The sequence below is a fragment of the Barbus barbus genome (genome assembly GCF_936440315.1).
Source record: "Barbus barbus genome assembly, chromosome: 12".
NCBI classification, from domain to species: Eukaryota; Metazoa; Chordata; class Actinopteri; order Cypriniformes; family Cyprinidae; genus Barbus; species Barbus barbus.
Window position 1 is genome coordinate 19,609,207 of NC_136740.1, and position 144,179 is coordinate 19,753,385.

Below are 144,179 nucleotides of genomic sequence, written 5' to 3' on the forward strand. Positions count from 1 at the left end.
AGTTCTAAACAAACCTGCAGCTAATCAGCGTCTTCAGGATTACTAGAAACTTGCAGGCAGGTGTTTAGGAGATGGTTGGAAGCTACACTCTGTGGGACAATGGCCCTCTGGAATTTAACACACGTGTCATAGAAGGATGAAGTTAAAGAACGGTCCATAGACTGAACACACACTGTATGTGGCTTGTACTTTTATCTATGTAAGATTTATCTGTCTACCCTATCTACTGTAATCTTTCTTTCAAAAATGTTTTGCTCTTAACATATCTGTGTTCTTTGGGAATGTGTACAAGGAAACTGCCAAAACCACACCTATTTACATCCAGGAAGGTATCAGAAACGAAGATTCCCCTTTACGTATCATTTGTCATTATTTTGCATGATGCAAAGTTTTATGTTTGTTGTGTTCTGCATTTTTAAAAAAAATATTATTCTTTTCTCAATGTCAAAATTAATGTCTGGAAAAGCAGCCTAAATGCAAAGTGTCGTGTTTGGAAAAGGTGTTGACAAGGAATGCCTTGTTGCAGTATGTTTGTTCTAGGGCGTGTAAGATAACTCCTGAGAAGAAATGTAAATGAGGAAACATTTCACTCTGACTAATAAATCCTCAGAAGTTTTATGTTGCAGATGATAAAATGTAAACACATGCAAGGCACGATAAATATAAAGGGATCATTTTTCACCTGTCAGCTGTTTTGCATGCGCTGCACAATATTGTAAATAATACATTCCATCTGGTATTTTTAACGTTTAAACTGTTTTTTTTTTCCCTTATCCACCTTATCAACTTGAGTGGAGTTATCGATAACCCAGTCTCAGATGCATTGGTGGATTATGGTTAATGTTCATCCTGCAACGTGAACTCATTATTATTTACAGTGCGTAGTGTGGTGGGGTGGTGGTAAATCTATAGTGTATTCCAAATAATGTGGTCATCATTGCAAAATTATCTGCCTATTGCTTTTTTTGTATTGTTGGGTAGTGATATCAGTTTAATAGTAAATGTAACTATACAAATTTATTACACAGCTCTCTGGATTATGCGATTCTGATTGGTCAGTCGCAAACATCCTGCAGACTTTGCTTGATCTGTGCATATTTCTCTCCTGATTCAGCTGAGATGTTCTTTCACTGGAGAAAGCAAGAGGACTCATATTTTAGCTAAAAGCAATGGTTGGAGTTAAAAATGCCCTAATTTTGGATTTATTTCTTACAAGCTTGCTGCTTTTTGCAAAATGTTAATTGATAGACTGGAGTCCTGTTGATTACTTGTGGATTATTGTGATTTTTTATCAGCTGTTTGAACTCTCATTCTTATGGTGGCACCCATTCATTCCAGTGATGAGATGGCAAATTTCTCCCAAATTTTCAGATGAAGAAACTCCATCAAATGCCATTTGACTGTCATGATAATGACTTATAATGTTGTTGCAATGTCTGTGTTGCACGAATGATTATTTTGTACATCGTAAAAATTAAAAAATTCTTAGTGTGAATCAGAAGTTGTGACCAGCTTCAGTGCTGTGACGTATTTCCAAATGAAACAGCCAGATGGTTTGAAGCGAGTGGTTAAGGATGTTCTGCTCAAGCTGATGTAATCAGAAAAGAAATGTCATTCCAGAAGGTAAGCAAATTTTCAGATTTTGATTTTGTGTGTGTGTGTGTGTGTGTGGATTCACTTGCATAGAGTAGGTTTTTTTTTTTTTTTTTACCACAAGACTAGTAAAGAGCACTAACAAAGTAAACTAATTCATGCAGACCCAATGATAATACATGGGCAAGATTATATAATAATTTCACCCCAAATTAATAGACTGCTTTAGGTATTCATCCATTAAACTGGTGTATATCCAAATCCACAAAAATGGGTGGGTTTATGTACTAATAATACAAATAACAAGATCAGGTTGCATAGTTCCTTGACGAAGTTTTCAGATATTTCTCGTTTTGCAGCCTGCAAAATAGTCATGCTTGCTAATATGTTGTTATAAAACTTTGGCTAAACTTGCATGGATAGTGGTTCTGCATGATAGAAACATGTTATCTCTACTCATATATTTAATGTAGGATGAACTAAAGCAAACTCAGTAAACTAGACTAAAATTAGACATATCCAAATAACTTGATTCAATCGTGTCCAAATAACGTGGTTCAATCACGTGGAACCACTGTCCATGATTGAATCATGTTCAGCCAAAGAGTTATTTTTTGAGTACAAATAATACCTGAATAATAAGATCAGGTTGCATAGTTCCTTGACTAAAAAAAAGTTTTCAGATGGATTTCTCATGTTTTACAGTCTAAAAAAAAGTGAAGCTTAAATATTTCAGATTGTTGCAAGAAAGCCCAAAAAACATTGAGCTCATGTTATTTATACACTAGGACATTGACCTTGACAGTGAACTTGACAGTAACTGTAAACACGTGAGAGCTTGTCACTGCACTGTTCCCACGACCGACTCTTATTTCAGTTGATCTCTTGTCTTTTTTTCCCATGCAGGGTTTAGTTACTTCCAGCAGGGCTTTGTTGTAATTTTCACCTTAAGCATCTCAATATCTCAGTACATTCATTGGTAGTATAGGCCTGCAGTTTCAAATGCTGCTCTAACCCCACAGAAATGTACCATGTACACAGTGGAGCTACACTTCTGTCACTGTACAGTTCCTGTAATGTCACCTAGCATGACACAACTTGTCCTGTTTTGTTTGAAGACAAGGTTGGCCTAGTCTGATCTGTTTGGCAATGACAGCCTGATGTTTTGATGTCCTCGTACTCTGGCATTCATTGGTCTTCTTCCCACATCTTTCTGGGAAATAAAAGCTGGTTGGTTCAACCTGGGAGTTTTCCAAACAACAACTTTGCAGTTCAAAGATAAAACTACCGGAAATCTCAAATGTCAAACCTTTGATTTCATATTAGAGTTTCATTGCTTAATTTTGCTACAGTATCATGTACTTTTCTCGAAAAGTGCTTTGTAGAAAAATATGTGAAATTTATGGCAAATAAAAAAGCCATCAATGTGATCTTATGTTTCAGTTATCGACTGTATTGAAAATGACCTCAGATGTTTTTTTTTTTTTTACGGATTGAACTGAAGTCTATTTGATTAACTAATTTAATGCTAACCTACTAAAATCTGTTTCTTACCTTTACAGTACACTGACAACAACCTAAAATCACAAGTTGTATTAAGAAAGTCACATGTAGAATCAAAGCGCATCACACGTAGCTTTCCCACAAGTTGAGGTAAATATCTAAATTAAATACAAAAAATACAAAACACTATCATGGTAACACACAACACTAAAATGATCCAACAAACATTCATTTAACAACATAAGATGTAACACAAAACCCAAATGTACTTAACTAACGAGTAGCATTTTTACAGTTTCTGTATGTACTTCCTGTGTGACTTGCAACATTCCCTTGATTCTGTCTTTTGTCTTGTTTTTTTGTCATAGTCATTGTTTGCATAGTCTTGCGAATAATTTGTCAGTATTTATTTTAAGGATAGGCCGCCGTTTTTTCAATTAATGACACACTTTGGCATTATTCATTTGAGGAAAAGAAAAGCCTAATTTAATTTCTGTGTTTTCTTACCAAACCAGTATGTCCATTCTGATTCCCATTCACAAACTGCATCTTCATTAGACAAGACAAAATAGGGCAACCAAGCTTTAAAGGAATATAAGAGTTTGTTTATATCAAAAGGTGACAGACACTGTAAACTTATTCATAAGTGCATGCAGAGGCCTGTATGAAGGTAATCTTGTTAGTGCCTTTCATAGTTTCGTTCTATGGGTGATGAAGGATACGTGGCTGTTGTTGCCTCAATGACTGTTCAGCCAGGTACTATGACTGGAATGTGTCGCACCCTTCAAACCAATCTGGATTTGATGGTTACATGCCTGAAGGAGCATACACCTTGACTTCTTTCTGTTCAAAGACCAAAAGCACACTAAACCACAATTAACAAATAAAATCATATCTTAATATTAACGAGTCAGTTTATCACTTTTGTACACTGTGAAAAGTTAAATGTGCACTGTTGATTTTAGCTTATGTTCGCACAATCAATTTTGCAACTTTTATGCTTCCTCACACGTAGCCTATGGCAGGTTGTATATTTAAAAACATAATGTGCTTGACACATGCAGCAGCTGTATTGTCAGTAAGGGGTGTGTATATCAGTGTATGTTTGGATGAGATAAGTCTTGTCATTTTAACTGCCCACCTTTCAGGCTCTTGTTGTGGTGTTTACTTCTGTATGCACTCTGATACTGGACACTTTTAAACTGATTTATGGCATATTTTCACACTTTGGTATATAATTAAATGTAGATTTATACAAGAAAAGTGATGCTGTTGGTAAATGGGTTTACTGCCTGCTTGGCAGTTTCAAATGTCTGCACTGATCAACTTTGTTATATATAAGTGTGCAAATCCTTCCAGTTTAGAGTGGCCTTTAACAATTGTCAACATAACTAATACTAAATAGTTAGCATGTATCTGCCATTTAGCTTTAGTTTTTGGCTTGAGTCCCACAGGATGCATCAAATTGATCAAAAGTGACAGTAAAGGCTATTATTTCACATAAATGCTGTTTTTAAATTTTCTATTCATTAAAGATTCCCAAAAGAAATGTGCCACAGTTTCCACAAAGAATTGGAGATTGGAATAATGGCTATTGACAATTCAACTTGGCCATAACAGGAATTTATGAATTAAAATATATTAAAATAGAAAACAGCTATTTTGAAGTAATATTCCACAATATTACTCTAAATTATCAAAGCCTTGGTGAGCAAAAACATTCAATAAACCATCTTACATGAGAACTATAAACTAACCAGTGAACTAACTAGCTTCTTTTAGGCTCAATTTTCAACCCTGCTACCTGCTGAAGTTTTCAATTTAATTTTATTTCATATTTATTGCTAGAAATAACTATTACATAACAGTATATCAATGCGGTATGGGGTTTATGTAGATGCCCTAAATTGGTAACAGTTATACAAAAATGGTAAAACAAAACATTTTAGGTAGTTTAACCTTTTGAGGGTTGAATACAATTACTTCTGCAAACCATTTGTTGAAATATTTTTCATTTTATGAAAGTTCTTATTTGTGAAAAATGCCAGATAAATTAAGTTTCAAAAGCATGCTCGTGATAAAGGATGCTTTAGTCTTGATCTGAATCTCAGAAGAATGTTTTTAAGCAGTGGTATTTTCTTCACTCTGCTTTAGGAAAGAAAGAGGACATGATGTGAGTGAGCAGTGGGCTGGACATCTGAGACATTACGTCAGCATGGATTCAGACAAGAACATTCTGTTCTGAGGTCAAAACATGAGTCCGGTCTCTGAACATGCCCAAACAGAACCAGTGGCCTTATGTAATGTCACGATGTAATGCTTTTGACATGGAAGATGATACAGAAGGGAATGACAGCTCAAACAAAAGCACACTAAACCTAATTTATCGACTCAACAACATTATATAACAGATGTACCTTAAAACATACGTGTCTCTTTGAGATTTGCTCTACCAGTTACTGCTAACTGGGTCAAGCACAAGTCAAACTAGATTTATTCTCAGTGCACTGTGTTTCTCTACACATGTTGATTATATCAAACAAAAAACCTTTATAAGGAAACATTTATCCACCATTTCTGTCTGATGTCTAACATTCCTGTGATTCATCCATCATTTCCTCTGATCTAATCTAGCCTCTAATTTCAGCGGCGTGTGGTCTGCGTACCAGACTGGCCTAAAAGGGGGATATGTAACACCCCCACAAAGCTTGTTTCCCAGCAGCAGCGTGTTTTCACAACGATATCTGTGTTCAGAGGCCCAAACAACGCCATCCTTCATATGGTACCAATCACACCGCCCATGATAGAGCCTTTGAGCTCTGTACCACACAACAACAACAACAAACAGACTCCAGTCTGTAAACACTAGCAATGTCAGAGTAGTATAATTCAAGTTAGTTAGGGGGAGCTTCAATTTCTTCTGTGAATGAACATGCCCCTTCTCAGTTTCACCAACCTCAGTTTTCTAAAAAAAAAGACAGCAGGAGGGAGAGAGAAAGAGAAAATGAGACGAAAGCCAGACATCAAAGAAAAAAGAAACCAAATGCTATTCTGAATACAAAGCGCTCATTGAGGCATCAGCATTCTTTTTAAAAGCCAAAACCCGCTCAGTCTCCACAGAAATTCTAGAATCAGCTGGTTCACCTGATTCTAGGGCTGTTCTAGAACTTCAAGTTCTGAATAAAGAGTGGTTGCAATCTGGCAGAGGGAAGCATTACATTTCCATATCTTGAAACCAACATCTTCCTTATTCCTTACTGAAATGCTATAGCACACACCTGCTGTAAATAACATTTGGCAGGGGAGGAAGTGAATGCATAACAGAGTAGGAATTTAGAACATTTTAACAACCTTCAAAATAAATCTGCTTGCTTTTTGGTTAACACAGCAAGCATACATTTACAGTATGTAAACTTTGTAGTTAGGATGGGCTTTGTGGGTGTGCACGTTTTACCTTTGGTTTTCAAATGAATGTAAATGGGTTGAGAAGGAATGACATTGAATGTTTGCTTAAAACACACACTGCAGCTTTGTTCCAAGGACATTGGGTCCTGTGAGTGATGCATTCACTACTTTCCCAGAAAAGACTAGCAAAAGCATATTGTCAATGGTAAATTCAGAGATTAAAAATACAATGAGGACAGTTTGGGTAAATTAAATTCTTTATATATTGTTTAAAAATCCCTGCATAATGGGTCATCAAGGGAAATTTGGATATAGGGATTATCATGTGTGGTGTGGCTGGGTGAACAAGAGAGATCTGCATGGGTGGCAATAGATGTGTACATTAACCTTTCCCAGAACAGGAAAGGGAAAGCAAATGCGGAGCCATGAAATTCACATGATCTTAACCTCTTGGGGAATTCTTCTCACAACCCAAGAATGGTTTATTTTAATCATTGACAAGATGCAGTTAATTAAGGTAGATTTTAACTTAGTCCTGTAATGAGTACCTGTTATCTCATTTAAAGGATTACAGTTTGACACAGTGTTGTTGTTTTGTATTAAATTAAATTTCCTGTAAAATGAGTGGTGGTTCTCTGTCTCAAGGTTTTTCCCCATGGACTTTTTTTAAACCGTCGAATTGGTTTGGGCTTGGCATTTCCCCCCCTCAAGCCCACAAAGGTAAGTCCCCAGGCAATTGAATGACCAATGGCCAACAGCCAATTTTCACATTCATTTTACTTTAAATATTGGTCTTCAAAATGCCTCATGCCTTTAATAATTGACTGGCAGCAAATCCTTGTGTATTAAATAATAATCAAAGCTACTTTGCCAATCTGAAGTATGCCTCTCATATACCCTGCAGGGTCTAATTATAGTGGCCATCTCCACAAAAATCAGTCTATTTCTTGCCTGGGAAAAAATGGTCTGAACGCATTTTCGGATGTCACAAGTCTTTCATGACATGCCAACATGAAAAACAATGGAATGTTGTTTTGTAATGTTGCTTTCATTTCTGATTAATACAGTACATATCTGAAATATGTGAAGAACTTTTTTAGGGTTTCACTGAGTTTTTTGTAGACTAAATTCTATGTACAAATGGCATTACCAATCATTAAAAAGATCAAATGAATGAACTCCATGACAGGAGTTTATAACATTTGATGAACTAAACGGTTTTCAGAAGAGCCAAGTTCAAAAGTTGCCACGTTCTACTCTCATTTAACATTCATAATTAGTTTTTTATGCTCCACAAAATTCATCAAGCATAACATAAACAGATAAAATAGTGTTTATTTATTTTATTACTATTTATAGAAATATCATATTGCTGACATTGGATACTGATCCATGACTACAACTTTAATAACAAGGAGAACAGGAGTTAGGCTACTTGAGAATAAACCAAAATATTATTTTTTAAAACAATTTTAGTGGATATATGTTTCCGTTTATGTCCTCCATTAAATTATTTCATTTGTTAAATGCTGCTTTTTGTGAGTGGAGATTTTTATAAAATTAGTTTTAAACTCTTTATCCAGTAGGCCTACTAATCCAAAAGACTGGAAAAGTAATAGGAACATTTTCATGTCAAATCATTTTGTGACAATGAGAAAACCTGTTTCATATAATGACTCGTATACTTTCCTCCTGTCATTTTAATTGGCTGCGTTACAGCTGGTGTTATGCGAGAGTTCAGCAGATGAATTTGAATAATCATTTCCGGACACAGGGGTACTGTCTTCCTCACTGCACCTCTGTCTCCTCCTGGCGGCTGCAGATGAAAATCCTCGTTCTATTAGTTTGGTCTGGAACAAGATCTCGATTACTCTCTTAATACTAAATTAGGCTAGTGAGTCTGACATTATTTTAGCTGCCAAACTGGTATGATCTGATAAAATATTCAAAACCTAAATATGCTCTCCTGATGATGCAGTAATTTTTGCCTTACGTAACAGATTTGAGTCCTATCCCGAAAACTGGTCCCCTGCTCTATTTTAACTTGTCATGTCATTCATTTTAATCATAAATACCCATCTTATCGTCTTTAAATATCTGTGAAATAGATTTAGGTGTCAGGATGAGTTTAGCTTAAAGCAGGGCTCCTCGAAAGACTGCTGGATGCAGAGGAGGAGGATGAGTTCTACAAGACCACATATGGAGGATTTCACGACGTGAGTGATGAAATATCACCTGTGCAGCTTGTCATGGGCTGTTGTTGACTGCGGTCAGGCCAGCCTCCACTTCGAAAAACACGGTCATTCTAGCCGCCACGTTATTTAGTGGTGCGCGCATATACTAGGCGTTGCGGTAATAGCTTGTAAAAACTCAGATCAAAGGAAAAACGATCTCTGGCATTCATTCAGCCAGTTTTTCTGTCAGTGAATGAATGAATGAATAAATTAATTAATAAATAAAAAGAATGAGTTTAAAACGGTCTGATATACATAAGTAGACCAATTAATATAAAAAACAGTCTGATGAGAAATAACAAAATAAAAGCCTTTTACAACTTGCATTTAACTATTTTTTATCTGTAAATACACATAGTTATAAAAATAAAAATCCCTGTCTCCACAAAAAACTCCCTGTTTCCACACGCCATTTTTAATTCAGATTAATAATCCACTGCCCGAGGGTTTCTCTCAACCAGTTTCAAGACGATCTGATGTTGCATTACAAAATAAAAGCCCTCCTAAAACTCATATATGACCAATTTTGTCTTTAAATCCAGATAGCTCTAAAAAGGAAACTCAGTTTCCACAGACCAGTTTCAATTCAAGTTAATAGTTCACCACCCAGGGTGAACTCCAACCGTTTTAACTGATGTGTCATTTCAAAATAAAAGTAAATATACCTCTAAAACGAATGCTGTTTTGTCTATTGGTTCAGGTTGCAACAGAAATTAAACTCCCTGTTTCCACAGACCACTTTCATATCAGATGGATTGTACACATAATCCCTCCAAAAACATAGAAAATTGCATTTTTGTCTGACAATTCAGATTAAAAAGTAAACTCCCTGTTTCCACTCAACATGTGCCAGTATTCACTAATTTAATATATAACGAGAATGAACATTCACAATATTGTTATCGTGGGCATTTAAAAATACTGTGAAAATTATTTCTTACAAATTATTTATATATTTTTGGATTTAATTCAGTTGATACTTTTTTTATTATGTTATAAATTTTGATTGTGGCAGTTAGCTGTATTTGTTAGTTATATATATATTTTTACCTAATCAAAATAACCCAACTGTAGTTTGTTTGAGATTAATTGGAATGAAAAAACATGCTTTTTGAAATTAGTTAAAAAATGTTATATATATATATATATATATATATATATATATATATATATATATATATATATATATATATATATATATATATATATATATATATATATATATATATGTTTCTTTTTTTTAGATCTATCTGAATTTAAAGACAAAATTTGTCTTATATGAGTTTTGGGAGGGCTTTTATTTTGTAATGCAACATCAGATCGTCTTGAAACTGGTTGAGTGAAACCCTGGGGTAGTGGACTATTAATCTCAATTGAAACTGGTCTGTGGAAACAGGGAGTTTCCTTTTAGAGCTATCTGAATTTAAAGACAAAACTGGCCATATATGAGTTTTTGGAGGGCTCTTATTATGTAATGCAACATCAGATCCTCTTGAAGATGGTTGAGAGACACCCTGGGACAGTGGATTATTAATCTGAATTAAAAATTGTGTGTGGAAACAGGGAGTTTTTTGTGGAGACAGGGGTTTTTATTTTTATAATTATGTTTATTTACAGATAAAAAATGGTTAAATGCAAGTTGTAAAATCTTTTATTTAGTTATTTCTCATCAGACTGTTTTTTTCATATTAATTGGTCTATTTATTTATATCAGACCGTTTTAAACTCATTATTTTTATTTATTAATTTATTCATTCATTCATTCATTGACAGAGAAACTGTCTGAATGAATGCCAGAGATCGTTTTTCCTCTGATCTGAGTTTTTACAAGCTATTACCGCAACGCCTAGTATATGCGCGCACCACTAAATAACGTGGCGGCTAGAATGACCGTGTTTTTCGAAGTGGAGGCTGGCCTGACCGCAGTTTGTGTTAACACATTTCCGCAGCTGTAATACATTTATACTTCGGCATGAACGTTTGGACTTGAACCTGTTTATAAATATGCCTCGTCACTCTGATTTTATTGTCTTGAGACTGTCAGGAGATCTCTATCACATGACTTTATGGAGTCATTGTGCTTTTATTTAGTAAAAAAAAAAAAAAAAATCACAAAAAAAAAGGAATTTATACACAGTCTATAATATTTCTATGTGTTTTTGTATATAATTTTACATTTTGATTATTCCACATTTAGTTATTCTGTATGTTTGGTTATGTGTTACACTTGGTTATGTGCTAAACTCTGTGTATTGTATAGAGATTTTCACAATTCATGTTGTAAAGCGGCTTCAAAAACCTATCATTCCAATAAATTAGATATAGTGTATATTGTATAAGTGATATATTCTAGCTGAATGTACATTACAATATAAATATATAAATATAGTCACATTTTCTATACATGTAAAGCTGCTATTCCTTATGTATTATTCAATATGTTGTAATATATTAACATAATATATTGTTCTGAATATTTTTGTTAATTAATAATTCATTTAATATATTCAAAACATAATTAATATATACATTAGTACATAAGGAAAATGTATGAAAATAATTTTTTGTGTAAGGTTAAGTATATTGTATAAATGTGTAGTATAAATGTGTTCATTTGCTCTTCCATTCTTTGGAAATATCCTCATATTGTATTTGAATAGAGTCTCTCTCTCTCTCTCTCTCTAAATAAAGAACACAATAATAGGGCAGACATGTATTTCAACAAATATATAAAACATTAATAGATTTATACAAAAGGTTGATCAGATGTTTATTATATTAACAGTTAATTTAATACATTATTCTAATAAATCAGATATTGTATATATATATGACCCTGGACCACAAAACCAGTCATCATGAGGGTAAACATTTTTTTAATTGAGATTTATACGAATAAATAAGCTTTCCATTGATGTATGGTTTGTTAGGATAGGACAATATTTGGCGGAAATACAATTATTTGAATATCTGTAATCTGAGGGTGCAAAAAAAAATAAAAAAAATATTGCCTTTAAAGTTGTCCAAAATGAAGTTCTTAGCAATGCATATTACTAATCAAAAATTAAGTTTTGATATATTTATGGTAGGAAATTTACAAAATATCTTTATGGAACACATGGATCTTAATTAATATCCTAACGATTTTTGGCATAAAAAAATAGATGATTTTGACCCATACAATGTATTTTTGGCTATTGCTACAAATATACCCCAGCGACTTAAGACTGCTTTTGTGGTCCAGGGTCACATATGGGAAACTAGTGCTTATACTACACACATATGCATGGACTGTTTATTGCTATATATTGATACATATAAAAAATATACTGCACTACATTTTTAGTACATGTAATATCTTAATTGAAACACTCATTTCATTTGTCTTTCATGACTTAATACATAGGTGTACATAAAGCTTAATATATTCATGAACGTTTGTCTCAATTTATTGTTTGCATTGTTACACGTCATATATGAAAATATATGTAATGGTATATCAGAAATAAAGTGTTTACTGATAAGAAATATATTTTTTGGGGGGGGAGATTTCTGGACGGTTGGATTTCTTGTTAAAATCATGGCTACATGCTGGGTGGAAAATTAGATTTGACATGTTTAACTTAATGGACTGAGTGCTATATAGTAATATTGTATTAACACAATATATTATTCTGTATATTTTCATATTTTCAAATAATTTTATGTATGTGTGGAAATATATCAGTTATTCTGATTATTTATCTTTATCTTATTTTTTGTATCTTTGATTTTTATTTGCTTAAAATCTGACTATTTTTAGGCAAAGACACACAAACAGTATTATTTTCTTTATTATTTCTTTTTTTTTTACCCTTCCAAGGAATTGACTGCCATAAAAATAGTTTCTATGAAAAAAGCAAACAGTATGTATCAACAACATTATCCAACAGTATGTGAGTAGATGTTAAAACAGAGATTTACAAAACTAATAACAAATTTTATGAACCTTTGATTGCACATTTACAATATACTCATAAACCACAAACAAAATAACATCAGGTTCTGAAGTCATTGTTTATTCTTCACGTGAATTAGATGATTTCCAGTGCAATAAAATGTGTTTGTTGGGGAAGCTGTCAATGAGTCATGTTTACATTCCTTCCTTGAACGGCAACAGTTTATGCACGTGGCATCATAAACTCTGGAGAGTGTTAGAGTAAATGCTAGTAAACTTTGAAATTGTTTTTGTCTTAGACAGGAAGTCGGTGCGTCAGTCAACAACAGAACATACACGGCTGACATACCTGAGGCTGCAGGAGAGGCAGGTTGCTCCGCGTCGAAGAAAGGGTACAAGACATGAGCGACCTTTGACCCAGGCTGAATTTTTAGAATTTTTCACAGCAGAGATTAACTTTAGATCACTGGGTGAGGAATTGATAACTGATAACTACAAATTGTTTTGCCTATAACTTAGACGCTAATAGATGTTTGTGATTTGTTTGGCAGAAAACTATGAGCGTTTGGAGGCAGATAAAAAACTCCAGGTTTATATGAAGCGTCAGTGTGTGGGATCTGTTATCCGATATCAATCTGTGCTCATGCCACTGGTGTCTGATGTCACTTTTAAAGAGGGAAACGTTGATGTAGAAGGGTACTTCTCCTGGTTCCTCATCTCTTACTGAATGTTTACTTTTTACTTCTATTGCTTTGTAGACTTTAGACTTTTATCGTCTTTCAGTCAGTCTGTCTATCTATCTATCTATCTATCTATCTATCTATCTATCTATCTATCTATCTATCTATCTATCTATCTATCTATCTATCTATCTATCTATCTATCTATCTATCTATCTATCTATCTATCTATCTATCTATCTATCTATCTATCTATCTATCTATCTATCTATCTATCTATCTGCCTGGCACTTAAAAATATGTAGATAAAGTCTCTGAAGTGTTCTCATGTTTACAAAAACTCCTCCATTTATTAGTTTGACCTAAAAAGACAAAATCAAATGTGATTGTTTTTCTATTTAGAGGTGAACTGAGTCATTTTGTTTTGAGTAATCTTATGCGTACAGACATCATTTTAAACATTGTTTAAACCGATTTAAACAAACATGTTAAGCATGCTTTAAGTATAATATAAATAGTATACAATTAAAAACACACATTTCAAAAGAAAAAAATATTATTCAAAAAATGTTGATTTAATTTATCATCTTAAGGTACCATTGCAGTTCGGTCAAAAGTAAATTAAACTTAGATTTATTAATTACGTTAAATGTTAATTTATTTATAATACCTAAGAACTTAAAGATTTTCATCTTTTATTATGGATGTGTAAAAAAATATATTTTTTAAATATATATATATATATATATATATATATATATATATATATATATATATATATATATATATATATATATTTACAATGAATTCACATCTTTTTAAAATTGTGTTAAAATTTAAATGATAAATAATGAGTGCACTTGTATATTATTATCTTTATATATGTTTTATCTTCACATCTAATTAACAGTTTGGACCAAGACGCCCAACAGAATCCAGGCCCTCACCCTCCACAAGCTCTTTTCCAGTCAGAATCAACCCTTACTGCACCACCTAGTGTCGTCTCCGCTATCACAGCTGCTGTAAACCCTTCCCTGTCATCAGGGCCTGCCAAATGCTCCCGCACCTACATCACATTCAGTGATGATGAATCCTTCCAGCGTTTCTTTCCCCAGTCCCCACAGAATTCCTGTCCAGGAGATCTGCCTTGTTACCCATAAGCCAGCGCTCTACCGAGACCCCATCACAGACATTCCCTACGCTAATGTACAAGCCTTTAGGATCATCCGAGAAGCCTATAAAACGTATGTGGCAGCCCACGGCCTGCCCTCCACTGGCACAGCGACTCCAGCCGACACCACTGCAAAGAATCTATTCATCTAATCATCTATTCATCCATCCATTCATCCATCCATCCATCCATCCATCCATCCAAAAATATTCTTAAATAAATATTCTTTGGTGAAAAACTGTATATCTGCATAAAAATGTTTGCTGCCAAATCTCTGTCCAGTGTATTTGTAAGTGCAATAAGCTGCATAATTGAATGTGATTTTTGCATAAATGCTTAATGTAACTTTATTTATTTTTATTTTTTTAAATGCACTGTTTAATTTAATTGATTATGTAGCGATATGCATATATAATGTGTCCGTATAATGTAAAACAGCATTAAAGACTGCTGTCGAGTAGCCTTTTAGGTTTCACTATTTTTTTATAAGAATTAAAAAATGTTGGCCATCTATAAAATGTTGGAAAGAACCCACTTAGTAGTACTCAATGAAGCCAATGTATAAACTTCGACATTAAATTCGAAACAGATCTTCAGACCTTCCACGACTGAGGTGCCCTTGAGCAAGGCACCGAACCCCCAACTGCTCCCCGGGCGCCGCAGCATAAATGGCTGCCCACTGCTCCGGGTGTGTGTTCACGGTGTGTGTGTGTTCACTGCTGTGTGTGTGCACGTTGGATGGGTTAAATGCAGAGCACGAATTCCGAGCATGGGTCACCATACTTGGCTGAATGTCACTTCACTTCACTTCACTTCACTTCACTTCACTTCACTTCAATCTGGAGTCTCTCTGACTTGTAATACAGACTCTATACCCTAGAGGTCACTCCTCTCTACTAAAATGTTACGTGTTTAATGAGTAAAACTGAGTTACTGAAACAGATGACCACATGGACCTTCTCTGCAGTGTCAGACTACTCTCCCTCTGTTTCATAGTCATTAATCTCTCAAAGCCAAAATAATGAAATGCTGACCTCATGAAGAGTAGCTCGTATCCCTGTCTCAGCTCAACCAAGATAGCAAGCAAGGACAGTCAGTGAAGAAGGGAGGGCTTAAGTGGGGAACAACTACCGGGGAGGGGGGCGAGCGAGGGTCTATTCTCTGATTTCAAACATAGAGTTGCTGTACAGAAGATCCCAGGAGTTCTGAGTCCTAGTGAGGGTAGGTAACACACTCTCATTCTGTAATCTGTATCTGTGTGCCTCTTTTACAACCAGGACCGCATTAGTATAAGTTTTTTGGACACTGTACATAGTAATGTATAGTAAGCAGGATTTTTTTTTTCCAAACTATTTCAATTGTTTGAAATTTTTTATTGTTGCATTCAGCTGCTAATTGCATGAATGATTGTTTTGGTGATTTTGTTTAAGCAGTCAGTGTAGTTTATGGATAGAGGCCCCAGTGGGTGGTTTGTAGTGTAAACTGTATAGTAAAAGTTTAAAGGTCAAGTTGGTAGATAGTTGGACACTCAAGATCTTGTTGAATTAGTTGGATAATTTTTTTGGTTTAGAGTAAGGCTTTATGGAGAACATCGTTTTGCACAGTGTGCCTGCAGATGCACCTGTTGATGTGAGAGCATGTCAAAACAACAATCTTGTGACACTTTTTTTGTTTTGGCTGGCCAATTGTCACCCTTTTTTTTGGTGAGATAATGTTCTTAGACATATTTTTGTTTTCAAAACAGCCCTTATTTTCCCAGCCAGCCATGCTTGGAATAGTGCTGCACACTGCAGCTTTGCAAGCAGAGAGGATTTACGCAGCTGGAAGTAGCTGACTTGTGAAGCTAAAATTAATCTGAGGGTTGATTTGGAATTTTACACTTGGGTGGTTAGACTTGGTGAAGTCAACCTACAAATAGTGTGAAGTCTTATGAGCTGTGTGTCAGCTGGAAAATGCTCCCAATGATCAAACTCCATAACTGAACTATGGATCTGAATAAGAAGGTTGTTTTTAGGCTCTTGCTGCACGTCAGGAGAGTTCTGGACACTTCAAAGTCACTTTTGGTGTTTCTGGTGGATGATATGGTATCTGATGTGTCAGTGCCCAATATTTGTTCTTCGTCCTTCTGAAGTACCAGAGGGGGAATTGGGTTTCCGAAACCCAATCAAAGTTTTTGTCATGGACGGTAATAACTTTATGGACTCTAGAAAGAAAACAGTAAGCAGAGTCAGGTTGCTTTTGGAGATGTTTAGTCAGTTTGCAGTTTGGAAATGGCCATGTTTTACAAGAAAAAAGCAGATATAAGAAAGGGCTAAAAATAAAAGGTTCCAAATGTTTTATTTTCTCGCAAACATGCCATAGAAGAACCATGTTGTGTTCACCTTTTAATGAACAATTATTTTGCTTAGTGAAAAGAAGGTTTTAAGAATCTGAAGAATCCTTTTCCACTGTAAAGAACCTTTATGGAAAGTTTCCATGGATGTTAAAGTTGCTTCATGGAATCATAGACACCATTACTGTCATGATACGTGCAGAGAAATGAAGCGAGAACTCAAGTGCAGGGAAATGGTGGTTTAATTATAAAAGAAACAAAACAGAAACATAAATTACCCCGAGGGGGAAAACAGAGCATGGCAGAAACAAGAAACAAGAATCAGGAAACACACACGACTGACTGTACACAACATGTAACAACGTGGCCGAACAGAACTGCAAACACCAGGAACATAAATAGGGACACAAACGAGCAGGAACAGGTGAATTCACTAAACCAATAACGAGATAACAAGAGGGCGGAGTTAGACAATCAACCGGGGAACACATGGAACAATCACAACACAAACCCATGTGCTCAGACAAGACAGTGACATCTGGTGGCCAACCAGGGCACACCCACAGGATACGTGACACTACCCCCCCAACAAAGGAGCAGCTCCCAGATGCTCCACCTGCAACACTAAGAACACACAAAAACATGAAAAATGAAAATACAAAATGTCAAGAAGGGAGGTGGGCAAGAGACAGATCAGGGGGAGGGATGGTGGGCCAGGCCCGTGCAGAGGCAGGGGGCCCGCAGACCAAGGCCGAGCAGGAGACCAGGACGGATCCGGAGGGACGGACCAGGGGGTTTCCAGCCCAACAGGAACCCCAGCGCACGGCCAGGGTGGGGCCGGAGGGACAAGCCAGGCAGTGACTTTAAGAACGGCCTCTGTGGCCGTGACAGGGCAGACAGTCAGTTCAGAAACGGCCTCTGTGGCCGTGACAGGGCAGACAGTGAGTTCAGGAACGGCCTCTGGCAGGGTAAGGAGCTCGAGTGGAGCCGGCAGGGCGAGAAGTTCGGGTAGAGCCGGCAAGGCGAGGAGCTCGGGTGGCGCCGGCAGGGCAAGGCGCTCGGGTGGCGCCGGCAGGGCAAGGAGTCTGGGTGGCGCCGGCAGGGCAAGGCGCTTGGGTGGCGCCGGCAGGCCGAGGCGCTTGGGTGGCGCCGGCAGGGCGAGGCGCTTGGGTGGCGCCGGTAGGGCGAGGCGCTTGGGTGGCGCCGGCAGGGCGAGGCGCTTGGGTGGCGCCGACAGGGCGAGGAGCACGGGTGGCTCTGGCACGACCTCCTGGCCAGCAGTGAGCTCCTGGGTAGCCGCCTGGCCTTGTGGGACGGAGAAGGCCTTCCTCCGCCTCTTCCTCCGTCTCCGGGAGCGGGGCGCCGCTGCGGCATCCTCGGCCACCACTAGGGGATTGAGAGCGGGCACCGCCGCCTCGGGAGCGCTGTGAGCGGGCACCGCCGCCTCGGGAGCGCTGTGAGCGGGCACCGCCGCCTCGGGAGCGCTGTGAGCGGGCACCGCCGCCTCGGGAGCGCTGTGAGCGGGCACCGCCGCCTCGGGAGCGCTGTGAGCGGGCACCGCCGCTTGGAGAAGCGTCAAAAACTCCACCAATTCCCCAAAAGTCAAGTGGTCTAGCTCCCTCATCCACTCCTCATCGAGGGGCTCATCAAGGGCAAGGTTAAAGAAGTCCTTGAGAGCCACCTCGTTGTATCCCAAACCCTCTGCTGCCTCACAAAACGTCCAGGCAAACATCCTGACGTCAGTGCCCCTCTGACGGAGAGAGTGCAGCGTCCTGACCTGGAGGATCCGTAAAAAAGTGGGGTTCCTCACGTTAGGGGCTGGAGGATGGGAAGAATCCATTCCCCGCTGAGTTCTCTGATGTCGGCCACGTTCTGTCATGATACGTGCAGAGAAATGAAGCGAGAACTCAAGTGCAGGGAAATGGTGGTTTAATTATAAAAGAAACAAAACAGAAACATAAATTACCCCGAGGGGGAAAACAGAGCATGGCAGAAACAAGAAACAAGAATCAGGAAACACACACGACTGACTGTACACAACATGTAACAACGTGGCCGAACAGAACTGCAAACACCAGGAACATAAATAGGGACACAAACGAGCAGGAACAGGTGAATTCACTAAACCAATAACGAGATAACAAGAGGGCGGAGTTAGACAATCAACCGGGGAACACATGGAACAATCACAACACAAACCCATGTGCTCAGACAAGACAGTGACATCTGGTGGCCAACCAGGGCACACCCACAGGATACGTGACAATTACCCTCTTAAAAATAAAGGTTCTTTATTGGCATCTTTTGGTCCATGAAGAACCTTTAACGTCCATGGAACTTTTCCATTTGACAAAAGGTTCTTTATAGTGCAGTAAGGTTCTTTGGATGTTCTTCACACTAAGAAAATATGATTTATGGCTTTAAATACGGTCTACTGATGAAGGTTCTTCTTTGGAACCTTTTATTTTTAAGAGTTTGGAATTTCTGCCTAGTTCTGTCAGTATTGTTTTTATTTTTTTCCACAAGTTTAATTACTTAAACAATTAAATACACATGGCGTATTAGATTTAGTTTGTATGATTTGCAGTTTAATCATTATTATGATTAGAACACCGTATTATGACATTTTTAAAATGATTCTGATTAAAATGTTCAAATATATATAAAATGATTAAAATGGTCTGTTCAATATACACAAATCAATTCAACTGAACTCCAATAACAGGATATTAAAATTCTTATTTAAAAGATCAAAACCTAATTATAATTTGTATGTTGTGTTGCATTTTTTTAATTACTGTACTGACTAAAAATTATTTGAGTTAAAGAAATATTTTCTCAATTTGGAAAGGTCAAATGTTGGCTGCTGCCTTGCAACAGTGAAATAACAAGGATTCCATGTTGAAGGACTAATTTAAAAAACCCTTTTCACAACTAGTGAGCCTGAACAGGTGAAACTCAGCTAATACTTTTAAGGCTTGATTTTAGAATGGTGTCAGATGCATTGCCAATTTCAAGTTCACATGAAATAGTGTAATTTGAATTTGTTCAGAAAACTTTTTTAACATTTAGTTAGATATATAACAATAGTTCTGTTTTAGCCATATCAAGCAAACATTTTTCATTTAAAGCAATTTAGCCTGTCTCCACTTCATTCAGTTCTCTTATTTTGCATTTCTAGCTTTACCGTTAGTCCAGTGAAAGATAACTGACGTAACTAAATCTGAATAAACAACAATCTTCTACAAATGATTCATAATTATTATTGAAATGAGGTAAGGACTGAGTTTAGCAATGGTAATGCTGTTTCTGGAATCAGTAAACTTGTGGTCAGTTGATTGATGTGTACAATCTTTAGTTTTTATTTTCTGTTCTTAGCTCTGATCCTGTGATTGTGTCACTGGCTTTACAAATTAGTGCCACACTATTCTGGTCTAACACCTCTGATAGACAGACAACCACAAATACACACCCAAAACAAACACACTTTTGCCTTTAAGATTTTTTCCATAATGTAAAATCAGCCATCGCTAGCTCTAATAATGTGCATTATTTCATTAAATTAAATTTTAATGAATAATTTTGCAAGCATCAGGAGTGTATGAAGAGTGCAGAGCATAACAGACCCTTGTGATTCATTGTGTGATATGTAGCAGTAATGTTCATTAGCATATATTTATAGACCATTACCTCACTGGTCTCCAAATGGTTTTACCACATGATTGTAAACATTGATCGCCCAACTTACAGTTTGACTAAAAGTTTAAAAGTAATTTGATTAGAAATATTTACACACCAGAAGCATCTGAAAGATTACAATCAGACATTTTTGAAGAGCTTTAGCTTTGTTACGGAAAGCCATCTCAGTTTGATTACAAGCATATGTGGTAGATGCAAATCAAACTCTTTTATTGAGTTAAAGTTATTTGTTACAAACATACAAAAATCTTTCAGTATCAGTAATCTTTTTTTCTCTGTAAAATATCTAAGATCAGTTTACACAAGATAATATTTTTTAATATGTTCCAACATGTAGTTACAGAAGGATGAGTTCAGGTCAGTTACACAACATGTTAGGCTGTATTGTCAGCAGTTTATGTTGTAGATCCAGTTTGGGTGTGGTGGTCTGAAACTGGTGACTAGCCCATGACTCTATCAGTCTGTTTCACAAGGTGGACGGGTGGCAACATGGACCACCTTCACATGAGTGTGAGCCAGTGATAACTCCTCACAGTTCTAGCCTTCTCCTCCTTACTGTAACCCAAAACCCAAGCGTTACTGTTCAGAGACTAAAAATAGACAAGATTCTCTCTGTCTCTCTGCCTTGGAATGAAAGAAGCAGTGAGTACTTTCCTCATGGTCCCATATGATCGGCGAGTCTACTGTAATTACATCTTGTTGTCAGAAAGTCCTATGTCTGTTCCCAAGTACATTGTACCTTCAGACCCCCAAAAGCTCTTCATGTACACAAATGCTAGCCTTGTCCTTTTAATTCAACTGGGCTTTGTGGCATTTAACAATGTAAGCAGTTCCCTATCATGCCCTTTCAATGGCTGGCTTTTTTGGCCAGGCTGAAAATGACTTGAACTGGAAAGCTTGAAAGGTTTTCCCATTCATTCTCAACTTCTACATAAAGCATTGAGGGACCAAATAAAGCAAGCAGCCATTATTGTGCCTAATTTGCAAGCCAAATATAGTAAAACAAGATTTTTTTGTTCAAGTTGCTGGCTTAAACTTTCTCTTTCTCTCAGGACCTGCTGTCTCTGGGCGAGCTGAGTGAATTGAGAGTTCCACTGAGCAGCAAGCATGTCTAAGAGCGATCCCCGAGACATCGATGAGGATGCCATCCTCAGGGGTCTCAGTGCTGAAGAGCTGGACCGGCTGGAGTATGAACTACAGGAGATGGACCCTGAGGTACTGTGCCGTACAACTGTTTGAAACTAAAGCATGGATAGGTAACACTTGAGTAGACTTTGAAATGTTTTGCCACATGCACTTATTTTTGAGGAGACACCAGTGGTAGACAATTGAAGGCTGGAGTACACTATGACAATTATTTTGCCCCTAGTTGCTTAAAGGGATAGTTCACCCAAAAATTACACCATGATTTCCTCATCTTCAAGACATCCTAGATCTTTGAAGCTTTGTAATGGCACTGAATGATGGTCGAGATTTCGAAAAGTAATCCACATGACTCAGAGGGGTTAATAAAGCCTTCTGAAGTGAAGCGATGCATTTGTGTCTCAGTGGGAAAAAGATGAACCTACGACAGATTTTTTTTGTTTAAAACATGATTTTGTAAGGATGAACCGATCGTGTGTGTGTGTGTGTGTGTGTGAATGGGAGATTTCTGATTGCAGAAATTTTTTTTAAGTATAATGATTTTCTTGACCTTTCAGAATGCCATCCTTCCAGCCGGGTACCGTCAGCGTGACCAGACCAAGAAAAGTGCCACAGGCCCCTTTGATCGCTTCGCCCTGATGGATTTCCTGGAGAAGCAGGCCATGGAACACAAGGACAGAGAAGACCTGGTGCCCTTTACAGGGGAGAAGAGAGGTACTACCAACACTGGATTCATGTTAACAACACTTCTAATATCTAAAATCTGAAAAGCCTTTGTAAACAAATGTGTTTTAAAATGATCAACTAAAGGCAGATTTGCCACTTAGTCATTATTCTGAACTTTTATAGAATTTAAAACGATTAATTAATTATTATATTATATATAATCTTCTAATTATAATTGTATAATTTGTTCATTTGTTTCTTTCTCGTGTTTGTATAATAGCTGTGAGTAAAGTGAACATTTCTCTTTCCCTCCACTGTCTGTAGGAAAGGCCTTTGTCCCTAAACCAGGATCAGGACAAATCCCTGCGGCGGAACAGATCACTCTGGAACCTGAGCTGGAGGAAGCACTGAAGAACGCAACAGATGCTGAAATGTGTGACATTGCTGGTAGGCATCACATTTCTACTCTGTTCCTGTTGTTTCTTTTCACATGAAATAAAACAACTTATGATATCCGGTTGGGAGTTCTCTAGAGATATGCATTACAACTCTTCTAAAACTAATCCTCACTTTAAACCTGTAATGTCCTGTAAACGGCTCTGACTGTAATCCAAATTTTGATCCTTGACTAAGGACTAATCCTCTGTTTGCTATTGTAAACAGCTGATCACAATACCTCGTGCATAACATTTGTCAGTCAAACCCTTTCTAATTTCATCTGATTTATTTGCGTTGTACAATCAGTGTCTCATATGACAACTTTTTTAATATATGTAAAAGAAGCAGCCTATCTGAATTATATGTGGAACTATGAACCGTGTAGGTCATGCACAGAATTATACCATATCTATTTCCCCAAGCTCAGCAGCTCACCAAAATAAAATGAGCAACAGCCAACTAGTCAACATGAGCAGAGATGGAGTGAAAATGTTTGTGCTTGTGTGTTAAGTTGGCTGCAAGTCGTCTGTGTGCTAGAAACACTCTATGATTGTGTGCTGGCAGCATTTAGCCAAACATAAATATCACTTGTCTTACTGCTTCTATTAAAAATGCAACATGAGATGCAAAGAATTCACATTATTCTTGATTTAGCACTCTAAAATGATGGAAACCGGTCAATAGTCTAATTGTCCTTGAGCACTTAATAGCAAGCGTTTGCCCTTAAGAACATTTAAAGTTGTAGAGTTTTGGAGCGTGTCACTGGCTGCAGATTTCCCAGCAGAGCCCCTCATTCAAAACACAGTTTTAACTCTGGAACACGTCCAGTTCTGGATTAAACTGTCAATAGGGGTTTGCCGTTGGTGATTTAATGGATGAGTCTGCTTTTGCTGAGATGCAGGGTAGCTAACTGGATTTCTAAATAGCGCAGGTGGTTTTAATCTGGTTAATGTATCTGAATATGGAATTCAAGCTGGTGTACAAAGGTAAGGTCTGGTCTATCCAAATCCCAGTTTTATCTGCTGTTGGCCTACTGTATTTTTTCACCAGTCCAGCCACTGCTAATTGAAACCTGGAGGGGGAGTTTATAGTGGATTTACTGGTTATTCAGCGCCACCTGCTGTTCAAATGCAAATTTACAGTTTAACTGACACAAATCCAGTCAGTTCTCTGCAGTGCATCTTAAATGATTCGTGCCAGTATTTCTCAAAATTTATTCCATAAAAGAGAAATTAATTTAAAAAAGAGTGATTAATTAAAAACATATTTATATATAAAATTTGTTTATTTTTTATCATTTGTAATAATATTAATTTAAATAATTATTTAAAATAAGTAATGAAAAATGTATTGATTATTATATAGTTTTAAATGATTAAATTAAATTAATTTATGAATGTATTAATTATACATTTTTCAACATATTGTTATTATAATCATTATTATGATATCTTTATATTAAGCTATTATTAATATTATTAATATGAATTATTCATTTATATTTTATGTTATTAATATCTTTTAGAATATGTTTTTTTAATACAATTTTTTTTTCCATTTTCGCCTTCATTATGTTAGGACAGATCAGAGCTGACGGGAAGCAAAGTGAGAGAGAGGGGGAGAGAGAGAGAGAGGAAGAGAGAGGGGGCAGAATTGGGAAAGGCCCTCAAGTTGGGATTTGAACTCGAGACCCCCGTTGTGCAAGACATATCTTTTAGATATTTGAATATTTTAGATATTTATACTTATAATAATAATTATTACTTTTATTTATTACATTGAAATTAATAATTGTATTACCATTTATTATTATTATAATTATTATTGTTATTTTTATTTTATTTTATTTTTGTTGTTGTTATTTGAACATTTATTTATTAAAATTAATAAATGTTTTATATTTGTATCCACCTTATTTTTCAATATGGAAGTAAACCGTTTTCTGTGAATGTGTGAGACTTCTGGTTCATTAAATAACAAATAACAATGTACAGTAAAAGTTAAAAGTGTTTGCACTACAAACCACTGTGTTCATAATTAAGATAATACATTCAAATGATATGGTAAGACACACCAGTTTGCAATATCAAGCAGCAAAACAAGCTGTTTTGTACAGCTAAAAATAGAAAGCAGAAGCCTTGCACATAAAATTTACAAATGGCCGTGCCGCTCTTACGGGAGAAATAAGGTGGATAGTTATTAATATATTTTTAATAATATATGACGTTATATTGACAAAGTTTGGGGGGAGCATATTCAGATAATCAACCAATTCAGCACAGGTGGAACTAGATAATCAACTTAAAGGGATAGTTCACCCAAAAATGAAAACTTTATGTTTATCTGCTTACCCCCAGGGCATCCAAGGTGTAGGTGACTTTGTTTCTTCTGTAGAACACAAAGATTTTTAACTCAAACCGTTGCAGTCTGTCAGTCATATAATGGCAGTCAATAGGACCCATGGCTTTGAGAGTAAAAAAAACATACACAGACAAAACCAAATTAAACCCTGCGGCTCGTGACAATACAGGTCTTAAGACACTAAACAATCGGTCTGTGCAAGAAAATGAAACCGTATTTATATAATTTTTTTCCTCTGATCCACTGCAATGTCCAACTGTCCTGAGCACGTTCAGACCGATTGTTTCGTGTCTTAAGACCTCAATGTATTGTCACGAGCCGCAGGGTTTATTTTGTGTTTGGTTTTGTCTTTGTATGTTTTTTTTTTTTTTTCTCATAGTCGTGGGTCCCATTGACTGCCATTATATGACTGACAGACTGCAATGGTTTGAGTTAAAAATCTTTGTATGTTTTCAACTGAAGAAACAAAGTCACCTACATCTTGGATGCCCTGGAGGTAAGCAGATAAACATAAAATTTTAATTTTTGGGTGAACTATATATATATATATATATATATATATATATATATATATATATATACACACACACACAGTACATACATACATACAGCCAACTCATCCCTGTCCCATGACAGTTTTCTGGCATCCCTCCTCCACCCCAAATCCTCACTCTTAACTATTCTCCCAGAGTAGGGATGGGGGAGTTCTCTGGGTTAGGGCTATATTCTGAGCTCGGAGCCCTCCCTCAGGACATCATGCCAAATATGCGTACTATTTGCTCAATCTGATTATATGTAAGTGCGAACACGTGAAACTGGCATCCCATAGGAGTTGTCCAAAAGTATTGAATGTTTATGTCATTAACTAATGAGATACATGTATCCTCACAGCCATCCTGGGAATGTACACACTCATGAGCAACAAGCAGTATTATGATGCCCTGAACACCACTGGCAAGATTGCCAACACAGAAGGCATCAACAGTAAGTATACATATAGCACATTTAACACTGAACCACTTCATGTCAAACTAAAGTTTTATATAATGAGATTTTTCCATTTTTGTTGAATTTACTGAATGTCACTTCAGCATATACAATAGTTTTATATCATAAGCTACTCTATACTCTTTTAGGTGTGGTGAAACCAGATGTGTATAAGATCTATCCCGATGAGCCTCCTAATGACACAGATGTAGAGGACACTCTCCGCTGCATCCAGAAAAATGACAGCAGCCTGACAGAGGTCAACCTTAACAACATCCCGGTAAACATGCTAACTGTACTCACACCTTAATAATCATAATAATGATCACATTACAGATTAAGCATAATATGAATATTATGCTCCGGGTGTGTGTGTGTTTGTTCACTTCTCACTGCTGTGTGTGTGCGCTTGGATGGGTTAAAAGCAGAGCACAAATTCCAAGTATGGGTCACCATACTTGGCCACACATCACGTCCTTTCCTTTCATTTAAACAGATTGCCTAATTACACTTTCTAGTATTTGTTTTCTTGCAAGCATCTGATTAATTACCATAATTAATCATAAGAATTGATGCATTTCTGTGCATGAGCAGAATGGGGTAGTAATGACTGTTTGTTTTGCTGTAGGACATTCCCATCCCAACCCTGAAAGCGATTTTTGAGGCTATGAAAGGTAACACACACGTGCTAAGCCTCAGCATTGCTGGGACACGTAGTAACGATCCTGTGGCCTATGTAAGTCCTGAAGCCTGTGTTTTCGATGTTGTTTCATTCATTCGTTCATTGCTTCAATCACATTTTTCTTCAACATACAAGTCTGAAGATATTTTGCTAAATGTGTAAAAGTGTGTCTTGACCAAATAAAATCTAAAATCTTAGCCTATGTAAAGTTTAGCAGTTTGAAAATGCTGTAAATAATTGTTAAAATGTATTTTATAGGCTCAAACCATGGAGCTTTTTTTTGTTAGATTTTATCAAAACTATTCAGTTTAGTAAAAGTTGAGAGTCGGTAAGTTTTTTTGATAACTTTATTTTGAGTCCATAATGCAGAGTAATTACCTTGTTAAGTACTTAGTAGTAGTCGCTGTAATTACATGAAACAAAATGTACTTACCATGTAACTAAGTTATGGAACAGCCTGTAATTACAGTTTGCAGTTATGTACATGTAATAGGCAGCTACTGTTACACATATGTAACAGGCCGAGTCTGTTACACAGCTTCTTATGTAACCAAAAGATTGTTACATATGTGTTGCAGACTTTATACAACGTAATTATAAATGTAAGTACACAGACATAAGCTACTTAAAATAAATTGTATCAAGATTGTACTTAAGTGTACAAGTAGCTGTGTAACGGACTCGGTCTGTTACATATGTGTAAGTGTAGCTGCCTATTACATCTACATAATTACAAACTGTAATTACAGGTTGTTCCATAACGTAGTTACATGGCAAGTACATTTTGTTTCATGTAAATAAAAGGTCTACTACTACTAAGTTAATTGAGTAATAACTCTGTAAAGGGTTTACTTTTTTTTTTCAAATAAAGTTTTTCAGCAAGGATTCTTTAAATTGAAAGGTTACAAGACAATTATACTGTTACAAAACATTTTTATTTAAAAAAAATGCAGATTTTTTTTTAGCACACTGTTTCCACAAAAAAAATGAAGCGGCACTGAAGACTGCAGTAATGGCTGCTAAAAAAAATAATCTTTGCCATCACAGGAATAAATTACATTTTAAAATAAATGAAAATAGAAAACATTTATTTTAAATTCTAATAATATTTTGTATAATATTTTGACTAATCAATAGTTATTTGAATCATTTTTCAACTCTGTTGTCCTCTGCATGTATTGTGGAAATGATGGAGAGCTGATGTCAGTCGTTTCTCTTCCTCTGTTCCTGTGAGGCAGGCTATAGCTGAGATGTTACAGTCCAACACTACCCTGCAGAGCCTCAACATTGAGTCCAACTTCATTACTGCACAAGGCATGATGGCCATCGTCAAGGCACTGCGAGAAAACTCCACTCTGACTGAGATTAAGATCGACAACCAAGTAAGAGACTATAACACTCCTGCTAGAAACATCTGATGGCATGTGTTTAAAACTAAAAATTAAATTGTTCACGTGTGTTCTCACAGAGACAGAAACTGGGTGACTCAGTTGAGATGGAGATTGCAACCATGTTGGAGAACAACCCTAGCATCATAAAAATTGGTTATCATTTCACTCAGCAGGGCCCGCGTGCAAGAGCCGCAATGGCCATCACTAGAAACAATGATATCCGTGAGTGTGTTCCCAAAATATTTTCACAAATATTGCAGCTTGTGCTTGTCTGTAGCTGAAACAGGAAATGTTTCATTCATTTTGGTGTGTGCTACATTGAACTTTATATTTTTTGTATTTATCCCATCTCCAGTTCGTCAGCAGAGAGTAAGCTGAAAAGAGGATGGAATTTAGTTCATTTAGGAGATAAAGTTCTGCATGTGCACTCTTGGAAATCGTACAGATGCTCCAGTAACAGCCAGGACAACCCCTACAGATGACCCTGAAATGCTTTTACCATTCGCCATTGTGGATATCATTATCGCCAGCTTGATAAGACTTCATTGCTTTTTGTGGATTTCATCAAATCAAAAGCTCTGATCTAATAAAATTGACCTGCTCGTTAATACCTCAGTTTGCAAACTTGAAGACAACAATTGCTCAGTTCATTTTCTGGCAATATGGTGCTCCCGCAAAGGTTTTTTTGTAAATATTTTAAATAAAATATTACATTCTGTATTGTCCAATCAGATTTCAAAGTTTCATTAAATTATAATACCATCATTTAATACAGGTTTGTACTATCAAACACTGACATACACTACCATTCAAATGTTTTTTTTAATAGTAATTTTATTCTGCAAGAATGCATTATACTGATCAAAAACAACACATTTTTAAACACTTTTACAGAAAACTAATGTTGCAAATAAATTCTGTTCTTTTGAACATTCTGTTCATCAAATAGAAAAAAAAAAACGTATCACAGTTTCCATAAAATAGTAAGCAGTGAAAATGTTTTGTTAATTTGCATATTAAAATGTTTTCTGAAGAATTTTGTGACACTGAATGATAACTGAAAATTCAGCTCTGCCATCACATGAATAAATTATATATATAAAAAAGTGTCACAATATTACTTTTTAAATTTTTTTTACTGTATTTCTTAATCAAATAAATACATCTTTGCTAAGCACTTCTTTCATAAACTTTTAAAAAGTCTTACCGGCCCCATGTTTTTGAACAGTACTGTAAATGCTGTCATTTCAAAGCAGATGCTCTCAGCAGACTCGCAGTACAAAACAGCTTCATTATCATTTGTAGATCTGGACTCTTAATTTAGATTAGATTTAGATGATGCATTATTGAATTAATAGAGGATTGAGAAAAAATAATGTATGTGTCACAGTGCACACAGCAGGGAGGAACAAGGAACACGCATACGAGGAAGTAACTCAAATAATAACCTTTACTGGAGACAGGGCAGGACGAGGCAAACTCACAGACATCAAACACCAGGGGTAACGAGTAGACCTGACAAACTCTAACTGAACAGACAGGACTATAAATAAACAGGTAAATCAGAGATAACGAGACACAGCTAGACAAGGATTAACTAATAATCACATAGGATGAGGACAGGAAACAAACCAAATATGGGCATGGAAACACAGGGAGCACGTGGAAACAAGACACACACAACAGGTCTGACAGTATGATTCATGTCATAATTTTGATTATATGATGACCCAAACCCAGAGGCAAAAAACAAATGGAACTATTCAATATCCCATGGCAGGGCTTCCTGCTCCCCCTCCACTAACCTATTTTTACACACAAACCACCCAATCATGAAACCCAGTCTCATGGGTTTGAATTACAAAGCTCCAAATATACCACCTTCCTTGAGATTTATGCTCCCCTTTGGAACAAATCCTAACCTATGAAGATTCTCTAGAGTCCCCTCTTCTGGTATTGCCATTTTTAAAGAAAAATATATACATGGACCTTTTTTTAATTTGACAGATTTGTGGCTTCACGTGTGTAAGTTAATACGAGTTTTGATTTTGGTGGCTGTCCCACTATGCCAAAAACTAATGGCATTTGGAATTCTTTTCTCGATTTGGAACAGATTTGGACCTCTTTCATCATACAACCAACATTTTGACATTGAAAGTAAAATGAGATTTGTGAATATGCACCACATGAAATTCAACACCATGAGGTCACAACCTCCTCACTTTATTCACACAGAAATATGACAATTCTTTTTGAATTTTCTATAATAAAACAACCACCATTGGTTCAGAAATTGTTTAAAAAAGATTGCAAGTACATAGTACTAATACAATTTGCAAAATGCAACAGCACAAACTCTTTTCCTGAAAGAATGTCTTGAAATTTAGACCTTATTGTATATAAAGTATAGGTCACAGAGGCATGGACGTAAAAGATGTCATATGAGAGTTGTGTCTATCGAAACAATATCGTCATCGCATATGCAGTTCAGTTTAAATGCATCCTGAAGCAGTTTTGGCAGTTGCTGAACAGTATCGAGTCTGCTATGAAGATCAACTGCTAGGAGGTAACTGATCCGGTTCTTCTTCATCTGAGTCAAACTCAACATTCTCATCTTTAACCCATTTACCACTTCTGTCCTGCAGCCATCCCGAACTGGAACAGACAAGCGAGAAAAAAGGAGAAACATAAGTTGAGAGATAATCTATGAGAAGCATAGTTATTTAATGATTACTATGTGGGTGTTGCAGATGAGATCATTTAGTTTTAATTGAATAGTACACACCATTAGGTTATCCAAGATGCAGATGAGTTTGTTTGTTCACCAAAAACAGATTTGGAGAAATTTAGCATTAGATCACTTGCTTACCAGTGGATCCTCTGCAGTGAATGGGTGCCATTAGAATAAGAGATTTTGAAGAAACAAATTCATCACTAAGGCGATACGAGTCCATGATACACAATAACACATCCACCAGTGAAAAAGTCTATCCACTGTTGTCCTCTCACATCAAAATCCATAAACGTATAGTTTAAAAATGTTTTGTACTGTTTCCGGCGCTTGTAAATGGTATTTGATCTGTGCATATCTCTCTCGGTAAAGGTGTCTTACTGATGAATTTGTTACTTACAAACATGCAGCTTTTCACTTCACAAGATAGAGTCATGTGGATAACTGCTGTATTATTGTGACATTTTTATCAGCTGTTTGGACTCTAATTCTGACGGCACCCATTCACTGCAGGGGAACCATTTATGAGCAAGTGATGTAATGCTAAATTTCTCCAAATCTCATCTACTTGGATACCCTGAGAGGGCAAGTACATTTTAAGCAAATGTTCATTTTTGGGTGAACTATTCGTTTAATACCTATTTGGATGTTAGCATCAATTCTATAGTCAGAATCTGAGTTAATTGTGAATCACAGTTTCAAGTGTTGTCATACCTTTTTAATTTGAGGTAGTGTTCCAGTTCTTTGCGTCTCTGCTCTGTTATAGGCTCACACACAGTGCTGGATCCCTTCTTTGTCTCTTCTTTCCTTTGAGTCTGTCCCTTATGCACTACAAATGACAATTAACACAAAATATATGGACAATTAAAAGAATGTAAGCACAAAATGTCTACTGCCTTCAAATAAATAGATATTTGTTGTACCTGTTGTGCTACTTGTTGATATGGAGTCAATACTTCCTGTCATAATGGACACATGAGTTGATGAGATGATATTGTTGATTTGATCTTTTCTGTCTTCTTGGCCACATCCTGACGATTCCAATCGTTTACTTTATGAATGTAGAAATAGATAAAATAAACATGCAAAAAAACTTTGATGTTGAACATAAAAATGAACAAAAATGAACATAAAAAGACACAGCCTAGAGAGGACTATAAAAAATCTGACATATGACAGTAGATGGTTCAACTCACAGACATTACCTGGCCTTTCTGTGGCAGCTACTGTATGGAGCAGTTCTGAGTAGGGCATGATGGGTAATTTCACGTGTCTGACTCAGTAGAAGAGCTGAACTGGAGGGTTCCTGAGGACAAGTGACAATGTAATAATGTAATAAAAAGTATATGACCTTATTATACACACTGCCGCTCAAACGTTTGGGATCAGTAAGATTTTTAATATTTTTAAGGGAGTCTCTTCTGCTCATCAAGGCTGTATTTATTCGATCAAAAATACAGAAAAAAACTGTAATATTGTGAAATCTTATTGAAATTTCTAATATTGGTATATAATATACTTTAAAACAGAATTTATTTCTGTGATGCAGCGCTGAATCTTCTTTAAAAAACATTAAAAATCTTACTGATCCCAAACTTTTGAGCGGCAGTGTATGTATGTACTGTGGGGTCTTAAAGTGTGAGACCACACTAAAAATCTGATTTAAAATAAAAAATAAATCCTTGTAATATAAAATTGGAAAAATATTAAAATAAAGAAATATTATGAAGTAAAATGATGAAAGAGATTATGATGCAAAATGAAGAAGTAATATTTAAGATGATGCACATTTTGGCCAAACAAGTTACAATTTGAAGACAATTTGAAATTTGTGTAAAAATTCCACTTTTATTGTTACATAAATAATAATATGATATGATGATAAAATGGTGTAATGAAAAAAGTTAGATGGACTTTTGAATTTCACTGATTAATAAACTGGTGAAATGAAACTGCAAATGAATTCAGTTACCTGTCGCTCATCTTCTGCTTTAACATAATCTTGATGTCGTCTTTTATCTATTTCATGTTTAAGTTGATTATTTTTGTCGTAGAACCATTTCATTCCTATAAATGAATAGACCAAAGAGGACTTAAAACCTGAATGCTGGTTTATAGAGAAGCTGAGTAAATACATAGGTAGAATCTCACCTTCAAGGTGTCACTTTCCATTCCTATGCACCATGAGCATGTCAACAGTGTCAAACACAGGACGGTGAGAACACAAGGCAGCTGTATCTACAGTGGGGGAGAACACATAGTGAATGGGAATGGGTCACTTGCTGCAAGCCAAACAACCAGGAATTAAATAATCACCTTCCGTTTTTCATCAGAGTAGCTTCATCATCTGGGATGAAGTTAGACAGAAGATCTGCAACGCACGTTTCTTGTAAGAGAACGAGAAAAAAACAGTGAGAAAAGGGAAAGGGGACTGGTGCATGTGTGCAAATAACACTGCTTGCTGTTTTTATTACATCTTCAGTACATTTAGCTGACTTTTATCATCACCCTCCCTTTTGAAAGACATGGTTGGCCACCTACAGTCTTATTCTTTCAGGTATTAACACAAATAATTTCTTATTTCACTCTCACCGATAAGCAGGCTTACTAAATGACACCCCTTTCTTCCTGTTTTGGTCTCTGGAATTATGGCTAGTGATGTCTGATTCATGAAGGAATCGAGTCTGACGATCGGACTGATCCATTTAGAGATAAGCCACTCTTTTTGTCTCTCTTTTTTGTAATTGCCGTCTTGAAATAAGCTTTATTCGTGTTCAAGGCATGTAAACCTCATAAAACACGTAATGACGTAAAAAGAACTGATGAATGATTTTTAACCAATTCGTTGTTCAAAAGAATCGATTCGCTGAAATGAGTCGGACATGGGCGGATCTTACATTAGCTGACGCCATGGCAACAGAGGCTAAGCTAATCTGTGAAAAGGCTTGGGACAAATAAGTTTTAAGACTGTCTGAACTTAAAATGTAACGTCTACTGGTAACATTTCTCTATTATTTATATGGTTGATATATTATTTAATGTCTGAATTGTTCATTTTTGGGGCGCCACTGTTATTTTAGCGAAGTTAACAATATTAAAACCTCAGTGTGTCTGCGTAGGATCGAGTTATTATTTCTGACAGTGTGATTTATCTGCTGGTTAAATGGCGTCAAAACGTTTATTTCGGGTAGTAATGTCGTTCGCTGAGCAGTTTATTCTAAGAGCGTGATAATTAAATCAGAGGTTGTTTGTTTATTGCTGCAGACTTTATTTCTCCCGTTAATTGGACTCATAACAGAAGCTGTTATAGTCCTGCCGTCATGCGTTCAGCAGCTGCAGATGGTCAGCGGAAGTTCATCTTAATAAGTCATTATTAGATATCATGTCTGCGGATCACTCAGCCTCACTGGCCGGGACTCACGGCCTCCTACGCGGCCAGCGCACCCGCTCCTACGGCAGCCTGGTGTCCTCTTCATTATCACCTGTTAGACAAAGACGAATTGAGCATAAAGTCCAGCCCGGTGAGACCTTGCAAGGACTATCACTGAAATATGGCGTGTCAGTAAGTAAACAGAAAGCAGGTATTTGAGGAATTTGACCTTTTAAACCTTGGGATGTAATTACATAATTATCAACATAATGTAATTTACAGATGGAGCAAATTAAAAGGGCAAACAGACTGTACACAAATGATTCAATATTCTTGAAGGAGTCCCTCTTCATCCCCGTGCTGACAGAGTCTGTGTCTTTCACAAATGGAGTGGAATTGACCGAGGACGAGACAAGTCCAACACAAATACACACTGAGATTAATAATGAGATCCCCAAAAGCCAAACAGACTCTAGATGTGAAGCGAATGCTGAACTGTCACCAGTGGAATACCTGAAAAAGATAGACAGCTTGATCAGTCAATCCAAACAAGCAGCTGTGAAGACCTGCCAGGAGGGAGAGAAACAGTAAGTTGTCAGAATGAAATTATGACTGCTGTCATTATTGTTTGGGTATTACAGTGTTCACTTATTGCAGTCGTTTTGTTTGCTGTCAGTTGAGTTGTTCAGCAAGTTTCATCTCAATGGAAGAGTCATATGATTCCGGAGAGGTTACAATGAACATCAGCTGATTCATCACACTGAAAAAAAAAAAATGTAGTGTTTAAGGAACAAACGTAGTGTCCGCACACTGAATTGACTGCTCCATAAAAATATATATTTGATTGCAATGTTTCGACCATCGGGTCTTTGTCAGTCAGTATTTAAGGCCCATTCACTCCAAGGATGGTACTACAACGATTTAGATACAGTTAGTCCTAAATTGAAAAGAGCACAAATGTCATTGGGGAGAAACTAATTTAAAGCCAGATGAAACAGCTTTGGCATTCTTACCATGGTGGTGCCATGTGTGGTTTTACATGTGGTTATCATGATCTAAGTGTATGATACTGTGGAAGACCAAAGGTTAATTTTAAAGGGGTCATGCACTGAGAAACCAAAATTGACATGATCAAGTGACACATAGGTCCTTGTACTATAAAAAACATCCTATGAGTTTCAGAACTCAAAACTTTCTTGTTAGTCTAAAAACAGCCTATATTAAAGCCAGTCAGCCAAAATGACAGGTTTTGGAATGTACCACTCTATGATGTAATAATGTCAGTAAACACCGCCCCCGCAGAAGAAGATCAACACCTGCTTCTACATTGCTGTCTGTTTAGCCCCACCCACCGATTTGCACATGTAGTGTAAAAAAAGAGAGAGGCGAACGCCAGTCTACACAGAAACCAAATGATAAAGGTGGTTCTGAAGACAAGAAGATGCTGTGCAGTGCCAAGTTGTGGAAAAAAAATTGCCTTTGCTTTGCCTTCCTTCTGCTCCCAACGTTAGGAAAGAGGGGAGGAACTTTATTTTTTATTGAAGATCCAGACCGCGTCAGCAAGAATTCGTCCGTTGTTCACTTAATTTTACAGCGGATTTGTTTACAAACGAGGCACAATTCGACGCAGAATTTTCAAAAAGATTGAAACTAAAAGACGATGCTGTGCTGAATATACTGGATCCAACAGTAATGTCGCAACACACAAGTGTAACTGTTTTTAATTACGTGGTCACTTTTGCTTTGTCTGTTTAACAGATTATTTGATATGTATTGAGGTATGCATTTTTGACTTAAATCACAGCAGCATCCATCTATGAGGAATGTACACTGTCAAACATACACGACTGTTAGCCAATCATAGCAGTGGGCGTTTACTTCAGAGTCTACAATCCGCCACGCCTATTCAAACAGAGCGTTCTGATGAGGGTGGTTAAAAACAGGACAGAAAATAGCCTATTACTTCTAAATTGTTTTTTGAAGTAAAAATCTTGATAACATTATAAGTGGACCTCAGAGTACAGTACAAAATAAAACCCAAAGACAGTTCATGACCCCTTTAATGAGATTAGAGTTCTACCTCAGTAAGAATATTCATATTTAACCCTTTAAAAAGAGGTTACATTTTTTACAGATGTTACTGATTGTGTTAATGAAAAAAATGACTAAATCTGCATCCCAACTCAAGCTACTGTCCAAGAGACAAAACATGTAATAATATTAATAATGGAATAATGGAATATTAATTATTAATAGTGTCCGGTCTCCAGGTGTGTCCTTGGATATCGCTGCTTTATCGTTATCGATCTTGGTGTGAATGCCCCTTTACTTTGAAGCAATTTATAAACAGAAATTGATCAAATCTTACAAATATTTACAAAGAAATGGCAAGTTACAGATTGAATTAAACATGAAATGAAGTACAGAAATTGATATAGTATTTTCTTGTGAAACAGACTCTAATATTCTTTGATTTATTCACAACTTCGAAAAATCATTTGTTATGGTGTACACACTTATTTGGAAATATGCTATCCATCTGTAATAAATCAATAAAAGCTAAAAAAAACAGAGGCTAATTTTCATTCTTATAGCATAACTTGTCCAGTAATGACATCACTTAAAACATTCACTTTTGCATTTAAAGGTTTTCATCTATGGAGCAACTCCATTGCGGCAATCTGACGTCTGACAGAGCATCCTCCCAGCAGGCCATTTTGGGAGCTGTTCCCATTACAATCACCAGACGGACCAGGAATTTGAGGGATAGGGAGGATGAGATCTTCCAGCTCTGATGTAGGCATTTATTAGGACTCCTCTGACTGTTTTCTGTGTTATTTGTTTTAGAGGGCTCCTTCATTGGGTTTCATGCCTTTATAATGTGGAGATTGCTGGAGTGATTTGCAATAGTTTTTTCATAAAACTTCTTCCAGCTTTAGACACGTATTAGCACTGTAAATGCACTGTAGCTTGATGCCTAAAAGTAATAATGTGAATGATAAATCTGCTGTATTTCATATGAGCATAACCAAAGTAATGACAGACAGATTTGCGTGTGACATAGATGACTGCATTTAAATGGAAAATCTAATTAGGAATCTAGCTTGAAAAAATAATGCACTTACTAATTAAATAGACTTTAATACTACCTCACAAATACTTGATAGAAATACTTTTATAGTTTTAGAAAACTGAAAAGTATATGCTTTGGGAATGTGCCACTGGACATCTTTCAGATAGTGACCTGTCAAACTTGTGAACACAATGCATGGTTTTGCACTGCAGTCACATGCTTGGTTTGGTGTTTTTCTGTTTGGTTTACATTGTGCTAAAGTGTCTAATGGCCTTTGTGGTTACCGAAACATGATAAAGATTCCGATAAAGAAGTCTCATTTCCTGGACTGGTTCGTGTTTTGCATCAGTGATATGAATGCAGCATAAAATGCACAAATTAAATGCCATAAACGCATACAGATCTTGGTCTTTTAACTTTGAAAACTTGAGTGATAATCAGTGGCAAAGAGTAACAAAAGATGAACTAAGTTGCAACATGTAACTAAAGCATGTATTGTGTTTGGCACAACTGAATTGTACTAATATATTTCTTCAATCGTGCATTTCTAACCTGAAATAAATTAATTGCATGTATTATTACATAGCATTAGGGTGTGTATTATGTATATGAAAGTTCTCCAGATGACAAAGAATAATAATTTTGCTTTTGTAAACTGTTTCTTGTCATAAATATATAAAATGTTATGTCAGATTAACCCAATGCAAATACATGGCTTACAGTAAAAACAGTAATATTTCAAATTTAGAATAAATGTTTTCTGTTTTAATATATTTTAAGATGTAATTAATTCCTGTGATGACAAAGCTGAATTTTCAGCAGTCTTCAATGTCACCTGATTTTAAGCTTAAGTAACATTTCATATTAATATCAATGTTGAAAATCCTAATCTTTTTATGGAAACCATGATACGTTTTTCAGTTCTGTTAACAGAAAGGTCAACAGAACAACATTTATTTGAAATATGAATCTTTTGAAACATTATAAATATATATATATTTTTGTCACTGATCAATTTAACATGCCCTTACTGAAAGTATTAAAAACAAATCTTACTGATCCCAAACTTTTGAACATTAGTGTTAACATTAAGTTGCAACACTGTAAGCAAATTACATAAGGGCTGTAAGGAAATATTTATTAAGTGGTTGTTCCCTTTTAGAATAGCAGATTCCCCTCAGGGCTGTTCATGTCAAAATATAGTTGTTGACTGTGTAGTGCCAAGCTTAGATTTGTATCATAGCCTTAACCACAGGGTAACACTAGATGGCAGTGTAAATAGAAGGCCTTAGTAAATGTGTTTGTGTTTTTCTGGTTCTTGTTATTTTTTTGTCCTGGGAGGTAAATAATCAGCTCAAAAATGTTAACTGTTTTGAACAATACAGTGTGCTCTAATTTACAGCAGAGTAGCTGAACCCCAGTGGTTTAAACATTATTATTAAAAAATAAGTAGTCTAGAAATCTGCCATCCAACACAGCTGGAGTCCCAGAGCTTTAAAAAATTGTTCAGATGATACTTTTATATTTGATCTGAGCTCGCTCAGGCAGTAACAGTGGCTCTGTTAACAGTATCAGTCCACTGATTGATATAATATTCATTAACAGCCCAGCAACACTATTTTTATAGGTTGAATTGAAGTGCAATGCTTTCGGTCAGTCACTTTCTGCCTCTTTGGTTGCAGTGTATGCAGTCTGAGATGCCAGTCCTGTAAATGTCTTTCAGTGCTTCGCCGTCCTCATAACGTCCCGTTCTCCAGGAGTTTGTTAAGCCCGTTGCAGATTTTGGTGAGGTGGGGTTTGAGAGGCCCAGATGGGTTGTAAAGCTGGGTGAGGAGCTCAGGGTCAGCGTAATGGTTGAAGACGTGGTTGATGCGTCCGTGGGATTTCGGTGTGAGGTGAGTGTTTACAAGCTTTAGAAGCACGTCCCTACTTTCTTTCAGGATCTCTGACATAACTGCTTTGTCAAATGTGAAATCTACCTGTAAAGGGAAAGAACAGACTTTTTGGATAAAGTACAAATCTGGTTACAAATAAGGCTGTGTTTGGAACCACACAACACTTGCTTTTGTTGAAAGCTGGATGCAGTTTACAATAACAATGGACAAATAACAAATAAATAGATTGTGATTTTGTAAAGAAAAAGTATCAAAGTGCCAAAGAAATGCTTACATAAATGCTTAAAAACACTTAGATTACTAAATAAACAATAAAAATAAAATAATTACAAATAATTCCACTTATATTAATAAAACATGGAAGAAATGTTTTAAATAATTTGATTAAAGTTGCAAAAAAAAGTTTTTGTGAAAAAGTGTAATTTCTCCATATATATATAATGAATATTCTTATTGTGCAACAAGACATAAATGAAAATGGCAAAAAAAAGAAAAATAATACCCCCCCCCCAAGGTAGGTTAATAATATACAGTCAGAGGTCACTAACCTTTTTTGTTTTAAAAATAAAACAATACATATTTTTCTTGGTAAATCTGTTAAACAGCACACAGTCAAAACTTTAGATGCCTTTACCTTATGCAGTGTCACAAATATCAAATATCCCCATAGTTCACAATTTTATATATCAGCCTTTCCTGAATTTCATGAAACAGAGAGCATAAATTCAGGAAATACTGCTCAAAGGTGTTAGATGTGTGTGTTGTGTACCTCGTGGAAGCTGATGGCTGTCATGGCTCCCTGATGTAATTTCTTTTGGAAATTCTGGGCCAGCTTTAGCTCCTCCTCATTGAATCGATTGTGCCTGAAAAGGACAGCTATCTTCACCACCACCTTAATGAGGTCCTTCACCACTTTCTGGGCCTCTGAGCGGTTCCCAGTGTACTCTTTTGACACACGGTATAGCTCGTCTAGAATCTCGCTGCTGGTATCATCGATGAACATCTGCACCACAGACTTGTTGGCCATTTGGCTCAGGATCTTTTTCTGGGCCTTGAGCACCATGTCCTTGGAGTTGAACGTCTCCATGTCTTAAAAAAAGAAAGAGGAGAGATTAATAGTAATTCATAATGCTGATATTTTTGGTTTGTTATTTCAGTGTGTTTTAAGTTACTGTAACCCCTCAAAGTATATATAAACAGTAACTTTTAATAACCCGTCAGTAATTTATAAGTATAGATCTTATATATAAATATATGAAGTACTAATTAGATGTTTTAAGAACTAGCATTATAAAGATTTATTCATGATAGTCTAAAAAATTGTCATTTAAAATGGCATATGATTAATCACATGGTTTTGTTTATGAAATATTCCTATGACTAACTGTGCATTTTCCCTTGTATTTTATTTCTGGTTGTGTATTGTTAAGACTGTCAGTGCTGAGAGAACTCCCACCATGGGGAAGTCCCCTTACAGTCCCCTCTTACTTTACCGTATTGTTCATCAGGGGAAAGCTCATGCCATTTAGGACCTCATCACTGCCCACACATCTCATAAACAACACTAATTGTTCTCAAGATGATGTGTCATCATATCCAGCACTCTCAATGTTGCTGAATGACATCCACACATCTGTGATCAGTGTGTCTATATAACATTCAGTATTTTATGAAGTTTAAAGGAATAGTTCACCCAAAAATAGAAATTTTACTTACAATTTAATCACCCTCATAATATATATACAGGTCCTTTTCAAAAAATTAGCATATTGTGATAAAGTTCATTATTTCCTGTAATGTACTGATAAACATTAGACTTTCATATATTTTAGATTCATTACAACACAACTGAAGTAGTTCAAGCCTTTTATTGTTTTAATATTGATGATTTTGGCATACAGCTCATGAAAACCCAAAATTCCTATCTCAAAAAATTAGCATATTTCATCCGACCAATAAAAGAAGTGTTTTTAATACAAAAAAAGTCAACCTTCAAATAATTATGTTCAGTTATGCACTCAGTACTTGGTCGGGAATCCTTTTGCAGAAATGACTGCTTCAATGCGGCGTGGCATGGAGGCAATCAGCCTGTGGCACTGCTGAGGTGTTATGGAGGCCCAGGATGCTTCGATAGCGGCCTTAAGCTCATCCAGAGTGTTGGGTCTTGCGTCTCTCAACTTTCTCTTCACAATATCCCACAGATTCTCTATGGGGTTCAGGTCAGGAGAGTTGGCAGGCCAATTGAGCACAGTAATACCATGGTCAGTAAACCATTTTAGATTAGATTAGATTAGATTCAACTTTATTGTCATTGCACATGTAAGGTACAGGGCAACGAAATGCAGTTAGCATCTAACCAGAAGTGCAATAAGCAGAGGTACAGGATATACAGTGTCTACAATAGTTACATATGTACAGAATATACAGATAAGGCAGTAGTACTATGGACATAATTTACAAATTTTTAAATACTATCAGTATGATATACAGATGGGTGATATGAACATACTATACAGATGGATTGTACAGTAAATGTATGTACACTATGAGCAAAAACTATGAATATAATTACAAATGGATATGAATAGGCTATACATTAAGATATATAAATACTAGTGCAATGAACATTGAAAGTGCATAGAAATAAAAATTTCCAGTGCATAGTACTCAGTGTGTGGATGTTTTTTTGTTTTTTAACCGATTTTAATGATGGGGAGGGGTGAAGAGTTTGTGGTGGTGTGTGAGGGGGGTATCATTGGGCAGAGTTTAGTAGGGAAACAGCTGTAGGGAAAAAGCTGTTCCTGAGTCTGCTTGTCCTTGATCGGAGGCTCCTGAAGCGCCTCCCAGAAGGCAGTAAGTTAAACAGTCTATGGTCAGGGTGAGAGGAGTCCTTAAGAATGCCGCGAGCTCGACGTAAACAGCGTTTTCTCTGGACGTCCTCAATGGCAGGAAGTGGTGTCCCTGTGATGCGTTGGGCGGTTTTCACCACCCTCTGCAGTGCCTTGCGGTCAGCAACTGTGCAGTTCCCATACCAGACTGTGATGCAGTTGGTCAGGATGCTTTCAATTGCACACCGGTAGAAGTTCCGCTGGATGATTGGAGACAGGTGGTTCTTCTTCAGTGTCCTAAGGAAGAAGAGGCGTTGGTGAGCCTTCTTGACTAGGCTGGATGTGTTGGTGGTCCAGGTCAGGTCCTCCGAGATGTGGGTTCCCAGGAACTTGAAGCTGGAGACACGTTCAACAACCATCCCGTTAATGTGGATGGGGTCATGCGTTCCACTTTTCTTCTTCCTGAAGTCCACAATAAGTTCCTTTGTCTTGCTGGTGTTGAGGAGCAGGTTATTGTCAGCGCACCATGCAGCCAGGTGCTGTACCTCCTCCCTGTAGGCAGTCTCATCGTTGTCTCTGATGAGGCCAATCACTGTGGTGTCGTCAGCAAACTTGATGATGGAGTTGGATCCATGCACAGGCCTGCAGTCATGGGTGTAGAGGGAGTAGAGGAATGGGCTCAGCACACAGCCCTGTGGTACGCCGGTGTTGAGTGTGATGGTGGTGGAGCAGGTGTGGCCTGACCTAACATGCTGAGGTCTGTTGGTCAGAAAGTCCATAATCCAGCTACAGAGGGAGGTGTTAACACCCAAGTCTCCAAGTTTAGTGATCAGCTTGGAGGGAATGACGGTGTTGAATGCTGAGCTGAAATCAACAAACAACATCCGTGCATAAGTGTTGTTATTATCCAGGTGTGTGAGTACCGAGTGCAGTACTGTGCATACTGCATCCTCAGTGCTCCTATTGCTACGGTAGGCAAATTGGTGTGGGTCCAGTGTGGGTGGGAGGCAGTTCTTGAGGTGTGCCAGGACCAGTCGCTCAAAGCACTTCATTACAATGGGTGTGAGTGCTACGGGGCGGTAGTCATTCAGGCACGTCGGGGAGGAGTGTTTCGGCACTGGCACAATGGATGTGGCCACTGGTCCATTTACCAGTGGTTTTGGCACTGTGAGCAGGTGCCAGGTCGTGCTGAAAAATGAAATCTTCATCTCCATAAAGCTTTTCAGCAGATGGAAGCATGAAGTGCTCCAAAATCTCCTGATAGCTAGCTGCATTGACCCTGCCCTTGATAAAACACAGTGGACCAACACCTGCATCACTGACTGTGGGTACTTGACACTGGACTTCAGGCATTTTGGCATTTCCCTCTCCCCAGTCTTCCTCCAGACTCTGGCACCTTGATTTCCGAATGACATGCAAAATTTGCTTTCATCCGAAAAAAGTACTTTGGACCACTGAGCAACAGTCCAGTGCTGCTTCTCTGTAGCCCAGGTCAGGCGCTTCTGCCGCTGTTTCTGGTTCAAAAGTGGCTTGACCTGGGGAATGCGGCACCTGTAGCCCATTTCCTGCACACGCCTGTACACGGTGGCTCTGGATGTTTCTACTCCAGACTCAGTCCACTGCTTCCGCAGGTCCCCCAAGGTCTGGAATCGGTCCTTCTCCACAATCTTCCTCAGGGTCCGGTCACCTCTTCTCGTTGTGCTGCGTTTTCTGCCACACTTTTTCCTTCCCACAGACTTCCCACTGAGGTGCCTTGATACAGCACTCTGGGAACAGCCTATTTGTTCAGAAATGTCTTTCTGTGTCTTACCCTCTTGCTTGAGGGTGTCAATGATGGCCTTCTGGACAGCAGTCAGGTCGGCAGTCTTACCCATGATTGCGGTTTTGAGTAATGAACCAGGCTGGGAGTTTTTAAAAGCCTCAGGAATCTTTTGCAGGTGTTTAGAGTTAATTAGTTGATTCAGATGATTAGGTTAATAGCTCGTTTAGAGAACCTTTTCATGATATGCTAATTTTTTGAGATAGGAATTTTGGGTTTTCATGAGCTGTATGCCAAAATCATCAATATTAAAACAATAAAAGGCTTGAACTACTTCAGTTGTGTTGTAATGAATCTAAAATATATGAAAGTCTAATGTTTATCAGTACATTACAGAAAATAATGAACTTTATCACAATATGCTAATTTTTTGAAAAGGACCTGTATATATATATATATATAGTGTTCTTTTTCTTTTTTCTTTTTTTTTCTTTACATCAGTTTACATCACTTGCTCATCAAAGGATCTTCTGCAGATCCTCTGAATGGGTGCCATCAGAATAGGCTGTAGTCTCTGATTTCCAATAAATACAGCATAGTTTAGCATTGCTTCACAGATAGTATAGTCAGGAAAACGTGCAAAGACATGTATGAGAGAAAGATTCACTACATAGTACTCACAAGTTCCTACATGAATCTGAAGACTGTATCATGATACAGGCATCTATGTGCTTAGAAATTTCTTCAGTGTTGGTGCAATTTTTGAGGTCTTTCCTCCTGACGTATTTCCTTCATTAGATGTTCTTGTCATTAGTGATGATGTTTTTGTGCAGCGTTTATTAAAAATCTTGTACTACATCACATATTATGGATGTACTCATCTGCACAGCAATTCTGTAATAAATGCAATAACTGCAAAGTACATTATCGTGCAAATGACCTGCACTGTGTTCTTTTAAATGAATCAAGACATGCCAAACGTTATGTCATATCTCAGTGCCGCCATCAGCTGTGTTTTGCTTTTTAAATCCAATTCTGTTTATGGTGAACCAACCTGATTAAATTTTAATGCAGTTAGAGTTTCATTTCCTAATGAACTCTATTTAATTAGAAGCATTGAGAGTGAATTAGAACAGCCATTACTTTACGTTCTGCGACATGGAACATCAAAACAACTATATAAATACTCATTTGAACAAATCAGCATGTTGTACACTTCAGCTGAACTGTGAAAGCAACATAATCCTACGGTTTAACACTCACTACTTTTCATTTACTCTAATTAATCTATTTAAAAAAACAATCTGATATTGTTTCCCTATGTAATATATTCCTATATTTAGATGCAACTTTATTTCTGTTTTTAGAAAACAAATATGAAATTTGTTTGGAATTTGGTTCTGCTCTGGGCTTAAAAAATCTGTTCTTCAACATCTGATCAGATCAGGCTTATACTGCGTTTGATAATTCATTTTTTGAGGGTTTTCTTTTCAGTTTTCTGCAGTACCTTAATACATACTCAAATATAATATATAATATTATTTATTTGTTTTTTTCTTAAATAAGAAACCACATGTGTACAGTCAGTCATGTGCATTAGGTATAAAGTTAATATGATCCGTTTTATTTAATAAAATAATTAAAATAAATAAACAATTATTAAATAATAATGGTAATATTGGTATATATTTTATTTTTAAAAACACATTATTTAATAAAATATAACTTAATAATTTGAATTAATATTAATCATTTTAAATGTTAATATATAACCCTGGACCACAAAACCAGTCTTAAGTCGCTGGGGTATATTTGTAGCAATAGCCAAAAATACATTGTATGGGTCAAAATTATTGATTTTTCTTTTATGCCAAAAATCATTAGGATATTAAGTAAAGATCATGTTCCATGAAGATATTTTGTCAATTTCTTACCTTAAATATATAAAAACTTCATTTTTGATTAGTAATATGCATTGCTACGAACTTCATTTGGACAACTTTAAAGGAGATTTTCTCAATATTTAGATTTTTTTGCAACCTCAGATTCCAGATTTTCAAATAGTTGTATCTCAGCCAAATATTGTCCTATCCTAACAAACCATACATCAATGGAAAGCGTATTTATTCAGCTTTCAGATGATGTATACATCTCAATTTGTAAAAATTGACACTTAAGACTGGTTTTGTGGTCCAGGGTGACATATTGTTCATGTAATTTATTGAATAGTTTTATTTAATAAATAATTATTATTAAATAATATTATTAACATTAACATTATTAAATAAAACTCTAAATTTTTAAGACAAATTGTTGTGCTTATGGATTTTTTAAGGCCCATACTGAGCTCATTCATACCTGACAAGATGAGATATGAGCAACTTTACCTTAATTTGATTACGATTGACTTTTAGTTTTAGACTCTTAGTTAAAAAACATCTAAGGCAGTCTAAGGTCAAGCAAATTTATAAATTGTATACCTCTTCACTTAGAATCAAAATGGCCATCTGTGTCCACTCTCCTGATTGAAAGGTTTGTCACAGACAAGGTAAATATTTAGCATTCCTCAGATGACTTCAGAGCAGAGCCTGAAGCTCTTTCTCTGTGTGTGTGTGTGTGTGTGTTCACATGTGTGTAAAGCCCAGGGGATTTACAGGATGTGAGGAATCATGTTGTTCCTCCATCCTAAAGACCACAGTAGTCTCCCTGTCATTACAAAGCAGCAACTCACAGCACAAGCCCGAGTGAAAGCACAGAAGAGACAGGTCAAAACCTGCATCTGAGTAGCTCAGGATTTGGCAGCCCACTGTTTGGGGGTTTTTATTCAGAAGGGTCAAACGTGACTTTTACGATAAATATATAAAAAATGAGAGTGTGGAAAGTACTGGTTTGAAGTGTGTGAGTGGGAGTAGTTTGTTTCTGAATTGCTCTAGGCTAAATTAAAGTGACATTCGAAGACAAGCACAGCCCTGCTGAAAAAATTCCCGTTTTAATTTTTTTAGACTATTTTAGATACTCTTAGACTATCTTAGACCGCCATGAATTTGCAAGCTGGTTTATAAAAAAAAGAATTTCTAATTTCTTATTAAGCTTGTTGACTGAGGTAAACCAGCTGGTTAAGCTTGTTAAGAAGCCTGATAGGACATCAGAACCCAAAGGTCAGCATCCAAAACATGCTGGTCTTTTCAACCTGGTATTCTCTAATAACAGGCTTTTAGTCATCATTACTTAAAGAAAATTATTAAAGAATCATGCCTTAATGTGTCCAACCAAGTTTTAAATCATTCCTACGCCAGTCTACACACAAACATACGTGTAAAAACGTGCATTTGGTGCTTGTTCTCAGTGCCATGTGTTTCCTCTTCAGTATCTCCCCACAGCACCTGAACAGTGAGATTTGAGCATGTGATGTCACTTATCGTGCAAAATTTCCTCATAACCCAATACCGTCAGTTTTTTTCTTCACTGTTTATTTACTGGCTTTTCCTTCTTTGCAGTGTTCTTTTTCTTTGTAAAGTTAGCACTCATATGCATATGTGCGACTCTTGCACTCAGCCTGAGTTGTTATTTTAATATCTGATAATAGAGGAAGTGAAACTTTGGGGTATTTGGTTTAGCTTTTACCCCAAATTTTCAGTTAAACCCACAACAGCTAAATTCTCCAGACACGTGCTGCTATAATAAAGCTCACAACCTATCCATAGAGTTCACAGAGGTTAGGACCCTTAATATGACCTTTTATTTCAGTAGAAGGTGTGTTTTCTTCATATTGCATGGTTTATAAAGGAAGACTGGACATTGTTTTGTTATAAAAGGTCCACCGGATGGAACATCAACTATCCCAGTATGTTTTAGATGTTTAACATGGGAGTGGTTGAACAGAAAAAACTAGTTTCAACTTGACATTATTGACTACAAACCTCCAGATTTCCTAAGCACACACTTTTAACCAGAATAGAACTGTAAAATTAAAGTTTCTCTTGCTGTTAAAACAGCTTCCTGACATACTTTTATCTATTAACAACATCTGGAAGAGATTGCTATGCGTTTAATTCACTAAAGTAACATCATCTCATGTGTACATGATCACAGCGCTCTCTGAGATGATGGAGGAGAGGACAGAGGTGAAAACCAAGACAGACTCACCTGGCTTTTCTCTCGTTCACTCTCCCTCTTCTGTTCAAACGCTCTGTCCTCCCTCTGCACTCAGATGAGGCGGTTGAAATCCAGCGTGCAAGTGATGAAATAATCTCCTCAGGTGAAATCAAAGAAAACTCTTCTACAAACTCTGTCTTGTGCTCACACCACTGTAACAAGATAATTTGACTTGTACTTCCTTGATGAACTAAATGTATAAGACACACCCCTGAGTGTGCTTTCTCTCTCTCTCTCTCTCTCTCTCTCTCTCTCTCTCTCTCTCTCTCTCTCTCACTATCTCTCTCTCTCCGCCCTGTCAGTGTTAGCTGCTGACATGGTGTGTCTGCTTGCCCTAACAAGTGCAACCCTTGTAAAGAATTCAACAGTAATCCTGGATGCGGCCCAGTGAAAGGGGAGGTTTTAGTCTCTTTGTGATCTGGTATGCAGGCACTGTCATCACTGACACTGCTATGTTTCTCACTTAACTGTGTTTCTCATTTAACAAAATCATTAATGGTCCAAACTGTAATAGTTCTATTTTCTGGTCTGAAATTATACATACACGCAAACAAAAAGACTCTTGAGCCACTCAGCCAATCAGATTTAAGGACTGGATACTACATACATATATATATATATATATATATATATACAGTGGTGTGAAAAAGTGTTGGCTCCCTTCCTGATTTTTTATTTTTTGCATGTTTGTCACACTTTAATGTTTCAGATCATCAAACAAATTTAAATATTATTAAAAAAAAACACAAGTAAACACAACATGCAGTTTTTAAATGAAGGGTTTTTTTTTTATGAAGGGAAAACTAAATCCAAACCCACATGGCCCTGTGTGAAAAAGCTAAAAAATGGCCTGCATGGGCAAAAATGGCCTGCATGGCAGAGTTCCAAGAAGAAAACCGCTGCTGAGCAAAAAGAACATAAAGGCTCGTCTCAGTTTTGCCAGAAAACATCTTGATGATCCCCAAGACTTTTGGGAAAATACTCTGTGGACTGACGAGACAAAAGTTGAACTTTTTGGAAGGTGTGTGTCCCATTACATCTGGCGTAAAAGTAACACAGCATTTCAGAAAAAGAACATCATACCAACAGTAAAATATGGTGGTGGTAGTGTGATGGTCTGGGGCTGTTTTGCTGCTTCAGGACCTGGAAGACTTGCTGTGATAAATGAAACCATGAATTCAGCTGTCTACCAAAAAATCCTGAAGGACAATGTCCGGCCATCTGTTCGTGACCTCAAGTTGAAGCGAACTTGGGTTCTGCAACAGGACAATGATCCAAAACACACCACCAAATCCACCTCTGAATGGCTGAAGAAAAACTAAATGAAGACTTTGGAGTGGCCTAGTCAAAGTCCTGACCTGAATCCTATTGAGTTGCTGTGGCATGACCTTAAAAAGGCGGTTCATGCTCAAATCCTCCAATGTGGCTGAATTACAATAAGATGAGTGGGCCACAGTGCTGTAACAGACTCATTGCAAGTTATCGCAAACGCTTGATTACAGTCGTTGTTGCTAAGGGTGGCCCAACCAGTTATTAGGTTTAGGGGGCAAGCACTTTTTCACACAGGGCAATGTGGGTTTGGATTTTGTTTTCCCTTCATAATAAAAAACTTAATTCAAAAACTGCATGTTGTGTTTACTTGTGTTATCTTTGATTAATATTTAAATTTGTTTGATGATCTGAAACATTAAAGTGTGACAAACATGCCCAAAAAATCAGGAAGGGGGCCAACACTTTTTCACAACACTGTAAATAAACTGTGATCTGTGTGTTCTTCATTAGACAGTGTTGTTGTTGCTGCTGTTTTCTGATCAGTGTTTCCATCTTTTCCCACTTCCAAAACCATGAATTCATTTTCAGCTGAATAATATTCTCACTTTGCATAGCTAGGACGGTTATTTGTTTACCCATCAAAACCATACAGACATTTCATTGATTTTATGCAAATGGGATTGCTGAATTTCTTCACTTACAGCTGCATAGTTCACAGATTTTTTTCTTGTCATTTATATGTCAGCAGTTTTTTTATTTTGAGCAAGTATTTATTTTATTTTGACTAAACTTTTTTTAGTGCCATCATTTATTTTATTGCTTCTTTGTGGTTTTAATGAAAATGCACCCTAAAATGTTACATTTTAAAGCTTTGATAATCGCCATTGGCTTGTTCACTGGAAGTTTTTTCCCCTCGTAATAAAGTTTTTTTCAGAAGTTTGTCTTCCTAAAATTCTCCAGTGATGCATGTATCTTAATATATTGCTAGTAGACAAATTAAAACTGTGAAAAATGTATAATAAAGTTTATTTCTAAAAGGCCATAAGGCTAAAAATGCTCTTAGTGGCCTAACCTCCAAACATTATGCAAACACAGACTGTAAACACAAACAGAGAAGTGAAGTCTTCCATTGATGGAAAGCTGGGTGATAACAGCACTTTATTTCTTTTGTAAACTTCATCGTTTAGTCACTAATATTATAAATAGCTGTATAATGAATTGGTCCAGTGTAATAGAAAGTCACCCTCAGGGCTTATGTCTGTGCATTATTAATGTCTATACTAATAAAAGCCTGCTTATCTGTCTTCTATCTGAATGGAAACCATCTGGACTTAAGCCCTAATGCATAAAGACTACAAAAGGAATGGATGCATCTGGCTTGATTTGTGAAAGTCATGTTTACAATCTGTAGTATCACTTAGATCATCACCTCGGCTGAAACCTCAAGTTACAATAGTTTTCTCCTCCATTTGTATGAGTTTGAAATTGAAAACATGACATTTGTGTTTTTCTGCAAAGCTAAGAGCATTCAGGCAAAGTAAGAATTAAGGTTGTCTCCAAGGCAACAGACAGGAAGCGTCCCTTAAGTGGTTTCCTGATGACTTCCTCTTTATCGCTGAATATCTGTGTGTGCAAGTCTGTAATGTGTTTCAGAGATAAAATGAATATCCAGTTAGCTACAGTTTAATGAATTGAATGTATTTTGTGATATTTGTGATAATGTAAATGTCATGACTCTGGTAAAAAGAGCCCCTCTTACATTTCCAGATCTCTGTTACATTTGCTTATTTCATATGTGTTTTTCCTTTTTTGTTTCTAAGCAGAGTTTGAAGTAATATTAGCGAATTTTATTTGTGGCTTAAGAGACAGAAGTAGTTGAAGCAGTAAGTATGTCATGCTAGTGTTTGTTTCCTGGTTTATCTTGTCTCTCAGTGTGTTTACATGTGTGTGTGTGTGTGTAGGCCTGTCTAAATGTAGGTGTATGTCTTCGGGTGAGCATGTGTTCACATGTTTTATTCAGGTTACTTGGTTTTATCTGATGTGTTCGCTCTTACTTGATCGAAGTATGTGTTTCACAGCAATATTACAGAGCTCCTCAAACAATAAAACCAAACGTAAGCTGTAAACAATCACATTTAACATATAAGATGTACAACAAACTCTTTGTTGTCAGTAACTGAATGAATACAGGTATTCAGCACATGTATCACAGTGAGCCTCTCTAAAGTTTAACATAAATTCTGTAACTGTACATGCTAATATACTCAATACAGATAGATTTTAACATATCGCATGTGTTGATATTAATAAAACATTCAAATACAATTATTCAAACTCTTTAAAGAGGAAGTACTATAGCAGCCGAACTGCACTTTCTTTGTGATACCCAAGCTTCTTTTATTGTGATTCATATAATTTAGTTACATGTGTTTTATGGCACAACTAAATGAAGTCTGCATCAAAACATGATTTGTGCTTGTGTTCATTCATTCACATTTAATTTATTCCCAGAATTTGCTGCCACACATGCAGTTTTCTGACCATTCTAGAACTGATGTGATCTATCTGTGATATAATAAATACTATTTTATCATCAATCTCTCCTGGCTATTCACAGCAGATTGCAAGCTGTGCTTCGCATGGGGAGGTTAGCTGGTAATCGTGAGTACTGGCTTCTGAAAATGTGCTTTTTGTTGTTTATCTCTGGATCCGCTGCATTCTCCTGGCTGCCAGCAGGGGGAGTGCTTTCCTGCGCATTACCAGAAGCATTCTCTGCCTTCCCTCCTTGGTTATTCTTTGTTATTTTAACCTTTTCTTTGTCCTGGGACTCATTTGTGAATGTGTTTTGGTCTGGAGCGCCCTCTAGTGCTGGTAGGGTGTCAGGGGGCAGGTCAGTGGGAGTGGGTTTGCCCTCAGCCTGCTCCTCATTGGGGGTGTTCATGTTTGATGGGGAATGTTTGCTGTTGGTGCAAGTGGAACTAAAGGAAAAACACATTGAAGATGGAAAAAGTCAGAAACACAACAGTCAAGACTTTTTGATTGGATATTTTACTGGAGAACGTTAAAAACCCCATGATGGAGTCATATTATGTTTAATGCATCAAAATGATTCTTTCTAAACTGCAGAAAATATTAAATTAGCTTTTTTATGTTAGGTCATCATATATTAAATGCTTGCTAAGAAGACAGCTGCCTGCATATGTTGTGTTTTGTGTTTGTTGGAATGCTAGTGTTCCCACTAGGCCTTTTGGACTAGCAAAAGTTCCTTAGTCAACTATTATGCTTGTCAACCAGTTTTACCAGTTAAGTTTTGTCCAGAATTTGGGCCGTTTCAGCAGGATAGAGCCCATAGTGTTGTATTTTGAGTTGTGTTTTTCCAAACTCACCCATTTGAGCTTCTGTCTTCCGAGTCTTTCTGCTCATTGCTGTATCTGAGCTCTGCTGGAGTCTTAAATGAGAGATCTTTCTTTCCCTTCAGCCAGTATGTCTTCATATAACCTTTACCCTTAATCGAGAGATTAGAGTTGATTTCACACCAATTTAAGACATTATTTGCTTGTCATATAAAGTAATACTCAATTTTTTTTTTTTTTTTAGAAATGAGTACTTCTGAAAATATGCTTAAAATCATACATACACCTCAAAATACACCCACACGAACTGAAGCAATTTAAATGGGAAATGGCACAGAAATGTTTTAGTGGATTGGAAACATAAATTACTGAGCACACTTTTTTTGGAGCAAGTATTTGGTTTACATGAAAGACTTGCAATAAACTGTGGCTCTGAAAGAACTTTTTAGTTCTGTTCTGTGCTTATTCTGTGTGAGAACCTAATATGTACACTACCATTTAAAAGTTTGGGCTCAATATGAACAATATGAAGCAACAATATGAAGCAGCACGACTCTTTTCAACATTGATAGTAAGAATAAATGTTTCCTGAGCCTATTAGAATTATTCTGAAGGATCATGTGACACTGAAGGCTGGAATAATTGCTACTGAAAATTTTTACTGCAGTCTTGGTAAGCAGAAGAGACTTAAAAAACAAAAACATTAAAAAACAACCTTACCAACCACAAACTTTTGAATGGTATGCATAGTTCAAAATTTGAATGTGCATAACATTGTTGATATTGGCAGTGAAGATGATGAGGTTGATTATGTATAGTAATACCTTAACAAAAATCTTTCCTCGTTCCTCGATGATGTATGGTTCATGCTCCAGATGGTCTTTGGTGGTCTGACTGATGTGGATTTGCATGCCCTAGCCGCACAGAAAGAGAGAGATTATAATTAGCTTTTTAATTAACTGCATTTTCTTTAAAATTAATTTAAAATTACTCATTAATATTTTCTATTGCATGATGACACAGTTTTGTTTAGTTATTAGAGGGAGTTCATTTTTGTCCGTACAGCATTAGAAAGTGGCTCACCACACCGTTAGACTCCATCCGAGAAGCTGTGTTTACCGTGTCCCCAAACAGACAATACCTGGGCATCTTCAGACCCACCACACCTGCGACCACCATTCCAGAGTGAATACCTGTGTGAAGACCACCACAAAAGAGTTAAAAAGTCTAAATCACTTTCTCACATTGTGTGGCATGTAGAGAAAAGATCAGATGAAAGGGTTGCAGTGGCTTCATGTGATGCTGTGTGAGTCCGGTGTTCACCCACCGACACGGATCTGGATGTTGTCCCCAGTGGAGGGGTCTTTTAGATGGTCGATGGAGCTCAACATGTCTAGAGCCATGTCACAGATGTGGTGGGCATGGAATGTGGTCTTATTGGGCACACCTGCCACAACCATGTAGGCATCCCTAATGGTCTCCACCTGAAGGGGCAAGAGCATTTGTTGCATGCCATTTTGAAGGCTTTAATAATGATGGTAAAGATTAAAAAACCTTAATTAGAAACATATAATGACGGTAATTACGGTAATGATTGTAAAGATAAAAAAAAACATTAATTAGAAATATTTAATAGTAGAAGAAAATAGGGATGCATTGATATAAAAATTCAGCAGATAACACTAAGCTGATATTTTCTGGTTTTTCAACCAAAGTATACATCCAAAATTATTTTCATGTCATGTTCGATATTAAAATTCTTAAAGACATTTATAATGTATAATAAATGGATATTAATTTTGAAATTTGCTAAATATTACAAGTTCAAAATTGTTTTTGAACAGTAGTGTATACTGTTCAAAAGTTCAGTGGGATCTGTAAGGTTATTAAATTAAATTAATTTATTAAATTAATACTTTTATTTCATCAAGGATGTATTAAGTTGATCAAAAGTGACATTCAAATAACAAAAAAATTACAAAAGATTTATATTTCAAATGAATGCTCTTCTTTTCAACAGTTTATCAAAAATCATGAAAAAAATGTATCTTGGTTTCCACAAAAATATTAAGCAGCACAACTGTTGTGTTAATATAATAATAAGAATGTTTCTTCAGAACCAAATTAGCATATAAGTATGATTTCCGAAGGTTCAGTGCCACTAAAGACTGTGCCACTAAAATTCAGTTTTGCCATCACAGTAAAATTACATTTAAAAAAAGAAAACTTGTATTACTGTTTTATTGCATTTTTGATTAAATAAATGCATCCTTAGTGAGCAGAAGATACCTCTTTAAAAAACATAAAAAATTGTACCAACCCCGAAATTTTGAACAGTCATGTATCCACTATTGACTGATATGTATAAATTAAAAAATCTCTAAAATAAAGATAACCGAAATAGTGCTGATATATTGTGCCTCCATTGTAAAGAAAAAGTAGACCACTGTCTTGAAGGTCTTTTAGGTCAAAGAATTGGCATGAGAAGCTATTCTGTTGTGTCATGTGGCTATTGTTTGAGTTACTTATGTTACCTTGTAAACATTGTGCTTTTCGCTGAGCGTGTCAAAAACGATGTAGATCTCATTTAGCATGTCCACCACCTGCATTGGGGTTATGTGGATACAGATCTCATTAAACTTCACCACATCGCTGAACAGGATGGTCACGTCCGGGAACACCTGGAGGGAGATAACAGATCAAGAATGCCTCCTAAAAAAAGCAGGACAGCACAAGAGGAAAAACAGACGGCTTTTCATCGTAATTCATTATCTGTCTTGAGATCTTGATATAGTCAAATTCACAATGGTCACTCATTACTAAGAGAAGTTCATATAAATTGTGTGCTTTATTGTGACAGTAGTGTGTGCACCTGACACGTCTCCAGTGCTGTGATTCCCTTGCGCAGTCGGTCTGCCACTGCTTTGGGGATCATGGCGTACAGCAGGGAGTCTCCTCTCTTCTTCTCCTCATCCAGCTTTTTAATGATCTCCTGCAGCTGTGCATACTTCTGCTGCTCCTGTAGGTGGCACAGTAAGAGTTCGGCCTGTCATTTGCATATTATTTCTAGATGCATAGCCACAGCCAGAGACTCTGTGCTTATTAAACGGCTTAATAGACTCGAGTCAGTCTGTGCCAGAAATTCTGCTACATAACTCCTTTTATATAAACTGAAATAAAATGTGTCTCTTTAAGGATGGTGGTGGATTACAGTATTTGTAAGTCTAGATTTTGAGCTCGGTGGCATCAGTGCAGCAATCTTACCTGGTCAAGTGCCAGTTGCAGCTCAGCTGATTGCTGTGTTCCTGCCAGGATGAGCTCTCTGCTGGAGTCGTGAAGGTTTAAATCATTGACGTAAACACCCATTTTTATCATGTCCTCCACTGTCTCAATACTGTACAAAGGAGAATACGGTTTAAAACAGACTTCAGCATTTTTAGCTGTAATCGTATAGCCTTTTTTGTGGTTAAACTGTATATAGAGACAGTCTGACAATTGAAGAGTTAGATGTGTTTATATAGTTTTCAAATGGCAAGTAACAGGTCTGTTCTGATTGGCTCATGGACAGTAGGGGAAGAAACTATACTAATGCAAATGATAAAAAGCCAACTAACCATTTAATTTCTCAACCATGTTGAGAAATTAAATGGGCTTAGTAACTTTAAAGGGAGGAGAGAATTTTTTGTTGTTGTTGTTGAAATTTGTTTATTTTAAGGATATACAGTGCCCTCCAAAAGTATTGGAACAGTAAAGACAAAATTTCTCTGTTGGCTGTGGAGTCAAGACATTTACAAATATGATTAAAAGATGAATATGAGACAAAACTACAGAATGTCAGGTTTTATTATTGGGTGATTCAACACAGATGTTTTACCAGCTAAGAAGTTCAGCACGTTTAGAGTTTCATCCCTCTATCTGATGTGAGCATAAGTATTGGAACAGTTGCCTCACAGGTCTTTCTAAGTGATCAGCTGTGTCCTGTTGCATTAATTCTTCAGATATTAAAAGCAGGGAATGTGTTGTATCAGTTATATCCATTACTTCTGTATTCTGAATCTTGCATTTGATGATGACACACACACACCAGGATGAAGATGAGGGAGCTGACTTTGAGAGAAAAGCAAGCAATTTGGATGCTAAAAGAAAAGAGGAAGTTAGTTAGAGCTCTAGCAAAAACAAAGGGCATGGAGAAATCAAGAGATTGGAAAACACCAGCAACCAACAATGACCTGATCGACTGAGAAAACAACAGTAGTTGACAGACGAATAATAAAAGCTGTGAAAATGAATCCTAAAAGACGTGTCTGTAAAATCACCAACAACTTCCAGAAAGCTGGGGTGATGCTCTGACAATTTACTGTCCTCAGGAGACTTTGACACAGAATTACAGATGCTACACAGCAAGATGCAGACCTCTGACCAGCACCAAAAATAGAAAGGCAAGATTAGAGTTTGAAAAAAAGCACAAAGGTGAGCCAGAAGAGTTTTGGAACTGTGTTTATGGACTGATGAGACAAAGATGAACCTTTATCTAAGTGATGGGAAAGCAAAAATGTGGAGAAAAAAAGGGAACTGCAATGATCCCAAGCATACAGCCTCATCTGTAAAGCAAGGTGGAGGTGATGTCGTGGCATGGGCATGCATGGCTGTCTCTGGAACAGGCCCTCTCAACTTTACTGATGACTTAATGTATGATGACAGTAGCAGAATGAATTTGGAAGGGTACAAAACCATCTTCCCTACCAATATTCAAGAAAATGCCACCAGATTCATTGGGAAGTACTTCATATTGCATCAAGACAATGACCCAAAACACCCTGCCAGTTCAGTCAAGGAATTTATAAGGGAAAAGAAATGGAAAGTCTTAGAATATCCCAAGTCAATCTCTAGATTTAAATCCAAATGAACATGAATTTCACCAGCTGGAGAGGAGAGTAAAGGCAGAAACTCCCCAAAACAAGCAACAATTGGAACTGGCTGCATTAAAGGCTGGGAAAAGTATTTCAAAGGATGAGACCAAGAGTCTGGTGATGTCTATGGGTCACAGACTCACTGCTGTGATTGTGCGCAAGGGATCTGAAACTAAATAATAGCTTTTAATCTTTTATATCTGCTTTATGTTCAACTGTCCCAATACTTATGCTCACATCAATGAGTGGGATGAACTCTAAAAGTGCTGTTCTTTTTATTTGGTAAAACGTATGTGTTGAAACGGCTAATAATAAAATGTGACATTCTGTAGTTTTGTCTTTTAATCATATTTGCAAATGTCTTGACTCCACAGCCAACAAAGCAATTTTGTCTTTACTGTTCCAATACTTATGGGGGGCACTGAACAGTTTTGCTGCAGTATTGGATTATGTCCAATGTAAAAATATGGATCATTAAGCAAAACCAGTTAGGTCAGAGAGAGAGAAAGTGGAAAATGGTCTTTTAAAATTAAATAATGACATTTGGGGGGGTAAGGAAATTTTAATATTGTAAGTCGATCTCAGGATTAAACTAAAATGGTTTGAGTGCAGGATATAGTCCCTTTGAAATGACGTGATTGTCAGGTTTATGTGGCAATAACTAAACTACTGTTTTCATTAGCTCAATGTTGTAAATGTGTGAGGTTATGAGGGCTTACATTGGAGTTCCTAGAAAGATGAGGGAGTCCCATTGAGGGACATACTTCATCTGGCCCTTGAGGTGGAGAGGCTTTTTAGGGGGCTCCCGCATGTCTTCAAATATGGTTTCACTGCACTTGCCTACATGAGAGAGGACGTTTCATTTTTCACTGCATAGACAGAAGATTTGCATTTATATGGATGATCTAGAGGCACTTTCTGAGTCAATTTTAGTTCCCAAATCACAGAATAATGATTGTAATTTTATTGACTTGATAAAATTTCTCATTGTTGCTCCTTCAAAGCATCACTTTACTGTAATGTGTCTAACCGGTGACAGTCTGAAAAGCCAGCAGCTCGATGTCCTCTCCTCCAGAATTAGCCAAGCTCTTGTACTTAGTCAGAGCGCTGCTGTATTCCTGATCTGTCCCCTTCATTTCCTCCATCACTTTAATATCTGAGAGAACAGCAGAGGCAGTGAAAGAAGTCAGTATGAGATGTTTTAGAATTGTATCTGCTTTAATATGTAGAGGCAAGGTATCTGGGTGTGAACTGTCACATATCTGATTTCTGATGTATGAGGTTCTGACTGGTCAGTGTGGTTTTAGCAGTCATTAGGCCCATGTGGAATATGAGCACAGAATTCTAAAGAAACCTCAGCAAAATTCCACAGAATTGAAAAAAATCACCTTTGAGAAGATTTGTTTACACACGGGTCAGTGTCGTATAGTAGAAGTCTAGTTTAAACCCACACCAAGTTTTTAGAAATGTACTTTTTGTGTTCATGTTTGGCTAATATGGCTTTTTCAAGATGGACATTTGAGTCATAATAATAAAAATAAAAACTGTAAATATAAATGCAATCATTTATTTAATCTAACTTTATTTGACCAAAAATAGTAATATTTTGAAATATTATTACAATTTAAAATAGGCCTATCTGTTTTCTATTTTAATATATTAAAAAATGTATTCCAGTGATGGCAAAGCTGAATTTTCAGCAGGCATTACTCCAGTCTTCAGGGTCACATGATCCTTCAGAAATCATTCTAATGTGCTGATTTGTTCCTCAAGAAGCTTTACTTCTTATCAATGTTGAAAACAGTCGTGCTGCTTGATATCTTTGTGGAAATTTATACATTTTAAGGATTTTTCGATGAATAGAAAGTGTATTTTTTAAAATTATTTATTTGAATTTTAAATATACAAATATAGGACAAATAGGAAAAAATTACTTTTATTGTTATTATTTTTACATATTGCGTATAAAAAAAACAATTAAATTTAATTCGACAGATTTTTCCCAAAATCAGTTTAAGAATTGTGAAAACATTCTGCCGATTCTGTTTTGCCCCACACTCTAATACAAATTTAATACTAATCACAATCTAATACTAGTCCAAGCATTATACCTCTCTCTTCCTTCTTTGGTTTTTCACTTTCCTCTTTCTCCTCTGGTTCTTCTTTGCTGAGTTTAGGGATGTTGACCTTCTGTTTGCTCTCTACCACAGCCTTAGACAGCAGTTCAAACACATTGTTGAGGTGGGTGTAGATCTGAAAGAGCACACACCAACAGAATGCTTTTTCAGGACATAAATGCCAAGAGCAAGAAAAGAAAGCATAAACATTTTTTAGATGGCTTGTCTAAAACTCTTAAGTTGTCGGTTACTTTCATGCTGCTTTGGCTTTGGATCTGTTCTCCTACCCTTCTGTTCACTCACATTATCCCAGCTGAATTCCAGCATGGGTCGCACCAGGGTAAACTCCTCATTGACCTTTTTGCCCTGCAGATCAGAAAACACCTCTTTCAAACCGTCTCCGATCCGATACATGGTCATGTCCCTACGGAATATCACGCTGAAGGGGAACATGTCAAAAAATATTCCTCGCTTCATGGGCAGTTTCTCATAGCCTGGAGCTGTTTTCTGCTGGGGCATACGGTGCTTAAACGCAGCATTGTCAAAATTCATCTTGTACACCTTCAGAGAGAGTGAGAAGATCAGAAACGTGAGAAATAAAGAATAACAGAGCTTGGTTTGTGTAAACAGAGGAAGGTAAATGTCTTTTTGGACTCCTACCACATATGTCATTTTCTCTGTTTCCTCTTTAGACAGAATCTCCACTTCAATGTCTGTGTTGTAAAACTGCCGGCCCACCTGAGAGAGCTGCCCTACAGAGAAGTCACAACAGACGCTATTTGAATTTTAAACAGGCTGAGGCAACACTGTGGACTGACTGACCAGCTTTCATTGTGTAAGATCTAGTCAAACATCATTTTACCACATCTCTATTATCTAAGCTTTACTTTCAGATCATTATTTTACCTCACATCTCTCAAGAATTTTAATATGCAGTTTCAGAAAGCACGCGTACAGAAGTCACCAATAAGCTCATTCTGTTAATATGGTAACTATTCAACAAATAAACGATGTAAAAAGCATTCATTAAATACATATAGGGAAGCTCAGTAGAAAGCTATATTGTACAGTTTTTGGATGTAAATTATATTAGTTGAGATTGGGCGAATCAGGCGGAAATCTAAGTACTTGACCTGTAATAATTATTATAAAACAGTTCATTTCTGCCCTTGAATTTACATTAGTGGTGGTACATTTTCAATGAATCTTTCCGCAGGTTACTTTGTGCCAGTAGGTGGCGACAGGCAACTATCTTTATCATTGAATCATTGATTTAAACCTATTTAAAAAATGAGTGTCAGAGACTCACTGAAACATTCATTCAACAGATTTGTTTAAATCATTGATTCATTCAGGAATCATACATGAATCACTGAATCATTTATCCTGTTGATTAATGTGTACATGTTGCTCTGAGATGCTCAGTTGTTAACTTTGCTTTTGCTTTATTTGGAAACAAGGATGTGACCATATAAAACATATGATTGACATATTGTTTACTGAACTGTAAATTGTTGTATAAAACTGTATTGTTGTATAAAAGCAATATCACACCAGACCTACTGGTCTGAATACACTCTCCTCAACATGCATCTAAGAACATAACTCAGCCCTATTACCTTTGACGAACTGTGTGAATCCTTTTCTGGTTGAACGGTAGTGCAGGGTAAGACTCGTCTCACATTCTTCCTCTACACAGAAACTGGGCGGCTGGACTTTTGGGAAGGAGAAACGGAAGTACTCATGCAGGTTATCTAGCTCATTGATGAAATCTCGTACATTGCGCCCCAGTACCTGAGACAGAGATATTAGAAGAGTTTTAAACGTGTGTAAAAAGAGTGTAAAATGTGAGTACAACTGTACAGTTAATCATTGAAAAAGCCCACTAAAGAAAACTAAAAGAAAAATGTTAAACACTACCGTTCAAAAGTTTGAGTCAGTGAAATTATTTGAAAATATTTACGAAAGAAGTCTCTTATGTTCAACGTGGCTGCATTTATTTGATCAAAATACAGTAAAATCAAATACAGTACAATACAAATACAGTAAAAAACAGTAATATTACGAAACATTTTTAGAGTTTAAAATAACTTGTCTGTTTTAAAATATTTTCAAATGTCATTCCTGTGATGACAAAGCTGAATTTTCTGAAGCCATTATTCCAGTTTTCAGTGTCCTTCGGCAATCGTTCTGATATGCTGATTTTCTGCTCGACATTTCTTATTATTAATGTCGAAAACAGCTGAGCTGCTTAATGTTTGTCAACTGTCAACTGATACTTTTTATTTAAGGATTCATTGATGAATAGGAAGTTGAACAGCATTTATTTGAAATAGATTTTTGTATTAGTGTAAAAGTTTTTACTGTGACTTTTGATCAATTTAAAGCAACCTTGCCGAATAAAAGTATTAATTTCTCCAAAGAAAGATCCCTGACCCCAGATTTGTGAACGAAATGGTAGTGTATGGGTTTTCCTATATGAGTACCTGTCGACTATGTTTAAAAATCACCTTTAAGATCCTTTCATAGCCATAGTTTCCTATCCGCTTGACCATGTAGACCCCGAAAGCATACATCAGCTCATCATGAGTTTTCCCCAAAACCTCTCCAGCTGCCTTTGCCAATCTTAAAATCAGATTATCACTGAAATAACAAACACCAGCATTGTTAACTTAGACAGATGCAATCTATGACAATTCATTTATCAGAAATGCGACTCTTAGGACTTACTTGTACATCTGGTGTCGAACAAATTTGAGGTGCGGGATCTCCGCTCTGGCCTCGATTAGCCTCCATACGTCCTCTCCATATGATTCATTAATGTAGTCATTCACTGCTTCCAAATACAGGCCATACATCTTCAGGGGGTTTAGAACCTCCACTACACTGCCTCAGAAATCTGATCAGCCTGCAGAGAGCACAATACCTGGATCTGAGATGCTTCAGTGACATCAAGAGGCTTTTAGATGGCAAAAATCAATATAATGCCCAAATAGACAAGAAGCATAAACAAGCAGAGATTTATAGAGGACCTGAAGATGCAAACATATAACTCATCTCTGATATGATTAAACTGTCCAGTTTAAAATGAATAGATGTTCACTAGATATGATATTGTTGCAGACAATTTTGTGTAATCTATGAGAGTCTGAGAGCCTCTGTGTTGCTTATCCATCCTTTTTTGTTGTCTATTTGTGTAAAATGCTATTTTGTTTGATTGATGAGTACTATATAATGTGCTGTGCTGTTATAAACCATCTCTCCTGTGACAGGCTGTTTAGTACACAACATCCTCTATAACCCTTAGTCATGTAAAAAAATAAATAAATATATATATATAGCAGATAATAGGATCTACAGTAATGAACACCAAATTCGATTAAACTAACAGATCAGTAGATGATAGAGAAGTAAGAGTATGTATGTGGCTTACCTGCAGACCCTCAGTCCTGTGTAATGAGTCTGAATTTGGCTAAAGCAGAACCTTCTCTCTCCCTCTTTCTCTCTTAGTCACTCTCTCTCTCTCTCTCTCTTAAAACACCTGTTTTTGGCACCTGAAGCACTTCATACTCCTTTCTGTCAGGACAATGGCCACACAGGCTAAAACAGGAGAGCAGGAGTGTGTTTGTGGCAGGTGCTAAACAACACATATGCATGGACAGTCATCATGCATAGTCCCCTTTCTCCTTCTCATTGACATTTGTTGCTATAAATGAAGTGTAATCCTAAAGTTAAGCCATTTTCGCACGCACGCACGCACGCACACACACACACACACACACACACACACACACACGCACGCACACACACACACACACACACACACATATTATAGATTGCTTGCTATTGACTGATTTTTGTTACTGAGCTATGAAATCCTTTATATTGTCATTAAGACATGTTTTATTTTGTTTATTTAGCTACTGTCATTCATTGCCATAGCTGATGATTAACGGAGAATTAATATTATGCATTTCTGTCTCTAAAACCTTGACAACATATTGGATAAAAGAATTAGAAGGAGATGAATAAAGAGTGTATTATTATAGGCTAAAGTCCCATTATAGTCTTTGGCTATACGCAGATGGCTCTTACCCTTTAACGGCTTCCATCTAAATTGTCTGCATTGAAAGAAAAACTGTGCTTAACCTAACCTAATGTAAGTACAGGAAATTCATGCATATGTTTTGAATTTACGTAGGATTTTTAACATATTGAAGATTGCACAGATATGTCAAAATTTGAGTAGATAGTTCAAATAGTTTTAAATAGTTTTAAATAATTTTAAAGTCAACAAAAGATCTCATTAAAAACTTACAAATTATTAACTTCTCTCTCCTTACATTATCAATGTCGATCTTCTGTTGTCTCTCTGTGTAGTATTCTCATTAGCCGCTAGGGGCCACTGTGGACACATTGTCAATACGTTATTGGCCCCACGCTGAAAGCTGCAAAACGTCTCGGCTGTTGCCCTTTAATATCAAACGACTCATTATCGTTGCATTGCAACGCAAAGAAATGGCTCACATCATATTTATCCTGTATATTATGTTTATATATGTGTCAAAGTGGGCACGCGTGTGATTTATGCGCATCCTATAAGAGACTCTGAGCACTTGACAGTGCAATTAGTGGTGTATGCGGAAAGGACCGGAGAAGCGAGAACTGTGTTCCTGTATAGCTTCCTCACAAGCCAATAATTAGCATGTCTTTGTTTCCAGTCACCCAAGAAAGCCCTCTCAACACCTATCAGCCTCTATCTCTCACATGCAGTAGCCTATTCTCTCTCTCTATGGTCTATTTGAACAATAAAAAGGGTCATATCCAAGTCCACCAGTTACTGTAGGTCTCTTTCTTGTTTATTTACTGCATTTTTTCTCTCTCTCGTCATGAGTGTACAGTGTAAGTTACAGTAGGTCACAATGCCTGTGATAAACACGGTAGTCACAAGGACTTTGTCTACTTATTTATTAGATGCTGGATTTAAATACCTCGCTCAAAATTCGAATAATGTCCTCCAAACTTTCATTTTTTTTGTAGTAGCAGTTGAGTAAACGAGAACACAATAAAACTACGCCGACAAAGCATCTTTTCTAGGAAATAACACAAAAATGTCGTGGGTATAGAAAAAAAGTACAAATATTTACATATTTTGCATTTAATTTGTACTAATACGTTTTAATGTCAATATTAAATTGTTCAAGGTACTCTTCTATTCCATCTGATTTTATGATAATAACGAGCTATTTTTAAAATAGCTAGTTATTAGTGTTTTTTTTTTTTTTTTGTAGCCATGACTTTAAGGTAGCTATACTGAAATAACTTTCAACCATAAACCGTCCTATGACAAATATTCTGTAAAATGTGTGACAACTTGTCCCGATCTCCCCTATATGCCCACTTATATTCAAATGATTCCTTTTGAGATATTGTCTTCAGAACCTTCCCTCGTTTTCATCCAGCAAGGTACTTTTACTCTTGCCTCTGAGGATTATGCATAACAAATACCTCGATCATTTGTTTGCATTAGCATTTCAGCTTTGTGCTGAAATCTTTCGAAAATCCCATGTCAGTCTATCTGTGAGGCAAATCAGGAGCTCTCAGAGGAGCTATGAAGCCGTATGTGTGTGGAGGTTGAATGCAGCATATGTGAATGCGCGTGCATGGATATGTGGGAGGACAGCATGCTTACGGTTCCAAAGCCATTGCTCTGAAAACCTCTGCAGAATTTCAGTTTTATTCTTACGGCGGGTTAAGGAATTACATAAGACATCTTATTGATTTGTTGTTTCGTAAGTAATGAAGTAAGAAAGATGGAATAATTTAAAGACGTACATCTCCTTTAGATATCTCCGGCATGCAACTGGCACTGTGAACTTGTGTGCTTGTAAAATGACACGCTTTTATGTTTGTCGGCCTGCATTTGTGTTGCTACTTCACAGCCAAATGATGGATGAGTCGTGTTTACATTACAGTCAAAAATATTACTAATGCATGTACATGGCGGCACATCCTGTGGTCTGACACTGATGGATTTCATGCATAATAAGGCCAGACTCTTTCAGGACCAGTAGTCGGAGGGAAGAATGCAAATGCCCCCATCATATCTAATATGTATTCACTCATAAATGTTAATTCAATGAGTGCATATTTACCACCAGAATGACTTCACGGAAATATTGCCACATTTTCAAATATGAACTCACTATTTGGCAAATCATTTGTGTGGTCCCTGTAGATAGGATTGAGTCTGCAGCTTATTTAATATGAACGTGACCACACAAAGGCAATGTGGATAATTCACACGTTGTGAAAATGGAAATTTCTTGGCAGACGAGCCGAAGCCATTATGCCCCATAGCTGAATCCTGAATACCCGTCTGCGTATGTTTCCTATTTCTCCTTTTTTTTTTTTTTTTCCTCCCAGTCCACAATTCTCACTGAGACCTTAACGTTCTTGTCTATCAATAGCATAATTGTATCTATGGCCAGGAGGGTTCATGTCTAACCACACAAGCAGTTAATACATCTATGATCACTTCGTTGCTAGCTCTGAAGCCAAATGCCTGTTTCATATTCATGCGTTGATCTTCCAGTGAGTATTTTTACTGTTTAAGGATGCGACTGCGAAGCCCCAGCGAAGCACAGACGTTTCATTTTGTGCTTTTAATGAAATTATTGATAACGGTATTGATTCAGAGAGGATGGTGTGACCTTGACATTTGCTTGGCAAGCTTTTAGAAGAATGTGAACCAGACATTGTTTTGATTTATATCGCCATAACACATCAAGTCAGTTTGTTTTTATTAGGTTGGTGGATATCAGATTGATGACATGGACTTGTAGGAGGCAGCTTAAAAATATCAATATTCAGCATGTTCTGTGCTTTCAATTGCACTTTCAGTTGTACAGGAGAGAAATCTTTAAGAGACAGATATTTAAAGATCAATTTTGTAATTTAATATATTTTTGATTATTTTTAAATTATTGTATGCGAAAGGCTCATATGAGTAAGCAGCATTATTCTAGACCTGCTTAAAAGGTTAAAGTTCAGATTCTGCAATGACTTCTTCAAAGAAGTTTGGTTTATACTTGTAAGATTAACAGGGTCGATCTGTAGATGATTTAGATGTAAATTATTGGATTATATTAAAACAAAGATCGATTCATATTTTGGGAATTCTTTTGCAGTTGTTCTGGAATACCAAATTCTGTAATTTGCATTCAGGCTGTTAGGCCCCCCCAAAACTGAATGAATGTACAAGAGCTCTAACTTCAGGCACTTAGTTAATTATTTAGGCCCTACTGGTGATGTATTTTTCAAACTAAAAATCAAAGCTCATCACAGACTTTAAGAACATACAGTTTAGAAAACAAAACTAACTGTAAAATCAAATTTGACATCAATCACGTTCACTATGAATTAGTTGGTCAGGTATATTTGAGTTTAGTCTACCAACCAATGATTTTCATTACTACAAAGGTGGATACATTTTTACCAGGGTTCATTACCTGCTTTGGGGCAGGTTATGGTTTTGATTACAGTTCTCATATAGACACTGGGCCAATCACCAGCTGTGAGCAGTGTGATGAATCTTTGATGCACTGAAGTCATTTGCCCTGTATCTCTCCCTCCAACCTAAAGTGCACTTCACAGGGAGAGACTTTCATATATCCACATAATCGGCTTTCCTTAATAATTATTTGAGAGATATAGATTTTCAGGAGAGAGAGCCTTGTACCTTTGTCAGCATTTTGAGCTGCACATTAAAAACTTATTATTGGGTTGTATATATTTGCAAGTGCTATATTGCTGTAGGTGATGCAGAAAACCTGTATAAAAATACTTTCTGAAGTTCTGATTGTATAGTGTAGAACAATAGTGGTGATTTTTATTTTTCAGTGACATGGATTAGCAAGGTGGCGACTTAGAGTCATTGAATGATTCATTCAACCATTTGTAAAAAACAAAAAACAATTAATTTTGTTCCTGTATAAATTAATCTATTATATGAATTATTTTGACAATCATTAACTCCTATTAAGTACACCTACTGTATGACTAAATTATTTTGTTGGTGGGAATAAAAATAGTAAGTAATTAGGAACATTGTGTGTAGTATGTAAGTTGTTAAATATTAATTTATTTATTGAAACGTTTGCAAAATCACATTCTAAACCATAATGATATTTTGAATATCAGCAAGGCTGTGGTTACCTGCAGTGTCTTGCATGCCTATAGTCAAAACACATGCTTCCTTTGTGTGATATTGCATAAATATACAAATATAATGTAAATCTGTAAAATATCCAGTACAGTAGTTTAATATAATTTTGCATGAATAAGTATTAATATTAAAATAATATAGCTTAATCAACACATTAATGCATTAGAGTGCTGCAGTGATTACCCATTTTTGTCAACCAAACCAGAAGGCATCGTCACCCACTTCCCTTCGACAAAAAGCCAGTAGGATTTTTCCATTGGTTTTTATCATTGATATTTCATCATACCAACAAAAGATTAGGATTTTTATAAGGATTATTCATCTGGATAATCTTAACAAATGAACAACTTTTATGAATTTTGAAGCCTAAATACAATTGCTAGAAGCAAAAATTTAAACAGACTATAAGTGAACTACATGGTCATCATAAAGCATAGCATTTAACAGCTCTTTAGTCTTCATTTTCCCTGAACACTTGAGAGTAGTTTGCATTATTATAAACACAATGACGCTGTATGAGTGGACTAGTAAGTAGATCCGTTTTCCTTTTATGATGGTTGTGTATTTATGTGGGTGACCCAAGTTCGATTCCCAGCTAGTGAGGTCCTTTCCTCTCTCTCCTCTCTTGTCTTTTTCTGTCTCATCTCTGCTCTCTCTAAGAATAAAACAATTAATTATCTTGACCTTTTGATAACCACAGACCTTATTTTAGGCATTTAACCAAAAACCCATTCAAAAAACCCTTAGGCAGGTAGTGTGAAAATGCTAACTCATTTCAGGCTTTTGGCCTACAAAAATAGTCATCCCTGCAGCCCCCTGTTGATTAATTTTGGTACTACTAGTGACTCAGATGTGACACATTTCCCTGTGAAAGAACCAGAAGTATTTCGAATAGCTAGCCTATATTCTCTATGACTATGTGACAGTCAGATGACACACTATCAACACACTGGAAGACTGGAAGTTTTCAGCTCCTTGGCAGTAAGCAACACTGGTATTGGCATTTGCATTTATTCATTTGGTAGTGATTTGTAAAACCTTGACTTTCCAGCAGGGAGGCAGCTGAGAATACATGATGCTTGCTAAGTTAGGCCTTAAACACCAAGGAGAAACCCGTAAGTCCTCAGGCTAACCAAAAGCCATTACTACAGTGTTGGCTAGCACCTCCTGTTGGGCCTGCTATACAGCAGATCTCGCAGCTCTGAGCCATAGGCAGGAGCACAATAAGATTTCAGTGTCTGAATGACAGCTAGTACAATGCAGGAAGCATAAGAAGTGCAAAGAAAGAAATACAGACAAAGACAGACAGAAAGAGAGAGAGGGAAGCAATCAGTGCATGAATATTCCATTTACTGCACTGGAGCAGCATAGCAGTGCCTTTATACCTTCAGCCACCTGATCTGGAAATGAAATTACTACAGCCGATGCTCTTTTCTTCAATTTCTCACTCTTCCCTTTACTGTCCTTCGTCTTATCAAGGCTGACACTAATCCAATTTCAGCCCTGCTGGGGCCACAGCTTGCACGGTTATGTATACTGATGCCTCCTCCGGTACACACACACACACACACACACACACACACACACTTGTACACAATCTTCCACACACTCTCGTTTGCTCGTGTGCACCTTTATGTTATCTTGATGCAACAGCTGGTCTGTAATTGCATTAGTGAAGTTCATTTGGCCGCAGCTGTTGTGGACTGGATGAGCAAGGTGGGCTTAATACACATACCGATTCCAGCACATCTGCCTTTAAAATGCATGTAGACACACAGACACCCGCATATTCAATCCCCCAACACACACAATCACCCTCACATTTTTAATGGCCATTTTTAATGCCTTTAAATCTGAAGCAAACTGCTATGTGAAAACACAATTTCCTCCGTAATCACCTGTGCAGCACTGGAGGGAGGGATTAATCAATCATAAGAGCCTGTGTTTTTTTTGTTTTGTTTTTTACAACTGTTGTGCAAAGCATTGTGGTCTCATTTTTCTTTAGCTATTTGTAGATGTGCTCCGATTGACAGTTTCTCCAAGTGGTGTTTACTGCATAGTGCGTACTCTATGGGTTGAAATTCACTTAATTTGACAAATTTTGTTTGTTGGAATGCACTGAAATGATATCACACAACACTGAGTAAATAAATGTAATAGCATATACAGTCATGGCCAAAAATATCGGCACCCTTGGTAAATATGATCAAAGAAGGCTGTGAAAATTAATCCTTTGTTAATCCTTTTGATATTTTATAAAAAAACATTTAACGACAAATAGGGCACAATTAACGGCACCCTTTTATTCAATACTTTTTGAAACCTCCATTTGCCAGATTAACAGCTCTAAATTTTCTTCTATAATGCCTGATGAGGTTAAAGAACACCTGACAAGAGATCAGAGACCATTCCTTCATCCAGAATCTCTCCAGATCCTTCAGATTCACAGCTTCATGTTGGTGCTTCTTCTCTCCAGTTCACCCCACTCATTTTCTGTAGGGTTCAGGTCAGAGGACTGGAATGACCATAGCAGAAGCTTATAATATAATATACTTCAGAGATATTTTACTCATAAGAATTTCCAAGGGTGCCAATAATTGTGTCCGACGTGTATTTGAGCAAAACATTTATTTCATAATGATATTTCCCTCCATTTTAAATTCTTATTATCCAATGAAAGGTTAGATTTTTGTATTTTTTTTAAATAAAAGATTAAAAGGATTAACAATGCAGATTGATTTTCACAGCCTTCTTTGATCATATTTACCAAGGGTGCCGATATTTTTAGCCATGACTGTATATAAATATATATATATATATATATATATATATATATGTATATGGGTCATTGACGTATAAGGATTTTCGACGGGCAAATTTTAAAATACAAAAAATAATAATATCTTTAAGAAGCATTAAGAAGGTTGTGTATACATAAATTCAAATTAAAATTTTAAATCAAGTGTTTTTAGTGTTTTTTCATCTAGATGAATCGTCCATAGCCTTAAAAAATGTCATGTGGTGCGACCATGATTTATATTCAAATTAATTAATTTCCTTAACATGCTTAACATTTTTTTTAAATGCTCTCAGTAACTGAAGTGTTTTGAAACAAAGTATTTTAGAGTTTTTGTACATAATGATCTCATATTTGTGTTCTGTAATTTCAGAGTTGCCTTCTTAATTGTAGTTAGCAGACTTATATTTTCTGTAAATTGCATAAAACTGAGAAAAATATTTTTAAAATACCATTCACTTATAGCACTATAGCAGTGATTCATATTTCAGCCACAGAAATTAGATAATTCATTTTAAATTTAATACAGTTATTGCTATTATTGGTTGCGCTACATTATGAGTGGTTGCTCCAAATGACAAAAAGACCTTACATCATAAAAAATTTTAAGAAACATGTGTGAAAAGTTCAGCATATGGCACTAACTGCAGTAATTTTTTAGACCCAGTTATTTCTAAACTTTGCCCAACCTTGGCTGCTCAATTGACCCTTCGCCGGGAGTTTGATTAACAGGCAATTTGAGCAATCATAATGCCAAATCTGCCATTTTTGTCCGACAAACAAACTAGACAGGAGAGTAGATTAATGTTGGTGGACTTGAACTTGAAAAATAGTGTTTATTGACATCTTTGCACAGTTGAAACAAGATACCTTCTGATGTTCATTCATGTTTATTTTGTGCTGGAACTAGTAAGAGATAATCGGTCACATGCCGCTTGAACTGAGGTACTACAGCGATCTGTAACAACACATTAAAGAGCCACAAAACAGTATTTGTTGTTAGAATTTCTTTAAAAAATGACTAAATTTGAACTCTGAGACTTTGTTTAATACCGAAAGGTACCTGCTCTGTCAGCGTGTTGTCAGTGTCTTCTTTTCTCCGATGTATTTTTCACTGCATGAGAACATGATGTGTGGCATAAAAGTGCCATGGTTTGTCGGATGGTTTGTCTAACTTAGCAGCAGTAACTTTGCTAAGGGCTATGGTGAGCGTTTTTTTTTTTTACTTTGCTTGGCAGTAGAATCTGGTAAAATAGATTAAAATACTTATTAATAAATATATAATAAATTACTAATAAATGCATAATTACCAAACTGAATTTAGATGCTCTAAATTCCTATTATTTGCATTTTTTTCTCATATTGTAAACCGATTACACATAAACCGCTCGAAATGACCCAAACTGCATAAAAATCTATTCCAAATTATATTAAAATAAAGTATTTTGTGTATATAAACCATTAATTGAATATAAAAACACAAAAACTGTGAATCTGGGACATATATCTATAATGAAAAACGTGGTCAGTGGTCGCACCACATGATATTTTCAAATTCAGTCAAAATTTACAAGCACAGAATTAGCCACCTAAACAAAACAAGCTAGCTTCCTATGAAAGGTCACTATGACATTTATGATAAAAATAAATGCTTGTAGAAATAACTTAATATTCATTGTTTTTTTGAGGTCATACCACATGATATCCAAATGTGGTAACTACATACCAGCCATTAAAAAGTTTTTTTTTTTTTTTTTTTTCAAATTTGAAAGAGAGTTACAAACCAGCTTGATGCTTCTATGGGTCCTTGGCAAATTGTTATATGATGCAAAGTCTTATCTTTGAATCAATTTCAACATAAGAGTACCAAACTGGTAGTTTCTTGATGGTCGCACCACATGATATTTCATAAAACGGAGATTATTGGACAAAGTTTGTTTGAATATTATGATTGAAATATAAATACAATTGCTTTGCAATTTTATACAGGATTACAAAACACTTTGGAAAACATGCCAAATAGTGCAGAAAATGAATCTGAAAAAATTTAGGGAAATTTCAAAGATGTTTCCAAAACAAAAGTTATGGCCGGACGGTCGCTCCACATGATGTTTTGACACTTTGAATAACAGAAAAATTACAAATAACTAATGTTTTTTGAAAAATTCAAGTTGGTACATATGTGGGAGAGGTACTTATATTTGGCATCATTTTATGCATTTAAACCAATTTTTAACTAGATAAAAATTGATAGATGGGGAATGTGCAAGTGGCCTGTCTCCTCTTATATGGTCTCTGAAATGACTGAGGGCACCTCAAAAATCCTCTGTCAGTTCATCAGGTTGAATATGTTTACCATGTATAAAATGTAACCCATCTGAAATGCCCTTGACCAGGCTTGGCAAATGGGAAAGAGGTCAAATCTTTTCCCCCTCAAAAAACAGCTCTTTAAATCCATTGCTCTGAGGAGCAATCATTGTGTCCCTATTATTCCTGCTGCTGTCACCCACAACAGATAGTGTGTCTGAGTGTGTATGTGTGTGAGTGCTGAGTAATAGTAGGTGGAGGAAGGTCAGCCAGTCCTTGCAGAGCGACTCCAGGGAGTGTGAACAGGGATATTAGATTATCCGCACATGCAAATCACAGGCTGAAAGAAAGGCCAGATTCAAATCACACCAGCAACAGGCTCCCATCAGAGCTGCTGGGAATGCATTTGGGTGTATTTCTATTAAACAGTACCAAATAAGGAATAGTCCAGATTCAGTACAAGTTAAGCTCCATTGACAGCATTTGTTGCAAAATGTTGATTAAAAAATATATCTATATCTAATCTATATCAATCTAATAAAAAGATTTTATATAAATGCGTTAAGCTCCATTGGCAGCATTTGTTGCAAAATGTTGATTAAAAAACATATCTATATCTAATCTATAGCAATCTAATTAAAAGATTTTCTATAAATGCAGAAATCTCAGAGATCTCAGAAATGTATGTGTGTATGTATATATACAGTATATATATATATATATATATATATATATATATATATATCCACCAATTCACAGAATGTAAAATAGTTTAAACAATATGTCAGGCTTTTTTTATTTTTTCTATGAACAAATAAACCCTAAATAAACCCTAAAAGCCTGAAATTGTAAAAATGACAAATGAAAAAGCTTTACAGCTTGAATAATACAAGTTTAAAAAGATAATTAATGTAAGTGCTTTTATTAAATTATAAGCTTCGCATTTCTGATATTTAACTCTTCAGAATTGACCCCATTGACTTCCATTGTAATTTCCACACTGTAACCTTTTGCTCTTTTAATAAGAAAATGAGACAACCAGTCAGGATTATTTTTATGTTAATCAACATTGTCCCACACTTGCTGTAGACAGAGCTAATGTGTATTGAACATAATATTCCTGTAATGAAACGTTGGACAGTTTAGATGTGAGAATTGTTGTCCCTATTTGGTACTACTTAAATGTGCATGCTATATGGTACATTTGTGTTTGTAAAAGCTAGTTAACACTGCATTAAACACAACAAAAAAAGCAAGAAACCAAATATAGTATTCCACAAAACACTGGCAATCACTTCTGTTTCTGTTTGGTACAGAATAGTCATGTGAGAAGTTCATCAACAGCTAATTAGCTGAAGTTAAAGCTTTGGAGCTTTTGTGGCAGCTGCTCTTTTGAACCTAAAAAAGCAAAAACTGTGAATTTCAAGTTTATGTTAGAGCACCCTAAGCTTCTTTACAAATGTATAAATTTAGCTCTGCGATAAAAAGCTAAGTTTGACATGAACTCCTGAGATGAAATGCTCACTTGTGTCTGTGTGTGTGTCAGTGTGCAAGAGTGTGGGATTGCTTACTTCGGAAATGAAGGGCTCCCAAGAGTGTTTGCTTAGGTAGACTTTTATAGTATAACGGAAAAAAATGGGCTGTGCTGTCATCTTTTGCCCCTCAGGCACAGACAGAGAGAGAGAGAGAGGGAGGAGGAATTGTCCCCTGCTAAGCTGCAACTGCTTCGGCAATACAAATGTAAACTGTAAGTGAGAGTGAGAGAAATTTTCACTTTCAACACTTTTATAGTGTACATCAAAGACTCCGCTGTAGTTATTCAGACTAGTTTATTATTCTGTGTACCAAGAGTTTGGAAACTGCGTTTTAATCGGCGGAATGGCCATCAGTGAAATAGAAAATTCATAACATCACACTGTCTCGCAGAATAGTTTGCAAGGTGTTACGCTCATGAATGTGCGAAATCATTTACATATATTCTGCCCTGTGTCCTCATGATCATGTCTGTCCTAATTTGCCAAAAGAGCTCCGAGTAGGTCACTTTGGGCCTGTCTTTTCAAGTATATTCACATATGTCTTATATTTTTGCCACAAGAAGATGAAATGGTTATTATTAATCTAAATAATGTCTTCCCAGGGACCCCTTCATATATTGAGTGGAAATTAGTTTTTACATGTTGTAGCAATTTATAAGCTCAAAAGGGAATTGTATATAAATAATTACAATTAATTATTATTAATTACAATTATTTATATCGCCTGACAGTGATAACTGTAGCAGAAATAAATTGCCAACAACTAATCTGTTCGTCCAGCGAACATTCAGTGTAAGTTCATATCAACTCTAAGAAAGGATATTTTCTTGGCCACAGAAAACACTTTCCTAAGTATTAATACATTAGAGCATGTAGCGAGGATCAAAAATCATAAAGGGACATTAATTTGCAAGGCAGATTCAGAAACTCATGTAATTTGTGCACAAGAGTTTTATTAACTAAACACTAACACAGACTAGTCTAACAAACAAACAAAAACAAACAAACAAACAATCACTCATACATGGGGAAAGGGCAAATGAGAGTTGATGGATGAAACCACCTGTGGTGTTATTTTTGGACAAAGTTGAAAAAGTGAACACAATAGTTGAAATGAAGTGACATACTGCCGAGTATGGTGACCCATACTCGGAATTTGTGCTCTGCATTTAACCCATCCATAGTGCACACACACAGCAGTGAACACACACACACCGTGAACATACACCCGGAGCAGTGGGCAGCCATTTATGCTGCGGTGCCCAGGGAGCAGTTGGGGGATCGGTGCCTTGCTCAAGGGCACCTCAGTCGTGGTATTGAGGGTGGAGAGAGCGCTGAACATTCACTCCCCCCACCTACAATCCCTGCCGGCCCGAGACTCGAACCCGCAACCTTTGGATTACAAGTCCGACTCTCTAACCATTAGGCCACGACTTCCCCAATGGGATAGTCCTCAATGATAGTTTGATTAAGGTTTTTCCACTTGTTAATCCAGCGAGAAAAGTTTTGCTTTCTAATGTGCCCCCATTTATTAGTGATGAAGCACTGAAACGCGAATTATCTCATTATGGACAGTTGGTTTCTGCGATTAAGAAAATTCCTCTAGGCTGTAAATCTCCATTGTTGAAGCAAGACAAGTGCATATGATTTTGAGGAGTAATATTGATGAACTGAATATTACTTTTAAATTCAAAGTTGATAGATTTGATTATCTAATCTTTGTAACAACTGAGAGCATGAAATGTTTTGGATGCCGGAAGGTGGGGCATTTGGTACGCGCTTGTCCTGAAAGAAACGCGTCAAAGGTTTCAGATGTTGAAAGTGGGTCTAATGAAGGTCAGAGTGTGGAAAAAGAAAGTGAAGTTGGTGAGGTTTCGGATTTGAGTGTGGACAAAGAAGATCCAGGAAGTGGAGTAAAGAGTAGTGAGAAACGAATTCAAAAAAATTATGAGACAATGGATATTGTTTTTGACGAGATGGAGGGTGAAATATTTAAAGAGGATGAAGAGGTATTTAAAGTGCTGGCAGTGAAGAGGAAGTTGAATCTTTGTGAGATGGAAAATATATCAAAGAAAAAGGCACATGATGAGACCGTTATTAAAAGTTCTGAGGAAGTTTCGAATGGAAGGTGATGTGTCTGGCTAAGAAAGTGAGCGAGATTGTTCTGAAGTGGAAGTTGAGGGAAATATGAGTAAAGATTATAGTGGTTACAGTTTGGAAAGAATGAAACAGTTTCTGCAGCGTACAAAAGGAGTGAGCAATGTGGAGGTTATAGATTTTTTTCCTGATCTTTCGTTATTCATTGACTCAAAAATTCTTATGAAACAGAAAGGTGAAATACGTTTGTCAAATCCTGAGGTATCGTCTAAAAAAGATTGTACAAAAAGTGTCTTCAGACAATGCATAATGATATGTCACAAGAATAATGGAGTAATGTGGATTTGGTTTTTGTGCTCATTTCATCCCTCATAATGAGTAATTTTAAAACATCTTCCCTGAATGTAAATGGGGCGAGGGATATAAGCAAAAGAGCGCAAGTTTATGAGTTAATGAAACTAAAAAATATAGATGTTATGTTTTGGCAAGAGACTCACAGCACAAAGGAAAATGAAGTCGAATGGATGAAGGAGTGGGAAGGAAAGATTGTTTTGAGTCATAAGACTGCTCTTAGTGCTGGGGTGGCAGTTTTTTGTTCTCAAAGACCTGCCTACCAATATGTGAAATAATACAAGGCCGTTTACTTTAGATAATAGCAAAGTTTGAAAATGTTACTATGGAATTGATAAATGTCTATGCTCCTGTAAAGTCAATGGAAAGAATGTTGTTTCTTGAAACTTTATGTGGTAGTCTGAAACAATGTAATATGGAAAGTTTTCTAGTACTGGGTGGGGATTTTAACTGTACAAGTAATGATTTAGATAGGAATCACATTGAACCTCATATGGCAAAAATAAATTATTAAATATGATTAAAACTTTGCAACTTTGTGATGTGTGGAAAAATTTTCATTGTGACGAAAGGCAAAATACATGGGCTCATGTGAAAGAAAATTGTATCTCTTTAGCAAGATTGGATCTGTTTTATTGTTTTAAATATCAGAAACAATGTTTTAAGTCTTGTTATATTTGTCCTGTTGGTTTCTCTGATCGCTCAGTGGTAGTAGCATGTGTTTTTATTAATTCTGTTAAAATTAAGATTGGCATTTTAATAGTGCATTACTTGAAGATGCCCATTTTTGTAAATGTTTTTCGTTCTTTGGGGTGGAAATCTAAAAAGTCTTCTTTTACATCAATACAACAGTGGTGGGATATTGGGAAGGTGCAGATACAAAAACTTTGTAATCAGTACACTTTTAATGTTACTAGAGACATGGTTCAATCCATAAGAAGTCTAGAGATGGATATTGTGGAACTTCAGACTTTAAATGGAGCCACTGCAAATCAAAATCAATTGCGGGCTCTTAAAGGGAAAAAAGCAACATTAGCAGATCTATTAGGTACAAGGTCTCTGGGGGGATTGGTTAGATCTAGATTAGATCTAGAGTCTTTCTGAAATGGATGCCCTGTCAAAGTTCTTTTTCAGTTTGGAAAGGAAGAATGGCCAAAGAAAAAGTATTCAGTGTTTACGGTCAGATGACGGAAAAGTTCTTACTGAGGTTTCTGACATTCGTAAAAGGGCTGTCAGTTTTTATAAGGAGCTGTATACCCACAGTTTTGTGGATGGCCAGTTAATGGCTGAATTTGTGGCAGATCATCTTCCAAAAGTGAATGAGGATTCATATGCAAAACTGGTATGGCCCTTAACAATAGAGGACGTTTTTAATGCTTTACAGAGTATGAAAAATGGTAAAGCACCAGGATTAGATGGGTTGCCTGTTGAATTTTATAAGGCATATTGGCATTTGTTGGGAGAAGATCTATTTGCAGTTTTAAGTGATAGTTTGGATAAAGGACAACTGCCACCAAGCTGCAGAAGAGCTGTTTTAACCTTGCTCCCTAAGAAAGGTGATCTCAAAGAGATAAAAAACTGGAGACCAGATTCTTTATTATGCACCGATTACAAGATGTTATCAAAAGCTTTGGCAAACAGACTGAAGGAGGTAATTGGACAGGTTAGACATTTAGATCAATCTTATTGTGTACCTAATAGATCAATAGTGGATAATATATCCTTGATTCGGGATGTTTTGGAAGTCTCAAGCCTGTTTGGAAAAAATGTTTGGAAAAAATTTCCCTAGATCAAGAGAAGGCTTTTGATCGGGTGGATCATCAGTTTTTGAATTGGGATATTTTTGAAACTTTTGGTTTTTCACCTGTTTTCACTGCCTTTATTAAAGTGCTCTATGAGTATATTGAAAGTGTACTGAAAATCAATGGTGGTTTGAGTAGCCCTTTTAAAATACAAAGGGGGATTAGACAAGGATGCACCGTGTCAGGTATGCTTTACTCAATAGCAATAGAACCCATGCTAAATAAAATTAGGACTCTAAATGAGTACTTTTCCACCTATAAAACTATCAGCTTATGCAGATGATGTATTGGTTTTAACAAGTCGACAGGATGATATTGATAAACTGGTTGATATTTTTAATATTTATGCAAAAATTTCATCTGCAAAAGTAAATTGGGCTAGAAGTTCAGCATATAGAGTTGGAAAATGGAATGAAGGAGAACTGGTTTTACCAGGTGAAATGGTTTGGTCACAAAGAGGTCTAAAATATCTTAAACATAGAGTTTTTTTTTGGGTGATGAAATAATAATGCAAAGAAATTGTGAAAATGTTCTGGAAAATGTAGAAGGAATATTAGGAAGGTGGAAATGGATTTTACTTAAAATGTCTTTTAGGGGGAGAGCAATGATTATTAATAATTTAGTAGCCTCCTCATTATGGCACAGGTTATCAGTTTTAGAGCCTCCAATAGGGGTTCTTGGAAAAATACAGGTCCAGATGATACATTTCCTTTAGGATAGATTACATTGGTTACCACGGAATGTTCTTTATCTTCCAAAGGAAGAAGGCGGACAAGGGGTTGTTGATCTTATGAGTAGGAAAGTAGCTTTTAGGCTAAAAGTTAAAAAGTTTTTATATAGTGATGGTTTGGACCAGCCTGTTGCCTTTTATGTAAGGTTGGAGGGTGGGGTTTTAGAAGAAATATTTTCTGGACAGATTGTAAGAGTTTTCATTTGAACTCTATTTCTTCCTTTTATGAGAGTGTAAGAAGAGCATGGTGTGTGGTGCAGGTTAAAATCTATGTCATGGAAGTCTTTGTATTGGTTTTTGGAAGAACCTTTGATTAATGTTGCTCGACTGGAGTTTTGTGAACATACAACTTTATGGTTGATGCAAACGTTAACAAAAGCCAAAGTTGTTAAAATTAAAGACATAATAGAAGTGGCTGGTATCGCGTTGGACAATGGTGATGCACTTGCGCAGAGACTTGGAATTAAATCAACAAGGACAGTCCATCTTTTGTTAAAGGAGTGGCGAGAAAATTTGAGTGAAGAAGATTGGAATTTTGTGTCGAGTAAAGTGCTTCCTGATAAAACGGATCTTTTTCCTTGTATGGTAGTCTCTAAAAGTGTAATTGAAAATGAAAATGTTTTAATGACCTCAGAGAATTTGAGAGACATCATTTTTTATATGATGGGTGGAAAGAGTTTGTATAAAATTTGTGTGAAGGTGTTAAATAAAGAGAAATTAAAACGAATGGATACACCATGGAAAGACCATTTAAGTGCTGATATTGAAGTCAAACCTTTTTGGGGCTCTTGTTACAAACCACGATTGACAAAAAATGTGGGTGATCTTCAATGGCGAATTTTACATGGGATTGTTGCTGTAAATGCTTTTATCGCAGTGTTGAATCCAAATGTGAAAGATTGCTGTCCTTTTTGTGATCAAAGAGAAACCATATTTCATTGTTTTATGCATTGTGAGAGATTAAGACCTTTGTTTGTTTTATTGGAGATTATATTTACTAATGTTAATGAAATGTTTACAATGATTGTGTTTATTTTTGGTTTTAAATATTGCAAAAGGAAAAAGAGGAAAGGACAGTTGTTAAATTTTATTTTGGGTCAAGCCAAAATAGCAGTTTATATTAGTAGGAAACATAAAATTGCTCATGGCAGTAGTAAAAATGTTGAATGTTTATTCAAGGGACTAAAAAGCTAGAATAAAACATGATTTTATTTTCTACTGTCATTTGAAGAAATTGAAAAATTTTGAAGAGGTTTGGAGTGTAGAAAATGTTTTGTGTTGGTTTGAAAATGACACATTGCAATTTGTTGAAGAATTTGAGTAATTTTATGTGAATTTTGTAAATTGTACCTGAAGTTGTGTAGTTAATAAATATGTGGTGTTACGCCCCGTGTCTGGGGTGAATAAAGATCGTCTCTAAACAGGGCATAACAACGCTGGGTTGTGGTTATGGAATCCCCAAGCACGATACACTCCGGTCAATAATCAAACAAATAAAATCCTCCATAAGTGGGAGGGAAAACGAGTCAGGTTTAGTCACGGTATTTACTTTCCTATAATCCGTGCAAAACCACTGCGTGCCATCAGACTTCGGAACCAGCAAACACGGCGAGCTCCAAGGGCTAGAACTCGGTACTGTGAGTCCATTCTCAACAAGATACTTTACTTCACCCTCCATGATTTTACGTTTAACGGGGTTCACTCTGTAAGCACCTTGCTTAATGGGTAGATGATCACCTACATCAATATCATGTTTCAAAACTTGAGTACGAGTAGGGACATCTGAGAACAATCCCAAAAAAGAATTAATCAGCTTAATTATATCGGTACGCTGAAGGTCAGACAAATGTACCAGATGAGAATTTAAATTATCCAAGATCATAGAATTATTTAGTTTGCCACCTGAATCTAGGGTACTATGCAAGCTAAACCCATCTTCATCGACCTCGCTGTCAGAAACGGTCACAACTGAAGCTACAGGAGTGATAACGGAGCTTTTTGACTCCCTATCTTCCTCACGACTCACATACAGCGTCAGCATATTCACGTGACACACACAGGTTTTTCTCCATCGCTCTGGAGTTCGAATAATATAATTCGTGTCACTCAGCTTCTTGTCAACGACGTACGGACCAGAGAATTTAGCTTGCAGTGCATCACCCTGAACTGGCAACAAAACCAGAACTTTATCCCCCTCAGAGAATGAACGAACCACAGCAGTCTTGTCAAAACGTCTTTTCATTTTTATCTGCGTACTCTCCAAAGCAGTCTGAGCCAGTTTGCAAGCATCGTGCAGTCTCTCCCGGAAAGCACCGACATAATTCAGCAGACTGCACTCGGATCGTTGTTCAGATCAGTTTTCTCTCAACATTCTGAGTAGGCCTCTCACCGTATGCCCAAAAACCAATTCCGCCGGGCTAAACCCCAGCGACTCCTGAACGTGGATAGATTTCCAAACATCAGTAAAGGCAGCCCTTCATCCCAATCCTTTCCTGACTCGACGCAGTATTTACTCAACATGGATTTTAGAGTTTGGTGAAACCTTTCAAGCACTCCTTGAGTTTCAGGATGATACGGGCTAGATGTAACATGCATAATTATCAGTTGGGACAATACCTGTTTAAACAGTCGAGACATGAAATTGGTTCCCTGATCCGTTTGGATCACTTGCGGGAAACCAAAGGTAGAGAAAAACATGATCAAAGCTTTCACAACAGCCTTCGCTTTTAATGAGCGCAATGGTACCGCCTCCGGATAACGAGTAGTCATGCACATGAGCGTGAGCAAATAGACATAACCCGATCTGGTTCGGGGTAACGGCCCAACGCAATCCAAGATTATCCGAGCAAAAGGCTCTCCCAAAACAGGGATATGTTGAAGAGGTACAGGACGGATGATTTGATTAGGCTTTCCTACAAGCTCGCACACATGACATGAATGGTAATACTGCACCACGTCGGATTTAATACCAGGCCAAAAGAAATAACGTAAGATTCGATAATACGTTTTAGTAATTCCCAAATGGCCAGCGACCATATCCATGAGCTGCGCTCAAAACTTGGTTGCGTAAACACTTAGGTACTACGAGCTGGTAAACCATATCCCAACCTAAACCATCGGACCTTGCTGGAGTCCACTTTCTCTTCAACACATCATTGTCCAGAAAATATGCCACGGATTTACCATCAATTTCCGTCAAAGTTACCGCCATTTTCCTACAGCACAATAGAGAACGATCTTTTCTCTGTTCAGCAAAAATCAGAACCTTGTCAGCGGACAGCGGCAACTCAACTATCTCCATTTCAGCACCACTACTCATAGACAGCGCCTCAGAACCGGGTAACTCGGATATTACAACAGAACTCTCAGCTTTCGCGCGATCCTCGGTGGCCATGGAGGTATCCAAAAGATCAATCGAATCACCAAACTTGCGTAACTACACACTCAGTAAAAACCGAGGGGTATTCTGATGCTAACTCACCGGAAGTAACAGAATCATACACAGGATTTTCAATAACTTCGGGAAGTGGTAGTACCCTTTCCCCTGCTAAATCGTTACCAAAAATTAAGGCAACACTACTTACAGGCAACCTGTGACGCACTGCCAACTTTACTAAGCCTGTTACTAAACCGGATCAAATGTATACGTTATGCAATGGTACCTTCAACACACCCAATTCAATACCTTGGATAAGAACCTCAGAACGGCTATAACTTTTCTCAGAAAATGGCAGTGCACTAGCTAGCACAAACGATTGGTTAGCCCCTGTATCATGCAACATAGTTACAGGAACCAAATCCCCATCCAAACCACTAAGAGAAATCATTCCTTGACACACGAAAGGATATCACCAGTTACAAGACACCATCCCCCAGCACTCTGGAGAATCAACGACTAGCAGACGACTTGAACGAGTTTTATTGTCGTTTTGAAAAAACACCCCACACCCGCCCTGAACACCTCTCCACACAACCATTAACACCTCCAGCAACCCTCCTCTCCCCCACACCTGCACTGCAGATAAGAGAAGATGACGTGCGTCAGGTCTTCTAAAACAACAAGAGAAGGAAGGCACCAGGCCCAGACGGTGTGTCACCAGCCTGTCTGAAATCCTGTGCTGACCAGCTGGCCCCCATCTTCACACAGATCTTCAACAGATCACTGGAGCTGTGTGAAGTCCCCTCATGCTTCAAATGCTCCACCATCATCCCGTCCCAAAGAAACCCCAAATTACTGGACTTAATGACCACAGACCTGTGGCTCTAACGTCTGTAGCCATGAAATCATTTGAAAGACTGGTTTTGGCTTATCTGAAAGACATCATTGGTCCCTTACTGGACCCCCTGCAGTTTGCCTACAGAGCAAACAGGTCTGTGGATGATGCAGTCAACATGGGATTGCACTTCATCCTGAAGCACCTGGACAGACCAGGGACTTATGTGAGGATCTTGTTTGTGGACTTCAGCTCCGCTTTTAACACCATCATCACGGACACCCTTCAGAATAAACTAACCCAGCTCTCCGTCCCCACCTCTGTCTGTAAGTGGATCAAAAGCTTCCTGACAGACAGACAGCAGTTAGTAAAGCTTGGTAAATTCACATTTGGCACTCGTACCATCAGCACCGGAGCTCCTCAGGGCTGTGTACTCTCCCCGCTACTCTTCTCCCTCTACACCAATGACTACACCTCTAAAGACCCCTCTGTCAAGCTCCTGAAGTTTGCAGACGACACCACACTGATCGGCCTCATCCAGGACGGTGACGAGTCTGCTTACAGACAGGAGGTTAAGGAGCTGGTTGTCTGGTGCAGTCTTAACAACCTGGAGCTTAATACGCTCAAAACTGTGGAGATGATCATGGACTTCAGGAGATCCCCCCTGCTCTCCCGCCACTCACCATCATGAACAGCACTGCGACTGCAGTGGAGTCATTCAGATTCCTGGGCACCACCATCTCTCAGGACCTGAAGTGGGATATTCACATAGACTCCATTGTCAGAAAGGCCCAGCAGAGGTTGTACTTCCTTCGCCAGCTGAGGAAGTTCAATCTGCCACAGGAGCTGCTGAAACAGTTCTACTCCGCCATCATTGAATCCAGCCTCTGCACTTCAATCACTGTCTGGTTCAGCTCAGCTACCAAATCTGACCACAGAAGACTACGGAGGGTAGTCCGGACTGCTGAGCGAATCATTGGTACATCCCTCCCCACTCTCCAATAACTGTACTTATCCAGAGTGAGCAAAAGGGTTGGTAAAATCACTCTGGACCCCTCACATCCAGCACACTCCCTCTTTGAACTGTTACCCTCTGGTCGACACTACAGGGCTCTGAGCACCAGAACGACCAGACACAGGAACAGTTTCTTTCCTCAGGCAATCCATCTCAAGAACACTCAACAATAAACGTGGAACACACAATTATAATACATTATCCATTCACCACACTCACTTATTTTATTTCATTTTTTTTTCTCATTTCTAATTTGCACATACTTGACCTGTACATACATAGTTGTCTATATTATACATTGTGTTTTTGCTGCTTCGTACATTGCCTATTTGTATATTATTATTTTATTATCTGTGTCCTGTCCTGTTGCTGTCTTTCTGTTGCACTGTGGAGCTTCTGTCACTACAACAAATTCCTTGTATATGTAAACATACTTGGCCAAAAAAGCTCATTCTGATTCCGATTCTGATTCTAAAGAGTCTTTGAGTATTTGTAAATAAAGCTTTTTTCAAAATCAAAATCTCTCTCTCTTTCTATATATACATCCAAAATAAAAGTTTTTGTTTGCATAATATATGTGTGTTCTGTGTATATTTATTATGTATATATAAATACACACACATACAGTATATATGTTGAAAATATTTACATGTATTTACATGTCCATATTTATATTCATATTATTTATACTATAAATAAATATATTTAATATATAAAAATAAAAATGTCTGAAATATATATTTGCATGTGTGTGTATTTATATATACATAATAAATACACACAGTACACATACATAAATTATGTAAACAAAAACTTGACAGCACTAATATATATATATATATAAAATACACACAGTACACATACATAAATTATGTAAACAAAAACTTGACAGCACTAATATATATATATATATATATATATATATATATATATATATATATATATATATGGGGGAAGTCGTGGCCTAATGGCTAAGGTTGCGGGTTCGAGTCTCCGGCCGGCAGGGATTGTAGGTGGAGGGAGTTAATGTCCAGCACTCTCTCCACCCTCAATACCAAGACTGAGGTGCCCTTGAGCAAGGCACCGAACCCCCAACTGCTCCCCGGGCGCTGCAGCATAAAATGGCTGCCCACTGCTCCGGGTGTATGTTCACGGTGTGTGTGTGTTCACCAGAGGTGGGGGACTCGAGTCACATGACTTGACTCGAGTCGGACTCGAGTCGCAAATTTAAGGACTTGTGACTTGCTTGACTAAATAAAGAAAATGACTCGACTTGACTTGGACTTGAGATCCAGTGACTTGAGACTTGACTTGGACTTGACTTGACTGGACCTTCATGACTCGGCAGGACTTGACTTTATAACAACTCTTAATTATTATAATAAATCGCGACATAATTTGGTAAACAAAACGCGAGCCACTGAACCAACGGCAGAAGTGATCCGAGTCTGCGCAGTTCATGACACTGCGCGACCACAGGAACACAGCACGAGCACAGGAACACAGCACGCCAAATACAGGGAGCAAGAGAATCTCACGAGATGTTTGGATTAACACTTAAACACTATGCATTTGCAAAGCCAGGACATCACCGCTTCATATGTAAGCTTGTTTGTTAGTTGAAAACAGCAGTGGTCTTAAAATTCAGTTTAGGTCTGTCATTAAATTAAAGTGATTATAAATGATTAATCTCGTGTTTGCACTTAACGACGTCAAACTTTTGCGTTTCAAAACAATGCTTTAGTGTTGAGTATCCCTCTCTGTAAATCTATAAATGGAATTGTACCACGGAAACCACAGTGTTTTATCGATTAGTGATGTTTCTCTTGCACCCAAAATCCAAGACATGTCGTAACATCCAAGTCAAAATGGCCCTAGTATGAGTTTTTATATTTATAACATACGATATAGTAATATTTTATGCGCGGCTGCCCACAGCTAGAGTTACGTGCATCTCTAAGCAACACACTGAATACTGAATGAATCCAGGGATTTGAACGAATCGGTTCAGTGATTCAGTGGCCCAGTCCTGCTTGTTCATGAACGAATCAACTGTTTTGAATAAATCAGTTCAATGAACGCTTCTGTGATAAAGCAGTGATTTGCAGCCGTAGGAGTAGGTCTATCATTGACTTTCATATTTCTATATTCAATTATTATTTTTCCCCCCAACAGAACAAATAGAAAACAAAACAAACAATCAAAGAACAACATAAAAAGCTTAGGCAGACCTTAAATGTACAGCTGTCAATTTAGTTCTTATTAAGATAAAAATAAAAGAAATCGATGAGTTACAGGGGAAGATGCATAAACATTAACATCAGGTTTCTTGTTTTGAGCCATAGTTTTCAAGAGCGATGTTAGGCATTCATGCAAAGTGAAAGAAACAGTCCAAATAGGGTGTCTATATCTGATGAAAATTTTGGGTCCATTTTGTTTCTGATGTAAGGGGTGATTTGTAGTCAGCATATTATTTTATATTGAATAGCATGTTTTGTTGCACACTGAAATTCTTTAGCGTGCTCCCAGACTGAATCCCAGTCTTCGCTGGAGATATTTAGAGCAAAATCATTTTCAAACATCTGTTAAATATTATCTGTGTCTCCTAGGATGGTCAAACACAATATAACATAAGATTACATATTTATCGATATACAAAGTAGAATTTTGCCTATTATCAATATGTTATATTTAAAACATTATTATTTAAAATGTATCTTTAAAAAAGTTAATTTCAGAGGAAAAAATAATAAGGTTGTGTGATTAAAAATATATTTGTTCATTTTTGATACTGTGACTTGACTTGACTTGGCCTTTGTCAGGACTCGACTTGACTTGCTTGAGGTGAGCCACTGACTTGACTTGACTTGCTTGATTAGTTTGTACTGTGGCTTGAGACTTGCTTGAGACTTGATGGTAGGGACTTGAGACTTGCTTGAGACTTGAACATGTGTGACTTGCCCCCACCTCTGGTGTTCACTGCTGTGTGTGTGCACGTTGGATGGGTTAAATGCAGAGCACGAATTCCGAGTATGGGTCACCATACTTGGCTGAATGTCACTTCTTCATATATATATATATATATATATATATATATATATATTATTTTAAGTTTTGTTGTTAGTAATATATGTATTTTTAATTTCTTTGTCTTCAATTATGTTTAACTGTTAAGATTAAAGTGTTGTTTGTTTCTGATTCATCAAGACACTTTTTTTATATAACGATGCAGATTGGGGCAGATTGTTGAAGCAGCTTCATGGATACAAACAAGAAAATAACATTAACATTAGTGTTAATGTTGCAAAATGAATCTGTCTTACATCAGTTTCAGTTTTAGCTGTAAAGAAGCTCTGCAGTAACTTTGCAATGAAGTTTGTAATTAAATAAGTAAGTTACTTTCCTTATGAATACCAGCATTTCCTGTTGAATACACAATGGTGGACTGGTATTATTGGGTATTGTACCTGGTGCCATTTATTGGTTCATCTAGTAACAGACAAATAACTAATAAAGTAATTAAGGTAAATATTAGTAAAAAGCAAGTAATAAAATTGTATATATATATATATATATATATGAATTTGATATAAGTTCTATTTTATCAACTGTTATGTTATCAACTCTTGCTGTCTTCCTGGCGATTTGCATCTTCACAGCATTGCTCACTCTGACAATAAGTCTTTATGGCTGGTCATGTGTGACAAGTCATGATCGAGTTTTTGGTTAAAGGGCTCAATCTCTGGTTTTCCGCCCGCCAACCAAAATCACCAATGTTTGGACACGCATGTCTGCTTTTTCCCCAGAAGCCTGCAGTGCTCCGGGGAGGGAGGAACCAGAGACAGACTGATGATTTCTCCTGCACCTCCCGTCTGTGGTTCGGGTTCCTACCGTTGCTTCGCCCGCAGGCCTGCGTGATGTAGTGTAGATGAGCGGGGCCTGTGAAACAACTGTCTGCTGTGAATTAATGTGCTTGTATTCTTCCTGCAGCAATGTCTGCCTCTCTCTCTTTCTCTCTCCACAGCCATTTGCCTCTTCTCCTTCTGTGAGTCTGGCACCCAATAGATCTCCTGCCTTCATTCCCCTGCTCAAAGAAAGCAACCCAGAGAGAAAGACATAATGAAGTGGAAAGATAAAGAGTGAGATGAAGAAAGATAAAGGTCAAAGTGGGTAACAGAAAGAGAAAAACGCAGCTAGAGAGAGGGATGGCAACATTTGGAGGGAGTCATCAAAGCTGGATCTTTCTTCATCAGTGCATTTTGGTTGCGTGGTAAAAGCTCTGGTCCGCGGCCAAGCACGCTGAGTCAATGATGCTCCTAATCTGGATTCGGGCACACATTACAGTGGTCCTGGAGGAATCTGGACCCCACTCATCATTTGAGGGGCTCTTCTCGGCTGATCTCTCCTCCTGGCAAGGAGCATTAATGCGATGTAGAGGCCTCTAATTTCCCTGCTCACAGCAGGCCTACACATCACCCTTTGTCTGGCTGAATTCAACTGCTGAATGATTACAATTACAACACCTGATTACTTTTGTGCAGGTGTCGTCTAAATAAATGCAGAGGCTGTTTATTGAATAGACTATTGTCCAAAACAACCTTAGGATGATATCATTTTACCTTCAACTTGTGTAAATATATTTTCAACTAACTTCAACTAATGTAAATCAAGCTACATTTACTTGAAGAAAAATTATATTAGGAATAGATAATAGATATTAGGTTTTATGTAACACTTGATCAAGATTGTGTTTTTATGCTTAAAACATGAAAAATATCTGCCATTGGGGTAAGAAAAATAAACTTGTTTTCCCTTTGAATTTTCATATTCCATTGGCATTTTTTTTTTCTTCTTTTAAGCATAATCTTGATATAATTTTCAGAAAACAACTTATGTCTCATGATATCATATGTAATGAATTTTTATATAACATCTCAAGTAAATTTATGTAAGAACATTTGTACTGAAAACAAGACAAAAATACAAAAAGTAGAGATTTTTTGTAAATATCCCTAAAACCAGATATATTTACTTTAGAACCAAAATTGTATTAGATATAAATACTTGTTTTTAGAAAATACATCTTGAAATAAATTTATTTTTCGTACCCCATTGGCATTTTTCTTCTACTTGTTTTAAGCATGAAGTATTGGCATAAGTATAAGAATCTGGCAAAGTTTGTGCTTAAAGAAAAAATAAAATGGGTTAGGACAAATAAACTTAATTTAAGATATAAGATTATAAAATCTTATGCAAATGTTTTTCTCAGGTCTTTGAAGGATTAAAGCATGCTGAGATTTTTAGAGGACAAAAAGGCAGAAATACTGATTAAGAAAATGATTATAAAGTCTAATTAAGATTATTGCGATGTCTACTTTAGATGTCGAACGATGTGTGTGATTTATGATTTTGAACGGTTTATGTAATTTGTGCCGCAGAGTATGTTGTTGAATCAAACTCTTCTGTTTGCATAAGAAGTCACAGTATGTTCCAGGAAGCAGTCATGTGTGAAAGCACCCTGATGTTCTTGTGGGTATTGAGTCTTCAGAAACTAAACTCAAATGAAAATTGAATGAGCAGAAGATGAGTGGAAAATTCTCTACTCAAATCTTTAACTCTGAAACAATTTTTTAAATCATATCGTACTTGAGGCTATTTTATATGACAAACAGAACCGTTACTTCTATATACTGTAATCGACAAGATTTAGACCTTGTTACTGTGAATGAATGCATATGTACCATTACTCCTTTTGTAATCTCTTTGAATTTCCTGAATGTAGTTTCTGTTGTCGCCATTTCCTGTAAAATGCACTATTCTGCACTCCATAAAGATGAAAGTGTCCTAGAGTTATCCCTCTGGGGACCGAATCTTGCTGCGTAGTATGTGATCACAGCGTTTCAGTCGCTGGTCGTGTGTTTGTGATGATCCCTGCATGGCAATCAGTGGAGCCATTTCTCAGACGTTCGGAAGACAAGAGTACACTCATTTACTTTGTGAAGATCCTGTTTGCTTTGTTACTGATGCACAAATCTGTATAATTATGTCACACTTGGAATAAGACTAGCTCAAAATCTCCTCTGACAGGGAAACAGGACGCACACACGCAGATTGCGGTGTTTGGGGGTCTTTGTCCGCTGAAAACACTGGGTGGTGTGATAAATCCTGCTTGACTGCTGCATGTTCGACTGTGCTTGTTTGTGCCAGTAGATCTAGTTGTGCCAGTCCAAATGTGGGCATATGCCCTCTTCTCCCAGCCAGTGCCAGGACTCTGACACCATCTGTCTGGATGTCACACTCCCATTTTCAAGTTTCAAGTTTATTTGTATAGCACTTTTTACGATACAATCGTGGCAAAGCAGCTCTACAGGAAATTAAGTTTCCACAATATATTTATGTATTGCAGAACCTTAATATATTTAACTTATGGCAAAACTTGGTAATTCTGTATGTTGTCTGAGCATTGGCATCCTCTGAGGTCCTCTGAGGGGTTGGTATTATCTTTTCTCAGGTGTTCGGTCATCTCAGATCATTTAAGGGTTGGATCCAGACTGAAGCTTCTGTAATTCCATGGGATGTTAATCCCGTGACAGAAACAGAGAAACAAATAGAGACATAATTAGCGTAGCTGCTGTTCCATCTAAGCAAAAATGATTTGTTCAACCCAAACTAAAGAATAATAATAATGTACATTTGATCAGATATAACTGCAGTACAAGATTATAAGATGCATTATGTGAATGCTTGGCTAAAGAGATGTGTCTTTAATCTAGATTTAAACAGATAGAGTGTGTCTGAACCCCGAACGTTATCAGGAAGGCTATTCCAGAGTTTGGGAGCCAAATGTGATAAAGCTCTACCTCCTTTAGTGGACTTTGCTATCCTAGGTACTACCAAAAGTCCAGAGTTTTGTGACCTTAGGGAGTGGGTTGGATTGTAGCGTGGTAGAAGACAAGTTAGGTACGAAGGAGCTAAACCATTTAGGGCCTTATAGGCAAGTAATAATACTTTGTAAATGATGAGGAACTGAATAGGTAGCCAGTGCAGAGACTGTAAAATTGGGGTAATATGATCATATTTTCTTGACCTGGTAAGAACTCTAGCCGCTGCATTTTGGACTATCTGTAGCTTGTTTATTGAAGATGCAGGACAACCAGCTAGCAGTGCATTACAATAGTCCAGTCTAGAGGTCATGAATGCATGAACTAGCTTTTCTGCATCAGAAACAGGTAGCATGCTTCGAAGCTTGGCAATGTTTCTAAGATGGAAGAATGCTGTTTTTGTAACATGGGAAATATGCATCCGTCTAGCTGCAAATTTATATCCAAGAGATTATGTGTACTGTTTTTTGGTCCAATAAGTAATATCTCTTTTCTGAATTTAATAGGAGGAAATGATTGGTCATTCAATCTTTTACATTTTTTACACAATCTATTATCTTAGATAGTTGAGAAGTTTCATCTGGTCTTGTTGAGATATATAGTTGAGTATCATCAGCATAACAATGAAAACTAATCCCGTATTTTCTAATAATATGACCAAGAGGCAACATGTATATTGAAAATAGTAGAGGACCTAGGACATATCCTTGTGGTACTCCATACTTTACTGGTAATAATTGAGATGACTCCCCATTTAAATTAACAAAGTGGTAGCGATCGGACAGGTAGGATCTAAACCATTTTAAAGCCTGCCCTTGAATACCAGTATAGTTTTGTAATCGATCTATGAGTATGTCATGGTCTATAGTGTCGAACGCAGCACTAAGATGAAGTAATACTAGCAATGAGATGCAGCCTTGGTCTGAAGAAAGAAGCAAGTAATTTTCCAGCCCATTTCTTTCCACTGTAGGATGCTGTCAAGGTGTTTAACGTTTGTGTGGTTGGAAAGGAAAGGAAACCATTTTCTTCATTGCTGAGCTCTTTTATGGCACATTATTCTGGGCCAGACACTCAGTCATTCAGAGTGGGAAAAAGGGATCAAATCTAATTCTTTTCAGCTGGATATGCAGGGAAACCAATCAGTTTATGATACTGCTGGGCTGTGTAGGAAAGTGAACATTAAAAGGGAGATTTACAGCTCTTTCCGAATCATCGGCATGGCCTGTGACGGAGTTTACACCATACAGTGGCCTCACTGCTTATGCTGCACTTGAAAGTGTCTGAATGCCTTTGCATTAGATAACATAATATCAAGCAAGTGGCTTACGCAAACAAAAGATGGATAACCCACTGAGGCTTAGCAGGGTTGAGCCTGGTCAGTACCTCCTGGAAAAACTAGGCTGCTGTTGGAAGAGGTGTTAGTGAGGCCAGCAGGGGGTGCTCACCCCGTGGACTGTGTGGGTCCTAACACCCCGTGATGGGGACACTATACAAGCACCGTCCTTTTAGCAGTATAATACACCCTGCCACTTGGCAAAAATTGTTCAGGAATGGTTTGAGAAACATGACAATGTTCAAGGTGCTTCCTTGGCCTCCACATTCCTCAGATTTCAGTCCAATTGAGCACGTATGGGATGTGCTGGACCAACAAATCCAATCCATGGAGGCTAAAAGGATCTGCTGCTAATGTATTAGTGCCAGATACCACAAGACACATTCCGAGGTCTTGTGGAGGCCATGCCTCGACACATCAGAGCTGGTTTGGCAGCATGAGGGAGACCTACACAATATACTGTACATATATAAATGTATTATGTTTGTATATGTACTTAGGCATATGTACTTGAATGTGTTTCTGTATGATAATGAGGCTATGATGATGCACAAATGTTAACCTTCTAAATCTGAATTTCCTTCATGGCTTAATGAACGAAACATTTCTGTGACGTTAGATGAGCCAGTCAGCATTATCATACATTGTAATTCCTATACCATTGCAGATATACGAATTGCAAATGTCATGCATAATTATATGCATAATATATTTTTCTCATTTTCCACAATCAAGTTTTTGCTCAAGATTTCAGGTTTATTACTCACCGGTAATAAATTCCAATTGAATTGTAATCATAGCTAGCAAGTGTTCAAAAAGCAATCTTACAATGTGAGAGGAATAATTAAGTTCTGCTTTATTGTAATTCTGATACAGATTAGATATTCTCTCTTTGTCTTTATGTAAATACAGATACAAAACTGCTTTCTTTTATTAAAGATGAGCTGCCCAAGGGGGAAACATATTAAATATTTCATCCGCAGATATGGGGCTCATTACACAAGACTGTTTTGACATTATTTAATGCTTGGGGCCGACCCAGCTTAAAGAACAAAAAAAAAACGCGCACACACACACACATACACATAAAAAACATTTCCCTTTATGGCATTTTAATCACAGGAAATGTTGGATATGTACAAAACCTTTTGACACTAATATTATTTACACAAAATGAAAAAGAAACAATGTTCACCTCTATCACTCAAATTGAATTTCCAAGGCTCTGAATAATTCAGAAAAAAATGCTTGCAGTGACCCACATTTTTAACCAGTGGCCATAAAATAGCTGTTTTGTTCATGCAAATTTCTGACTAACTCACTGTTTTAACAGTTTAGATAATGAAGCTGTGTCAATTGGCCACATTTCATACAGGAAAAGATACAAATACAAACAAATGAAAATACAGTCATCATATATACGCTCGTTTGATGATTGTGTTGGATAGGCAAATTGTATGATGCCTTTGTGGTTTGAAAATTGATGCAGTGGTATATAATAATTGTTTTCTTGTTTTAAGCATAACCCCTCCCATTATTGTTTTAAGTTATTTTGCATTTGAATTAAAAGTATCATAATTTAAAAATGGAAAACAAGATAAAAATACTAAGAAAACAATTTGGTAACTTTACATTAAGGTTCCATTTCTTAAAATTAGTTAACTACATTAGTTAACAAACTAACATTGAAAAAAACATCTAAAGCATTTATTAATTTTAGTTAATGTTGATTTACTAATACATTATTAAAATCAAACGTTGTATCTATTGATATTATTTAATGGTCTTGAGCTAACACGGAGTAACAATGAACAGCAGTTTTTGTTTTATTAACTAACGTTAACAAACATTTATAAATACTGTAACAGTGTATTGCTTGTTGATAGTTGATGCATTAAATACAGTTAACAAATAAAACCTTATTGCAAAGTGTTACCAACCATTTATTGCAGTTTTATAAATGGTTATATAATGGTTTTAATTTACAGTATTGGCAGACAGATCATTTTAAGCAAAATCGACTGAAGAATACCCAAATGAATCGTTATCAGTCCAATTGAATAAAGAGCTTGTGAATCAAATCAATAAATATATACCAAGCATTTATGTTGCTCCAGTATTCACTTGTTGTAATTGCATGGAATCGTGTGACCAATGCTTTATTAAATATGTTTTATATTCTATAGAGGAAAGACATATGAGCTTGAGTAAATGATGACAGACTTTTCACTTTTGGGGAACAATCCTTTTAAGGCACAATCCATGTCTTTCATGGTCACATTGGTATCTAGAGAGATAAATGCAGTATAAATGGTCTTTCACTTTGTTTTTCTGTCTCTCTTGTTCCATTATTTCCTCACCTCAGTGTAACCCCACGTCTCTCGCCAGGTTAAACTGTAAAGGCATTGATTCTGTAGTAAACAGTGAGCTCTTTTCCATCTTAACTGGTAAGCTACATTAATATACCATGTGTGTCTCCTGTGGGAGCTCACAGACGCTTTGCCATCTGAGCTCCAACATGCTGCAAATGACCGGCTGCATCCCACTTATCATCTCAGGGGTCCGCCTGAGAGTCCTTCCCTTTGCTCCTACACAGCCTTCTTTTAGATAGGCTTTATCCTGTGAGAGCACTGATGTCTGAGCGTATGTGTGTTAAGGCCTTCTTTTTAAGCTCTGTCATTGGATGTCCTTGAGCTGTTATCTCCCCTGGTTTAATGTTCATTGGCCACACACCACTATAAACCATCTCTGAATGCTGTATCTCCCAGCTGACGGGGCATATTGGAAATATGAAAACATCACATTCCCTAGACTATACATTGTAGCACATACTGCCATTCAGGATTGAACTGACAAAATCCTTTTAAATTCCAATTAATAAATGAACTTTTATGGACCAGAACATCTCATTTTGCAGAAGGTAATTCCTGTAGTGAATTTCTTTATTTTTTTAGAGTGGCCAATTCAATTCAAATTTAAATGTTTCTTCAATTTTAAATGTTATCCTACTATGGTATAGTTGTGATAGTTTTTATTTTGCGCAGTATTTCATTTCCAACTTTTCTTTTCAGATTAGTTTTTACTCTGTCATTGTTAGTTTTACTTATTATTATATTTTGATTTACATTACATGTGTTACATTTCTCAGCACAATAGTGTTATTGGTATCTAGTACCATTTTCATGTTTTAAAACTGTTCCAACAATTTATAATATACAATTAATTTTTGGTTATAGATGTTTTGTTAGCGATAGTAAAAGGACCCTCATAACACGTTCCCTAGACTTTTAACTGTTGATAAAGATTGCATAGATGATCGTCACTCCAATTAAACTGGTCTCAGTTTGTGTAACAGAAGTTTGAACTGACAGCCATATAGCTATGGACTTTTAATCAGATGTTGTCATTTAAATTTGATTGGCATCTTGAGTAAAATAGTTACATGTTTAACCTATAGCACATACAAAAGACTTGAATCTAAAGCAATACAACCTGTTTTACAGAATACAGAAATCTGTTGTGTATAAACTGCATTACAATTTAATCTGGAATCTGGAGTTGGGCACCTGATGGACATCTAAAGTGACCAGTCTTTTTCTGATTGTTGGGGTATGTTTTTGTGTCTTTTCTTTGTTCTGAAGCTTTTTTCTTTTCACTGTGTAGCAGCCAGCCAATCGGATTGTGTGCAGTTTGCATCAGACAGTCCGTGACTGGTCTGTGGATGGTCTCTGGATGTGCTGTCTAAGATCGAGACTGTGAATGTCCTTTTCATGACCTCTAAATTTGTATGAACGCTCTTAGACTTGCTCACGTAGTATGCTAGACAGAATTGCATTGCATACAGGACTGAATGTTTAATACCGAATTGATCCTTATCAGTAGCGCATGATCTGTAAATCCATGATATTGATGTCTTCTCGCTCTTACATCTGGATTGCACAGGCATAAAGAAGGGAATAGAGTGAGGTAGACGAAAAGGGCAGAGCGCATCCCGAAAATTCTTTCTCCAATTTAAACCCCGAGGGGCATGTGCAATGACCTCTTTGTCTTCCTCCCAGAAGAATGTAGGATTTGCCAACGTTTACCTACCCACAATCCATTATTTAGTGCTGGAGAAAGGCTGGCGGGATGGAACTAGGCTTCTGTCTTCCCTCTGCTTATGTTATAAGAAAGCCCTGAATTGATATTGCATTTATTCTAAGGTTATATTTGACTGGATCTTATGCATCATTCAGCTGTTTTCAATGTGCAGAGGAGAGAGAAGGAGACAGGTGGCCATCTTAGTGCCAGAATGGCTGTAAGTGGGATTTTTTTTTTTTTTCAGCGATACAGTCCTTCAAGTTCTACTACGGGGATGCTAATCCTCGTTTTTGTTTATGCAGGTTTTTCAAGGATGAAATTAGATATTTTGCAACAACATTTGTTAAGCATGCTATACTTGGCTCTTTCCCCGCTTAGCGAAAAGAGAAAAATTCATGTGCGAGTGGAAATCAGACTGTATCATATCCACTCTGAGCACCATATTGTTATATGATACTTTATAAACACAAGGAGCCCGGGCTCCCCACGGCTTACTTTGGCTGAGAGAGCTCTGCAAATTGCCATATTAAACTGCAGTGGGCAACAACAAGGGTTTTATTTGTATCATTTTCTATTTTTGAATCTTGTATATGGCAGGGATACTCTACATTCAGCTTTAATGGCCTTTGGAGCAGCGTCTTTTCAGCAGCACATCAATATGTTTTTCTATGCTTATGTGACACATTTCCTCTTCATTGGTTAGAGCTCTGAAATATACAGTTGGTGATTAAAGGTTTTTTAACCTCACTGTCAGCTCCATGTGCAACTGAGAGAGATTTTATACAAGCAAAAATATTTTCTCCATTAAAAAAGAAGTTGTCCTCCATGACCACATTACCACTCTGAGTATTATATTATGTAAACGAGGATACAGTAGTACATGCTGTATTTGATTTAAATTCTAATCATATAGCATTATATAACTGCCATATTAATATATTAGTTGAGAGGATGAAAATTGAAATTCTTTTATAATTTACTTACTCTCGTTTTTTTTTCAAACCTGTATGGGTGGTTTTCTTCTGTGGAACACAAAAATGTCTCTCTTTTTCCCTCAATTATTTTGGACATTTTATTTTATGGGCACAAACATTCTTCAAAATATCTTCTTTTGTAGGAGCAACAGGAGTGAATAAGTTATGAAAGAATTTCAGTTTTTGAGTGGAATAACCCGTTTGTTATCACTTTTCATTATCGTTGACAAAAAAAAAAGAAAAAAAAAAGAAATCAATCAAAAAACATTTTGATTAGAAATTGCCAGATTACCACTGTGAACATCACTACTCGTTTCTTTTTGCATATAGGGAAGTGAGCATATTCAGACTCAGGGATTGTTAGAAATCCATTGGGTGATGCTAGTGGCACAAAAATGACACAGTAATCCTTGTTCTCTATCATGTAAACAACATAAATCTGGTTTGCGCAGAGCGGAATGAATATATTTAGAGAATGTAGCAAATGGAGCAAAGGTATGTTATTAAGGCGACTGACATTACAGTGAGCAATTCTGTGATTCTCTCAGTGAGAGCCCAGAGTCTGCCTCCTTTTTCTTCCTTAGCATTTGGTTGTAACCTTTCCAAGAGTCCTGTGTGAGTCATTGAGACGATAGGTGCCTCTGCTCGTGCTGAATGGTAAGGGCACCAAGCCTGGGCCTTTATGACTCTGACCTTTAACAGACAGCTGCGAGGATGAAACCACAACAGTGAAATGAACAGCGAGTGTGCTACCCTCGCAAAATGAAAAAATCATACTCTCTATTACAGATTTTTATATTTTTTTGGCTTGAGGAGGTCAGTGGCTCAGGCTATATGACGTGTTACCTGTCAAATAAATCGGGCTGTCCCAAATGGCAACAAATGGGAAAACACTTCAGCTGTAACTAAGACACATGTACTCTTTCAGGGGAAGATTGCTTGAGGTTTTCAGTTCAATGCGGAGCACATTACTTAAAAGATCACCTGTGCTATTGCTTCATTTCATGTTTGTACTTATGTGTTTGTGTATGTGTAAGTCGTATTACATAAATATTACATATATGTTATAATATCTAATATTTATAGTACATTCTATTATTACACTTGGGCTTTTAAACCTTTTTCAGGACTATACTTAGGTGTATAGACAGGTGGACACCCTAAATTGAGTGGTGCATTTTAAGCTTAGCTGGTGAATAATATCAAATGAATGTAATAATTACACAACTATTGAACAGTTTGAACAAAAGGATTTTTTTGTTTATGATTTATTTGATCAAAATACAGTAAAAATGGTAATACTCTGAAATAATAATTTCTATTATAATATATTTTGCAATATTTTCTTTAGTCCTGTGATGGCAAAGCTGGATTTTCAGCAGTCATTACTCCAGTCATTGGTGTCACATGATTCTTCAGAAATCATTATGATATGCCGATTTGATGCACATTTTTTTTCCTTATACAGTATCTTATTATTCATTATATGTTTAAAAACAGTTGTTGCTTAATATTTTGTGCACACCATGGTTTCAGGATGAATAGAAATTTAAACAGAACAGAATTATTAACAATAGAGAGCTTTTAGAACATATTGTGTTAAAAAGCATCCTTGTTGAAAAAAATATATCTCTTTAAAAATTCTTATTGACCTCAATTTTTAATAGTAGTGTTGTATATACAATACTTTATGATGATAGCATTGCAAACCCATTAAAAATTTTCTCCATGTGGAAAATCAAAAAATAAATTACAATAAATAATAATAACAAACATTTCAGAATTTTGAGAGCAAATAACAGCAGAATATTGAAGAATCCTAATTAAAATAGATTTATGCACCAAATGTGATATTATACAGTACAAGATATATTAATAGACTTTATATTTTAATTTAGCATTTAGCCTAGCTTCTTAATATAGCCAGCATTAAAGTTAACATTTGTATTTTTGCTTTTACACAATCTTTTTTTTAATCTACAAAAATTGTTGATGGACCCCTGCAGTACCACCTCAGAACCCCTGCTGAAAACCCCTTGATTCCAGTATCTGAATCAGTTCCTTCTATGTTTTCCTTTTCTAAAAGTTGGTAAAGTCTTGCAGTGTTCTTTTAAAAAAAAAATATTTACATTTTAATTAAAATGATATTATCAGCATTGTTATCAGCATTGTTTCATGTTATCATTGACAAAATATATAAAAAAAACCTTTATCAACAAACATTTGAATCTGTAATTGTGTAGATAAACACTGCTTTGAACTTCTAAACCCTTTTGCTGTCACAAAAGCGACTCTTCAAACCTGTGTTGATCATCAAATGGAAAGCGCCATAAAGGACTCTTAAATCCATCCTGGAGTCCTCTTTTTTTCTCCATTGTGATTGGATTCGTAATGGGAAGCCACTCTATTTGTTTGTTGGGGTTGAATCCGATGGGAAAGCAGTACTGAGATTAATATTTGATGGAGCAAAGCAGCACCAACCTTTCCAGCTTCCCTGAGGTAGGAGACTCCTCACTGACCTTTCAATACACACCTGTCACCATGCTGCTGTTAGCCCAGCTGCTCCTCTGAATCTTAAAGATGAACTGAGATCAATATGGAGCACTAACTGTAACCACCTGAGGACAGATATTTTGACTTGCCATCAATAGCGAGTGAGATTCCATCAGCTAGAATCCATCGCTGTCGTGATTTCATGTGTTGCGTAAGCCAGACCGTGCCTCGTTCGGGCAAAAACGTTTTGGCTAAGAATGACTAATTTTGCAAATTCAAGCTCCTTGCCAATTTATAATGTCACCATAAACATTTTTGTTTATTTCATTTTAAACAATGAATAAGAGAGGTTTATTAGGCTATAACTCTAACCAAGCAGAAGATAGTATTGTTTGAAGATCCATTTTCAGAAGTGGTTTATTTATGTACTGTAAACGTGTTTACAACTTCAAAGCAAGCAGTCATAGTTTGGCTGATTAGATTTGGTAGTTGGCACCTGCTTGTAATGGCGTACTTATACCACTGTGCTTGGAAAAAAGGCCTGTTTTTCCATGATGACCATTAAAATTTAACCTATATGCTGCACAAGTGCGGACAAAATATTATTGGTTTATAAGCCACAGATAATTGTAAATTGACCATTCTGCTTTTCCCCCTTTTAACCTTAGTGAGTTGAACTTGTCATAAAGTAAGAACCGGTAGACTCTTGAAAATCAAGGTGATTCATGATGCCATAGAATAACATTTTTTGTCTAAATGGTTCCATAAAGAACCTTTAACATCTGAGGAACCTTTCTGTTTGGAAAAAGGTTATTTGTGGAGAAAGGTTTTTCAGATTATAAAACAGTAAGAAATAGATGGTTCTTTAAAGAACCTTTGGCTGAATAGTTCTTTGTGGAACTAAAATGGTTTTTCTGTGGCATCGATGTGAAGAACCTTTTAAGCACCTTTATTTTTAAGAGTGTATTAAGAGACTTGGGTAGCACATGTCTGTGACATAAAGAATTTTTTTGCGCACACAGGGCTCAGTCTGGCTTATATCAGGCACTTTTTAATTGAAATTTTACTTGTATTATTTTCTACCCCAATTCTGCTTGAATTGTTCGGAAGTGCTTTCGGCTAAAAGTTCCTGCTAAACGAATAAATATAGATGTCCCAATTCTATCCTCCATTTACTTACAGTAAATAAACCTCTTTTTTTCCATTGTTTTTGTGACTTCAGTGTGAGTTCACAACTTATTCTGTCATTGATGAGGCATTTGATAAGGGCCAGACATATCAGGCTGTTAACCTCAAACCTCAACCAAATCAATTCTTAGCGTCTCTGTGCTGCTTTGGTACACTACAAGGACAACATAATAATTGGCTTTGCCCTTTTTCACTGCCTGTCTGACACCTGCATTTTCTCTCTCTGCAGGGAAAGTTTAAATTAGGGTGCGAGTTTGCTAGTCTTGAATCAGGGCTGTATGTTATGTCACTGCCAAGAGGTGGAATACACTAAAATGATCAGAGTTAGAGTATATGCTTGCTGTTTCTTGTTGTCCCTTTCTCTATATTCATTTGCTTTTTCTGCTTGCCACATAGAGTAAGACCCTTCTGTAAAGTGACAAAAAGAGAGGGACTCAGGATGCTGCATTATTGAGGAACTGATTTCTTCTTCTGATAGCTTAGATGTGCAGAACCTTTCACTGTGGAAAAACCCCAACCTTTTTTAACATTTCATCTTGTGGTTGAGATGAATAAAGTCCCCTGGTGAACCTTCAATAATAACTTTGGTTTCAATAACAAAACATATGTCTTTTTTGAGTAGAGCTCAGGCTGGTGTAGACAGAAACTGAAGTGTCCAGACCTAACCCCTCATGAAATTTCAACCTAATTTGTCATGTGATCATTGATAATGCATAACAAAGACACACACACAGACGGAATTCCATTAGCTGTTGATGAAATGTCATAAATTGACAATGTTTACCAAGGTTAGAGCCAATGTTGACTACAAGGCTGGTTAATAGATTTAAATAAATAAACATTTCAGACACAGGGTTGTAATAAGCTTGCAATTATTCACTCAAATTTGATAGGGCAAATCTGTAGACCTGTAATTAGTGCTGCATATTTGGGTTCTCACTTGCATAGCATAAAATGGTCGTCAATAGTATGATGGCTCTTTTTTTCTTTTCTTTTTTTCTTGGTCTATTTCTTATTTTGTCAGCTAATAGTAATGGTTGTTTGTTTTATTGGATAATTTCAGATTGGTATACATTTTTATTTTATTTTATGTTATTTTATTCAGGAACAAAACCACTGGAAGTATGCTGGATGTTTGTGAGTGACTGCCGTTGATCTTTGTTTTTTAAGAATCGGTATCCGTTTTATTTGAATAAAGATTAATCAGAAAAAGCTATATTTTTTACCCAGTACTAATTACTGGGTTTTCATTGAATTATTTTATATTGCTCTAAATGGGATTAATATTCCATGTAAACTATTCCATTCTACATTTGCTTGTTTTATTATGCACCATTTTGGGAAGCACATTTGCTGTATGTTGTTAGTTTTGGTTTATCTGTCAGGGTTTCATCTGCTTCAGTCTGCATTTTTCTTCAGACATACTTACGATTCTTTGAACTTCAGTGATATTTGACCCAAGGCTAATGTTGCAAGGACTCACCGTCTACCCCTGTGCACCTGTGTTTGCTTGCATGTCATTAGAGGATGCAAACAGCACTAACGGATATTTAGGCATGTTTAGCGCACAGTTCAAACAACCACTGTATTTGCTTTAAACCACTGTTAGCACCAAAGCAGCAGGGTCTGTATTGAGCATTTTAGACATGATTTGCATGGCACTTTTGTCTTAAAATATTCACTGAACGTTTGGTAAGGCTGATGAAGTGAAAAGCACGTACTGTACAATAATGAGGAGGTTATAGAGAGCTCCGCGCAGCCTTTAATCGCTCAGCTGCAGCTCATGTAGCTAATGAGAATCCCTCTTTATTCTCTCTGATGCCTAATTGCCTGGAATGGACAGTAAATCATAGATTGTTCCCCTCAAAGCACCTTTTGAATCCTTTGCTCTGAGAGAACAGATGTTCACCACCCGTAGAAAATACTGATGGTTTATAAGTCGAAACTCAACTGTGCGGACAGAGTGTGTAACTCTAAGCAGAGTTCTGCTGTGTTTATCAGAAATGTTTGCCTCTCTTGACAGTTTAAATTTGTGCGCTGGTGGCTGTCAGACATTTCACAGAATTATATTTAGTGATAATTTAGTATATTTAGTTATATATAGCATGTTGACTGTCTAAACACTGACATCCAGTTTACTGCACTAGGTATCTATACATTTTAATAGCATAAAATGGAGAACAAACTGTTGCAGATGCATTGGCATACGTAATAACAAATTTGTAGTATGTGAACGGTGCAAAATAGTAGTTGGAAGTGAATAGTGAAGTGTTGGAAGTGTGCTTCGCTAGTGGAAATGTAAAGGGATAGAGAAATTTTGAAGAATGTTGGTAACCAAATAGTTTTGGTTCACTTTTGACGTCCATTGTATTTTTTGTCCATGTGGGTCACAAACTGTTTATTTACCAATATTAATGACATGATGATGAGTAAATGATGACAGAATTTTGAGTGGACTACCAAATGGAAGTTACAAATTAAGATGTTCAATTGACAACCTTACTTTGTATGTTTTAAATGAGCAATATCACAGAAGTACCTGTCTACATCAGATTTTGAATCTGTGGAGGAAGAAAGTAGTTCCACATTCAAAATGTTTTTTTAAGACACTTCGTGGTTGTTTCTTATTTACACACTTATGCTGTCGAACGGTTTTATAAATGCAATATGCAATGGCAGCACTCTGATAAAAAGTTATATAAAAAAAATAATGTTTTGAGACTTCGCTCTCAGCTAAATCTATTTGCTCTGGAACAAATAATAGATTAATAAGACAAAAGACCGGCCGTTAGATATTTAGATTTAGATTTAGTCATTTTGCAGACGCTTTTATCCAAAGCGACTTACAATTGGGAAATACATAAAGAGGCAAACAGAGGAAGTGCTCGCAATACCAAGTCTCAGGCACTGTTCAAATAAGTACAAGCTAGCATGGGAAGGAATAAATAAAGAGAAAGGTTTTTTTTGTTTTTGTTTTTTTGAAGTTTAGGATTAGGATGGAGTAAAGTAGTGTCGAATGAGATGAGTTTTCAGTTGTTGCTTGAAGATTGACAGGGATTCAGCATTCCGGATAGGGGTGGGAAGATCATTCTACCAGCCAGGAATGGATATACCCAAAATGAATTATATCTCATGTTTAACCATAGAGACATCAGAGTCAGCTTCAAATTCCAGAAGAACTGGCTGATGTGAGGCTGCTCTCAGTGGGTTTATGAGCACTGAATTGTCACTGAAGCCGAAAACGGCGAAGCAAATTTTCAAATAGACAATATCTGTAACAACAAACCACATATTTGAAGTCTAAACAAGTACATTCCCACCCAAAAAAACTCTTAAAACTACATTCCGTGACACAAAAACAGTATTATTTTTTGAAATTATAGTGAATTTGAGCGTCCGCAATGACACTCACTGTGAGAAATAACGCAAGCGAAGTGATACAGTGAAACCAGGGTTGCCAGGTTTTCACAACAAAACCCACCCAATTGCTACTCAAAACTAGCCCAATCGCATTTCGAGGGAGAATCTGAAAAGAGCGAAAGAAGAAAAAGTTTGCATCCAGACAGAAGGCAGATGTGAGTCAGAGAGAGGGCTGTATTTGTTCTAGGGTGCATGATCAAGCCTGTGCTATTTCAGAACTCTTCATCTACACCTGAGCTCATAGCTCCTCTTCCACAGCGAGCAGCTTCATTTTTTGTTTCGTTATCAGCTGGGGCAGGCCTCATTCTCATCACACAGGAGGAAGGAATCTGATTCGAGAAGCCCATTTTTTTTCTCTGAGCCTCATTAAAGGGAGGATGAAGCTACTTCACACTCCCTCTGCTGTTCACCCCTTCCGTCGCCAAAAACCCTCTCATCTGAAAAAATACTAGGATGGAAAGAGAGGGATTAGATACGGCAGCGATCATGCCAGGCAGGATGGATCCATCTGCCAAAAGGGGTCCAGCATCAAAAAGACCCATGAGGAGAACACTAACTCCAGCCAACAAAAGATGGAGATGGAGAGAGAGAGAGAGGAAGAGGGATCTCTTTGAAATGTAACCATACAATAACATTATTAAGACTGCAAGACCAGGGAGACTGCTGGCTACGTTCAACCTTTGAGTGTAAGCACACACTTGCTTCTCTCTGCCATGGGGGCCGTGTCAGGATGTGGATGCAGGTTCTTTCATCTCGGCTTGTCGGTCATACAGCTGTCCTTCAGAGTTCATCACCCCCGTCTGTGAAACATGGAAAGGGGCGTGGCATTCAATTATTGTATGCTAATTCAGCCTCATTTTCAATCATGGCCACAGCATTCATTAAGTGAATTAGCCAGTCTGGACAAATTATCATAAAAAACTTTGCTCTCATGTTTAATGATGTCCATAGTCAAAAAGGTGTTAACGGCACCAAAATCAATAAGGGTAGTCAAGCAAGGCATCTAATTAAAAAGAAGTGAATGATGAAGTGAATCGTGAGAGAGCATGATTATAAAATAGTTTTTTGACAGGTGTTTTTTTCAGTTATTTCAGTTTAATTGTGATCTCACTCAACTCGGAACATTTTTTTCTAAACACATTAGAAGTTTCATTAGTAGAATAAATCAATAAAAAACATTGCTTTTTATTTGGATTTTCTCTTTTTTCCCATTAAAAACATACATACATTTAAAAGCTGAGAATCAATCTTTCTTCTTTTCTTTTTCAAATGTATTTTTTTATCCATTTATGTTACCCTTTTTATCTGTGTGATACACGTGTACAGTCTGTTTAATATTTAGTACTGTCTTAAAGGAATTGTTAACCCAAAAATGTTATTTAAATTTTGTCATGATTTACTCACCCTCATGCCGTTCCAAATCAGTATGTTTCTTTCTTATGTTGAACACAAAAGAAGATGTTTGAAGAACTTTGAAGAACCAAACAGATGTTGGTTCCTAATTACTTTTTTAGTATAGGGAAAGAAATACAATGAAAGTCAATGGGGACCATCAACTGTTTGATTACCAGCATTCTTCAAAGTATCTTCATAACTCATACAGGTTTGGAAGGACTTGAGGGTGAAGTAAGGATGACAAAATTTTCATTTTTGGGTGAACTATCCCTTTAAGGAATAATTTTTTTTTTTTTTTTTTACACACTGGTAACTTTGAAAAGACTGTACATTTAGAAATTAAATATTGTATCTACACCAAGGTCTATTTGTTAGTGCATTTTGTTCATCTGAGCTCTGTTTTGTGTGTTTTTAGGTTCAATTTTAGATCCATGTCCAGTTTCTCTATATTTTTGATATGGGAACTTCATAGGGCTTCAGGAAATCATAATGAAAGGCTTGTTTTCCCCCTGGAAGCATGAAATCCTGATTCATCAAAACTAAATTAGCTGTTCTCAGACGTCTCATGGATCTAAGGCAGAACTGACGGAGGAGCAAAGTTGAGGTGTGAGCGATGCAGACAGAGCAAGAGAGAGGGAGGAATAATGCCAATCAGATCTCAAAAAACCTGTAGCCTCCTGCCGCCTCCTTCATGCAGCTGTCAATTTAACTTACCACCAAGAAAGAGACAGAGAAAGGTGTAGGTGTGTGCGTGTACCAGGGAGCTGTTTGTACTGTCCGATAATTGGCCAGTAACCCCTGGGACCGTAATGATCAAAGAAATACTTTTGCGGCGGTCACAAAGTTAAGGTTGTTTTCTGTGAGGAGTTGAAGCCCTTTCTCTGATTCATTCACACCAACTGCAGACCAGTGATGGACAATAATTGAATGCTCTCTGTTCAGGTTTGCCACGAATGAGTATGTATCACAACCCACATGCCACAATTAAAGTGTCTCAAGATCACTCCACATCCATTTGGTCGAAACTCTTCAGCTTTGAAAATTTCAGTCTTGAATCGCTAAATAATGAAACCTTAAAATAGATGATAATTGAATGCCCTTTTGAATCATTTTGACTTATTTCCCATTGCAGGCTACTTTTAAAATGTTGAAGGAGTCTGCAGTTATCCAATAATTCGACGTTCAAAATTGCAAGCTTAAAAAAGCGTACGGTCTGGTTTTTATGTTAAGGTAATTGTCGAAAGCAATTGTTTTAATGGCTTCTACAACCCTTCTTCTAATGGCTGACTACATTTTCTGGTTGAAGTCACATAACTGCACAACAAAAGGGAGTCTTTGCCTGCACTGCGAATCGCTATTGTTAAAATATCCCATTAAGCATCTAAAGGTGACTTTTCTTTTCACAGAAATGACACGCAGAAGCGCACAGAGAGGCCAGAGAGAGAGTATAAGGGGTATTGATTGACTGCATTCGCCTCCATCTCGCTTCTGTTGTCCACTTCCTTTTTGTTCGGTCCTAGTGATCATCCTTTCCTTCTCTCTCTCTTTCTCTGCGGGCATGTTTTGCTCATTTAACTTCATTACAGTGGCTGACAGCCAGAAAGTCAACAAAACACAGCCTGGTATGATCACCTGCAGACACCCGTCCCTCCCCCATGGCCCATCTCGGCCCCTCCTGGGTTATTCAGGCCCGTTTCCCTGCAGTCCATTGCTCAATTGCATTGATAACAGTCTGACAGGCTACAGCAGAAGCCAGGAAACATTGTCCCTCCTTTTCGCCTGCAAACCCGTTCAGCAAGGTCACCGATCCCCAACTGACAGCCCAACTGCCAGCTACAAACTGCCTCCAAATGAAAGAATTTCTCTGAAGTGTCGAGCATGCCTGTCTGCCAGCCTCTTTCTGAAAGGAGGAGAGGAAGCAGGCCACCGCGGAGAGAAAGTCCAGGCATTCTTCCAGCAGAATTCAGAATCAACAAAGCAACATTTCTTGCCCCATAAAGAACCTCCGCGAGTCAACATTTGCACAAAACTGAACGTCCGATCTATACGTGCCCGTGGGAGCGGGGTGAATGTCAACGTTATGGTTATGAGTTATTTATAAGATCACATAATACCTTATTCATTAAACATCAATCTGGAATGAGGAATTGAGAAACTGCAGTTCCATATTAAGGCCCTGACATAAACCGTACGCTGAGTGATTTACACCTCAGCAGGTTTACAAATAGATGGGCATTGGGATTGAGGACTGCATTTTTCGAAGGTATTTTCAGCCGTTTTTGTTTAGCTGTATTAAAAATGCATGAAAAACTTGCTTGAGGAGCGGCTTTAAGATTTATTTTGTCGCTGAGAAGTTGCAGTTTTTAAATTTAGATATGCTGTTACTGCAGGTCTCACTTTTAAACAAACTCATAGCTGTCTGTTCTGACATCAAATATTTACTCTATATTTGCTCTCAAGTGTCACAAGGGAAGCAAAATATCATGTTTAAGAACGTAGTTTGTTACAGAGTCTAATTCAGCTAACCCTATATGCGCAGCACATAACTGTATGTGTCTGGCAGTTAGTATTAAAGCAGTTGGTTTTACTTTAAACTAACTAGCACTTGCTTCAAACCCACTATTTCCTTGGAGCGATCCGAGTTAGATCATGAAATATATGGATAGTACATGAAATACTTTTTGGCTTGTGTCATAGTGCTACTAAATCTGATTCAGTCTAGTGAATCCTTCATCGAAATGGCTCTTTCTCCCTCATTCGTAGCAAGTCGGATTCATTCCTGTAATCATTCATCCTAAATAACTCTCTCACAGCATTTAAAATTCTGAATCATTTTAGTGATTCAGTTCATTCAAAATGACTCTTTCACTCTCATATTTGGCATTAGAAAGACTGATTCATTTTAGTGATTTGGGTTCATCCTAACTCTCTCATATGTAGCATTGAAAACTCTGATTTATTAGTAAATCAGTTCATCTCTCTCATTTGCAGCATTGGAAAATCTTTATCTTATTCATTCGAGTGAATCGGTTTATCCTAAATTACTCTCTCTTTTTCTCTCGCAGTCGCTTCACTCTCACTCTTTCTCTTATATAGCATTGGAAAATTTGAATCATTCTAGTGAACCAGTTCATCCTGAATTACTCTCTCTCGCTCTCACTCTCTTTCTCATATGTATCATTGAAAAGATTCATTCTAATGAATTGGTTCATTCTTAATGGCACTTTCTCTGCAATATACAGCATTGGAAAGTCTTATGCATTCTAATGACCTGCTTTGTTCTAAATGGTTCACTCACTCTTTGCGTTCTCATTTGGACTGTTTCCTGATTTTGAGTTTCATCACTGTTTTGGTTATTTTAATCAGAGTGTATTGTAATTTTAGTAGCATTTTGTATAAATTCATAAATTTTATGTTATCACCATTGAGAGTGTAAACTACAGCGTCAAAGCATTCTTCCCAACTGGAAATCGTTCACCATTTACATCTCAAATCCTTGATAATGATTATAAAAAAAAAGTTATGGAGATATTATGTCAACTACTAGTATTATTCACGATAAGAATTGTTTGAATTTGAATCGGTCATTAATACAGTACTGTTATGTGCTGGACACAGACTGCCCTGTGATGGAGGGGGTGTTTGGTTGATCATGACAGGACAGTGACACACTGCCGCATGCGGACTCTCTCTCTTTCATTAATCACTCTTTATCAGCATGAAGAGAGAACAGATCAACAGAATGCAGGGGCTGCCTGGCAACATGGTGATACTCTGTCATAAATAACAACCCACTGTGTCTCTGTTTCATAAGCCATTTCAGCTTTGTGGCTCTATTTTTGTTTGCCTCCCAGGATGACTGGCTGTCGGATAAACACTGTAAATTTGGGAGAATGCGAGATGCAGGGGCTATTCTGAGCTGCGGGCTTCTTCGTGTTGATGTTACAACATTCAGGCTTTACACCAGAGAGACTCTGCAGGGGGTCGATGGCAGGCTCACACAGGATTTATAACAGTGCATTTCTAATAAAGAATGTGCCATAAGAGAGCAGATCAAGTCAGTTTGAGCAGGAGTGGTGTTTGTGTAATTATTATATTTAATGCATTTATTTATATGTGTATGATTTTTATATGAAGTATATGTGTGTATATACATACACATGCGGCTGAATATGAGGTAAAATTTTACTTTTTGTCATAGCAAAGATTTCATGTGATCATAAAATATAATAGAAACTAAAAAATTCACCTGAAGAATTGAAATGGGAGATTCAGCTCTCAAATTTTGTGGGTGGAGTTGCTTTCCACACATTAAACCAATTAAATAAATGGGTCAGAGACTTCCAGAATTCAAAATGATATGTTTCCTCCAGAAATGTGATGCGTGTTACTGATAATTTAGTGACCTGATTTTATGACTTTTTTTCCAGTCAATGTCGGGGCTTTTTATTTGAGGAGATTATCTCTAAAATATGATATTTGGAATATAAGATGTTACAAACTGAAATTCCATTTACCATATTTAAACAGAGACTGACACGATTAAATTCAAGTCAAGTAAACACTCTACTTTTCACCACAGTATACAGCTTTTTGGGTTTGTTTTTTATATGATTGTGTGTATTATTTGGTTTTTCACTTTTACAGGACAGTAAGAGAAGAGACAGGATAGTTTGGGAGTGGAGAGAGGGTGTACGAGTCTGACCACTGCTCACAAGGCTATGGATCTGACAAGTTCACTACTGCTTTAAGGTCAGATTAATCAGGTGTAGCCCAGGGTCAAATTAAGGAAAAAAATTAATGGCCACAGTTCTAGGAAATTAATGAATAAAATTATCTTAATTAAATAAATTGTATTTTTATGAAAATGTAATAATGTTAAAATTATGCTCATTTGGAAATAATTAAGCAGACTGTGGAAAAAATTACCCAATGAAATGATTGAATTTCACTGCAGAGGTAGATCAACCAATTAGCTTAGTTCCTTGATGATGGTAGCTCCACCCAGAAAGAAAGTTTGAGAGAGAGGCGAACTTTACTGAACTTGATGAGAAATCCTGAAAAGAAAATAGAACATTAGAGGAAATTACAGTTTGAAATAAAATCTAAATTAATCAGAATTTAACTAGATTTGTTGTTTTGAGCGAGAAATTAAACTCTTCACATTGAGTTGGAGACTTTGAGATGGGGTAGATCAGGGCTGTCCGAACTCGGTCCTGGAGGGCCGGTGTCCTGCAGAGTTTAGCTCCAACTTGCCTCAATACACCTGCATGGAAGCTTCTAGTATGCCTAGTAAGAGCTTGATTAGCTGCTTCAGGTGTGTTTAATTAGGGTTAGAGCTAAACTCTGTTGGACACCAGCCCTCCAGGACCGAGTTTGGACAGCCCTGGGGTAGATGAACTTTTTATCAACTGCGTCATACCGAGGAAACAACATATTAACTGCGCTGGTTTCAAGGGGAATTGGTGAGTTCAAAGTTTAAACTGAATGATGTTTGTTTGAAAAAAATGTACTGTGCAAATTGAGGAATTAATGTATTTTGTCTGGTATGTGACTAATGTCCGCAATATTAAGCTGTTAACGATTAATCTTATTACTTACTGAGTGGTGGAGTGAACGATATTGAATCGAATTTCGTTTCAAGCTTGTGGTGATTAAATGTGACTGAAATAAGTGTGCTGTCCGGTTAGGCCAGGTTTTTGTGCTAATGGAGACTGTGTTCGAGCTATCGATTCACAGACACAAGACTGACTATTTGAGGACGAGAAGCAGATGACGAGCCACCCATAGAGCGAAACGGACTGAATTTCATGAGATTTGCATCGGATAACTGGTTGGATCAAATGGTTTTTTTATTGTTGTTTTTTTTTTCCCCATGCATTATACTTCACAACCGAGTGGACAGAACATTTAATGGTTTCTCACTGAATGAACTGAGCCCTTAAAGAGACGGTATCTGTCGATTTCCACATTGTTCCACAGTGTTCATTAGTCACTGCGTAGAGATATTGACGTTATATTGGTATTTACTGTTCGTGTGATGTGTTCTTTTACTAATGATTGAGGTTGATTTAGCTGATTCTTTTAGTGTGGTACCTACTTGAGCATTTCAGGGCCAATGTGAGAGATTCAATGGTTTAATACTCTTTAACCTTGACGTAACCTGTGGGAGAAGAGGGGTTAATTGATAGAAAATAAGGAGAGACAAGAAGTAAACTTCAAATTAAGAGGGTTCAAATACGAATTTAATAAGCATTCAAAGAGCACAAACATAAACCAGGTGAAATAAGAGGAGACTGTGTTCAAAGGGGAAATTCCTAAGTTTAATGTGATCTATTTGCATAAATTGAAGGTTAAATTGTCCATCTAATTTTCTTTAGTCATTGTTCTTAAGAGGACAAATCAGTTTAATTTCTAATATAGTTATCAATTTTTGTTCAGTTCTGTATTTTTGCTGCACTTTTATTTTCTGCTTTTCAAACATATACGCATATAAAAGTATCAATTCCCTAATTTGTCAAGTGTGTGTTTTCCTGCCTCCTGTGACACCTAAATCTTCTGAAGGCCCAGTGATTAGGTGAAGTTTCCAGGCAAACATTAGTGCCTGTTACTTACTACAAGCTCATTGCAGCATCACACTAGTGTTACACAAGTCTAAAATCACATCCAAATAGAACAAAATGAGAGCCAAGTCCTGTTAAACATGAATTGGCACAGCACTCACTCACTCATTAAAAGGTCAAAGTAAAAATATGCCATTTTGAAAAGTGAACCTGGGACATTTTAGGAATTAAATATACATATCTTTTTGTAAGTGTGCATTATACATGCAGTATATAACCAAAACATAGTTGGAGTGAAGAGATTAATGTTTATCTGCCTTTAATTGGACCCACTACTTCTAAAGTTATACAGTGCAGACAGGATTAATGTGGGCACTCACCATCTTTAAAATGCCATTATGAAGTGCCTGACTGAACAAATATAGTCTGAAATTCAGAAACTATCAGGATATCAATTTGACATTTTCATTTGCTCCGCAATTAGCCCAGGGCTAAGGAAAATCCTTGTTTTTTGGTAAGTCACTTTGATATCAGCCCAGAATAGCAAAATGCAGTAAAAACTAGATATGATCAGGGTCTGAGACAGCATGACGATGATTTTGTGGAAAAATGAGACGCTCATGTGTTTCAAAACCTAGAAAGCTGTTAACGTAGCATTTAGGTGTGTGCTTTTGGTCTTAAATTAAGTATCACAGTTACCCTGTTGCCTACCCTGTTGAAAAAAAAGTATATGCTGGTTAGGTATGTTTTGAAGCATGGCTGCTGGTTTGAGCTGGTTTAAGTTGTTCCTTAGCTGGTCATGAGCTGGTTTAAGCTGGTCCTTAGCTGGTCATGAACTGGTTTAAGATGGTCCTAAGCAACTAGCTTCTGCTCAGGACCAGCACATGACCAGCTTAAACCAGCTCGAGACCAGCTGGACCAGTTTAACCAGCTCAAACATGGTAGCCATGTTTCAAAATATACCTAACCAGCATATGCTGGATATTTCAACAGGGTATGTTGATTCATCTTGGCCAGAATTTGAGATATTGTATATATTGTCCAGATAAAGCTATACCATAAAACACTGCAAGTTATTCAGTGAAAACGATCCATCTGAGAGGGTGGACGAGGCCAAGGGAAACAGGAAATTGTTCAGTCTAATAAAAAAAAAAAAACACATTAAACCCAATAAATACACTGAACAAAATTATAAATGCAATTTATTTGTCATGAGCCCATTTGTCATGAGCTGAACTCAAAGATCTAAGACTTTTTCTATGTACACAAAAGGCCTATTTCGTTCAAATATTGTTCACAAATCTGTGTTAGAACTTCTCCTTTGCCGAGATATGCCACACCTGTGAGGTGGATGGATTATCAAGATGCTGATTAGGCAGGTGTACCTTAGGCTGGCCACAATAAAATGTGCAGTTTTACTGTATTGGGGGGGGGGGGGGGGGGGGGGGGGGGTCCGGAAACCAGTCAGTATCTGGTGTGACCACCATTTACCTCACGCAGTGCAACACATCTCCTTCGCATAGAGTTGATCAGGTTGTTGATTGTGGCCTGTGGAATGTTGGTCCACTCCTCTTCAATCGCTGTGCGAAGTTGCTGGATATTGGCAGGAATTTGAACACGCTGTCATATAAGCCGATCCAGAGCATTCCAAACATGCTCAATGGGTGACATGTCTGGTGAGTATGCTGGCCATGAAAGAACTGGGATGTTTTCAGCTTCCAGGAATTGTGTACAGATCCTTACAACATGGGGCCGTGCATTATCATGCTGCAACATGAGGTGATGGTCGTGGATGAATGGCACAACAATGGGCCTCAGGATCTCGTCACGGTATCTCTGTGCATTCAAAATGCCACCAATAAAATGCACCTGTGTTCGTTGTCCATAACATATGCCTGCCCACACCATAACCCCGCCGCCACCATGGGCCACTCGATCCACAATGTTGACATCACCAAACCGCTCACCCACACGACACCATACACGCTGTCTGCCATCTGCCCTGTACAGTGAAAACCGGGATTCATCCATGAAGAGAACACCTCTCCAAATTGCCAGACGCCATCGAATGTGAGCATTTGCCCACTCAAGTCGGTTACGACAAACTGCAGTCAGGTCGAGACCCCGATGAGGACGACGAGCATGCAGATGAGCTTCCCTGAGATTCTGACAGTTTGTGCAGAAATTCTTTGGGTATGCAAACCGATTGTTGCAGCAGATCTCCGGGTGGCTGGTCTCAGACGATCTTGGAGGTGAAGATGCTGGATGTGGAGGTCCTGGGCTGGTGTGGTCTGCAGTTGTGAAGCCGGTTGGATGTACTGCCAAATTCTCTGAAATGCTTATGAAGACTGCTTTTTAGAGGGGCCTTTTATTGTGGCCAGCCTAAGGCACACCTGTGCGATAATCATGCTGTCTAATCAGCATCTTGATATGCCACACCTGTGAGGTGGATAGATTATCTCGGCAAAGGAGAAGTGCTCACTAACACAGATTTAGACAGATTTATGAACAATATTTGAGAGAAATAGGCCTTTTGTGTACATAGAAAAAGTCTTAGATCTTTGAGTTCAGCGCATGAAAAATGGGGGCAAAAACAAAAGTGTTGCTTTTAGTTTATCCAAAAATTAAAGTTGTCATTTACGCACACTCAAGTTGTTCCAAAACTGTATGAGCTTCTTTCTTCTGCTGAACCCCAAAAGACAATATTTTGAACAGCGTTGGTAACCAAACATTTTTTTTAGTCCCAATTGACCATAGTATTTTGTTCCATACTGTGGAAGTGAATGGGGAGCAGCAACTGTTTGGTTACCTTCTTACTTTAAAATATCTTTTGTGTTCAGCAGAAGAAAGAAACTGATACAATTTTGGAACAACTTGAGAGTGAGTAAATGATGACCGAATTTCATTTTATCACTTTAAACTAACTAATTGTTAGCTTAGCTAGCTTGTGCTATTTAAAACTGACTTTGCAAAGCTAATGCCTTGAAGAGCACCTTATACACTAACGCCATCAGATTACATGTCTTTCCATACGGAGATATACCAACTTTCCATCTCACATCATTATGTCTCTGAGTCTGTGTGTGTCTTTGAACACTGGATTGATTTGTGTCTGTGGCTACAAGTAAACGGCTTAGGAAAGAGGAGTGCTTTGCATCTGATTGACCGTTCCCGTGACGGCAGGTGCATTCCAATAAATGTCATCTAATATCCAATGGAGATGTGTTTCCCCCAACAGAGCTCGATCCACCTCCGCCCAGACAGACTAACCCCAGTGCAGCTCTGTCTCCTGCCTAAACATTTATGACATTTACAGTGCATTATCCCGTTCGGAAGCACTGAAGGGCAGAGAAGGGAGATGCATGGAGTCACGTTTTACAGGGTTGGAGTCTGGCGCCACTGTGCTGCTGGTGGAGAACAGTCAGGTGTAGTCAGGGATGGACAAAAACAGCCCAGACATTATAGCCTATCAGTCCATCACAACTTGCTGCATAGTGGAGTATTATTTGCCATATTATATGCATTAAAAAAAAAATAATAATCTACTGCATTATCTAGCTCAGAGATTTTCAGTGGAGGCTGTGATGGGGTGTTAGGGGTTCTGAGAAAAAATTTGCAAAACAATTTTCACAATTAAAATTCGTCTAAATTATTATTACCATTTTAAGTGAAAATTGATAATTGAATTAGATTTTTTTTCTCATGTTTTAAAAGTGGAAAAAACGATAGTGGTTAAAGAGGTATGTGGCTTAATAGTATTTAGTTATTTGTCTATGTATTTTCTGAATCAAGATCATTGATCTTGAAAAATCTAAATATTCAAAATCAATATTGATATTTATTTTTAGCTTTCATAGATGACCATTTTGGTAATTTTTAAATTGTTTCTTTATAATATTACACTTATGTTCCTCACACAGTACAGTGTAAATTACAGTATATATGTATGTGTATATATGTGTATATACATATGTATGTGTGTAGCTTGAGCAGAGCTAGAAAAGCTCCAAGAAAATTTCACATTTTTAATAATAAATGAATTGAGTGCATTCTCTCCAAAAAACACAATATATTTTCCAGTTAATGGCACCTTTTGAGGTTTCTTTTACGGTGTAGATTAGTGGCGTCTGGAGCCGGCCTGACGATAACACAACTTTTGAGAAATAATAATAGAAATGATAATTAAGGCCAGAATTTATTGATCTTGAAGATGCTGACATGAATCAAGGTGACAGATAACATTTGTGTCTGTACATCATTACTATTTGTGTTGTAAATCATTAGCACAGTTCTTTTCAGTTGATTTCTGTTTTGGGTTGATGCACGGGGGGATAATTGCCTCTCGTTCAATATAAAGACTTAGGGAGCCGCACTCCCTCTTTTCAAATTATTTTGATACTTCAGTGCTCAATACGCTAAGCTCGAGAGTAGCAATTATCACATGGGTACCTTATTGCATCTGCATTATTCAGGAGTTCGGAATGGAACCGTGCAACTTCCAGGTTTGGTTAAACAATGTGGATTTGTCACGAAACAAACAAACATGATGGAGTACTTTCTCAAAGTCAAGGGAGAGGACACGGTAGCGGAGGAGGGTGGTGATAGATGGCCGTTCCGTCAGCGAGAGGTAGGCACTTGGATTAATATGAGGGAAATAGCACTTTTTCTCACAAGAACGATAAATAAATAAATAAAAACAAGGACTCATGAGCACTCACAGCACTGGCAAATAGACAAGTGTTTGTATTAAACTCATGGCACTTTAGTACTCCTGTCCAAATTGCTGCCAAATGTATTGTTTTGCATTAAGGTTAATGTTTTTGAACAAACATGTTTGCCAGTCATATTTCATTCACACAAAGTCGACAGAGAGGCAATTTGGCATTGGAGACAGAGAGACTGTCGGGCTGAGATGAAGAACTCTGGGTGAGTTTTTGGCCGTCTAGCAGATTCTGTTCCCCGAGGTCTATCTGTGGTCATTGCAAATCAATTAAAAACTCTCACCTCCTGAATGCACACGACCGCTCTCCTGAATATTGATTCTCTTATTAAACTCAGTGGGGTAACTGTCAGTGAGTCAGGAGACATTTGTGAATTTGGAATTGGACGTTTGACATTTGGGAATTGGACAGCCACTGGGTGTTAAGCAGCACCGTACAGATAATCACCTCAAAGTCTAAGGTGTTGTGTTTTGCACTACAACACTAGCAACCTTCACTAGCAAAGCACAGAAAACAAAGGGCCTCATTCACTAATGATGTATATATCACATCTATAGATATGTTTTTTTTTTTTTTAACATTGTAGATTTGAGTAGCAAATGAAAACCGCTAAAATTAATGCATATATTTTGAGAGAAAGAAAAACTATTTTAGCTGAAGTATTTGTATCAGTACTGTGTGCCTTTTACCCCATGTTGGTGAGCATTTTACCCAGTGTGTGGGGTAAAAGGCCCCTCTTGCCACCTCATACATTTATAAGATTTTTAAGCCAAATAAATAACTTGAATGATTTTATTTTCACACAAAATGTGTTGCTCCATTAATGTTCAATACAATATATTTTTCTGCTATTACTTTCTATTTTATATTATATTTTCTGCTATTGTAGGTGCAGTGAATAGCCCCATTCGCATAATTAGTAAATTTTTTAAAGAGACAGGCAGCAGTTGCGAATGGGGTGACCCTAGCCCCGCCCCTGCGTTAATTGCATTAAATATTTTTAACGCGTTAATCTGAAAATAATTAATAGCATGCGTTAACGCGCTAATTTTGACACCACTAATATATATATATATATATATATATATATATATATATATATATATATATATATATATATATATATATATATATATATATATATATATATATGTGTATATATATATAATATTTTTTTTTTTTTTTTTTTTTTTTTTTTTTTCTGATAACTTGGTTTAACAACTTGTTCCTATAAGGCTGTCGAGACTGTGATTTTTGCATATACATGTGCTTGCATTTGGTTCTAAATTGGATTATAAATTTGGAATTGTATTAATGCGTCATGGTTTGTTTGTTTGTGTGCAGATGTAGTGAGTAAGACAAAGATTAGTTCTAAATATAATATAATTAATATATAATGTGTTTTTTATTTTTATTTTTTTCTCATTGCGGCCTCAAAAATAATGAAATCTGATTGGCTGTGTGAATTAGAGTCATTAGCCATCTGAATTACTCATAACGTGGACCTGCCATTAAAATCTTAAAGCTCCTGTGAATAATGAGGCTTCTAAGAAAAATATTGAATATTGTCAGGAAATGAGGCATGTTATGGGCTAAATGGTTACTGGAAAGGTATTTGGGTCCATCTATTAAGTTAAGTATCTTTTATTAGTTTGCCTTGGTAAATCATTGATGTGATTTATCAGAAAGAAACAAATCTTATTTGAAACATCCTCTTTCATCCCTTCAAAGCAACAGCTAATCCCCTCTTCTCCCTTAAAAGGGAAGAAAGACTCTCTCTCCTTTCAAACAGGGAGGTTCCATCTACCTTAAGTGCTGGGTGATTTTTTGCAGTCACTTTGAAATCAAGGTTACATACATGCTGAACTCTGCATTGTGACTCCTCCAGGTCCACTCACAGAGTTAACTGAGCCATTCATTTACATCAGCAAGGCAAATTAGGCAATCATTTATGGTGCTCTGTTTAAACAAATTACTCACCGCACATCAGCCTTGGTGTGTTTACAGCACTGTGCGGGGTGGGGGTTGCGGGGCGGAAGGTCATGTGTGCATTAATGAGATAAGGTTGTATTTAAAGTGCAAGAGTGAGTGTGTGTGTGTGTGTTTTCAGAGCAGGATGGATGGATGTCCATCGGAGTGCTGAGGCAGCAGTGTCTGTCCTTTGCTCATCCTTTTTTACTTTCTCTCATCCTTCTTCATCCTCCTCCTCCACACAATCTATCGCCATGTTTGCTCATTGATCTGTGAGCCTGACATAGACACAGAGCGAAAGAAAGCTTTCCCTCTCCAATAGAGAGGAGTCATTGCCTTTTAAAACACTCGCTGTCTCACTTGCATGAATGAATGTTGCTTTGCTTCAATAAATGGACTATTAAAAAGGCAGGGAGACAAAATGTAATTACGGAACACTTGAATGACCTTCCAGTTAAAAATCACAACTTAATTCCACTGAACTTTCTGTTTCAGGTTACTTTTGAAATCCAGACTCTCAATTTAGTTTTCCCACAATCTATCAGGTGAACAAACATCCCCCAATCTGTTTATTGGACATTTACTAGTCAGCTGACACTCAAGTGTGTGATGGTATTTAAGACGGACAGACTGACGTATACAGACAGATATACAGATAGATAGGTTGATATTTATAGATGAATAGACAGACAGACATCTCTTTGGTGTACTAAACCGGGACCACATTGAAGCCTCTTAAGAAAAGATGGTTTGTCTGGTTAAATTAAATGGGGTGTCTGTGTAATGATAGACCCTGTGACGGCCCAATTTGGACAGGTCAGTCAGGCTGTTCTTAAGATGTGCTTGAGCAATTAGATGAGATGTTTGACGAGAGTGACAGTGTGGACCATGGTAAAAATCTTTTGATGCAAATTGTTAATAGCAAGCATTAAAGGATGTTATTTGCAACTTAATGTTTATGGTCGTCAATTACCACAGATCAAACTTGCTGTGTATAAACGGGCGAAAAATGTGTTTACAGGAAATGCAAACGTAATGAAAGCAGCCAATTCCACTGAAAGATGCTTTAAAATATGCATAAATCACACCTTTTGAAATATTTACACCAAGCTACACGTTAGCATAACACTTTTGTGACAGAAACACTGTCTGTACAAAGACATACGCAGTCTTTCAGTTTATGAAGCTAGCTAAAAAAGTGAACCTATTTAGCTTCAATGATCTATAAAACACTGTTTAAATGGGGTTCTACAGGCTCCACAGCAGTTACATTGGGAATGCATAACCAAAAGTAATAGAAAAGTAGTCCTGCTTGAAAATTTTGATTTATTTAGTCAACTTTACAGATCAAGTAACATTATTTCTCCTGAAGATTTTATCTAAGCACTTTATCAAAAATAACATTTCTGCTTTCAAACCCTCCCACCCGCTGTTAAGCACTCTTTTTAAGTTGTAAACACATTACCAGCTCATTTTTGAGCTCATTATTGTCTGTGGTAATCGACAACACACCACAGATGCTGCGCGTAGACACAAAGTTGCAAATTACCCAGAATATACCTTTAATGTCAGTTGTAGTTTGAAATCATGATTTAAATGGCAATAATTATATCACACATCACAATGAAAAGGCAAGCATTTGGCAGTGCATTAAAGAACTGGTAGTCTCTTAACATCAGGCTATTCAATACAGCCTTGAACAATCCGATGTAGAATCAAATGCCAAGTGAATGGATAAGCAAATAGCTTTTGGATATAATGTTCGGTTTATTGGACTTGAATTCATTGAGCACTTGGATGATGTACCCCACTGCCTCTATTTAATAACCACCCTGTTTAAAAGCCCCTGATTCTGTCAATCTTCAGCTTAAATTCGTCTGCAGTATGCAGAAGTCTTGCAGTGTGAGTGTCAGGAACAGACAGAGACACATTGTCCACACTTGCTGTCACCTTGTTCCCCACCTTGTCGTTCCTGCCAAGGCCTGAGTGACTCAGGAGATGAAACACCTGTGGGAAGCTTTGTCCTCATATTAAAGTGCAGCGACAAATTGAAAGACCGTTATTTAGCAGACACTGCTGACTTAGGAAAAACGGACCATTCAGAGCGGGCGTTGAAAAGGAGTTTCGGGAAGGCTGGCTGTGAGCATCTTTAATACATTATACAACATTAATGAGAAATAGATGGAAAACAGGAAAAAAAGATTACGGCAGGAAAGGCTTATGGTTTCATTTAATGCCTAAACAAAATAAATCTGATGTTTGTTCGTCATTGATATTCACTGAATAAGCAGCATCATCAAATTGCCTCTTCAGATTCCATCATTTTGAATAGCGGCAGTGATGGAATGATGTGGGCTTGAATATGAATTCTTTGATTATGGTGTAAAGAATTTCTTTTAATTAAGGGGAAGTATAATCACTGAAAACAGGCCCATTCACATTGAACAGTTAATTATTGATTTCTGGTGAGAAGTGACAATGTAATTATTCCATGCTGGCAAAACTGATCTAAGATGTCAATCAGGCATGTTTAATGAAGGAGGTTGGTCTTTTCTGTAACCTCTGAGTTTAATTAGGTGGATTCTCACTGTTCGGTTAATGAAAGAATTTCTTTCAGATTTTGCTGGACAAAAGGGTTTCATTCCTAGTCTACAATTTTTAAATTCACATTGATTTTAAAGGGGTAGTTCACCAAAATTAAAATTTCACAGTACTCTGATGTTGTTCCAAACCTGTGTACCACTATTTTAGTCATAAAAGAAAAATAATAAATAAAATAAATAATTATAAAAATGTATTTTTGGCTATTGATACAATTATACACGTGACTTATGGTTTTGTGGTCCAGGGTCACACATTTCAGATAATTTTTAATGCTTTAATTACAATGACAATATAGAAATCCATGTATTTAATTATGGACACAACTTGTCTTCATAATATAATGCTTAGTATTTTTCTTGGGCAGTATATATGTTTATCAGGTGCCTTAATTTTAGAAAAGGGCAGGAGGATCATCTTTTGGTGTCCTTAGCATAAAATATTTGAAAACAATAGATATAGATATTTTTATAGTGGTATTTTTTGTCTATACTGAGCTTGACAATGACTATAAATTATGAGAATATAGATTCATAAAAATTCTCCTTTTGTGCTTTATTGAAATAAGTGTGGAACGACATAATTACATAATTTTCATTTGTGGATGAAATATCCCTTTACTAGACTCGTTATTGGATATTCTGGAAATATCAGGGATTTACTATTCATGATCTCACTCTCAGTGCACGGCTTCATCCAGGTGAGACACAGGTGCTCACAGAGAAAGATGTCACTGCAAGTTTTTTTTTTTTTTTTTTTTTTTTTTTTTTACTGTCTACTGACTACATCCCTCAGTGCACGAGATAAATTGAATATGGATATTCGGCTCTCAGTCTCATTTATCCCTCTGGCTTATAGATGGATGTGTATTCAGTGGAAATGAACTTTTGGTGAGTAAATGGAATGGAAAGTGCCTGACGAGGATCCACAGGAAGAGTGGGTGATATGTGCCTGCATTTGGAGGTATGAGAATTGACTGGGCTTTGGTCTCTGGATGTATCATAGACATTAGGATTATTTGATCTGAATAAATGCAGCAGGAATTCCAAAATGATTCCAGGAGTAACATACTGTTTATTCTGTGTGGAAGTGCCAGCGAGCGTTCGCTATATCAGACTCCAATATTACAATCTGAATATGATGGCTCCCACCAGACTTGAGTTTAACTGGATATCAGAGTCATAGAAATCTGGCTGTAAATGCATTGTATTCATATAAAGGTTTCTCTATCGCAAATCGGACGTTAAATGCCAGGGAAAAGTTTACAGCACGGTTCATTTCCAAAAGGACACGTTCTGGCCGGCTGTCTGTTCTCTTTCTGTTTGGCTCATCAGTGACCAGGCTGTGGGGTCAGATGGCCGTTGGACGCTGGACAGCCTTGTCCCTCAGGGTTCGTGGCTCTGCGGACCAGAGATGATTAAATGTCTAATGAGTCCAGTGTGAAAATCCAGCTCCATCTGGAGGGTACGATCATCCTCTGTTCATCTGGAGGACCTTTTTGAGAATTAGGCCTGTGAACTTTGCATGCATATTTTTTGTTTGTGCGAGATGATGGTTATGTATTAAAAAAGCAACTGTATTTTTCTGGTTGGACGTTAAATAAGATATACTTTGAGGGAAAAATACATCTTGGACCTATAGTTTGCAGGAGGCCAGAGGAAAAAATAAAGAGACTATTGAGGGCGCACAAGTTAAACTGTTAAGTTTTAATCCATTTCTCTGATTGTTTTGGACAGTTGTATAACAGCTGTTTTCTGGGTGTTTTCGGAATTCAGGATCAACGTACCGTTCTTAGGAATAGTAATCATCTGTGAGGTTCGTTTCGATTCTGTGTGGGTCAAATGCTGGACTGAACAACAGAAATCATAAAACTGTGGGGAAGAGAAAAGGGAATTGAATTCTTGAGACCATTTGATAGCCATAATGAAACGCTCAGGGGAAAACTTTATTGCCATGTAGAGAAATTAATGGATGATAAAAAAAATTAATAATGAATGGGGTAGAAATTAAAGACTTGACCAAAATGAACATTTACAGGTTTTCAAGAGTATTTGAAATTAAAATGAATTATTTGTGGGTCAATTATACATAACTGAACTATAAATGAAATGTTGAACCTTTACAATCATAATCATAACCATAGCAAAAAGCATTGTTTTATGCATACTTATGTTTTCTGTCAGTGATATCAAAAATTTAGATTTTTGTTGGAGAAGAGATAATTTGCCATATAATTTATTATTCCCGTCACAACACTGCATTCATTGAGTACATGTTGATGTTTTGCCACAATAGTGGGGCATGTTGTCACATTGGATCCAGTTCTTTTTTTAAGTCTTTTTGACAAAATGTAAACTTTAAAACAATTCAAAAATGATTCATAAAACAGCAAATGTACAAATATCTTTTGGTGTTTTAGCCAAAAGTATTTTAATTGATAAACTGTATTTATTTATAACATTGAGGGTTAGGTTAGGGTTAGTAAAATATTCTAATTTAAAGGAGAAGTTCACCCCAAAAATGAATAAATGACTTACTTCATGTCTTCTGTGGGAAATTAAAGAAAAATATTTCGAACAATGTTGGTAACAGAATAGTTTTGACTTCCATTGTATTTACAAAAGATCACTGGGAACAAAATGGTAACACTTAATTTTGATTGTCCACTTTATACATTCTTTATACAAACTATTTCTTTGTCACACATTTTTATGTGGGCTGCACTTGTAAATACAACCTGAGCATTTTGCTCTAGATGGAGCCTATTTTCAGCACATTCGAGCATAATAATAGCACTAATGGGTTTTGTTTTAGAGTACAAGCGTGTGTTGTGTACTCTGTTGTGTAGCATCTTTTCATAGCTGGTTGTTTGCTCATTTTATCAATGTCTTATTCAGACAGTCTGATGAAGCTTTTAAGTTATGAAGACACAGCAGCTAAAAGCTCACTGTACTCATCATATTTTAGACCGGAGTGTCAGCAGACAAACCCGTTTTTGTCACCCCACAGCGATGATTACTCCCTCAACTGCTGATGTCCTTCTGTTGCATCTTTACCTCATGTTTTCTTCTCCCTCATTTGTTCTCTCGCTCTCTTTGTCTCCAGGAGACCGTCTTCTCTGCCAGTTGTTCTCTTCTATATGCAGGCTGTCCGCCGGTGGTGCCCTTGACTCATGACCTTGAGGGAAATGATGGACCTTAACACAGGAAAGTATTTTTTGTTTAATCAGCAGGCATGTGCGCTAGTGGAGGGTTTTAAAGGAGCAAAGGCCACCCCCCAGGTGAACAGAACAGTATTACTGCCCTGTAGGCAGCCGCATGCTTCTCCAGTTTTCTGTTTATTTTATCTCAGCTGGTTCACACATTTACACAATAATATCCTTTCAGATCTCGTGCATAAAAAATTCAAAATTTTATAGATTAGGACAAAGGCCCACAGGATGAATCAAACAATTGCAAATTCACAATGATTTATCAAACACAAATCAAAAACAGCCATTAATACCATCCAGACACGACTCTCTCCATGCCAAAAAAATAAATAAATCCCTCACACTGCAGAGTCTTGGGAAAGGGGTGCAGAGCTGCTGAACATGTGGTGGTGTCTAATCACACAGCACTGTTATCCCATTAAAAACCGATGCTGTAATTTCATTTGAGGCAGAACAGCAGTTGTCCTCCTTAGCAGGAAACAAATAAGATAAATATCTGTTTATCTCTACACTCTGACATGAAGTATGTTAAGCAATGAATTAAATCCATTAAATCTGTTAATTTGAGTGTGTGCATGGGTGTGAAAGTCACTTTGGCAGCTATTCGATCAGGAAAGGAAAGATGAGTGAAAATGCCCCACCTTAATGACAGTGTGCTGCTAAACTGTAACATATTTCATGTACAGGATATTATAAAGGGAAGTAAAGTGACACATTTGCTAATTTACAGGTAAAAAGGGTTATAGGACCCTCTGGGTAGATTTATTCCAATTATCTGATTTTTGTATACGTTTAATAAATCTGATACATTTTTTTTTTTTTTTTTTTTTCTTGAAAAGGTGTCATTTATGTAATATGCATTTAGAATAAATTTAATAAAAAAATATATAAAATACATTTTTTTTTTTTTTTTTTTTATATATCAAATTCAACATTCTATGTTTAGAATTATGTTACATTTAATAATTAAATAAGTAAAAAAAAAACATTCAGAATAAAAACTTCCACTCATTTTATTTGGCCTGAAGGTTATGAGAACTGATAATGATATTTGAAATGTAAAATTGAAATAATTCAAAAATAATTTTTCATTAAGAGTTTTAATTGAATAATGCAAACACCAACAATATGCAACAGGCCCAAGGCAAGATTAATAATAATAATAATAATAATAATAATAATAATAATAATAAAAAAAAAATACACTAAATACTGTTACAGTATTTCTGGCATTACAGGATACCATTACATAAGTGTCATTTTCATCACACGTGGCCAATATATATTAAAACATAACATATAATATTTAAATAATGCAATAATCATCCAAACAATAGAAAATGCAACACAAAACACCCCATTGTACATTACGGATAACAAAATTAGAAGAAACTGTATTGTTTATATAAAATATAATCATGTCGTGTCATGTTAGGCTGGGAATATTTTTCTTTTTTGGTAATTCATAGTTTTTACTGGCAAAAAACATACATTTTACAGTATTTTTCAGTACAATTACATAATGCAATGTTAAACATTTACAGTGTTTTCAGAGTTTATTTGAAAAGTAACTTGCAGTTAACAAATTAGCAGGTTTTTACTGTAGCAAGTCTTTTTCTTTAAAAATGTATTACTAACATTTTTCAACAGTATAGTGACATCTATGGTCAAGAGAAAAATTGTAGAGTGAGAGAGACCTTACCCTGGGGGGCATCTTAGCCCATCTTACCCTATTTGTGTGAAAAAGAGAGAATTATGGTCCATATCGTGGGAGGTAGCCGTCAGCAGTCTACCACAGACAGGTGATCCTTTTGTTTTATCTCAGAGAGAATGAGGGGTGAACGCCTGCTTTAAACTGACAAAACACTGCAGTCAAATATCACATCATGCGCACATCCGCATGCACACACTCCATTTCTCTCTATCGCTACTGTCAGAGCTGGATGTCTTTTCCTATTACATCAATCCTTTATTTATCTCCTCTCCGGTTCCATCTTTCCCGCCTCTCCTCCTTCGTTTGTCCTCGCGTCAGTCCATACAGAGCGAACAGACGTATTGCTGTTGCACACGCTGCATGCGGAAAAGCCTCTTCTCACTTCCACAACACTATCTTTTAATTAGCACCCACTTCTTTACAATTAATTTCTCTCAATTTTCCCTATTAGTGTGAGCGTATAACAAGCAAATCTTTACTAGTGTAGGGGCTTATTAGAGCTCATAATAAATTAAGGACTGAAAAGCTACTTGAGAAAGGGAGAGCAGAGGGTGAGATTGTATTAAGCAGTGTTGTTTAATGCATAATGTCCGATGTTTTAGTCCTTATTAGTTAATACAGATTGTGGGAATCTATACAGTATGTTGAAAATAAAGTTTAACTATAAATGGTTTTTAGACATTTAGAGTCTTTGTGCTCTTTAGCATGGCATTTGGTTGTTGGTGTGCTTCTCTTTTTTGATGTATTAAAAGCGCACAGTAATTTTTTGCTAATTAAAAAGTTGCACAAAAAAAAATAATAAATAGCACTTTGGGAAATATCATTAAAATGATGTACACGCATAAGATGAAGACCCTTAATGTATCAGTCTAATAGAAAAAGCTGGGCTGGGATGGGATGGGTTGAGATTGAATCCAAGAATCTCCATTTAATTTGTGTAGTATGAGATTAAGAAAAACAGAAAAGGCACAAAATAGCAGTTAGTTAATAAATGAAATGCATCCAGGCCACTAGGTGTCAGTATGCATCTAAAACCCTTGATTATTGACAACTAGGATGATTAAGGTCCAGCGAAACTTATACAGAGCACTATTCGAGGGGACAGCAGTTTGTAGTGTTGTCCGAAACCATAGTTAACATAATCGAGTGTAGTCGTTCAATCCCATAATGCACCTCAACCAATGTTGAGTGCATTTGTAATGTTTCGGCAGTCCTTTAAAACATCCTCTGTCACAAATCTAAGCTTTATTCTTCATTCACTGGTTATAACCGTAGAGTTAATATAAGGTCACCAGTGTTGTTTTTCTTTTAAAAAAGCATGTCTATAAATCAGTTCATTATAACAAAAACACAAATCTTCATATGTCACGTGTACAGTGTCCATCTAGAATGTTCTTTCCTATTTGACTTCTGTCTATTTCTTAGACTTCTGTTGAAATCTGCTCTGATCCTTGCAGATAAACAACAGCATGTGACCAATCATTATTTGCAGACCCATGACCCAACCAATCATTTCAGAGATAGTGGGAGGGATTAGTTCAGGCTATATATACCAACAGGGATTTGACTTGGGTCATGAATTTCAGTCAATCTTTTCTATCTCGGTGTCTAATAACCAATGTATATTCACACTCATGGGCAGCAATCTTGTTATTTTATTCAGCGTGTTTGCAGTGTTGACACTTTTAGTACAAATGCTCAGAGTTTGTGGTGCTGACGGTGATGTGTATGTTGCATGATTTGTAAAGCTGTGAATCAGTTGCTGACTTACTAAACTTGTAAAAAAAAAAAAAAAAAAAAAGAGAACCTGTAGACCTAGTAAGGATTGACCTCCTAAGCAGTAAAAGGGACACTGATGCTGTACATATAGTACATAGTTAGTTGGTAATACTGACAAATACATTTTTGTTTCTGAAACGTCATTAACATTTCCTCCATTTTTTTTTTTTTTTTCTTTTTTTGGAATTATGACAATTTTGTCTTAATATGGATAATTTTGTTGCCAGTATTTTTTGTATCTTAGCTATACATCAATTTTTTTTTTTTCCCCACACAAGTTTAACAGAATTAAAGTTTGATGGGAAATGACACAATAAAAATACTGCTTGCAGGTGATGTTTACACAATGATATTTGGCATATTAACATTTGACATGTCTCATATCTAAAGCTGACACCTTTGTTTCCATAGTAACCAAGTTCACTAACTTTTGAAAAAACTTTGTCTATGGCAAAATTCTTGTTTGTTATGAATATAACATTTAATTAATAGGTGTAATTCATGTTTTTTTTTTTATTGAGATTAATTATATTTACATTTTCACAATAAATATTACAGTGAATGACTTTCACTGTTTGCTGAGATTATCATGGTTTTTAATTTTATAGCTTAGTTATATTTAGCATAGGCATATATTCAGCATATGCATATTTCATATCTATTTTATATATTAAAAATAAGCATATGCTGCTCTCAACAATTAATACTTATTTTTATAGCAGTGTAAAAATATATGGTCACAGTTTGGTGACTAATTCTTACTATCAGCCAACTATTAGTGATGACTTGATTTGCTGCTTATAAGTTATTATGGTAGTTATTGATCTAAAATATGGTCATGTACAATAAGGCATTAATATGTGCTTTATTATAAGTACTAACAAAGAACAAATGTTAATAAGCAACTAGTTAATAGTGAGAATTGGTCCCTAAACTAAAGTGTTACCAAATATTTGTATGATGCATTTTCATATTTTAAGACTGAACAGGTAAAATAATAATTTCTATATTTAAAAGGCATTCATCCTGTATTTTACATAACTGAATGGCTTCACAGGATAGTTTTGAAAGCAGATCAAGTCTTGCAGTAAAAATGAACCATGTTGTCGTGTGTTGTAAAATAAACGATGATATTATAAAATAATACAGCCATGAGTAAACATACCATTTCCATTATTTTCTATGTGTAAAAGCACTAAAAACTTGTGTGGGATTCTCTTGAAACACTAATATTCTGCTGTCAGTGACACAATATAACAGCCTGTATGAGTAATCTAGCCCTAAGCTACTCTCATTGCGGGACAAGCGCCTCTGTTGCTGAGGGCACAATTTATTAAATGTGCTGAACAGAACTTTCGGTCTCTCATTTGCATGAGTTGTTGTTGTTGTTTGAAACGATAAATAAATTGAAAGCGCAGATGAAAAATGTCCGGTCCTCGATAAGACAGAGTATGTTTCTAGTGGAGCATGAAGCTAATCTGAAGCTTTTCTCCTTTCGCCATTACCCATAATGCAGAAGAGACAGAACGCACTCGCATAAAAACATGCGCTGATGGCTTTCTGACACCTTCCCCTTATTGTCTTCCTTCGCAGAGATGTGAGGAGATTGCATAAACTTCCGTGTGGTATTTCACTCACTTCAAAAAGCAGTGGTATTAAAGCGGCCATGCAATTCTGAAACAATTCGCAAATAAACAGGTTGGTTTATTGATTTAGTGAAAGTTTACTTTTGTGACTGACATTTTATGCTCTTTATGTTATGCAGCTCTGTGCCACTTCGAAGCTGATAATATGTCGCATTGTTGGCCAGACCCACATATTGATGCAAAAGAGAATGTCAAGTGGCGAAGAATCCTTTCACATGAGTGAAAAGAAAAAGATTAATGGTGACTGTGGTGATCATTATAATCACCCTCGGTTAACCCAAAGAACTAGAAAAAAAAATGAACACGTTATCAGAGCCAAAGTGGTTTTTGTACTATTCAATTTGACTGAAACCTGTTAGTAGACATAGGAGGGGGAAGTTAATCAAATCCCTTCATAATTTTAAGAGTGTCCAATCAGTCCAGACCAACTGTCTTGATTAAACGTCAATCTGAATCCCGAACGAAATCACAAACCTAATCAAATTCAACATTCACCAAGAGCCATTGTACAGATCATTACCAAATCCTCTTGACTTTGTCTCAGGTCATTTGAGCCTCAAATTAGACTTATTAGATTCCTGCGAATTAAGAAGCAGCCATGAGATCAGTGCGTTTGGCTAATGACATTAGTCAGTCTAAAATGGTTGCCAGATCATTGGACCTGTATGAGTTTTTAAATGGATACTTGAGAAAAGTCTGCCATGTATAACAGAAGTTTTCCACCCCTCCCTATGGGCTCACGCCAGCTGTGGCGAGGTGGGAGAGAAAGCATTGGCAAAAATGCTTCCCCTAAAGAAACAACATCCATCACACTTGTTTGTCTTTCAATTCAGCCATCTAGGTAGACATGAAGAAAACCCTTCACCAATTGTGAAACGACAGCAGCACTTTTTGAGTTCCTCTCTGCTCCATTGACAAATCACTGGCTCACAAAAACTGCCACCCCCCCACCTTTACCGAAAAACACATTTCTCGCTTTCTCCCACCCTCCCTGGGGGTCACGAGGTTGTCTGGCTGACAAAGATGGCTAGGATGCGATTTCTCTCAATGGGACCCGGATATGATAGACAGCACATGACTAAAGACTTCACCGATTGATGGAATGAGTGAGAGAGGGGAAGATAACAGAAGGAGAGAGAGAGAGAGACTCACACACACTCACGCGGAGAGACAAAGGAAATAGATGCGTATGGAAAGAGACAGGCTGAGGGAAAGGGAGAGAACAGGGACAGCTGTGTGTGTTGCGGTGAGAAGGACGTGTCATCAGCAGATATGTGTCTGCAGCACACAATGGATGTCTGCAGCTCCAGCCTGATGTTGGTATCAGAGTAATTGTGTTGCTCCAGGGGAGCCTGTGAGCTCTGGGAAGGAGGGAATAACAGAGAAGGGAAATTAGTTTTAAGAGACGCGTTCTGAGGAAACGCACCGGAGACGGGTGTAAAATGTTCTGTGCAAAAATTTGTCTGAAAGGCTTGAGAACAAAGGCACTTGATTTGGTTGTCAGTAAAGTCAGTAATATTGTAAAATCATATCTATTAATATTATATATAAATACTATTTAGAAATTATGCTGATGTGGTGCACAAGAAACATTTCTTAATTATCAGTGTTGAAAACAGTTGCCTAATAGTTTGTGGAAACTAGATACTTTTCCTCTAGATACTGTAGAGGAAGTTCAAAAGATTTGAACAGCAGAAAAATTTAAATATAAAAACCTGCATTTAATGTAGTCTTTTTGACAGTGAAGGCTTGTCACACAACTACTCTGTCTTGGAATGTGGTTAATTTAACTTCTACCACGTGACAGTTGAATTTGTGACAAAATACTGTAAAATTAATTGGACACAGTCTCTTTATTTAATTTATTTAGCTAATTATACTTTAATTTTATGGCTGGTTGCATTGCATAATTTGCACTGTTAGCATTGTTTTTTTTCCCCCTCAGAAAATATACTTTTGGGGGGGGGAGTTGTAACCCACCAGTTGAAAACCACTGCTTGAGGAAGAACTAGTGAACTTGAGGACTCTGTAATAAGATTTGAATGGGAAAAAAAGGGTTTTGAGATATTTAGCCGTACGGACCGATTAGCGGGAGAGTTGAAGGATTATCTGAAAACATTCCGAACAAACTTTCATCTTTAAACTCCACTTAATGTGTCCCCACCCGCCTCGTTCATCCCTCCTTCTCTTTCTGCCCCCTACGCTTCTCATTTTCATTCGCTTAATGACATGTAATAGGGATTTGTTTCAGGCTCTCACACTTTATTCACAAAAGCTGAAATCCTCTGGGTTCAAGGCACTGTGACAACCAGTGCGGCGTAATTTTTCTCCCTGTCATTATTAGATTAGCACTTGTAACATCGGAAGAGTAAATTGGAGCATCTCCCAACGAACGCTAGCTGTAGGGGTCTAATGTGTATCTCCAGTATTTGTTTTCTAGTGCACAGCAGATGGAAAAGCCAAAAAAGCCAGAAGTGCAACATACTTTGCAGAAATGTGATCATTAGCGACTCGATGAGTGTGTTTTGCCTTCAGCAAAGCATTTGAGAATTCAGTGTGACCTCAAGTCAGAATTTTAAAGGTCACTAGTTTTTTTTTAATTAATTTCATGTATATCTTAGTTATATACTGTGTGTGTGTATATATATATATATATATATATATATATATATATAATATAAAAAATCTTAGTTTTTGAATGGACATACAAGTGGTGAGTAAACATCCCAGGATGATTCAAAAGCAACATTATCTATATTCTTTTTTTATTTAGAAAATAATTGTACAATTATTTCTCAAATTATTTGTACACCAAATATTATGATTTAACACAATTTTGGACCCCAGTTGACTCCAGTCACGCATGGCATTGAACTTAAATGGAGCTGCTTTCACCTTCAGCCCAGGTCTGGCTAAGAATAGCCGACAGGGGTTGGTTGATTGACTTTCTCTGTGAAGGGTAATTGATTGGCGGGGATTACGTGGAAAGCATGGCCCTTGATAAAGCGAGAGGGGAACCGTGGCTGAGCAGCCAAGTGATTTGTCCTGTCCATACATGTCCCTGTCTCACTTCATTACCGTATGGCTCTTGCCTCCTCCTCAGCCCAGCACAGCACGGGGGTATTTGTTACATCCTGCTGCACTCATTTCTTTCTCTCTTGATTAAAAAGTATCTACTTCACTTTTCTTGGTCCTTTCCATCTCAGACTGAGATGTACTGCTGGAGTGGGAACAGCCGTAGAGGAGCCTGTGGATAAATATTTATTTAATAGCTGCCATCCGCTCTCTTTTATTGTCGGTCACTGCTGAGATGGGCAGAGGGAAAAAGACTCCTTTATGAGGCAATCAGACAAAACGGGCTCATAAATCACATGCCGACCAGCAAACTGCCATGTATCAATGAGGGGGTCATTGAGGTAATGACATCCCAGCATGAAAAAAATCACGTACAATTACATTTAATGCTTTACTTTGTTATTTTAGGAATTTAGGAGCTATTAGCACAAATGTGCTATAGAGGAATGGAGATTATGTGTATTAAAGTGGCCCGTTTGAACATACTTTAAAATGAATTCATTTATTTTATTCTTTAGGCACTTTACAGTTTAAAATAGGAGGCAATGACTTGTTGCTTCCAAGTTTTCCATCTTGAAAGAGCAGCTTTGAAGCACCTTTTTTTTGTTTTGTTACTGTTAAAAAAATCAATTATTGACACTTAAAGTGTGACAAATGAAGACTTTAGCATTTAATTGGACCAATCATATAAAGGCTGCTATAAGACTCAATGAGTGTAATATTGTAAAGACAATACAATTTTGTTGCCATTTATAAATTATCGTATGTGGAAAATATTTTTTTAAAATAATTATGATTTAAATTTGATCATTTTAAACATTTTGTGAATTATTTGAATTTCTTCTATTTATACTTCATATGTTGCTATGAAGACAATTAGATCGGAAACCATGAGAATTTTGGACAGCTGTCAACGGAGAAAGATGATTTTAGCAGCATAATGTAGTTATGCACTTTACCATACTATGACACAGTTTGCACAAAAAAATAAGTGTTTTCTATTTTAATGGATCTCAAATTTCATTTATTTCTGTGGTGACAAATATATTGTATTTTCAGTCTTCAGTGTCACATGATCCTTGAGAAATCATTCTAATATGCTGACTTGCTGCTCAAGAAACATTTTCTTGTTAAACAGTTGTTCCACTTAATTTTGTGATATTTTTATTTTTATTAATTGATGAATAGAAAGTTAAAAAGAACAGCATTGATTTGAAAGATAAATCTTTTTAACAATGTCTTTTGGTGTCAATTTAATGTGTTCTTGCTTAATAATAGGATAAAACTTACTGACTTTTGAATGGTAGTTTATTTGTTTGTTTTTAGCAATTAATTTTAAATAGCTTGAAACGCACAGTGCATCTCTACACATCAGTGCTTGCCATGAGAACCATACAACAATGTGTAGATGCCAATCACTTGAAGCTTTTTATTGAGAGAGAGCAGAAGCATCCTCGAAACATGGCCCAGATTTGTGCTATATTTACTCAAGCAAGATGGAATTCCACATTTGCTGAAAATCTCACAAGCTGCTTTTCACTCTCTTGAGACGCCAGAACTTTTGCTGGTAGGTTTGCAGTAGGTTTGTCCTTGTGTGTGTTTGTGTGTTCCTATACGTGTGCGGTGTAAAGTTTGTTCTTAGAGTTGCGGTGATGGCTGGGATTTAAGGATCTTGAGAGAATACACATGCAATTACAGCTTTCCCTAACAACCTGTTGGAAATGCAAAATCTGTGTGCCAAAAACAAAACATTATGAGATTCCCCCAGTGGTGTCTGAAACATTTGATTCATCTGCATATTAGTGTGAAGAAATAATATACTCAAGTCACCGTTTAGATTAAAACTACCGCATTTTAACAGAAATCTGTTGAATATTTTGTGCCAGTAAATGCAACATGCTGACAAACTATAATCTAATCTAATCAAAACTGTGTTTGTATTGTATCCGTGAGGAAAATTTGCTTTCTATTTGTGTGCATGTAGCTTTAAATATTTATTCTTAGCTTGTGCCTAATGACCCAGACACTGCCTCAACTTTAGCTTGACATGTATAAATATAGGCCTTTTGTTATTTTTACAGTAATGGCTAAAGCTTTTAAAGTAAAGAAAATAGACTGATGTCAGATCACTGAATTGCAGCTATGTAGCTTAATGCTACACAACAAAAGCTAGCATTATATCAATAAAATGCTGACTGAAGACCAACATTAGACACTTGACGTATTTTTAAATAAAATATAAAGGGCAGAAGCAACAAAATCCCTATGGGTCCCTAATTACCCATATTTAATTTATGGGTTATATTTGTGAGGGTCAAAGGTCATTTAATGAACAACTCTCTAGTGGATAGAGAGTTGGACTTGTAACCCGAAGGTTGTGGGTTCGAGTCTCGGGTCCGGCAGGGATTGTAGGTGGGGGAGTGAATAACCAACACTCTCTTCACCCTCAATACCACGGCTGAGGTGAGACCCTTGAGCAAGGCACCGAATCCCCAACTGCGCCACATCATTGGCTGCCCACTGCTCCGGGTGTATGTTCACTACTGTGTGTACACCTGGATGGGTTAAATGCAGAGCACAAATTCCGTGTATGGGTCACCAAACTTGGCCACACACCACTTCCCTTTCTTGTCATCCTTAGTGTTGCTGCCTTGTGACTCATTCAGCCATTGTGGTTTATATCGCTTAGCTTGTTTGCATGCTATTCATGTGAGCTTGTATTTTTAGCATTACACTGTATTGAGAAAAAAAATCCTGTTCTAGATTATTCTGTGCCAGCATTACAGTCTACTGCAGGCTAGCCATAGCGCTAACAGTCTAGACCATACAGTTAATGGCAACTCATTAGCGATTATTTTACTGCTTTGGTAGAAGTTATATAAAGGTCAGGGGCCTCATGTACTGTATGCACAAAATGAGCATTGCAAAAGGCCTCTGACCTTTAGATAACTTTAACCAAACCAGTCAAAACATGAATCACTAATGGGCTGCCGTTAAGTGCGTGGTCTGTAATGTTAGCATTACAACCAGTCTGTAATTGATTATAATTTTAGTGGATTTTTCCCCACACATTTCATTCAATACACTACATCTAGAATAAGTTTAGCACTTAAATCAGAAGTAATTATCATCCAGGTGTTGTGCCATTAAATAAATTTTACCTAACAAATAGAAACTGTGTTAAAATGAAAGCTCTGCGTTGTATATAAGACTTTTCCTATGGCCTTTTACAGCGGAAGAGTGGTTTAATGACCACAAACCATTAAAAACTCATAGCGATTTTGATTACTGAAGGCCATATGCATGGAATTGTGCTTTAAATTGCAGAAATTACTTTTCTTGGTTTAAAAAAGCTTGGTTAAATAAAGAAAAATCTGTGCTCTTACTAATAGAGAGTAAAGTGAAATTTATATGAACTATATGAAATATAGTTGCTAATGCCCATCATTGAGAAGCCCAAACTTATTAGCTATTAGCAGAGCATTAAGCGTTGACAACTAAATTTAACTTCTGGTAATATATCTACCTAAGGCTCAAATAATACTCATCACCTATGTATAAATAACAGTCACACTTTAGTTTGGGGACCAATTTTCACTATCAGATAACTATTAACTATACATTTTGCCTCATTAAACTTCTAATTTGCTGCTTATTAATAGTTAGTAAGGTAGTTTATGTTTGGTGGAGGATTAAGAGATCTAAAATATTTTCATGCAGAATGAGACTGTCACATGTATGTTCCCGTTTAGTTCCTGTTCTCATTAGTTAATCATCCTTCATTCTGTCCACCTGTTATATTTCATTATCTCATTTATCTCCCTCCATTTAAGCCCTGTGTTCTCCTGAGTTTCTTTGTCTCGGATTTATGTTGATTTCAATAGTCTATGTGTGTTGAAGCTTATTAAAAGATTCTCTACATTTATTCATTCATTCTTTGTGCCTTACTACAACCACGACCGCGTGACAGAGACATTAATATGCGCTTTGTAAGAACTAATAAAGAGCCAATATGCTATAGTAATATGCATGCTAATAAGCAACTAGTTAATAGTGAGAACTGGTCCCTAAACTAAAGTGTTACAGGAATAACCAGTGTTGGGGAATAACTACTGTTGTTACATGTAATGGCATTACGTAATTTAGTTACAAAATAAATGTAACCGTACAGTTACTGAAAAAAAAGTGTATTTAAATTAGTTATCCATGAAAATGTTAATGATTACAAACGGGGTTACATCTGATTACTACTTGTATTAATGTTTACTATTTCTTATGATTTTAAATCTGTATTTTACTTCAAAATGATCTCAATGTAAAAAAGTGCTAAAGTCTGATTTTGTGGTGGCTGTGCTTTAAAATTAAATGACTATAATCTTAATTCTAGAGATGAAGTATTTTGAAAGTCTGATTAGTGTTGAGTACTACTGTAAGGTTAACCCTGACTGTTTTAAATGTTTGTTTGAAATATTTATTACTAATGTTTGTTTGAAATACTTGTTACTTATTACATCAGCCAATAATAGACCAGCTCTGTTCTCATTATCTGCAGCCACCTAATGCATATTAATCGAGAAAGAACAATCTGAAAGATCTGGCAAGGGAAAAAATGAAAACGCTTCAGGTAGAAGTCGCCCTAGTGTCAGGTTATTATTATTTTCCTCATTTTTAGCAGAAAGGATTACAGCTTTAAACCCACATTGGTGCTGATTTAGACTCGATTTTCATGGAAGTTTGATGTCATTCAGACCTGCAGCGTGTGTGATGTCAGACGGCTTCAGACAGACTTTAAAACTCCTGCACCTGAATCATTCTCTCTTGGGAGCTGGAGGCGGCCTATCGGAGGGTATAACAGATGTACGCTTACACACACACACACACACACTCACTCACACTGAAACACAAGAGTGAGTGATAGCACAGCATTAGCCAGAATAAAGAGACATAACACAAGCTGGATTTGCATACTGAGATGTTTGTGCAGGCCTTTGGGAGCTCTTCTCCATCTAAAGTTGGTTGTTGCCAGGCAGCCGATATATGATGGTCTAATGGAGAGTGTTGATTGGGGGATGAACTGCTTATGTGCTATAAAAAGTCGTCCTGGACCATTTGTGTACAATTCATTATGTGCTATGAACAGATTCTTTTTTGGTAACACTTTACAATACGGGTGCACAAATATGCATTAAATAATGCTTAACTAATGCACAAATAATCACGAGTTAACTAAACCATTTATTAACGATTACTGCATCAGCAACTAATGAACATTCGATATGATTCAAAGATTAAGTAATCAATAAATTGTTATCAGTTAAATGTGTCAATGTATTAATTACCTAATAATTTATTTTATTAACTAATGAAGTAAATGCATATGTTAATTATCACATTGGGTCGAAGCCATGCCTTTAAACTTCCAGTTGTCTGCTTTAATTAATCATTAGCTAATGATTTGCTAAGATATCATTGTTATGACTTTACATGTTGAGGCACATAACTATTAACTAATTAAGTAATGTCATTGTGGTTATAGATTTTGAAATAGTTAGTTAGTCATGTGCCTCAAAAAGTAAAGTCACACCATAATGATACCCATGCAAATCATTAGCTAATGATTAATTAAAGCAGAAAACTTGAACCCATTGTGGTAATTAACATAATTAATATAATATGCCATTTGGGAATTAATACTTTGACACATTTAACTAATAAACGTTTATTGATTACTTAATCTTTGAATCATATCGAATGTTCATTTGTTGCTGATGCAGTAATTGTTAAATGGTTTAGTTCTTCATGACTTATACAGTACATTAACAAACAGTTTTGGTGACCATTGACTTCTATTGTATGGACTAAAAAAATACCTTTCACAAAATAACAAAATATCAGTCATACAGGTTTGGAACCTGTCACGAATCCTGGCCATGAACTTCGATTCGCTCACCACCAGAGGTCACTCACTCACCACAGGGACTCTTGCACTACATTAACTGTTGCACACCTCAGACTACAATTCCCATCATCCATTGCACTGACAACAGACAGCTGATTGCACTGATCACTAGGGATGGGTACCGAAACTCGGTATTAAATCGGTCTCGGGGCTAAATTATGAAAGACCGATCTATCGATCTATCGATCTATCGATCTATCGATCGATCGATCGATCGATCGATCTATCGCCAGCTGTTTTTATGTGCAATAATATTCAAACATTTGTCTATGATGCATTTTTGCTATGCGCAATTCAGAAGCCAGATCGCGCTCACGCGGAGGAGCTTCAGCACACGCAACATGAAAGTCCTGTTTAATTATGATAGAGGAGAGAACCAACTATTCAAACATCCGATGCGTGTCAGTATATTGTCTTAAAGTGTCAGACTGGAGCTTGAGCCATCAATGTTAATCAAAGAACAAAATGCAAAGAGAAAATCACCCACAGCTCTTAATCTGAACAACGTTATAGCTTTAATAAACATAAATCTATCAGTACATACAGTGAAAACTATGCAGTGCTCATTTATATTTGATTACTTTTGTAACTATTACTTACCTGAACATTAATATTAGTAGACCTTCATGGAAAAATGAAAGCACTGTTTATTTCATTTCGTTTGTGTGTTTGTTTTATTGTATTTGTCAGTTTGTTTTACTTTGTTTCTTTGTTCATGTTGTTACTGTATCTTATCTTATGTATATAAAACACTAAAAATACCTGCACACTGGTGCATTTACAAATTGATGAAGTTTAGGCATTTTTAGTGTTTTATATACATAAGATAAGATACTGTAAGAATATGAACAAAGAAACAAAGTAAAACAAAAAGTACCGATAAGAATACCGTTAAAGTACCGGATCGATAAGCAGTATCGATAAGAGTAGTAATACCGTTAAAACCTTAACGATACCCATCCCTACTGATCACACACCCTACGTAAACCATGGACTTCCTCTCTGCCGAGTATTGTTTAGTGTATATCTTAGCGATAGCTACTCTACGGAGAGTTGTTAGTCTTTCCTTGCTGGTTTTCTCGTGTTTTGATTACTGCCCGTGTTTCCTGGATTAACCCTTTGCCTTGCCGTTCGGACTTTGTTTGCCCCTCGTTTGGATCATTGCTCGTGTATCTGGATTATCTCTCTGCCTTGCCCTGTTGGATATTGTTCGCCGATCGTCGACCCACGCTTGCCCTATGATTACTCTTGTGTCTTGCCCGTGCCATATCTGTTTGCCGTTGTTTGACCCTGCCTGTGTATTGACTGTTTATAAATAAAAGTTTGCACTTGGATTCGCACTTCTCGTTCACCCTGTTACAGAACCACTTGAGAGTGAGTAAATGATTACAGGATTTATTTTTGTGTAAACTATCCCTTTAATCTTGAATAAATTACTTATTAATAAATGACTTATGAATTATTTTCATTTTATACATGTGCAAGCATAAAATCAGTAAAGTCAGTCAACAGAAGATGAGGGTTAATACCTGAATGACACCTTCATAGTTTATATCGCAAGACAGCTTACAGGATATTCACTGCATTTATCTGATCAATATTTATTTGGAGGTGGTGAAAATGATCAGCCAGGTTTAATATTATATAGACTCTGAGAACTGATTGGATGTTGTCTTTTAATCTTTCAATCTTTGATATTTCTTTTGAATGCTGAAAGACCAGACAGGATGTGTTTAAAAATAACACTGTCATGAATCATACAGACTACTGGGTAAACATCATACACAAAATATCAAATGATTCGAGCTGGGTACCAGTCAAAGATTTTTTTTATTTTAATATATTTGGGAAAGCACTGAATCAAGGTAATCTTGTATTGAGTGTTTTGATGATAAATCACAAAAACACAAATGTAGGTCGATTCCAATCATCAAACCATTATTGTGCAGTGTGTTTATACGCGCACACACACACACACACACTGTACATACATACGCTGAAGAGTTTTACATGTCATTATAGACTTTCAGGCAACAATTTCTGTATGTACAGGTGCATCTAAAAAAATATAGAATATCATGAAAAAGTTATTATTTTTTTTTATTGTAACATTTCAAAAAGTGAAACTTTCATATATTTTAGATTCATTACATGTAAAGTAAAACATTTCAAAAGTTTTGTTTTAATTTTAATGATTAGAGCTCATGAAAGTCAAAAATCCAGTATCTCAAAATATTCAAATATTTACATTTGAGTTTTATTAAATGATCATCCCTACAGTATAAATTCCAGGTATCTCTTGTTCTTTGAAACCATAATAAGGGTAAAGACTGCTTACTTGGCAATGATCCAGAAGACGAACATTGACACCCTCCACAAAGAGGGTAAGTCACAGAGGGTCATTACTGAAAGGTGTGCCTGTTTACAGAGTGCTGTATCAAAGCTTATTAAATGTAAAGTTGGCTGGAAGGAAGAATTTGGGTAGGAAAAGGTGCACAAGCAACAGGGATGACCGCAAGCTTGAAAATACTGTCACTTGTCTCCAAACACTTTGGAGAGCTTCACAAGGAGTGGACTGAAGCGGGAGTCAGTGCATCAAGAGTCACTACGCTCAGACGTCTTCAGGAAAAGGGCTACCAAGCCACTTCTGAACCAGAGACAACATCAGAAGCATCTTACCTGGGCTGTGGAGAAAAAGAACTGGACTGTTGCTCAGTGGTCCAAAGTCCTCTTTTCAGATAAAAGTAAATTTTGCATTTCATTTGGAAATCAAGGTCTGGAGGAAGAGTGGAGAGGCACATAATCCAAGCTGCTTGAAGTCCAGTGTGAAGTTTCCACAGTCAGTGATGATTTGGGGTACCGTGAAGTCTGCTGGTGTTGGTCCATTGTGTTTTATCAAGTCCAACGTCAATGCACCCATCTACCAAGAGATTTTGGAGCACTTTATGCTTCCATCTGCTGACAAGCTTTATGGAGATGCTGACTTCCTTTTCCAGCAGGACTTTAGCACCTGTCCATAGTGCCAAAACCACTTCCAAGTGGTTTGCTGACCATGGAATCACTGTGCTTGATTGGCCAACATGCCTGACTTTATCCCCATATGGAATTTATGGAATATTTTCAAGAGAAAGATGAGAAACAGTTGATCCAACAATACAGAGATACTGGATTTAATCCATAAGCTCTAATCATCAAAATTAAAACAAAAAACTTTTGGAATGTTTTACTTTACATGTAATGAATCTAGAATTTATGAATGAAATGTTACAATAGAAAAATTAACTCACGATATTCACATTTTTTGAGATGCACCTGTAAACATTGTAAAAAAAAATAATAATGTATATGTATATGTATAAATAAATGGAATGTATGTCTGTCCAGTCAGAGAATCTTAGCCTGTGAAAATTCACTGGAGTTATTCATATCTGGACTGTCTGAGACTCCAAACATAAGTGATGTAACATATTTCATGGTGTTTTGTTGATATGTGTTATCAAGTAAAAATTTTGTTTACAAGTGGAAAAATCATTAAGTCATAAACTATCCACAGCCTGATGTTAAGTATTTTTGAGCTATTAAAATTTCTGAGACTCAAAACAGAACATGAAAGTAATTTTTTTTTCATTGTCATGTTATATTGTAGCTTTAAATGTCCAGTTTACTATATCTGGTGTAGATGAAAACTTTATTTTTAATCAATTGAGAAATGTTAAATCTTTCATATGAGGATTTTGATTTCAGGAGCCGCTTTATCCAGTATTACGCCATTTCTGTTCGCCTTTTCAGTGCTGCCAATATTTTCGTTCATTATTTATATTTTGTGTGAAATGTGGTTTAAAATCATTTTATTGCATTTCTATCCTCAAACCCAGAGGAGGCCTACAAAGCTGCTTATGCAATTTTTGTGTTCGTCCTTGCTTACAATTTGTTTTCTGTTGCAATTTTACTCAGATAACCCGGTAAACAGCCAGTGAGCCATCAAAGATTATTCCCAAAGCAATAAGCTTTATCTGCTCACCAAAAAAAAAAACGGATTACAAAAGCCTGTAAATGCTTCATCACAGTTTATCATGCAAACATTGTACAGATCACAGCCATCGATTCTAATGGAAAGACACTTGGAGAGGCTGAACCGGAGAGCAGAAGACGTCGATACGAGCAGGAGGAAGTAATTAAAACGGGTAATCCCTGATGGCACAAGGTGTTGATTCTTGCTTGTGCATGAATCTGCGGTTTTCACTTAGCTATATTTAGCAGCATCTGATTGTTTTTGAGGCTCTGGCACACTGCTGGCATCCGTTGTAGCCGTCTCTGCCCGGACATTACATTTCTAATTTATGTTTTGGCCTACAGAGACAGACTGAAGGTATTTATTAATTTGTGACATTTGCAAATTAAATTCTCCATAACAC

At 36.7% G+C, this 144,179-nt stretch overlaps 5 protein-coding genes and 1 pseudogene across 7 annotated transcripts; 3 read left to right on the plus strand and 3 right to left on the minus strand.

Annotated features, from left to right (window-relative positions):
- Positions 1–3,800: 3,800 nt before the first annotated feature.
- LOC306878555 (vacuolar protein sorting-associated protein 72 homolog) lies at positions 3,801–14,675 on the plus strand (annotated as a pseudogene). Its single transcript has 4 exons — positions 3,801–3,852; positions 12,972–13,142; positions 13,224–13,368; positions 14,263–14,675. The product of its transcript is annotated as a vacuolar protein sorting-associated protein 72 homolog (transcript).
- Positions 14,676–15,450: 775 nt separating this feature from the next.
- On the plus strand, positions 15,451–28,986 carry LOC306878032 (tropomodulin-4-like). Its single transcript, XM_079430116.1, has 10 exons — positions 15,451–15,744; positions 21,607–21,769; positions 22,255–22,411; positions 22,688–22,810; positions 26,054–26,146; positions 26,299–26,429; positions 26,778–26,885; positions 28,070–28,213; positions 28,300–28,444; positions 28,578–28,986. Exons 2-10 carry the CDS (start codon positions 21,662–21,664, stop codon positions 28,598–28,600), a joined length of 1,032 nt encoding a protein of 343 aa, XP_079286242.1. The 5' UTR covers positions 15,451–15,744; positions 21,607–21,661; the 3' UTR covers positions 28,601–28,986.
- Positions 28,987–29,655: 669 nt separating this feature from the next.
- LOC306877814 (sodium channel modifier 1-like) lies at positions 29,656–33,616 on the minus strand. Its single transcript, XM_079429791.1, has 8 exons — positions 33,546–33,616; positions 33,270–33,339; positions 33,105–33,191; positions 32,926–33,020; positions 32,159–32,259; positions 31,877–32,004; positions 31,668–31,782; positions 29,656–30,877 (listed from the first exon to the last, which is right to left on the minus strand). The coding sequence occupies exons 4-8, from the start codon at positions 33,016–33,018 to the stop codon at positions 30,775–30,777; spliced, it is 540 nt and encodes a 179-aa protein (XP_079285917.1). The 5' UTR covers positions 33,019–33,020; positions 33,105–33,191; positions 33,270–33,339; positions 33,546–33,616; the 3' UTR covers positions 29,656–30,774.
- A 202-nt stretch (positions 33,617–33,818) lies between these two features.
- On the plus strand, positions 33,819–38,163 carry LOC306878511 (lysM and putative peptidoglycan-binding domain-containing protein 1-like). 2 transcript variants are annotated; one of them, XM_079430955.1, is made up of 4 exons: positions 33,819–33,950; positions 34,218–34,515; positions 34,606–34,910; positions 36,971–38,163. In XM_079430955.1, the coding sequence occupies exons 2-4, from the start codon at positions 34,336–34,338 to the stop codon at positions 37,116–37,118; spliced, it is 633 nt and encodes a 210-aa protein (XP_079287081.1). In that variant the 5' UTR covers positions 33,819–33,950; positions 34,218–34,335; the 3' UTR covers positions 37,119–38,163. The 2 variants fall into 2 exon arrangements, with proteins under 2 accessions (XP_079287081.1, XP_079287082.1); XM_079430956.1 differs by having other exon boundaries at positions 33,832–33,937; positions 36,971–38,162.
- On the minus strand, positions 38,130–48,238 carry LOC306878512 (tumor necrosis factor, alpha-induced protein 8-like protein 2 B). The gene is made up of 3 exons (XM_079430957.1): positions 48,025–48,238; positions 40,061–40,380; positions 38,130–39,375 (listed from the first exon to the last, which is right to left on the minus strand). Exons 2-3 carry the CDS (start codon positions 40,376–40,378, stop codon positions 39,133–39,135), a joined length of 561 nt encoding a protein of 186 aa, XP_079287083.1. The 5' UTR covers positions 40,379–40,380; positions 48,025–48,238; the 3' UTR covers positions 38,130–39,132.
- A 3,678-nt stretch (positions 48,239–51,916) lies between these two features.
- Positions 51,917–62,543, minus strand: LOC306877602 (soluble guanylate cyclase 88E-like; the record flags this gene model as incomplete). Its single annotated transcript, XM_079429457.1, has 16 exons — positions 51,917–52,283; positions 52,692–52,810; positions 53,483–53,572; positions 53,742–53,851; positions 53,986–54,142; positions 55,193–55,339; positions 55,531–55,677; positions 55,923–56,052; positions 58,288–58,408; positions 58,599–58,724; positions 59,680–59,821; positions 59,989–60,246; positions 60,346–60,437; positions 61,305–61,479; positions 62,196–62,328; positions 62,416–62,543. 16 exons carry the CDS (start codon positions 62,541–62,543, stop codon positions 51,917–51,919), a joined length of 2,442 nt encoding a protein of 813 aa, XP_079285583.1.
- Positions 62,544–144,179: the final 81,636 nt, after the last annotated feature.

Excerpts from the sequence above, each read along its gene's own strand:
- LOC306878032 (XM_079430116.1), top strand. The coding sequence starts at position 21,662 with ATGTCTAAGAGCGATCCCCGAGACATCGATGAGGATGCCATCCTCAGG. Across the intron at positions 26,886-28,069 it reads GTAACGATCCTGTGGCCTAT|GCTATAGCTGAGATGTTACA; the intron begins GTAAGTCCTGAA and ends CCTGTGAGGCAG. Across the intron at positions 28,445-28,577 it reads CACTAGAAACAATGATATCC|TTCGTCAGCAGAGAGTAAGC; the intron begins GTGAGTGTGTTC and ends TCCCATCTCCAG.
- LOC306877814 (XM_079429791.1), bottom strand. The coding sequence starts at position 33,018 with ATGAAATGGTTCTACGACAAAAATAATCAACTTAAACATGAAATAGAT. Across the intron at positions 32,260-32,925 it reads AAGCAGAAGATGAGCGACAG|GAACCCTCCAGTTCAGCTCT; the intron begins GTAACTGAATTC and ends ACTTGTCCTCAG. Across the intron at positions 32,005-32,158 it reads AGCTGCCACAGAAAGGCCAG|TAAACGATTGGAATCGTCAG; the intron begins GTAATGTCTGTG and ends ACATTCATAAAG.
- LOC306878511 (XM_079430955.1), top strand. The coding sequence starts at position 34,336 with ATGTCTGCGGATCACTCAGCCTCACTGGCCGGGACTCACGGCCTCCTA. Across the intron at positions 34,516-34,605 it reads CACTGAAATATGGCGTGTCA|ATGGAGCAAATTAAAAGGGC; the intron begins GTAAGTAAACAG and ends TGTAATTTACAG. Across the intron at positions 34,911-36,970 it reads TGCCAGGAGGGAGAGAAACA|GTTTTCATCTATGGAGCAAC; the intron begins GTAAGTTGTCAG and ends TTGCATTTAAAG.
- LOC306878512 (XM_079430957.1), bottom strand. The coding sequence starts at position 40,378 with ATGGAGACGTTCAACTCCAAGGACATGGTGCTCAAGGCCCAGAAAAAG. Across the intron at positions 39,376-40,060 it reads CAGCCATCAGCTTCCACGAG|GTAGATTTCACATTTGACAA; the intron begins GTACACAACACA and ends TTCCCTTTACAG.